The following is a 118,596-nucleotide window of genomic DNA, read 5'->3' on the forward strand; positions in this document are numbered from 1 at the left end:
ATCGATAATGACAATAGAACGATCGTAAAACAATACGAAAAGGAAAAAAATAAAATATATAGATTTTACATGAAAACCCTTTCGAGAAAAAGTCACAGGTAAAGTAGGAGAAATTCAGTAATGTTGAAAACTGAATGATATAAGAGGAATTTTGATTACATCTATTAAATGTTGAAAAACCTTATTCTAATCAATGTCAAATAAAAGAACTGTAGTTCTATACGGATTTATTTTACCACTGTATTTATTTCTCCAACAAATGACGGAAATCGAGTCACACTTTAATTCTCTTTTGTCGTAGTTAAGTACTTTTTTTTCTTCGATTTTCAATGTGATACCTGAGTTATTTTTTGTCTTAATTAAATATTTATGTTTTTTTTACTAAATCACATGAGTCAAACATTCATCGAGACACATAATAGTGTTTGATCTAGATACCAAATTGAATACGTTCATCAATCTAATTATAATGCATTTTATATGCAAATCAAAAGGGGGAAATTATTTAACCATAAAAATTGCTCGTAGGTTTGAATTGTTGACAAGAACAAAGGAAGAACACTTAAATAATCCCCCCCCCAAGAAGTATTTTATTTGTAATAGCTTTTAGGATGTTGGTAAAAATAAAGAAATCAAATTAAAAGCACCAAAAAGAAAGAAGAAAAACAGTGGGATTCCAACTCAATAATCTAGGAATCCAACGTATGTTTGATTTGAGAGTGTTGGCATGTAACCATACCAATGGCATAATTCTCATTATTATTTTATTTTAACTTGATTCTTGCTCTCGTGTTCTTGAATCAGCTCCTACTTCATTTATTCCATCACTATTCCCTTTAAAAATTATCAAGAAAATGAGTTTAAATCAATCCGAATATATCCAGATTTAAGCTGAACAGGGTTCATGAATTATAAAACTTAAATCCAGAATCATTTAGATGATAATTCATACATGATGTTTACACATAGTAAAAAGAAAAGTTAATTATGTGAAATGTTTTCAAAATATTGTTTAAATTTTTAATTTTTAAACGTCGTAATTGAATTTTTAAAATACTAGTATGAAATCAATTAGGTTTTTTCACCAAACTAGCTATTAATTGAGGTGTTACATGTCAGTTTGGATTTAAAATTAGATATCGGCCTAAAGGTCAGCTCAAAAAGTAAGAGGGTTTGGGTAAAAAATGAGCTCGTTTTCTAAACGGGATTGGCATTGGGTAAGTTTTTTTTGGCCCAAGCTTGACCCAAATTTGTAAAAGAAAAACTGCTGTTTTTTTTGTTCTGTTTTGTTGTCGTTTCGTAATTATATTGCTATTATTTTGTGGTTATTGTTAGGATATTATATAACTCTTGTTTTATTGTTAATTTTGTTATTATTTTAGATGTATTTGCCTGCTAAGTTGCATTTATTTTAATGTTATTTAAGTATAAATAAAATTTTTAGCTTATTTTCAATTTGTTAGGAAATATTTATTTTAGCGTTTTTAGTGTATTTGATATATTATATTTTTTTTTTAAAAAATTCTATATAAAAATAATAATATATTTTTTTTAAATATGGGTAGACCAAATCAAGCTCGAGTTTTAACATTTTAATCTAGGCTGAGCTTGGGCAAAAAGTTTAAGCCCATTTTTAAGCAAAAATGTGTGTACCTGTTACATTTTGCTCCCCAAATCTATTATTTATTCCTGATCCCTTTGAAGCAATTTTATGACTTTGCTCATTTTTCAGGGGCAACTTGAATATAACATATTTTTTTTTAAAAAAAATAGACAATGTTATTAATATTTAGGAAGCCATATCATTTTCTATTTTTATTTTTTTAACAACAAAAAATTCAAATTGTAAACATTAGATACACATATATTTACGGTTTAATCCATATGTTCTAAATATATTCTACATTAAATTCATGTTACTATTATCCAACTCAAATACTAAACTACTAAAAAAAATCCAATTAATAATATTTTTAAAAATTTTATTAAAATATTATAAAATTTCAAATATATAATAATTTGGAGACATATCATGCAACCCTAAAAGGTTTTTTTTTTTTTTTTGTTTGTTGTTGCCCTTATCTATCTTACTTATGCTTCTTCTTTATTAAGCCTTTACAAGTAAGAAAAGTGAAAGATTTATATTTTAGTTATATCCTTAATACATAATTTACAAATAATTTATTATTTTAAATTTATGAATAAATAGCATAAATTTTTTTTTTCCTTTTAGGCTAGAAAAAGAACATGGATTTATGGTGGAAAGGTGTTGAAATGGATAAACCCTAAAATAAAGGAGCAAATGGAGCCCAGAGATCAATGCTATTCTCTCTTTCCCCTAAAACCCCAATCATTTTTTAAATTCGTCCTCCAAGTGGGGATTTATTTATTTATTTATTTATTTTAATAATAATGGGCAACTAATAATATTTTATTGTTAAAAAATTGAATTTACAATCTAAGAATAATTTCCTGTTTGATTAACTGTCCTTTATGCTTTACTCAAATGTCATGAGAATAAGGTATTATTATAAATTTATGTCTCGATGTTTATAATTTTTTGTCAATTTATCACATAAATTTTTTTAATAGAAATACCAAATAAAATAAGTCTTCGTATAATTCGATATTATCTTTGACGAGCCGAAGTTTCATAGAGCAACAGGAGTTGAGGGAGTTGGCCCCTCATAATTAAATTTTTTAAATTATATAATAATAAAATTACACTTTATCCCTAATATTTGTTTATTTTTAACCCATTCTAAAACAACTTTCAAACTTCCCCGTATACTCTAATGCACTATTTCAGGCTTATTGATACAACCGATATCGAAACAATACCGACTACTATAAAATCACCCCAAACCCTAACGCAACCACAGTAAACAAAGGTTAAAAAAGGAAAATAAAAAAAGTAGAGCTTACGTGGCAAAGGCTTAGTGAGGAAGGAATTGGTGTTGGAATCTTATTTTATGGTGCGATATCCATGTATTTGAATACCACGTGGCTAACTTTTTTTTTTCAATGAGAAATAATGAAGAAAATAAATTTTATTAAATATTATACAATTTTATTTAATATATATTATAACAGAAATAAAGAACTACTTGGCGGTTATTTGGTTACTGTCCTTTCACTAATTATTTTTCTTAAATAATATTAATTTATATTAATATCGAATGATTTGATTCTTAAAATATATTTATTTTTTATTTTGGTATTTAAGTTTTTGTCACGATTTGATAATTAAAGTATACTCAAACTTTCAATTCGGTACTTCAAATATTCTTCTATTATATTTTTTAGTCCAATTTTTAATAAATGTTAAAAAAAATTCTCATAACCAATCACAAAGTGTTATGTGTAGTTTTTCGGAAAAAAATAAATATTTTCTTTTATTAAATGTATATACATATTAAAAAATATAAAAATATATATGAAAATTCAGAAACATATATAATCTAGAAAAAAAACATAAAAAAGAAATTAGTTGAAATTAATAATATTATTAAAAAATATAAAAAAACTATAATTTAAGAAAAGGTTTAAAATTATTTTTTTATTTTTATAACATTTTTCAATGAATTTTTAAAATATATTTTATAAATTTATAATTTTTTTTACATTTTTAATCAATATAATATATAATACTGAAAAATAAAAAAAAGATACATGACATGTTCTAATAGAGCCATATGGCCAGTTAATGGAGGTCAACAATCGATCAATGCTAGTCAACAATTGGTCAAAGTGAAAAGTATTTTTAATATTTAAACATTTGATTTATAATTTTCTAATTGTTTAATTTAAATTTAATATTTTTATTTTAAATAAGATTAATTGTCATGTGATGCTCTTTCTTTGGCTAAAATTGTCTTACAATTTTTTGTAACGTCCTTTAACATAGAGAAAATTGTGAATTAAGTCTGTATCAAAGTAAAAGATAAATATTTAACTTAATAAATAAATTTCAAAATTGTATGTATATATTTGGTGTAATTATATATATAAAAAAATAATCTTACGTGACAATTGTGTTTGACGGTAAAATTGAGATATTCGAAGAGATATTTTTCAGATTTATTCTAAAGTTAGATCTATATAAAATTATCTAAATTAAGTAAAAATAAAATAAAAAATAAAACTAACATAATTTTCAAAGAAATATTAAATTGAAGGAATATAAAGTTTTTCTTTTTTAAAAAAAGGAATATAAAAAACATTAAAATAAAAAAGTTGATATTCCTTTTATCCTCAATTCTATTTATAACACTCCCTTCACATTTCAAGCAAGTACCCTTAATATTCCTAAGCCATCGAACAAAACAGCAGATTAAAATCTTATAATCCATATATCCTCACTTCTCTTTTGTTGTAAACCCAGAAAATTCAAAGAAAACCCAGTTTTTTCCATCGATTTATTTGCTTTTTTACCGTAAATTATGGATGCATTTGATATTAAATCGGAGAAGAAAAATGCGATGTTGAAGCATCGTCAGTTATACAACACAGCAAATTTGCTGAGATTCGTCGAGGTTTTTGTTCTTCTCGTGGTGATCTCCCGGTTTACAACAACTCATCTCCCGGTCGCCGTCAAAAACTCAGGCGAGTATTTCCGTGGGTTATCGGTCACTCTCGTGAGTCCTCGTTTCGTTTTCGTTGTCGGGAACATCATCATCATCACTCTCTTCGTAAAAGCCGGAAAGTTTTCGTCTCACGATTCGACGAAAACCGACCTTTACGAAAAGTTTGTCGAGAAAAGCCACGCGACCCATCCGTACGTAACCGAGAAGAAAAGGGTAGTGGTGGCCGAAGAGAAAAGGATAGTTCGTCTCGACGTGCATGGTCCAAAGAATTTACGTAGGACGCAATCGGAGAATATGAAGAAGACGAAAAGCGATAAACATTGCAGCCAGCTTCGGAGGTTGGGGTCCGAAAAGTACGTTAAATGCTGCGGTTCGGAAGAGAAATCGACGATGAGATCATGTGCCGAAGACGGAATGAGTAACGAGCAGTTTCGGAACACGGTTGAGGCTTTCATTGCTAGGCAAAAGAAGCTACTAAGGGAAGAAGAGTACTCGGTGACTTGGAAAGATTTAGAGTGAATAAAAAAGTAAAAGTTCTTTTTTCTCATAAATTTGTATGATTTTGTATGTTCATATGTACATGGTTTAATCAACATATGATTTTCTACTTTGACTAAAATAACTCTCATTTTATTTGTCTTTTATAATTAATTTTTTTCATTAAATAACTTTGAACATCATGAATTTACAAATAAAAATTTAAACAATTTTTTTTTCGATCTCCAACATTGATCGTAAGATTGACTTGGATCTAAGGTATGATTAAAGCTCGCTAGCTGAATTTTTTTCTAAATAATAACCCAAATGACTTAAATAAAAACTTTTTAAAAGTTCAATGACCTAAATGCAAATTTTTGAATACTTCAATAGTCATTTTGTAATTTTTTGAAGTTGAGTGATTAAAACGTAAATTTACTAATAGTTTAATGACCTTAAATGTAGTTTACCATATCCAAAACTATTCTAATTTTACTCCAAATATATTCATACTATTAGTATAATTGTGGTTTGTAACGCTTGATGTTGGTTATAGTTGATTCAAATATGTATTCTTTGTGATTGTAATTATAGTTGCAAGTTAAAAAAAGTCAAAATTTTCTATTAATCTCTGTACTTTGCGTAAATTGTGAATTTAGTCATTGTATTTTATTAAATTCTACTATTAATATAGTATTATATTTTTTAGATGGAAGATATTTGGGGTGAAAACGAGATTTTTTGAAGATAAGAATAATTTTACAACTGTGTTACCCACTAAAAAGTCTTAGTATATGCTGATAATGTCATCATGGTTTGGGAATGTATTCCAAATTTTTGTTCTTTGAAAATTGTATCCTTTTCCCAATACAGAAAATGGAATCTTAAGTAAGTAGTAGTGATGCCTCATGACCTTTCTATGTAAATTGGGGAGTTAATTTAGATCATAACAAAATAAGTTTTTTAAAATTTGTCACAAGAATTTGATTTAATTCGATTTCATATATGAGCTGTTTTTATTTACTGTTTAAAATTTTTAAAATAAAATAATTATGGGATAGAATGAGATGATTTAGAGTTTGGGTTACTTCAGACTTAGATAATTTCGAATTATTTATTCAAATGATTTTAGATTTCGATTATTGATTGTTTATGATCAAATCGAATTGAATTAAAATTAATTGAAACCCAAATTTACAACTCGAAATTGCAACCCCTTTTTAGGAAAAAATTGAAAAAAGAGTTAATTATATTAAACACCCCAAACTATAATCCATATTTTAAATTGATTTTCAAATTTTAATAATATTTTAATTACATCCCTAAATTATTAAAGTTATATCAATTAGGTCCTTTCATTATTAAAATTGTTAATTTAACTATAAATGACATGTCAAATTTTAGGTGATATAATTTAAAAGTAAAAAAAAATTAAAGAAAAGTAAAACATTACCACATAAGTTTTAATAGTAAAAACTAAAAATTATAGTAAAACTGAAAAAAAAAGATTGTGAGCGATAAAGCGTAATAGCTTCGAAAACCTCAAAAACCAATAATTTTACTACATCTACTTTTATTATATTAATTTTTCTTTAAAATTTTCATTTTAAATTACACCATAAAATATGATGTATCATTTTACTTTTACTATATTAATTTTAATGATTGTAGTAATGAAATAACTTAATTGATATAACCTGGATAATTTAGATATATAATTAGAATATTTTAAAGTTTAGGGGCTAATTTAAAATAAAAGTAACAATTTGAGGATGTAAAAGAAGAAAGAAACAAAGGTAGACAGCTGGGTTTAACTCACTCGAGTGTTGGGTTTAGGCATAAATTCGAAGTCCCAACAATGTTTTTTTTTTCCTTTTCAATTTTTAGTTTATGGGATTTGGATAACAACCATATTGTTGTCTCCCCCAACTTGGAGAATTAGAATCTGAGCAACATGCAGACAAGTTTCAGCTTTCTGTTGGCTTACATCTATGGGAATTTTTTTTTTATATATAACAAGCTTCATAAAAAGTGGAGTTCACAAAAAAATCAACACTACTGGTATCAGTTCATAGGCCCACTACTAGAGAAAAAGTTCGGAGGTTGAATAGACCAGGACTCGAATCCTAGAGTCGAAGCCAACCATACCATCTGCATACATGTTGATCACACACAGAGAGGAAACACAAGGAGCGTCACGAGCACAGTTATGATATAAAAGTACATATTCACCTTAATTAGAAGCAAAGATCAGTGATGTAAACGAGTGAGAGAAGAATCAAGCCTAGAGATAAAGATCTTGACCTCATGATCTAAATAACCCACTGTCACGTAGAGATTCTTGGTCCAAACCTACACCACTAATCGAAACTTCAACCTTAAATTTTGAACTTTAAAAGGCTCATTTGAGGGGCTGGCCGATGAAGGCCGCAACATTAGAAGGAGAGGAAACAACTGGCAACACCCATTCAAAAGAAAAAGAAGGGACAAAAGAATGGAGGGTGTTGGTAAGGTGGGGCCGAAAAAAGTGGTGGTGAGAGGTGGCGAGGTCGATCAGGCAAGGGGATTACTTAAAAAAGAAAGTTTTTTTTGTTATAATTTTCTTCAAATTTCAAAGGTAAGTTTAATATTTTGTTTTTCATATTATATTTAATCTTGAGTTTTTACATTTTTTATACAATATCGGGGTGAAGAATAAGAGTAGCATAGTTTGAATTTATGTCAAACAGGTGTCTGTGAAGAACTCGATTGTTGTATTATTTTATCATTATTAACATTATATCTTAAACACAAATTGGGTTGTTAAACTTAGTTGTTGAGAAAGAAAAAAAAAGTGTTTTGGTTAGTTAGTTTAAATATGAAATGATAGCACTTGGGAAAGAAAGAGGTAGTAAATTGGTTGGATCGAGAATAGGTAAATCATTTGGTAGCATAAAATTAGATGTAGAGTAAATTGTTGTGAACTGATAATAAAAAATTAGAAATTGAGACAAAAAATTGATGGTTAAATCGATTGAATTGATTTATAATTTCTTAATATTTTTCTATTTTTTTATTTTTGTTTTTTATATTTAATTTGAACTGATTGGGTTGAGAATTAATGGTCTAACCAATTCAATTCAACCACCAAACTAATTTTTATAAGATTGATTAAGCCTTTTTATTTGTTTATTTTTTATTTTTAGGGTCGAAGAAAATAAAGAAAAAGTATCTAATACCACAACATGACAAAAAACTTTGGTTGTTAAAATCTTTTGTTAATTCTACAACCTAGCTATTAATTTAGGTGTTAAATATAAATTTAGATATGACAGATCATATTTAAAATATATGGATGAAATTGTAAATACATATGTCCTTATCACACGGAAAGGTTGCGTCATAAGAGAGGGGGTGGCGGGGGGCAAGTAAGGGTTTTGGCTCTCCAAAAATGATGAACTTATAGTTTGGTCCATCTAAAAATTATAAAATTTTAAGTTAATATAATGGTAAAATTGTAATTTGACCTTAAGAATCTATAATTCAATTTTAGCTGTGAAAAATAAAATAAAATAAAGAACACACAAATTTTACGTGGAAACCCTTTCGGGAAAAAACCACGGCAGAAGAGAAGAAAATTCACTATGTCGAAAATTTTAATCAATACAAGAGGAATAGACTATGTTTATTTATAGGCTTGTAAAGCCATATTCTAGTAGGATTGAAACACCTTATCCTAATTAATATAAAATAGATGGAGTTAATAAGGTTTAAAAAACCTTATTCTAAAATAAAATAAAAGAAGTCTAGTTTTATATGGATTTTACTTTTATTTTATTTTCCATTGTATTTTATTTAAATAAGAATTCAAGTCACTTAATTTTAACAATCTCTACCTTGACACAAATTCTCAATGAACAAGTTCTTCATCGCGAACTTTCAATGAACAAGTTCTCCACCTCTTCCATAAAACCCCTTAAGGGTTTAACTTCAACAATGAATACCAACCAAGTCTAAGCAATGCCAAACTTGGTTATACGAAGTGACTTAGTCATCATATCTGCAGGATTTTCATGAGTACTAATTTTGCTCACAACAATATCACCACGAGCAATAATATCACGAACAAAATGATACCGAACATCAATGTGTTTTGTTCTCTCATGAAACATTTGATCTTTTGTAAAGAAGATGGCACTCTGACTGTCACAAAATACTGTACTGATTTGAAGGTCTTCATTGAGTTCACTAAATAGTCCCTTCAACCAAATAGCCCCTGTACAAGCCTCAGTAATCGCCATGTACTCAGCTTCAGTGGTAGACAAAGCGACTGTAGTTTGCAAAGTGGCTTTCCAACTAATTGCACAACCTCCGATTGTAAAGACGTAACCTATGAGAGATCTTCTATCAAGGTCTCCAGCAAAATCAGCATCAACATACCCTATGACTCCATCTTTAGTTCTTCCAAACTATAAGCAAACATCAGTAGTGCCTCGTAAGTATCTTAAAATCCACTGAACTACTTTCCAATGTTCTTTACCGGGATTCGCCATGTATCTGTTAACTGCACTGACTGCATATGATAAATCTGGATGTGAACAAACCATAGCATACATGAGAGATCCCACTGCACTAGAGTATGGAACATGTGACATGTACTCAATCTCATCATTTGATTGTGGAGACAAAACTGATGAAAGTCTGAAATGGGCTGCTAAAGGAGTACTAACAGGCTTAGCATTCTGCATATTGAACCTGCAAATAACTTTCTCATTGTACCCCTTCTGACTTAGGTATAATTTACTTGCTTTTCTATCTCTGAGAATCTCCATACCAAGTATCTTCTTTGTTGGTCCTAAATCTTTCATCTCAAATTCTTCACTTAGTTGGGCTTTGACCTTTCTTATCTCTTCTTTATCTTTTGCTCTTGTACTACTGTCTTGGTGACTATTTCAAACCGTAAAGGAACTTTCTTAGCAAGCAAACATAGTCCTCTTTTTCTGAGACTATAAAACCCTCTAGTTGTTGCATGTAAATATCCTCCTCAAGTTCTCCATGCAGAAATACAGTTTTTACATCTAACTGCTCAAGCTCCAAATCATGCATGGCCACAATACCAAGCAAAGCTCAAATCGAACTATGCTTAACAATTGGAGAGAACACATCTATGAAGACCACTCCTGGAATTTGACTGTAACCCTTTGCAACAAGCCTTGCTTTATATCTGGGTTCTTTAACTCCTGGAGTCCCTTCTTTTTTTTTAAACACTCATTTACAACGAACAGCCTTTTTACCTTTAGGAAGTTTCACAAGGTCCCATATTCTGTTTTTGTGGAGTGATTCCATCTCTTCATGCATAGCAAACATCCACTTTTCTGAGTCTTCACAGCTAACCGCCTCAGAATAATTAGATGGCTCTTGATTCGCATCTATATCTTCAGCCACATTTAAAGCATAAGCAACTAGATCAGCCTCGGCATACTTCTTTGGAGGTTTAATTTCTCTTCTAGTTCTATTTTTGGCGATAGAGTATTGTGGTGAAGAAGCAACTTTATTCTCAATTTTGGTTCTGGCTTTAGGAGCTGACTCTGCATTAATCTGATGCTCCACCTGCTTTTGATTTTCTTTATTGGAAGAGTCTTTAAGAGATAAGTTAGATAGCATAGTAGTTTCATAAAAAATAACATCTCTGCTAATCACAACTTTTCTATTTTCAGGACACCATAACTTATAACTTTTTACACCAGCTTTATAACCAAGAAAAACGCATTTAATGGATCTCGGTTCCAATTTTCCAGTATCAACATGAGCATACGCAGGATACCCAAAAATCTTTAAACCAGAATAATTAGCAGGATTACCAGACCATACCTCTTGTGGAGTCTTTTTCTCAATGGCAAAGGATGGAGATCGGTTAATCAAAAAACATGCAGTAGAGGCTGCTTCTGCCCAAAATGACTTCAGTAAGTTGGCATTTGACAACATACATCAAACCTTCTCCACAATCGTTCTGTTCATTCATTCTGTAACGCCGTTTTTTTGTGGAGTATGACGAACTATCAAGTGTCTCATGATCCCTTCTGACTTGCACAACCTATTAAACTCATCAGAACAGAACTCTAAGCCATTGTCTGTGTGGAGGTGTTTTATTTGTTTTCCCGTCTGTTTTTCAATCATAATTTTCCAAGACTTGAATGCGAAAAACACATCGCTTTTCTGCTTCAGGAAGAACGCTCAAACTTTTCTGGAAAAATCATCAATAAAGGTTAGCATATAATTAGTTCCACCTCTCGAAGGTACTCTGGATGGCCCCCACAGATCAGAATGAATATACTCCAACGTTCCCTTCATGTTATGGATTCCTCTAGTGAATCGAACTCTCTTTTGCTTCCCAAAAACACAGTGCTCACAGAAATTCAGTTTGCAAATTCCTTGACCATCAAGAAGTCCTCTTTTGCTCAATTCTGCTATACCATTCTCATTCATATGCCCTAGGTGCATATGCTAAAGTTTAGGAATATCATCATCTGAAAAGGAAGAGGAAGCGACAACTGCATCACCAGTAACAGTAGAACCCTACAAAACATATAACTTAACAATCTTTCTCTGCCCTTTCATTACAACAAGGGACCCTTTGAAAATTTTTAAAACCCCACTTTCAGCTGTGTATCTATACCCTTTTGAATCAAGAGTACTCAACGAAATTTAATTTCTTTTCAATTCTGGAACATGCCGTACGTCACTAAGTGTTCTGATAACTCCATCAAACATCTTAACTTTAATTGTTCCAACACCAGTGATTTTACACGAAGCATTATTTCCCATCAAAACAACACTTTTAGACACTGTTTCGTAAGTTGTAAACCAATCCCGATTGGGACTCATGTGGAAGGTACAGCCTGAATCAAGTATCCACTCCTCGCTTACTTTAGAATCATTGACAGAAGCGACTAGAAGTTCACCATCGCTGTAGTCTTCTACAACATCAGCTTCACAAAAATTTTCTGGTTGTTTTCCCTTTTGGTTTGCAGCCTCCCTTTTAATTCTATTTTGTAGCTTATAGCACTCAGATTTAATGTGCCCTTTCTTCTTGCAAAAGTTACAAGTTTTACCTCTGTTTGAAGACTTCGATCTACCCTTAGATTTACCACGAGGATTTCGTTCATGTGTCCTACCACGATCATCATCAGCATTCCGATCTTGTCTCCCATGAACAATGAGACCCTCTCCCTGAGAGTCGAGTTTAACCACAAGATGTTTCACCCTATCATACGAGGTTAAAAAATCATAAACCTCATCAGCTGTGAGAGACTCACGGCTATATAAAATCGTGTCTCTAAAGGTTGAATAAGACGGGGGCAACGAACAAAGTAGAATCAACTCTAGATCTTCCTTATCATACTGAACCTCCATGGCCTCCAAGTCACCCTTAACCGCATGGACAACTTGGATATAATGAGTCAAAAAAATTATGTCAATAAAATTTAGGAGGACTATAGGAGTGAGTGTTCAATCGAATTGAGTGAAAAAATTTCGAGTTAATCGAGTTAACGAGTCCTATTTTATAATCCTAACTCAATTTGAAAGTTTTTCGAATCAAGTAGAGTGAAATGAAATTTGAGTCAAATCATGTAAAATTATTTGAGTTAAATTTAAAAAAATAAAAAACATGAAATAAAAATATTGTTACAATATGACTAATTTTATGTTAGAGCACATAAATTTGAAACCATATATATTTGAAAATTTTTTACAAAGCAAAAAAAAAAAAGAAGATACTTGAGTATGATAATTTTGAATCATTAGTTAGGTCCCAAAATTATTATTTTAAAATTTTTTTGGGAATTTTTTTTAAATATTAACTTTTTTAAATATATATTTTAGAATTTTATAATTTTTTAAAAATATAAATTTTGGAATTTTTATAATTATTTTGAATTTTTGAAAACTATTTTGAATTTTTTTTGTAATTTTTGTTGAGAGAAACCACTTTACTTATTTTCAAAGTTGATAGTGACCAAAAGGATATTTACATCAATATGTTATTCAAATTATTCGAGTTATTCAAATTGTGAAATTCAACTCGACTTGAAACTTGACTCAAGTTATTCTAGTTGACTCGAATAATTTGAATAACTCAATTCGATTAACTAAAAATTCGAATTTTATTTTTATTTTTTCAATTCGAATCAAATTTTGCTCATACTTAGAGGATTATTTCTTTTTTTTTTTAATTAAATATCAAATCCAATTTATCCATATTGTAAGTTTTTTTTTTTTTGCTTTATTCAAACTGCACTGTCGTCAGAGACGGATAGAGCAGCAACCAAAATTCAAAATTATAGCAAACAATCTTAGAACACAGTCCATCTAAAAAAAACCCTGCAATACAACAAAACAAATATTCACCACCAAGCTTTAAACTTTTGTGCCCGATTAACACCTGCCATCACCAAGGAGAAAACCATTTCGTTACCATTCTTATCCACCAATGAGAAAACGACAGTTCCAGCTTTTAACATATCATTTTCAATATCTGCAAAAATTGCTTGAAGGGCCCAATGTCTCATAACCTTGTTAACACACCACGAAAACACCACCAATGAACCTATTTCAATAAATAAAGAATCATTAATCTTCCAATTCATAGCTAAAAAAACTTCTAGAGCAACCTTCACCGCACCAATCTCAGCCACCTTGGCATCATTTGCTGCTACTTCACTAAAAAATAGGCTTGGTTGAAATAATGATGGTCTGGTTAAGCCTTTAACATCGAGAATACATTAGTTATAGCAAAAAAATAAAATATAAATTTAATTGAAATTAAATAATAAATTGTAAAATTTATTTAATTAACATATTAAACAATATATTTTTAAGAGAGGTAGACTTCTTTGAGAGAAGTCCATGAAGTATCATCAACTAGAATTCAACGGACTAGTGAGAATGTTACCACTTTAGCTAGTTGAGGAGAGGCTGACTTTGTCCAAATAAGTCTACAAAGTGTGTTCCTCAAGAGCCAGCCTTCCCTCAACAAAAGCTAACACAAGTGGTAGCATTCTCGTTAAAAAATGCTTTATAAGTTATAGGGTATGGATTTGAATCCAACGTTGTGCATGGTTTGTGTTCCTATGCACCCGACAAGATGTTTTCACTCTATGAATCCATTGTCTCTTCAAAAACTCAGAGTTTGGAGATAAAACCCTCTTAATGGAGTCGACCTCACTTCAACAAATACCTATTTATTTATTAGGTAATTAAAATATGCTATAACTCCCTATACTCTTTGGTAATTTAGAATTTAGTTCATTTACTTTTATTTTTAGGAATTTAGGTTCAATTGTTAATACTATTTAAATTATTTTATTAAATTCAGATTCATAACAATGATATTTTTTAATATTTTGCCACCAAGTGAGTTATTATTATTATTATTCAAAATGTCACACCAACAAATTTAACAAAAAAAAATATTAACAATTGGACCTAAACTTTGAAATCTGAAAAGTTGAATAACTAAAATTTTAAAAATAAAAATATAAGGACTAAATTCTAAATTTATAAAAAGTACAACATCCTATAATATATTTTAACGTATTTATTATGAAAATTTTTTATATATTATTTCCATAAATTCACGAGATACATGAGATTATAACCCTCAATATATTTCCCTTGATAAACAAGGATGATGGTATTAAATATAATCAATCACAAGCAATGGAATATGATTGTATATGTATATGTATCGAATCATTTGAGTACAACAGATTGAAAAACTAAGTACATAATTAATTAAGGTCAGTTAGTCATAGACAAAATGTAGGTTGTTGAAATCATATAATAATGTGGTATATTAAACCTTAAATCAAATAAGGGTAAACTATTAAAATAGTCACTTTTGTTTACTTCAATTACATTTTAGTCATTTATGTTTGATATGTTATGTTTTAGTTACTTACGTTATCACGTTGTAACATTTTAGTCACTAAACTGTTTATTGTTGCTAATAGTGTAACAGTATAAGTTGACGTGGCACGTTAATTCTCATATTTTTTTCCTTTCGAGCAATTTGTTTTGCTATTATTTTTTTTAAAAATTCATTCTCTTCTGCTTCTTCTTTTGTTTTCTTCTCTTTTCCATTTCTTTTAACGTAGTTTTTCTATATTTTCCATTTGTTAAAACTGGTTCCTATGCTTTTATTTTTTTTGAACAATTTATTTTTTTCGAGTGAGGCAAGCTTGTGGGCTAGTTTAACAAATAGAAAACATAGAAAAAATATGTTAAAAGAAATAAAGAAGGGAGGAAAACAGAGGGAGTAGCAGAAGAGAATGGAAAGTAAAAAAAAAAAGTTAAAAGAACATAAAAGAAAAAAATTAAATTGTTCAAAATGAAAAAATATAGGGACCAATTGTAGAATTTAACCTAAAATTTTTGTTTTGATGATTCAATTTGCCATATCAGCTTACCGTTACATTTTTAACGGTAATTAATAGCTTAGTGACTAAAATGTTATAACACAATAACTTAAGTAACTAAAATGCAACATTTTAAGCATAAATGACTAGAATGTAACTTAAAGCAAACAAAAGTGACTATTTTAATAGTTTATCCATCAAATAATTAGCATTCTAGAGTTAAAATTAATTAAATTATTTATTCATGCAAACTTTATTAAGTTTGAAAAACTAATGGAAGTACATTTAAATAAGATTTTGTAGCTATCTTTATACACTATGTCCAACTATATGTGACATAAGGGTAGTGATGAAATCCATGTATATTTAAATTAAATTAAACCCAAGGTGTATTTAGGGTTTCACTAATGACGGTCCATGTGATGGTATTTTTAATAATATTTGATGTTGGTGTTATTATTTTGAAGAATGTATGTGAACACTTTGACATACATATAGGACTTATAAAAATGTAATCACATGCAACTTGTGTTCATAAAATAAATGGGAAAGGTCCCCTAGAACATGCACAAACAAATTTAATTTATTTGGAGAATTGAAAGAGGGTCGATGGAATTTTCTTTATATTTGTTTTATGATTCATTAAGATGAATTATTTTAGGTTTCGTGATTATTTTAGGGTTCGTGATTGTTTTCTTAAAAATGTCATATACAAAGTTTAAATACGAAATTCTCTCCTTGAAGTAAGCTTTTTTAAAGAATATTTGATTCCATCTACAATAAAATGTAATTGATTTTAGTGAAAATGGTTTAATTTCTAGGTATAATGATAAATTTTACGCTCAATATTTACATTTTTTGTTAATTTGCTATTACTTTTTTAGCTAAATTTGATCATTAACCTTTCAAAAAGTACCAGATTGCTTTTATTTAATGAATATATAATGACTAAAACAATGTTTATTAAAAAAAATTCCATAAGTAAGATTCAAATATTTTAATTGTTGTCAATGCAGGAGGATGTGAGTTCGAATGCACTGAAGCGTATTATCCTTCTATTTATGAGTTATGAGTAGTTCTAAGTATTGTGTTAAAAAGAACATATATGATCAAAACCTATAATGAAATTGTTCAAAAAAATTAAAAAAATTAGATACTAAAAAAAATTGGTGTGTATGTCTGCCCTATCATTTTATCTATCATTGCACACACAGTTACATCAAAATTTTGTTAATTTTCTTAATTAAATTATTAATTCTTTTAAGGGTTAAATATGTAAATTTTTTATTTAACGAAATATTAAAAAGATTTAAATTGATTATTTTAATTTTTAAGAAAGACTAAAAAAATTTTCCTTTAACATAATGACAAAATTACTCCTCAATAAATATACGTTTTGTCAATTTGATCATAATTTTTTTTGAAGCAATTTAGCTATCGTCTTTCATTGAGAGTCAAATTATTGTGATTTTAATCGAAATGTGTGGTTGTCCATTTGCATTTCTTTATTAACAGGATATTATTTTATTTTATATAACATGTCAACAAATAATTTAAAAATTATAAAAAAAATTCAAAAAAAAAAATTTACTCCCACGTGTTTTCATGAAAAATTTAGCTCTCAAATTTTATACGTTGTGTTAACTTGATCTTAACTCTTTCTATTTTAAAGTAATTTCGCCACGTCTCATCTTTTATTTTGAAACAACTTGTCGTGATTTAAATGGAAATGGTTGTTAGATTGTTAAAAGTGTGATGGAGTTGGTGTGGTAATACATTTGTATTTCATCAACCAAGCGATACTTTTTTTTTAATAAAAAAATATCTTTTTATATATTTTTGGCTTAAATTAAAAATTGACCCTCAAACTAAAATGTTTTTTCATTTAAGCACCTAAACTTTTTTTTATTAAAGTGGTATCTAAACTTTCATAATTTCGTTAATATTTTTTAGTCCTACCAATTTGTCTCTATATTAAAGAAATTTCCATCAACGAATTAAATTATTACATGTGACAAAAATTTGCTGAAATATACATGGACAATCATGCATGTTGTCATATTAGTATAATCAAACTTTTAACGGCCAAGCCATCATTTCTGTTAAAAATCATAACAAATTGACTCAAAATGAAAGGTTGAGAGCGAAATTGCTAAAAGGAAAAGAAGAAGAAGAAGAACCAAAGCGAAATTGACATGAAATGTACACACTTAGGGTGAAATTTGTCCTAAGATAAAAGGAACATTTAGTTCCTGAACTTGACAACTCTTTTCAATTTGATCCTTGAACTTTTTTTGTCCACATTAATCTTGGAACATGAGATTATCTCAATTTACTTTTGAAATTAGATTCCATCAATATATGATGACATGATACTATGTCATCACCTAATTTTTTTTAGAGAATTTGCATAAAAATTTTGAATTCAAAGGTATGAGATTCTCTTATTTTTTTCTATAATTTTCATAAAAATCATCTTCATCATTTATACTAACACTAATTAGATTAAAATTTAAAATATTACAACTTACTACTATAGAATACAATTTATCTTATAATATATTTATATTAACATAAAATTAATTTAGTTTTATACATGTATTTTTTATATAATATATTTGTTTAAATTGACTATATGTTCCATTCTAGGTTGAGGTAATAGGAGTTTTGATATTCAATTCCCATCATGTTTTTTTTTATATAACATTTATTTCTACCATTATATTTTATCTACCCTTTAAAATTGAGGGAAACACATTTAGATGTACTCGAATGTACGAATTCATCATTGTTGCAATAGCAACAATTAATTAATGATAAAAAAGTTAAGGCTCAATCAACCCAAAAATAGAGAAAAGTCCCACGCACCATACTTAAATACCACATGTGAGTTCTAGGTTTAGATTTTATTTCGATATAAATTCCGTCAGTCCTTTCCAAATTCATTTTCATCGAGATTTGAATATTATTTTGATTATCAATTCGATCATGCAAAGTTAATTCCAATGATAATCATTGAATTATATCTTTTGTACTTACAATTGTGGTTGTACCAATAAAATATATATAAATACAATATTTTCGATTCTTGATTAATATGTTGTAAATATTATATCAAGATTAAATGCAATAATATTTAATTTGTTAAAATATTAGTAGAATGTAAAATTTAAATGTATATTAAAAAAAGGGTGAGCATTAAATGATGGTCCAACATTTGATTTAACAAAACTAGATGTTGAAACAATAAAATATATGTTGCTTAGTGCCTATAAATACAATGAAAATATAGTAAGCTTAAGACAACCAAAGTAAAAAAAGAAATTGGAGTTAACTAAGAGCCTTAATTAGCTTTCCATTTTTTTTCAAAGTACAGCAATGAAGGTAGAGCAAGTTCTTCACATGAATGGAGGAATCGGCAAATATAGCTATGTCAAAAATTCATCTCTTCAAGTTACTTTCTCTCTAATCTCATATTTTACTTTCATTGTTTTCTTGTATCCTTTGATATTTGGTAGTTATATTAAATTTTGATTAAATTTAAAGTTCAAATCGAACAAAGGGTAGCATTAAGGGAGCTGGTAAGGGTTATGGCTCTCTAAAATGAAAATTAATATTTTTACTCAATGTTGTTTGAACTGGACAGGATTGGGAATTGGTTGAGGTACCGGTCCGGAGAATAGTATTGAACTACTTGTATTGAGAATTGACATGACCATATTTTATTTTCATCATTTTTTATATCTCTCTTATTATCCAGTACACCAGGGGCAAAGCTAGAATTTTTTTAAGGGGGATCAAGATTAAGTTATAGAGAAGGAATTATATGAAACTGTGATTCCACATCATCTTTATCAATTTCTAATAGGAGAATGATAAATTAGATTTTTCCTCTTGATTTTCAGCTTTTTCCTCCTCAAAAAATTTAAATCTAACTAAAAATACTAAAAATTAGGAGGAAAAATTTGATTTCATAATTGTATTGGCTTATATCTTTATGGTTTTCAAAAGGACTAAATTAAAATTCTAATATTTTTTGGGGCCAAACTATAATTTACCTATATATTAACTTAGGAATTTATGAAATTTAGGATGTCTAAAGCAGCAATTTTTAATTGAGGGGGTCCCTTGCCTGCCCCTTCCTTCTCCACGGTCTTCTAGTCTTATTGGATCTCAGAAGACAAGCTCTTCCAACACTGTTTTTCCTACGTCCACATGATCTGAACCTGAGGTCTTAGTGAGTTTCTTTGATACATATATACACTTTATCCTTTTTGTTCTTGGGTTTCAGGGGACAGTGATATCAATGGTGAAGCCAATGCTTGAAGAAACCATAACAGAGCTTTGCAGTGCGATGCTGCCTGGTGCAGATTGCTTGAAGGTTGCGGATTTGGGTTGTTCGGCTGGACCCAATGCTCTTTTAGTGGTGTCTGAAATCATAGAAACCATTGACGAAACTTGCCGAAGGTTGAAGCATCCACCGCCATGTTTACAAGCATTCTTGAATGATCTTCCTGGTAATGATTTCAACGCCATTTTTAAGTACTTGTTGCCGAGCTTTTATGATAGATTGGAGATAGAGAAAGGCAACAAGTTTGCTATAAACAAATGCTTCGTTGCGGGAGTTGCTGGGTCTTTCTATGGCAGGCTTTTTCCTCCTAATAGCTTGCACTTTGTTCATTCTTCTTATGCCATTATGTGGATCTCCAAGGTACATTATACATACACACATACATAAATACTTGGGCATGGAATATCGTTGAAGTTAATTATCAATCTGAAAATGCACCAGAATAAGGATGACAAAGTAACCTCAACTTGTCGAGTTTTGTCGAGGTTTGTGTCGGTGTCGGGTTTAAATAAAATATTAGTATAAAAGAAAAAAAAATGTAAACTTTTAGGGCAAACGAGTTGGAGTCAAAAGGGTTTTTCTTAATTCATGATCAGATTTGAGTATTGTTAAGTGGTATAATTACAAATCTTAAATATGAACCGTAAAATAGATATGAAAGTTATTAAACAATCAGATTTAAGTATAAAAATTATAAATAGAATTAGATTTAAGATAAATTCAAAACATAAAAAATGGGTCTGAGTCAATCCTACAAATATAAATGAGCTTGAGTTCAATATATTGTTACAGTATAAATCATATAAAACCATATGGTATAATATATACTTAGGAATCAACTCATTGATTTTGTAGGCACCAAAGGAGTTGGTTACCAAAGCAGGAACAGCATTGAACAAGGGCAACATTTGTGTAGCCAAAACAAGCCCTCGTGCAGTGTTTGAAGCATACTTGGATCAATTCAAAAGAGATTTCACATTGTTTCTAAGGTGTCGAGCCGATGAGATTGTCCCCAATGGTCGCATGCTTTTAACCACCATGGGCAGCATCAAGAGCAATGATCCCCTTACCATTTGGGAATTTGTTGGATTGAAACTACATGACATGGTAGCTGAGGTACTATAATTTATTTATTCATTTATTCGGTTAATTTCACTATGCATCATCAATTATGACCTAAATTTTAAATTAATCTTAAATTTTAAAATATTTTAAATAAATCTTCAAAGCGCAAGTATTGTATCAATTAAAATTTTCTATTAATTTAATCGTTAATTTAGACTTTAAATGTTAATTTTAATATGACATGAATTATGTCTAAAACACGTACCTACTTACTGCATGAAAATTTAAATATGATATGTTATGAATTAAATTTTATTGATATTATTTTATTTTTTTTCTTCAAATTGTGTCTAGATAAATAATAACACCAGTTGCATATTGATATTGACACCAACGTCATATCTTTTTAATGAAAGTATATGAATTATCCATAGACAATGACCTAATGCATCGATTAAACAACGATTTTATTAATGCATTTACCTCGATTAATAACTTAACACAGCCAATTGCATAATTGATATTGACAGCAACTTCATATCAATATGTGTCTATCTTATCATAAAAAAGATAATCACCTAATGCGTAAGTGGAGTTTTTTAAATTTCATAAATAAGATTAGGGGTTGACAAGTGTCTTATTGGGGTGAAATTATTTTATGAACTTTTTCTACTGAAAAATTATTTCATAGATCTTTCCCACCACAGCAAACATGATCCCTGTCCAATTATTTAATAATGTTTCAACAATTTTTTTATGTCATTAACACATAATTTTAGTAATTTCTTTACTCTCTAAACCCTAAATCCTGGACATTAAACCTTGAACACTCCAAATCCAGAACCCCGAACCATGAACTTTGGAACCGAACCTAAACTATGAACCTTGAACTATAACCTCGAATCCTAAACATTAAACCCGAACTGCGAACCCCGAACCCTAAGTTCAATGTTCAGAGTTCAAGGATCAAGTTTGGAGTTCGAGTTTAAGGTTCAAGGTTCAAGGTTCAAGGTTCGAGGTTCAGAGTAAAAAAAAATTACCAAAATTATGTGTTAGTAAAATGAAAAAAATTGCTAAAATGTCATTAAATAATTAAAAAGTAACCATGAATACTCTGGTGGGAAAGATACATAAAATAATTTCTTCTTATTGAGTATAATAAAATATTAAATAAATAAATATTTTTTAAAAAAACACATTTTAATTTTTTTTTTAAAACTGCTTATTAAATAAAGAAAGTATACTACCAGTATACTATCTACTCACCCTTTATCATAATCCATTAACAATGGTGCATACAAGGCTTAATTAAGGAAGACAAATTGTCATCTTCCGATTATTTGCCATATTATGCAATAAGGACTTAAATGTTTTTTTTTTCGAACTCAAAGTTGTAATCTATTGATCGAGTATTCAATTTTTCGAAAATCATCTAAGTTCAAAGCATAGGAGTGGTGCCTACTGTGGAGGTGGTAGTAGGAGCCCATGAAAATTTTCAATTTTGATCTTTTAAATACATATTAAAATTAGACTTCACCCCTTAAATATTAAAATTTTCATTTAATTCTTCAAAAAATTATAAAGATATAAAAAATATAACTAAAATCTGCCCCTCAAAATTATTTAACTTTACCCCTGGTGATTTTCTGACTTTACCCCTAGTGTGTGTTGGCAAGAGTGATTTACTCCTACTAAATATGTGTTATACCAATGAAACATCTTTCATGTCGGATCCACAAAAATTAAACCTCTCGAAATATGTTTTATGGTGCATGCAGGGGTTGATCGAGGAAGAAAAATTGGGATCATTCGATTTGCCATATTATGCAGCAAGTACAGAAGAAATCAAAAGCGTGATAGAAGCTGAAGGATCTTTCAAGCTGCGGAACATGGAGGTTTTCAACATGGATTGGGACGATTACATTAAAAAAGCCGACACCAAGCAGGTGGTGGACAAGACAACAAGAGCAACAATGATCGCAAAAGACATTAGAGCAGTTGGTGAACCTATTTTGGGCAGTCATTTTGGTGAAGACATCATGGATGACTTGTTTCGTAGGTTTAAAGAAGATGTCTTTGACTACATGGAAACACATAAATGTCAATTTGTTAATGTAGTTATGTCTTTGACAAAGAAGGATATATAATGTATTTGAAGGTTTTTCTAAGATGGACTGATTGATGGATATGATTAATGGGAATCGATTTTTAATTAATTTAATGTTTTTTTTTAATTCAATCAAAAAATGATGTTTGATTGTTGAATGTGATTTCATCATTGAAAATTAAAGAAATTAATTTTATTTTATTTTTTTTAATTTAGTCTTAATCGATTGTTGTATGTGATTTAACGAAAATTGTTATACATTAGTAGTCACCGAACTAAATTTCATATAGGATTTGAGTCGCCTACTAACGACCTGCTAGATGGATGTATTTGAGGCGAATAGTAAAAGGATAGCAAGGGGAGCTTGCGGTCTCTATTCGCATGTATCCAAGGAGCTCGCAGGATGGAGACCACGTGCTCTGGTAGGCAACCCAGAATGGAGCATGTGCCCAGCATGCTTGAGGTCCACTCAATGGGTTAGTCTTAGGAATAGTGAGATCAAGTCATGAACAGTGATAGTATATATAAATATTCGAATGTTTCCATTAAAAAGATATGAGACAAAATTACTCAACAACACAAAAAATCGATTTAGTGCAAACTAGTTCGTGTCAAGTTGATTATCCGATTATTACAATTCAAATCCACGTCGAATATCCAAATTTAAAAAAAAAATTAAAAATTTCAATCATTAGAAAATTTAGTCCACTTTTAATTTAATAAAAATCAATTAAAATTTTACTTTAATAAGTACTTGAATTTTATTGATAGTAAAATTAACCAATATTTTATTTCAATAAAAAATATTGAATAATTAATTTTAGAACTTTTAAAGGAAAAATATGGGTTGACCAATATTTCATTCTTAAAAAAAATTCAATTCAATGTAAATAAAAAAAATTAATAGACAAAATTAATTAATATTTAATTTAATAAAATTACTCAATTAATGAATTTTAGTTTAATAATAAAAATAATTGAAATTTTATTTTAACGTTGAAAAATTTAAAATTTATTCACAATAGTTTATTTAAAATTTTATATATATATATTTGCTAAGCAAAATTGATTTTATTAATAAAAGGAAAAAGTACAAACGTGCAAGAAGCTACAACCAAGCCACAAAGAGGACTGGCCTGTTAACACCAAGTTTAGCAAGGGAATCAGCTATACATGATTAACAGATATACTGTTAATGTCACCGATGGAAAAAGATCCTCCATAGTTTCCAAGGTCGACCATTCTTATATTGAATCAGACTCAATCACTAGACATGCATCGAGACCATTGGGAAGAAGCAAAGAGAGAAAACTGCATGGAGTTCGGCACTATTAGAGCATAGAACACCTAAAGGGCCAGAGACCTTAAAACACCTCCACGGCCAGACGGTCCCGGTTTGCCACGAGACGAGGAATTTAAACGAATTCGAAGCAGGAGGAGTCCAAGAAATACTACCTCTGTACCGAGAAATCGAGGCACCCAAGTCACAAAAGAGAGGACAGATCCACCAGCATGCTTCTTTAATCGATTCATGGCCTTCCAAGGCATTGATCCAGAACATGGATCTCATTTTACAAAGGAACAAAGCCTCCAAACCCTTCCCGTCCTTGTTATTAAAAACCAAGTCATTCTTTTGCTTCTATCTTGAGCTGTCTATGATTATAAAATGTGTTAATATCACATCTAAGCAAACTCTATCGGACCCTTTAGTCTCAGTTAAAAAACTATGGTCAATTGATTGAATCTCACCTCACTAGTACGATCCAAAGACAACCTCTACCTTCAACGGGGGATTTTTTGCCTTGAAACACGAACTCTTTTTGCCATCCAAAAGAACCCTAAATGCGGATTTTTCTTTTCCTCCTGACTTTTTTCAAATCCTCGGGATTGTTTGATGTCCCTCAGCAGATTGTTCAAATAAATATAGGTAGATAATAATGTCTATAAATACAATGAAAATAAATCAAATCTAAAACAATCAAAAAGTGAAAAGAAACTAGAGATAAAGTTCTACACATGAATGGTGGAGTGGGAAAATATAGCTACGGCAACAGTTCTTCTCATCAAGTTATATATATACATACGCTCTCTCTCTCACTATCTTTCACTATCTCGTATTTCATTTCAATCTTTTTTCCACATTGGTTTCTATTAAATTTAGAGTTGAACGAGTAAAACATAACAGAGCTTTACAATGCAATGCTGCCTGGTGCTAAAGAGTGGTTGAACTTTGCAGATTTCGGTTGCTCAGCTGGACCCAATGCTCTTTTTAGTGGTTTCTGAAATCATAGACATCATCGACGAAACATGCCGAAGGTTGAAGCATCCACCGCCATGTTTACAAGCTTTCTTGAATGATCTTCCTGGTAATGATTTCAACGCCATTTTTAAGCACTTGTTGCGTTGCTTTTACGAGAGAGTGGAGATAGAGAAAGGCAAAAACAAATGCTTCGTTACAGGTGTTGCTGGGTCTTTCTATGGCAGACTTTTTCCTCCTAATAGCTTGCACTTTGTTCATTCTTCTTATGCCATCATGTGGATACATACATACATACATACATACATACACTCTTTCATGGGCATGAAATATGGTTGAAGTTAATTATCAATCTGAAAATGCACTAGAATAGGGATGGCAAAATAACACAAATTGTCGAGTTTCCATCTAATTCTAGAATTGGGTTTGGAGTAGTATCAGGATAGAAAACATAAAATCAAGTCAAAATCTGGGTGAGTAAAATAAGCTGTTGTTTTGTTGTTATTTTTTCATGTTGCTGTTTTTTTTAATTTTTTTGTGACTGTTTTGCTATTATTTTATTGTTAATGTTTGAATATTATATAATAATTATTTTATTATTTATTTTGCTACTATTTTAGATGTATTTACTTATTAAGTTGCACTTATCTTAGTTTTATTTAAATATAAATAATATTTTTTATTTATTTTCAATTTGATGGGAAATATTTATTTTAATATTTTTAGTGCATTTGGTGTATTATATTTTTTAAATTTTTTTATTTAAAAAATTTTAATATGGATCGGGTCCAGGTTTTAACATTTTTATCCGTGTTGAGCTTGGACAAAAATTTAGACCCATTTTTCGAATATTAATCGAGTCTACAATTTTGTTAGAGCTCAGCTCATGGACAACTCTAGTCGGAGAGATTAAACTTTGTATATTAACTCTAGGGAATATTTATATTTATTTGGTAACTAAGGGACCTATCTAATAATTAAATTTGAAAACTGTAAGTTAGCTTGATTTTTTCTTAGGAAACTAACTAAAATTCTTAAAATATGATGATATGGCACTAATAATCAATAGCATGATAACACATCTGAACCTCACATTTTGATATGCGACAAAAATAAAAAAATTTTAAATATTTTGTTTTTATTTTTATTTAGATTAATTAATGAAATTGATAAATTTATGAGAAATTAAATTGTAAGGATTAAATGAATATAATAAATAATAAAAACCAGAATCTAACCTAAATTCTGTGACTCCATGAAACTAAAATGGATTCAAACATGAATTTCATTTGTTTGCATATGGCAAGAGAAGGACAAGTGCCAAATGTATTCAAATCTATTCAACCCCAAATACATACAAAAGCATGAACTTGGGGAGAATCGAAAGACAGCCTTCCTACAAAATTATTACCAAAATCGAAACTCTTGTTTTTGTCATCACACAATCTGCATTTAAATCTTAAATCCATGGCAGCTACAAGAAAGCCATTGATAGAGGCAAAACCAAGAAGAAGAAGAAAACATCCACCAAACATGTTTGCCAAAAACAACATGCCCTCAGCCCAAACAGTTATGTCAACAGCAGCTTCATTTGCTGCTTCAGCCATGGTTATTCAAACAGTAGCTCGTAACCTATTACCATATGAACTTAAAGCTTATATCTTTAACAACATAAGTATGTTTTTCAAAACTTTTTCCTTTCAGACAATTTTAATCATCGAAGAATTCGACGGTTTAACGAGAAATCAGATATATAAAGCTGCTGAAATCTATTTAGGTACCAAAACCTGTTCTTCCATGAAGCTTTATAAGGTAAGCATGGGTGAAAAAGAGACTAAGATTGTGGTTTCCATGGCCAAAAAGCAAAAACCAAGAAACTGTTGATGTTTTTGAGGGGTGAAGTTCAAATGGAGACAAGTTACAAGACAAGTTGAGTCGAAAAACGTTGTGTTTCAAGGTCAGTCTTCGAATGTTCGGTCCGAAAAACGATCTTTCGTGCTTAGTTTTCATAAGAAACATAAGGAGAAGGTTTTGGATCCGTATTTGCCTTTCGTGTTGAAAGAATCAAAGCATTTAATGGAAGAGAAAAAGACATTGAAGCTACATACTTTGGGTAATGATCATATGAGAAGATACGTTGGTGGAGCTGAAACATGGCAACCGATCAAACTCGATCACCCTGCGAATTTCGGAATACTGGTAATGAATACGGAACTCAAAGCAACGATAATGGAAGACCTTGAGAGGTTTGTGAAGAGGAAAGACTATTACAGGAGAGTAGGGAAGGCATGGAAACGAGGGTATTTGTTGTATGGCCCTCCTGGTACCGGTAAATCGAGTTTGATCGCCGCGATGGCAAATTATCTCAACTTCGACATTTACGACTTGGAACTCACTCATATTCATAGAAACTCTGATCTCCGAAGAGTACTGATCGCAACTGGAAACCGATCGGTACTCGTAGTCGAGGATATCGATTGCGGCCTTGAGTTGCATGATCGGCAAATCGAACCACAACTCGGTGTTGCTATCAAGCCGAACAGAACAAGCCAAGTAAGCTTTTTAAATTACAGTTTTTAATCTTAACATTTATACATTGTGTGAGTTTAATATTATTTTTGAAAAAATTTAACTCTCAACACATAATTTTTTTTTTGCAATTTTACTTTTTTTATGAACCTTTCACATAAAAAACTAAAAAAATAAATTTATCAACTAAATTTGATTAAAAATATACCCAAAAAAATGAAAACACTCAAAATCCAAAATTATAATTTTTATCATTTCTCATTCATTTAAAATTAACCTTCAATGAAAAAAATAGAAAAAAAATAGAAAAAAGACCAAATTACACAATACATTAATATTAAAAGTTAAATATTTTTAGAATAAAGACTAAATTGACAGAATATATAAATGTTAAAAAGTTAAAACTTAAAAGTTGTTACCACGAAAATTTTAAAACTACTACCATTAACAAGCTAATGACCAAAAAAAATTTTCTAAGTTCTTAAAAGTTCTTAGATCAACCTTTTATGTTTCTGTTTTCCATAGGTGACACTATCTGCATTGCTGAATTTTATCGACGGACTTTGGTCAAGCTGTGGAGAAGAGAGGATCATAGTGTTCACAACGAACCATAAAGACCGATTAGACCCGGCTCTGTTACGACCACGTCGGATGGATGTTCATATCCATATGTCGTACTGCAGCCCTAGTGGTTTCGACACATTGGCAGTTAATTACCTTGGGGTAAATGATCATCACCCTCTTATGTCCATAACCAAAGAGCTGTTGGCTAAAACATCAGTGACACCTGCAGAAATTGGTGAGCAGTTACTTATGAATGAGGATCCTGAAGCTGCATTGAAAGGCCTAATTGACTTCCTCCAGCAAAAGGTAAAGAAGAAGTTGAAGTTCGAATCAGTGATAAATCGTAAATAGACGATGAAAGTATCATAGAAATTCTTGTATTAAGAGTCAAATTGCATTTTACTCTATTTAAAAAATGAACAAATTAATCCACATAATTACATACCTCCTCATGCTGACATACATTATATCAAAGAGAAAATTTATCTTTTCTGTTAAAACTTTCATCCAATTCTATTGTCAAAAACTAACACGGTTGATGAAATAACCAGATAATTACATACCTCCTCATGCTGACATACACGAACCTACTTTTAACAATAAAAATGAATTGATTTTCTAACAAAAGGACTAATTTACGCTTAATCTAACTTACAAAAACTTTGAATAATGAGGGATAATGCAATCCGACTTATAGTACAAGGACTTCCATGATACTTTAGCTAAAAAGACTAATTCAAACCCATTTATAGAAATTGATTCAAATAATGCACCAAAAAAGAAAATAAAACACTTTCATTTTGGTCTTTCAAATCCCAGAGTCTATTTCAAGAATGTGTTAAGGCAAATTCAGAGAAAGTGATTGATTCATGTGACATGAAACCTCAAAAAAAATGATAAAACATAAACTTTCAGGACAAGAAAATACAGTATCCTAAATCACCTTAGAACCACCCAACAACCATGTGGAACTAAAGGATTCTCACTACATATCATCTTCAAATTGTATCCAACTAGCAAATCTTCTTCTTTTTTTTTATTTTGCTATCGGTATAAGTCATTACATCACCATAAGCCTCCAGTAACTGACCCTGAAAATATCGCACAACATAAACAGTCAGTCTCGCAGAAAAAAATTGTTCATTTTTGTGCAAGTCAAATGCTGCGATGGAATCGAATGAAACTATTTAGCAGCATGTATGACCCACACTGCTAAAAACCATACGTAAGCATTATCAAAACAATGTGTTCGGTCGAAACAAGTAGCTAAAAACAGAGCATCTATATGGAAACTGAAAAGGATGCACACCAACTTAATATAGTGTAATCAAAATCATAAGTTTACCTTAAAACTGAGAAGATGCTGTCCAAAATTCGACTGGAGACTCTGGGTTTACAGAACCTAAAATAGAGCTCTATACAGCCATTTTCATCTCTATTTTCTTGTGAGGATCATAGCCTATGAGTTTGAAATCAGAAGCCACAAAGGAATCTATATTGTTTTTCTCGGGATTGATCTTCAAAATCTGCATTTCAATATGGTAAGAAAATACTCTACAAGGAATGAGGTGGTGAACTAGAAATGCCTCACACTATACTCACCGGAAAAGGCTTTGGCAGTTTCTGAAGCTGCTCTTGCAGGGGCCTGACATGAGTGCTATAAACATGAGTATCACCAAGCACGTGGATGAAATCACCTGGAACAAGATCTGATAGAAGAAAAAAATTAAGATAGGTTTTTACAATCATACAATTGTGGCATGTAGTATCGGTTTCAGTGGCAAAATCATACCACAAACGTGAGCAATCATGCAAGTCAGAAGAGCATAAGAGGCAATATTAAATGGCACACCCAAGCCCATGTCACAAGAGCGCTGATACATTTGACATGATAACTCCCCATTTGCTACATAGAACTGAAAACATTCATATTGGACAAGGCTTAATTTAAGTACAAAGAAAGCAGAGACAAAAAAAAAAATCACAACTCAATACTAACCTGAGCAAACATGTGGCAAGGTGGAAGTGCCATCAGTTTAAGATCAGAAGGATTCCAGGCTGAGAGTATAATCCTTCTATCATTTGGATTATTCTTAATCTTGTCAATAACATCCAACAACTGATCAAATCCTTGTCCGGTGTAGTCAGCATGCATGTCAGTATACCTGGAAAAGATCAAATACAAAACAAATGAAGTAACACCGTAGCAGAAATATGAATCGCCAGCCAAGAATAGGAAAGATGAAATCCACCAACCTGGCACCAAAATGTCTCCATTGGAACCCATACACAGGTCCCAAGTCACCCTCCTCCCTATCAGTCAACCGGATACTGAGATTGGCGATTCAGAGGTTAGTAACAATAGGAAAAACAGTAGAAATTGATAGCAAAAGAGTCTAATGATACCTGTCAAGAAACTCCCTGGACGCGTTACCGTCCCATATATGAATGCCCTTTTCTTGAAGGACCTGTTATTGATGAAAATATGATCAATGCATTTTTGGAATAGGAAATAAAAATATTTAAGGCCCATAGAAAATACTAAAAGCCTAAAATGACCTCTACGAGAAACTAATAAAATATCAGGGGGAAAAATTGGAGAATAGTAGCTCTACCTTTATTTATGGAAGCATAAAATAAGTCTAGCAAAGTAAATGGAGCATGTTGTTCAAGAAATTATTACCTTGGCATTGGTTGAGCCACTGATGAACCAGAGCAGCTCTTCAACAACACCTCTCCAGAATACTTTCTGGAGACAAATCGATACTAATGCAAATCAATTTATCTGTTTGATCAATACTGAAAATAATATACAGAAGGCCTAGCTCCATTACAATTCAAGTATGTAATCATTACATAAACCTAATAATAGCAATATACATGCCTTAGTTGTCAGAAGCGGAAAAGTCTTTCGCAGGTTGAATCGCATCTGTCGATAGTACAGAAAAAGTATGTTAATCAGCAATCACAGACCCAAAAAAGGATCACTGGAAGCCAATTTCCACAAGCAAGACAGACAGGACTTTAACTTAGAGTTACAGATTACCTGGCAACCAAACTTTGATAAAGTACCAGTCCCGGTCCTGTCACCCTTCAGATTACCCTCAGATATGATATCTTGAATCATATTTAGGTACAAGTACTCCTCATGTTTCTCAAAAATCATCTTGGGCAGGAAAGAGAAATTCTGAATCTCAAACTTAGAGGAATCTAGTTTATTATCAAGGACCTGATCGCAGTCCTGGCTGAAATGCTCAACTGCAAAGGTTCTCACACGAACATACGTTGCGAAGCAATACCGAATGTTGTTTTCCACCACAGGAAATGACGAGTACCAAGGCTGGAATACAGAAGAATCAATGGCAGGCATAAAAGTGTCACATTCAATGCTCGTCTCAATTTCTGTAATGTGAATAGCATCACATCCAGCTGCGTTAAGGGATTCCCTGCATCAAAAAGGTAGTGCATATAAGAAAAGAGGGGAGAAAAAGAATGAATTAAGAGATCTAGCAAACAATTAAAATGTATGCTCTGCACCTAAATATCTGGCCACCACCTATTACAAACACTTTCTCGATTGAAAGACAATAAGGAGAAGCAGCTAATAATTCCAAAGCAGATGTCATGCTTCCACATATAACAACATTCTCAGCAGTTGCAATATCAAAACTTCCAGAACGAGTCAGAACAACATTAAGACGACCTGGAAGAGGCCGATATTGTAGGGGAATACTTTCCCATGTTTTTCTACCCATTATGACTGCATTCTTTTTCCCAGAGTCTGATGTAGTCAGAGTGACATCTTTGAAGAATTTGAGATCAGAAGGCAATTTCCAAGGCAACTTCCCATCCTTACCAATACCCCAATCTTTAGTCGCAGCCACAACGATCTGGTAAGTTCGCCGTGGCTCAGGTTGGACATTGCCATTTCCATTGCTGTTTCCATTAGGAATGCTCACCATGGTATCAGCAGACATAATCGAACTAAAAACAAAAACAGAAAATCAACAAAATAGGCTTCCAAATTAAACCGCACAGCCAACTTCGTGCGGTAAAACCTGTATCAGAAACAAGACTAAAAGTGAAAAAAAAAATGTAAACAACTCTTTGATCATAGTCAAACCCTATTTAAACAATAGTCACAAGGGTCACTAAAATCACCAAAGAACATCAGCTTTAACCGCTCATTTCTCTGTTTACTTCTCTTTTAAAAAAAATTAATCTAACACGTATAATAAAATAATGCACAAAATTCATATTCAAGATATATATATCAGAGCAAAAAAGATTCGAACTATCACTGCTTGTGAGAGACAGAAAACTAAAATAATAATTTAAAAATAAACGCATAGAACAAATATTTTTCAAGAAAAACAAAAGCAGAAAATTCCTATATATTTTTAACAAATAATGACAACAATAGATGAGATTTTCCATAGCAAATTCACAGGTTAAAAAATTTTTAAAAAAAATCAAACTCATCGATAATCTCACCTCTACCAAACATTCCACTCTTTTTTTTTTTACAAAACATTCATGGAACCAGGCAAATCAAACCAGCTCTCTCAAGTCTAATCCAGTCAGGAAACATTTCAATAAAAAAATAAACTAAAGAAATCCAAAAAATTATTTTAAAAAATGAGAAATGCGAATAAATTACCGACCGATCGGAGACGGAAGCACGAAATCTACTATCAGCAACCGGGAAAGGTTCCACTTCTTCTTCTACTTATAAAAATAAAACAAAAAGAAACAGAGAAATTAGGGTTTCTTTTTTAGGGGAGTTTTTGAAAATAAAAATGGTAGTTGAGTGGAGAATCAGTATTTAGTAGGTAGAAGAAAGAGAGTTTTTTTTTTTTTTGAAAAATTTAATTTAAAATGAAAAGAAATGAAAAAGACACCAAGAAAAATACAAAAATTGCTTTGTTGACGAGACGCGGAGTGCCGCCAAGCGCCAAGGCTTTTTTTTTCTTTATATTTATGACTAATACAAATATTTAAGTTATTTCCTTTTTTAATTTATTATTTATTATTAATGAATCTAAAAAGTTAGGCTCTTTTTTTATAAAAATATATTTTTATTTATATAATAATTTTAAAAAATTTTAAGAATATGTCTTGAATTTTTTATTTAATTGAAAAAATTGTAAATATATATTTAAAATTTAATGTTTAATTTTTTATATATGTTTGATAATGATGTTGAATTTTTAATTAGTACTGAATTTTCAACAAAGTTGAAAATCTTAAGCTTTTTTAAATTACATTTGGAATAAATGAATTTTATTGAAAATAAAATATTTAAATAATATTAAATATCATATTTATAAAATTAAAATTAAATAATTATAGGTTTTGATTATAGATAAATAGAATAATAATACACTTTAGCATACTCGAATTCACGTCCTCTTACATTGATAACAATATACATGTCAATCGAGCTAAAACTTAATCGACATATTTTAATAAATATTGAACCCTAAAGATGTTAAATAAAGGCTATTTTTTTTTGAATTTGCTCAAAAATAATAACTTTTCAAATATCGTATATTAAGTTTTAAATTATGTTTTTCTTTTCTTTTCAAGTGATATCTTATTCGGTTATCATGTGTTTTATTCTAAACGTATCAGTACTGACTTAATTTTTGCTGCAAACTTATTTGACTTAGGTGAATGTTGATATTCAAAGATTTGACCATTATATGATAGTTTGAAAGGTTCAACCAAACAATCCTAATTTGAGCATTTAGTCTAAAAATTCAGTATTTAAATTTTGAGGATAAATTTTAAAATTATACATGAACTTTGCTGTAATATATAATTTTATACATAAATTTTGAATTTGTGCAAATCTATAAATGAAAATTTGATTTAATTTTTTCGCATAAATTATTAACACAATTATTAATATAATATCATTTTATACTTATATATTACATACACAAATAATTATATTTATTTAATACGAAAATAAATTGATGCATTTATTTTTTAATATGTGTATGGTCGAAACAAAATTAAAATTTCATGTATACATTTGAATCATAATCAAAATTTTATGTATATAATTACACAAAATTAAAATTTATGTATAATTTTAAATTTTATCACTAAATTTAAACACTTAATTTTTCAATTTATCAACTAACAATATACTAATTCAATTAAAAAAATTAACATTTTAAGTTTTTTAAATGTATTTAATCATTTCATTTTTTATTTTTGAAAAAACTCACACACGGTGAGGGCAAAAAGGTAATTTCGTCCCTTTTAGATGCGACCCATGAACGTACGAAATCGCTAATACAAAAAGAGTAAAAGCAAAGGAAAAGAAAATAAAAAGGGAATATTTAGTTATTTACGACCCAAAGGCGGGAAAATCCATAACTAGCCAATTATTACATGGCACGTGTCGTGCATACATTGGTTACTTTGTAGCATTAATCTTGATCATCCACTTGGTAGCGATTGCTTTAGATACCGTCAATGTTCAAAAGAGTTATTTTATCTTTTAGGGTTAAAATTTGATTTTGGTCCCTCTACTATACTAGAGTATTACATTTAGTCTTTTTACTTTAATTTAACATAATTTGATCCTTTACATCAGTAGTTAGTTCAAACGGTTAGCATATGTAACTACTCTGATTAAAATAATGGCATGATTTTTTTTAATTAACATTAATTGGAAATAAGTTTATAAAAATATCGAGTTGCATGGTGAAAAATAAGCCTCGAATTCATTTGATGATCGATCTGATAGTCAATAATGAAATTTGAAGATTATTTTAGGTTAAAAGGCTAGATTTAAGGATTTTCGAAGTTGTCTTTAATAACCTGAGTTGGGAAACAAGAGTAGTAAGGAAATAGTTTTTTTTTTTGTGGTGTACGATCGATTAATGAAAAATGATGTTAGAGGTAGAGCGATGATGACGCTAGGACTTGGATACCTAAGGCATATTAGTAATGCAAATTTATTTCAGCAGTTACAAACCATTATTTCTAACCGTTACAAATTGTTGTTTACAATTACAAAAATATTAAATATTTTTCTAGCCGTTACATGAAAATATTACCATTTTTGCCATTGTTAAATTATATTTTGCCCCTTCCAAAATTTTATAAATAGTAGTCATTTTTCATTCATTTTACACCCAACTGAAAAGCGAAGCTTCTTCTATTCTCTCTAGACTCTCTCTGATTCTTTCTAAAACTTTAGAATTTTCCTTAAATTGCATTAGAAGAAATTTTGTCTATGAGTTTGGGTTTTAAGCGGGATCGTCTATGACATTTCTGAATTTTACTGGGAATTGATCCTAGTGTGATTTTTTCGATTAATTCTATTTTCAAATTATTTCAAAAGAGCAATACCAATTGAGTTCAATTGAGTTCTACCTTCCTTATTCAAGTGTACAAATTGAAGAACCGTGTTAATCTTGGGGGACGACGTTCACTATACGATTACACCAATCAAGGCGAATTCGTTTCCAATGTAGTGATTCTTACACAGCACAATAATACTTTATTTATTTAATCTTGGTTTATTTTTCAATCAATACTAACGAATTTATTTTGCAGTAGTATAGTTTCCAACAAGACATAATAAGTTGGAATTCGTGATATTGATAAATCCACATGAGTGCTTTAACTAGGATAATTAACTATGCTAACTATTTAAACTAATTAATAATGTTATAAAAACAAAGCGATTAAATTATGTCCAACTACATTAATAGGACTAAATCCCTAATTTTTGAACAGTAAAAGGGACTAAAATGAGAATTAGACCATTGTTTCGGATAGAGAATTGCTTGAACGTCTTAATTACTCCCAAGTCCAGCAATCAAAGATCAATCAGGGAAATGCAACCTCAGCCGTCCAAGTCACCATCATTTAAATGATTTTGTATTTTGCTTGACATACATAAATTAAATAATTCCATTCATAAGAAATTTAACCTAAGAATTTTTCTTTCAAAAAAAGAAAAAAAAACTTTTTAAGAATTTTACTCACATGTAAAAACAACGGTAGCAGTAGGGGTGTTTAATCGATTAACTGGCCCAAACTAGCATTAACCGAATTAATCAAACTTTTTAAACCATTAAACGTTAACCGAATCGAAAATCTTTCAAAAAAATTAACCGAACCGAACTTTTTTAATTAATTTAGTCGGTTAACCGAAATTTATATGTTTTTTTTTTGGTTAAAACAAGTCTAAAACATATAAAAAAATTAACCGAATTAACCGTTAATCGAACTTTCAAAAAATTATTTACCAACCTCGACTGAATTAATTCGATTAACCAGTCGATTAACCAAATTAATTCGGTTCAGTCAGTTAAATCGGTTATACCCGAAATTTGCACACCCTTAGGTGGCAATGAGATTACATGTTATAACGATACTGTAACGTGAGACAAACAGTAAACTAAATGCACCGCACCGCACCGCACCTTCCATCTTAACTGGCCTTTTGTCTATTTGTGTTTTAATAATTACCTTTGTCTAGGTTCACTTATAATATTGTTTAAATCATTTTGTGAAACTCGTAGGGTTACATTTCGAAATGAAAAAGAAAATTCACCTGATAGTCAATTAAAAAAAGTTATCGTAATGAATCTGATTTAAAATTTCAATGGTGTTGAAAATTTAACTTTTAAATTTAAAAAATAAATAAACTAAATTCCAAAAAATACGAAAATTGTGAACTAAAATTCATATTAAGAAAATATATATTTAAAATGCTTAAAATGGTTTACAAAAATTTGCCATATAAAATGCAACAATAATGTGGATGGCATGGTTTGAGGTTGATATGGTCATTGATGTCCTTTTGATTTGGTATTCCATCATTACCAATAAACTTAGCTTTCATTACTTTGACAGTGTTAGGCATATAACACAATCAACACTACCAATAAAATAAAAATAAAAACTCAAAAATATTTATATCCTTTAATTTTATAAAAATTGAAAAGTTGGTATCTTAGCATCCATTAGAATATGATTTTTGGAAGTTAGTTATTTTTTGATAAATATGTGCGGATTGAGTCTTAACTTTATTGGTATCGGTGTTATTGTCAGTATAGGAAGACGTGGGTTCGAGTGTGCTAAAGCGCATTACCCTCATATTTAAGGGTTGGAGAGGAGTTATGGGTAATTCTAGGCATTGTATTAAAAAGAGCATATATGATAAGAATCTGTAATGAAATTAATATTTAAGGGTAGACATCCGATTAAATGGTATACTTACATCATATTTAAGGGTTGGAGAGGAGTTATGGGTAATTATTTTATTGTATACTTACATATAAATGGTTGAATTGCTGATTTTAAGTTAAGGGTAGACATCCGATTAAATGGCACAATTTTATATTTAGCTCATTTGAAAATTATTATTTCGACTTAACATACAATAACATAGAATTTTTAGTTTTTCTCTCTAATTTCCTTTTTTTTATCTCAATATACTAACACGAAATTCTTGACTTCGCCTTTATTTTCAGGTTAACGATTTACCGTCAAAGTTTAACACTATTATCCAGTTGGACAAATTTTTAATATTTACTTACTGTACGATGACCAAATCTTACCAAATTAAAATAGACAGAATAACTAGTTTTTCCATTTTTATAAAATAGAGAGATGAAATTTTAAAATAGGCCGATCTTTAAATCCGTTAAAATTTCAAACACACTTCTATAAATTATATTTTGTTTTCAAATAATAATAAAAAAACATTTATATAACTCTTTTAAAAAATTTATATAATATTTTTAAGTTATTTACACTATTTTAAATATAAAAATTAAAATTAATTTTGAAATAAATAAAATATGGATTTCTATTGGATTCATATTTTTTAAAAATTAATTCGATTTTCAATTTTTGGAATTTTTTTCAACATTAAGGCACATCGTGGGCCATGCATATCCAAGCCCATCAACACATTCTTTTGGTTAATGTGAAGGGACCTCATTGGGGCCACCCTCACACAAAAGGACGAAATTGTCAAATATCATCAAGTAAACGTGATAAATCTTGAAGAAAAAAGAGTACGAAAATTCAATCCAGAGGTGTTCATAGATTAGATCGGTAAAGATTCAATTACGTGCATGTATATATTTATTAAAATGATATAATTTGTAAAATGTATAGAAATAAAAATAAAAAATATAAAGTTGACAAATAAGTCTATTTAAATTCGAAGCTTGAATATGAGTGTTCAAACTCGGCTTATATTATAAAAGAAGCTCGTTTTATTCCCTAAAACCATTTTTTAGCTTAAATAATACTCTCAAAATGTCGAATATATTTTCGAGTTTGGACAAATATATTGACCCTTTAAAATGTCAGGTATAAAATAATCAATTTACCAACAAAATAGTCACTACCTATTGCTACTCTAACTGTCCCATCCACGATTTTTCCTTTTTTCTAGGCATTTCATTTCGCCTTGAAATAAGAAATTGTATTGATACTAGGTATCAAAAAAAACATATTAACTAAAATAAAAGAGTAAATATAAATGGATAAATAAATAGTGGGTTCCATCATTTCTATGACCCCTATAAAACATTTGTTAACCATTAACCCTACTTATAAAATGTAAAATTTTCACTGACAGTACACCAAATAATTTCTCTTAAATTAAAACTTAAGTTATACATAACATATCCATGAAAAGAAAAGTAATACTAGTTCCAATTTTAAGTATCTTATGTTTTAATAAAATACATAATTACTTTTTGGCCCTCTAACATTTCAAAAAAAAGTTATTTTAGCCCTCCATTTATTTTTTTTATTTCTTTTAGTCATTGAACTTGTACTTTGTCAAATCACCCCAAAATGGATGAAAAAGTTAAAAAATATTTTTTAATTTTGCTAATGTGACATACACACGGATTGTCACATTGATGACATGTCAACATTTAATTAATTTTTATTTTTAAAAAATAATTTTTATAATTTTAAATAATTTTTACGATTTTTATTTTTTAAAAATAATTTTTATAGTTTTTTTGAAGTTTTAAAATTAAAAAAATTAAATAGATGTTGATGTGTGATCCACGTGTATGCCATATCAACAAAATTAACAAACACTAACTTTTTCATCCATTTTAGGGTAATTTGACAAAAAATACATGTTTAAGGGCTAAAAAAACGAATAATTAAATAAAGAACTATAATGACCTTTTTTTTTTGTAAAGTTAGAGGGTCAAATAAATCACTATCCCTTAATAAAATTCATTTTCCTTAATAAGATTATAAGTCCCACTAGTATAAAAATGATAAACCAAATTTGATTAATAAACAATCCCATTATATGTTCTGATCACACGTTCTTTTTTAGCATAATGTCTAAAACTATCTATAGTCCCTCCTCAACCCATAAATAGTAAGATAATGCACTTCAGCGCACTCGAACCCATATCCTCTTATATTGACAATCCTCTTATATTGAGAATAATACACTTTAGAGATTACATGCTATCAAGTAGTCAATTTTCCAATATTTATACACCTTTAAAAAAAATATAATAAACCCAAAATAATATTGTTAAATATGGTTAGAAATAATATATTTATTATATAAATATAAACACTATTTTCAATATTTATTGAGCTGTAAAAATAATATAATAAATCCACAATGACATTATTAAATATTGTTAGACATAATATATAAATATATTTATATGTAAAAAATTTTGAGATCAAAGTATTGGAGACATGGCTGACATGTAGTACCTTAGTGCTAGTCAGATTGATTAAATTAGAGCTTTTTTAAGTATATAATTAAAAATTAATGAAAAATCATGCTCCTTCGGCAACTAAAAAGAAAACAAAAATGAGCAATTATTAGTGGAGAAGCACTCAGGCAAAAGTCAACTTGATATCTTAATGAGAGTTATGTTCATGATTTTCTGACTATCTCTTTAATTTGGGTATCTTTAGTTTCGTTTAAATATACATATAAAATAATGTATATATCGATTTTTTTAGAAAAACTTGAACTTTAAAGTATCAAAATGTTTTTGAATGGTGTAGCATACATAAAGGCCACAACTAAACACAACAACAAATTTTATGTTTATTTTTAGACTTAGTCAAGATTAGTAAACGTTAATAAGAATCTAATCTTCCAAAAAAGAAAAAAAAATCTAAATATGTCAATATCAATCCAGCCTTGTTTGTGTTTTATAGACAAATTCCAAGGGGGCACTTATCGGTGATTATATACACCTCTCCCTTTCTCTATTGCTCTTCAGCCTCCTTTCATATGGTATGCAATTTGTTTTGACCCTGCATAAGGCATTTGTTTATATACTTTTTGTGTTTTATGATCATATTAATGTTTATGTGTTGAAACATGGCAACCCTTTTGGCATTTTTCTTTTGGTTTTCAATGGCTTAATTTTTAGTTGTTTTTTATGTGATTTATAGGTATAATTGGCCAGGTTATATATTTGAACACATTTGCACAAGTTGTGTTTGAAGTAGGAGCTGAAAGACATTCCCAAAATTTGTAACCATGGCTGATACCTTGACTTCTAAAATGGGTGAGTTTTTGTGTAACCAAAATGCAGCTTTTTTGAGATCATTTATGAGATTCATGAACGTTAATGTTAGATTTAGATGTATATGAAAGCATTGGTTTATGGTTGAAATAGGAGAAAAGGGTTGTTGAAAATGTCGAGATTCGAATCTTAGATTTATGAAAATTGTGTATCAAACATTGGTTTTGGTTGAAATAAGAGAAAGGGGTTCTTGTAAATGTCGAGATTCAAATGTTGGACTTACTAAAATATGAATATGACACATTGGTTATGATTGAAATAGGAGAAAGGGTTGTAAATGTTGAGATTCGAATATTGAATTTACGAAAAGCTATATATGAAACATTGGTTATGGTTGAAATAGGAGAAAGGGGTTGTTGTAATTGTCAAAATTCGAATCCCGAACTTACTATCTAATTATATCAAGGGTGGTTGATGAATCAATTAAGTCCCGAGTTCGAGTGATACATATTTTGAATGTCATGTTTGCAGGTCATGAAAAGTCTGATATTGACAACTCTGAGGATGAGAGGAAAACAAGGCTTGGGTCACTTAAGAAAAAGGCAATCAATGCCTCAAGCAAGTTCAGACATTCCATTAAAAAGAAATCCAGGAGACATAGCAGAGTTATGTCCATCGTTAGCATAGAAGATAACCTCGATGCCGAAGAGTTACAAGCCGTCGATGCATTCCGCCAAGCACTCGTCTTAGACGAACTATTACCCGCCAAACATGATGATCATCATATGATGCTAAGGTTTCTAAGGGCAAGGAAATTCGAAATCGAGAAAGCAAAGCAAATGTGGGCTGATATGCTTCAATGGAGGAAAGAATGCGGAGCAGACATGATCATGGAGGTAAATCAGATGTAAGGCTGCTTTCTTGTTGCACAAGCTATTGATGCAAATGTCTAATCTTATGTTTCTTCTTTGTAAAGGAATTTGAGTTCAAGGAATATGATGAGGTGGTTAAGTGCTATCCACAAGGATATCATGGAGTCGATAAAGACGGACGACCTGTTTATATTGAAAGACTTGGTCAAGTCGATGCTAATAAGCTGACTCAAGTAACAACAATCGACCGTTATTTAAAGTACCACGTAAAAGAGTTCGAGAAGACCTTTGCTATTAAATTCCCTGCTGCATCAATTGTAGCCAAAAAACACATTGATCAAAGCACAACCATATTGGATGTTGAAGGAGTGGTACGTAAGATTTTGTTGCTCGGTTTTTGAATCTTGCTTCGTTTGCAGTGTTCTAATACGTCGTAAACGAACTTTGCAGGGGCTTAAAAGCTTCAACAAGGCTGCACGGGATCTCCTTCAACGACTTCAAAAGATAGACGGTGACAATTATCCTGAGGTAGTCATAACTTCATATGGTCATGAAACATTTTTTTTTAAGTCATGATGAAGCTTAATTAAATGGCTTACCAATGTTTTTGCAGACTCTGAACCGGATGTTTATCATCAATGCCGGCTCGGGATTTAGGCTCTTATGGGGCACGGTTAAATCTTTCCTCGACCCGAAGACCACTGCAAAAATCCATGTAAGTATGAATCAACCGAATTCGGTTCTCGATACATAATGTTGCCAACACAACTTTATGGTATATACTTTTCATCAGGTTTTGGGTAACAAATACCAGAGCAAATTGCTTGAAGTAATTGATGCTAAGTGAGTATCTCTTAATATGTATATATGTGTTTCAGTCTCTCTCTCTCTCTTTATATATATATATAAATATTTGTTTGGTTGCGGTTTTTAAACAGCGAACTACCAGAGTTTTTGGGCGGTAACTGTACTTGTTCCGATAAAGGTGGTTGCATGCTGTCTGATAAGGGTCCATGGAACGATCCCGAAATATTAAAGGTATTGGCTATATTATCTCAAATAGGATGAGTATGGTATATGAGTACGTGTCTAACATATGTATAACTTCACTGTATAAGCAGAGGGTTCAAAATGGTGAGGCCAAGTGCATGAGGAGGAACACGTCTGGGGTCGACGACAAAGCATGCCTAGAGGTATTTTCACTTCTAGGAAAAGGAATTTTCGATTTTCAATCATCAATGCCTAACCTTTTTTCTTTACATTCGATGTTGCAAAACCGAAGATGAGTCGCTCATTCAACGTGGAAACAGCTACAGGCACCGGTGAAAGGATTGCCAAAAACACACCTTTATCACCTGTTGCCGAAGTAAGTGGCACTCCTTATCATGCCATGTCTGAAAATGCATTGCATTCATGTTTCATGATGCATTTCTTTATGTATTTGTAGTCTCCGATTAAGAACGAGTCCCGGGATACCTTTACCTATGACAAAGTTATTCCGATGGTTGACAAGGGTATTGATGCTTCCTGGCCTAAATTGATGGCAGATGAAAGTTTTGCCATATTGAAAGGTATATATATATATATTTGCTAATTCGAAACGGTCCTATGATGTCAAATTACCAGCTTACTTGTTTATAACTTGCAGATAGTTACCATATGAAGGATGATGGGAAGGTTGTTACTACAGGAATGAGCAACAATGTTTTCGGAGGAATCATGGCATTTGTTATGGGAATCATGACTATGCTTCGCTTGTCCCGCAACATGCCAAGGAAATTAGACGAACCAACTATGTACAGTGGTGGTCAAGTTTACTATGCTAACCCGATGATCTCAGGTAATGCCCCTCCGTTAGCACCACCAATCACTTACGCCGATTACTATTCCATGATGGAACGTATGGCTGACTTGGAATCCAAGGTAAGTGTTCTTATGGGGCAGCCGGCAACTATGCCGCCCGAGAAAGAGGAGCTGTTGAATGCTGCTTTAAGCAGGGTTTGTACCCTTGAAGAAGAGATATCTGCAGCTAAGAAGGTACATACATACAGACATGCATGCATACATATACATACCTACATACATGCATACATTCACACGAATCCGAAATTTCATTACTTATTTCAACTTTCTTTTGCTTATGCAGGCACTTGAGGAAGCTCGTGATAAACAACAGGAACTTCAGACCTACATTGACAAGAAAAACAAAAAGAAAAAGAGATTTGTAAGTTAATAAGAAACCATGCAAACTTCAAGTCATATATTTTTATTTACTTCTCACATTTCATTTCCTTGGAATGTGATTGCAGAACCCATTCCGCTGGTAAAAAGGGTAACCGATCCGAAGATGTCGGTGGCGTGGTTATATATTCAGCCCCACAGATGAATATATATTCCTTACTATTAGTAAATTATTCAGTTTCCAAGACTACAAAACCTTGGGAGTTTGGCATTTTGATTAAATTGTTGAGTATATGTATATGTATATGTTTTTTCAACAGTTATTTTGCCTCAAAATTTAGAGAAAATTGTTGTCTTGGTCAGAGTCCTAGTTGTAATGTGCAAAAGTTTTATATACATATATGTATATGCATATATGTATACTTCTATATTTGTGGTAATAAGAGTGAAAAAAAGAACAGGAAGTATTTATAACCTAACACCAGCAATGTTTACCATGAAAGGTTCTCTGTAAATATAAGTTTCTTCACTTTAGGTAAGTACAAATTCATCAATTCGGATTTTAAAAATTTTTAGATTTCAAATCATTTTAGGTTCATATCATTTTGGATTGAAATCAAAATTATATTGAGTTAGACCATTCGAATTTGAACCAAATATTTTTAAGCTGCTATTACACAATTCAAATCATTTTCGATTCTAGTCATTTCAAACTCCAATCATTTTGGATTCAAGTCAACTTAGGTTTTGATCAATTCTATTTCAGGTTATTCGAATTAATATTTTTAACTTTTTATGATCAAATCAAATTGAGGATATGGGACAAAGTTCCGGGTTAAAACCAAGTTACCATGCCTAGAGCCAGCAGGCAATACGAAGCTTAGTTCGAAAATTGTGATATCAAAGTCTTATATAACTCGGCAAACCAAACTTTTCGACAACAAAGTACCAAGGCATCATATGAAACAACCTTAATAGTTAAGAAGTGCAGCAAATCAAACATTACACTGAAAAAAAAGAAGGAAATTTAAATAAGTTAACACAGAGTTCGATTACAGTTTTTGTGCATTTCTGTGCAGAATGATTTGTACTTGGAATGGAAAATACGTTGGTTAAAGACGTATAACCTCCAAAAGATCGATATAGGGAGTTGTATGTTAACCGGTGAAGTGGAAACAGATTGACGATAGATTAGTGGTTTTTGTAAGCTCTCCATCAGCAGCAAAAGCATCACCAGCAAAACTTCTTTTTCTGAATAAAAGGAATGTAGTGTAAGTTACAACCGTAATATGGTAAAACATTGAAGGTAACCATCAAAAAGTATGTCAACGTGATAGGAATATATAGACGAAACAGTGGTGTACCTGCAGTTTCTGAAAATTGACTTCCTCTTGACGGTCTATTTCAGCAAGCAATTCTTCATGTCTCATCAAAGCATTGTAAAGTGCCTGTTAAATGCAGCACGTAAGAAAATGAATGCAAGAACATATAGAAAGCCTAGAAGGCTTCAAAACATGCCAAAATAAGGGATTAGTCAGTTGACAACAAAGTTATCCCGTAGAGGATTCTGGAAATTGAGTGCAGACTGGAGGGTCTGTAAGCCTAAATGCCTTGAGGTCTTTTTTTATTCCTTAAATGCCTACATCAATTACGGATAATAAATCCAACTTCTGGAGAAGATTTATTACCAAGGTTGCAGTAACGTAGAATGTAACGCAATATAAGTACAATGGAGGTTCCTGTATAATGGGTAAATTAGTCACAATACATTAGAAGATCAAAGAGCAAAATGATCATTTTGTTAAAAATTTTATCTATTTTTACTGTTAAAAATTGGTCTCCATACATCAACATGAGGTATAATTGGCACACCACATGTTACTGTTTGATTATTCCATCAGCCACGTCAACTTTTAACAATACAAGTGGATGAAATTTTTAACAAAAATTACCAATATGCTCTTTGATCAACGTACACGGACTAATTTGCCTATTTTTTTAGTAGAGAAAGCAAAATACAATCTAACTCCTAGTACAGGAGCTTCCATGGAACTTTTACCAATGTAAGACTGTTAGCAGTGGAGATACTTTGATGAAGATAGCTTTTAATGCATTATGGAGCAATGTAAACAAATTCAATAAATAAAGTATCAAGGTTCAGACATTTCTAACTCTGCCACTACAAGTCTAACCACCTGAAAGGTAACAGAAATGCGGACAACATTTTGCAAAATAAATGATAAAATTACGAGCGTCAATGGTACCTGCTTGGTAGCAATCAGCTCCGCTTCTAGGGCATCAACACGACATACGGCAGCATTCAACAATTCCTCTTTCTCATAAGGCATCTCAGATGACTTTGCTTGTTGTATATTAACTTTCTCCTCAAGTTCACCCAATCTTTTGAGAACAGAGGATAAAAGATCAGCCTGGGTAAGAGGGGTCGGAGACGGTGGACGAGACTCAGCTTGTTGAGTCGCATCAGGGGTAAGTTTGGTAACATTTTGACAATGATCAGAAACTCTGTCAGGAAGCTTTTTAGTTATACGGCATGCTGCCGTGTGGAGGATAGTGTAAAGCGTCATGAAGAAAGACCAAATAGTCAACAAAATCCGAGATACAATTCCTTCTGGGGTCTTGGGAGTTTCAGGCAATTTTAACGTATCTGTAGTGCAAAACAGCATTTTATTTTCTTAATAAAAGGTTTAAGGAATCTTTTAAGAAGAAATGAAGCATCTAAAAGATGACGAAGTATACTAGATTATATTTGTTAACCTTTGGAAGCAGACAACCTCTGAAGGGAAGTTTGTTTCATCCAACTCGAGTCAACAGCTTTGTCAACCATGGGAAGATATTGATCATAGCCTTTGAAGCTACCGGCATAGCTTGTTTTACCAATGACCTTAGCCTGCATAATTTGCAAACACAAGGATTAGCAACATTGCCAAGAATGTTTTTGATATTAGTGTTGGGTGTATGACCTTATAAGGACTCATCTGGAATCATGAAACTCATAGGTCGTACAACCCTATAAGAAGTAATATACTCATAGGTCATATTGTTAATTAACAATCAAACAAAAGGAAAAAAGGAACTCTAAAAAGAGTAAAAAGATGATTTAAAGAATATTTAGAGTAAATACAATTAGTCACGGTTAGAGATTAAAGGGTTGGGAAAAAAACCCACTTCTTCACGAACAGGAGTCAGCCGGAGTGAAGAATAACTCTTCATTGCTTTTGGTGATGCAATATCTTCAGCTTCAGATCCAGATTCTGCAGTAGAAGTATCACTACCTCTTAACTGCGTCATACCACACATAAAGCAATCAGATAATGCAAAAAATATTACCACAAAAGAGGACTAGACAACTACCACTGAAAGTTAGGGAGATCATATACCATTGGAAACTGTGGCTTAGCATAAGCAATAACTTTCCCTTCACTACTTAAAACTTTTACAACTTGTCTAGCACATCGTGCCTCGCCGTTAAGAACCATCTGAGATAAAAATACGTATGGCAAAGTGTTAGTTCATTAGAAACAAGTACACTGTTGAAGCACTTGAAACTAAAAGCAATAGCAATATTAATTAAATGCCAAGGACAGTTTATAACCTTCAAGATTTCTGGATTTTTCCAAGGCCCCTTATCGGAGCGAAGGCAACTTCCCTGATCTGCACATGTACAGCTACCACCCAGAAATTCTGGCAACTCGCTGAAAGGATTTTAAATATTGCCATAAGCTTTTAAACATAGAGGCAACCATGAAGTGGAACATTGTAGAAGAATATATACACTTTTCGGAAGGAGACAAATGATTATGAAAAGTAGATTGCAAAAACAAGAAAATAAAGATCAAGATAACAAAATATCATGTCATGAAAATTCTAAACCTATTTACCTGGCATCAATAATCTCAAGCAATTTGTTCTGGTACTTGTTTCCAATAACCTAAGGTCATTCAAAAACATATAGGCATATAATTATAAATCACCATCAAATAAATGGAATAAGAAGTCAAAAAAAATGCAGAAAAGTATTAACATACATGTATCTTGGAAGTTGTCTTGGGGTCTAGAAATGTCTTCACAGTGTTCCACAGCAGCCTAAACCCAGGTCCAGCATTGATGATAAACATTTGATGAAGAGTCTGCAAAAATGATAAGACCACGAAGCAACTTCCAGCTCAATATAAGATATAAAGTTTTTGCTACAAGCAAGCATGAGTTCATAATTCATATGCAAGTACAATGCGACTACAAACCTCAGGGTAATTGTCACCATCAATCTTTTGTAGTCGCATAATCAGGTCCCTTGCAGACTTGGTAAAATTCTTAAAGCCCTAATACATAGATAAAAGAAAACGATCAGCAGCTAGCTACTATTAAGCAGCAAAATGTTCGGGCATTAACATGGGATCAAGTGTTTGAATGAAACATACCACACCAAGCACATCTAAAATTGTTGTGCTTGAATCTATGTGTCTTTTTGCAGCAATTGTACATGCAGGAAACTTCACAGTGAAGGCCTTCTCAAACTCATGGACATGGTATTTTACATATCGGTCCATAGTAGTAACTTGCATGAGTTTGTTGGGATCAACTTTTCCCAATCTTTCAATGTACACAGGTCTTCCCTCCTTATCAACACCATGATGACCATGAGGGTAATACCTTAGAACCTCATCCAACTCATTGAACTCAAAATCCTGAAAGATAAATGATAAATTCAGTAAAGAACATGGATTACTAAATATAAGATTCGGGGCACTTTGTTAACCATAATTACCTCCGTGATAGTGTCAGCACCAAACTCTTTCCTCCATTCGAGCATATCTGCCCACATATGCTTAGCCTTCTCTATATCAAACTTCCTTGCTTTCAGGAACCTACATAAAAATAAGGCTATATTACTTGTAATGGTACTTAAAGTTGGCAAGGCTAGTAAACAAGAGGAAGGGGGCAGAATGATGCAGAAGGCTTCAAGCAATAAGAAAAGGAGATATCACGTCAGCAAGCAGAAAACAAATCTATGAGCTGGGTAAACAAAACATAGAGCATGACGAATAGAATCACAATTTTTCTTCCTGGTTTCCCTATTGACCCAAACCAAATTCACATAAAAGATTTGAACAAGTGAGCCATGAAACATACCATTCACAATTCATTGTGGAAATTACTATATACTGTACATAGAATGTTCAAAACTAAGCTGTAGACTGCTGCCAAGACAAGAGAACAGAAGTAATAAAACTTGCTTTGTAGTTTTCAAAAAGAAACATCCAACAGTTAATACTACTATATTTGGGGAGAGGAAAGCACCTCAACATCATGTGATAGTCATCATGTTTTTCAGGAAGCAGTTCTTCCATAATCAGTGCTTGTCGAAATTGATCAACAGCCTGTAGCTCCTCAACATCACGAACATCTTCAATGGATACAGAGCTGACACGGCCATCACTTTTCCTTCTACTACTCTTCTTTTTGAGAGAATGCTTAAATCTAGTAGATGCATTTATTGCTTTCTTCTTCAATGATCCAATTTTAGTGCGTCTTTCATCCTCGGAGTTCTCAAAATCAGATTTCCTCTCTCTTCTCTCATCACTACCTGAAAACCCCTCAAAGCCTGCATCATTATAGACGAGTATTGTTATTAGCTCTTTCAGAGAAAGAAAAGAATAAAGAGGAAAAAAAACAGAAAATCAAATCCTAATTTGTTTTCTTCTCGATTTCATATATATTTTTTATTTCTGAAAATTACAGAATCCCTAAAAAAATAAAATCAAACAAAGCATGCCAAAAACAATTACCAAAATAAGAACTCACATAAATAAACATACACAATATGTACTAATAATTAAAGAAAACTACACCGAACAAGAACGAATCCTTTCCTCTTTTGCTAAATCGAGTATAATTCATCTACAATACAGAAATTTTCCGACTAACCAAGCAGAAGCCAAAGTGAAACCCTAGAATTAATAAAAATCAGCTCAATAAACAGAAGATACTCACAAGGTCTAGCGAATCGATCGAGTGGCCCCGACATCTACGCTTCCACACGAATAATCAAGGATCCGCCGCCAATGATCTGATTTTCAGATCCACCGTTCAACAACAGGGAAAATTTTAGCCGCGCGCACCTAATCAAAACCCGCATTACAATCAGCAAGCGAGAAAAACGTAAAATCAATTCCAAAATTTCAGGTGCTTTGAATTTCGCCTCTATTACTGAACGAACGAAATAAAAAAATAATAATAATAAAAAAACTGGAGCAATAATACCTCAAAAAAAAACCAGCAGAAAAAATAATATGTCGTCGTCACAGATCACGAGCTTGATCCGACGGTCATAAATGCTTCTGACGAGAATTTTGACCGAATTTCGAGACTGTAACGGAAAATATATTAATTTTGTTTTAAAAAAAGAATTTTTGTTGTAAAATAAAATATAAATTAGAAATTCCAGAGACAGAGAGAAGGGTTTTTTTTTTTTCTAGAAAGAGAAAGTATACAGATGAAATGAAGCAAGCTTATATAGCGGTTGATTGGGTAGTGTGGGTCCCAGAGAAGTTATGATGGACGCGTGGCGATAAGTTAGGGAGTAGTGTAAGGAAACGAGGAATCTATCGGCGGTAGGTGAATATTACAACGATAAAAGGGAATTGTCAATTGCTGAGCTGGCAGTGGCAGTGTAACGTAATTTTGTGAAAAATGTAAATTGTAATTATAATTGGGTAATTATTTTATTGGCGGTGAATTTGCAGTAAATGCGGGTTTTTATTTATTTTGGCACGTGGTCTGTTTTTAATAATGTGGTTCCAAATGGTAACTTTCTCTCTTTTGACTTTTTCTTTTTTAATCAAGCCATTTTTTTACCGTTCTACACTTTTTACTCTATTATTATTTTCAATTCCTTAAAAATACGTAAAACACGTATCAGACAACACTTAGGAGAAAAAAATTAATCACTATTACTAATCAATCGAGACCATAAAATGTCTCTTTTTCACTTTCTCTTTCACTTTACAATCCCTTCATACACCTTCATTATTGAACATCTATAAAGAATGCTCGACCTTCCAAATCAACCACATTTTTGTATCAACAAAGTCATTTTAACTTTGGGTTGTTCTGGGTTTTCGAGTTTGAATACTTTATTTTACTAATTAAATTTTTTGAATTTAATAATTATAGGTGTATATTATTTTAAAACATTTTTTTAAGTTTGATTAATTTACATAATTGTATTTAAAACACCATGTGACATGTGGTTACCAATAATGAAATATTTAAAACTTCTAATAAAATTATAAAAATTGAAAATCTCAATCACAAATTAAGTACATAATTTATCCATTTACGTACGAAATAAAATACTATCAAAATCAATCCATTAATCAATATAAAAAAAACAATCAATTAATTATTAAAAAAAGCAATTAATTAATATTTCATTTTAGTGGTTGGTAAAAGCTTTTTTTATATTCTAAAAATAAAAATAAAACTTTTTCCATCACCACTCATACTATTTCGTCACGAATATGTGCAAGTTGCCAACAAATTCAACGCTATTAATTATTCAACTTAACTATGCTTTGACAAATATATATATATAATCACATTATAAGAAGAAAAAAAATTTATTTGACCCTAGAAATTACATGAATTAAAGAGTGACGCATCTCTCAATTTCTGAATAATAAAAAATAAAATATTAAATATTAAAATAATTGAACATGTGGTGGTTTAAATGATGTTGAGTTTTAACTCGATTGTTATAGGCATTATTATTAATACAAGAATATGTTGGTTTGAGTGTATTGAAACGTATTATATTCTTATTTATGAGTTGTGGAAGAGTTATAGATAGTTTCTAGACATTTTATCAAAAACAACAGGTACCGCCATGGGACCAAGCAAGGGCTGTACTCCCCTTAAAATGTCAAATTATCATTTTAGTTCCCTTAAGTTTTTAAAACTATAAGTTAGTTTAACAGTAAAAATATACTTGGACATTCAAAAAAATGAAAAAAAAATCAGTTTAATAGCTTTAAAATTTTAAAATAAAAACAAGTATATAAATAGATAAAATTTTATATTGACCCTTTAAAAACATGAAAATTGAACGTTAATGGTTGCAATGAATCGCAAAAAAGAGAGAAAATAGAACATATAGAATTTTACGTGGAAACTCTTTCAAAGAAAAAACTACGGTAGAAAAAAAGAAAATTCACTATATTAAATTCGAATGAATACAAAAATTTGACTCATACAACTCTAATATAAAATTTTAAAATTTAATTGTGCCCTAAAGATAAATTTCTTGCTTCATCCTTATATCACCATCAATCAACAATGACATGGCTCAATCACATGACACCACGTAATGCAAGTAATTTCGATTAATCGAGTGTTAAACTACATTAATCAATCAATTTTTTTTAAATTTATATATCTTGAATTATTTATATTTTATATAAATTATATATTACAAAATTAAAAATTAAAATTTGATTTTTATATAATTTTTAAAATTTTATTTTAGATGTGTAAAATATTTTTTTGAAAATATATATTTTAACTTTGTGATATATTTTATATTTTTATAATGTATTATTTTATATAATTAATACATTATAAAAATATTTTTTCATAAATTAAAAAATATATTTCGAAAAAATGTTCAGAATTTTTTAACTTTATCTCTTTGTATTATTTTACAATGGTGGCAGTGGTTGACCATTGACAAATCGTCGCTAAAGTGAAAAAAAAAGTTACATAGAGAGGATTGGGAAACAACAAAGAAGAAAAAGTTTTACTGACGACAAACAGAATCGCTGCAGAAAAGGCCAAATGGAGCAGAAAGCATAATTTAATAGCTGTACTCAGCACCCAAAAGGGTCAATGAGTCGGATCAGTGACTCAGTGATCAGTCTATTATTTTTCTTACATTTTGATGTAAACATACCAAAACGAGTCACCATGCTTCTAATGGTCCACACTCCACACCACACCAGCAATTATATATATACATTAGGGTAAATTGCACCTAAAATTATTAAACTATTAGTAAATTTACATTTTAGTCACTCAACTTCAAAAAGTTACAAAATGGTCATTAAATTATTCGATAGTTTTCATTTAAGTCATTAGGTTGTTAAAATCGTTATTTGTGTGACTTTCTTTGTTTGTACCGCATGCACCAATAGAAAGCTCTCCTTTCCTTTCTATAAATAACGCTTTTTTAATGAAACAACTTTGAACATTACGAATCTACAAGCTAAAAATTCAAACAATTTTTTTCTTCGATATCTGACATTAACTATCAGCTCTGATCCAACGTACCCATCATCGGATTGTCCCTTAGAGCTTACTAATCAAACTTTATTAAAAGAAAAATTAATTCCTTGGTGACTTAATAATTTTTTTTGAAAAGTTCAGTGATTTGAATAAAAACTTTCGAATAATTTAATAATCAAAACGTAAACTTACTACTAGTTTAGTGACCTTAAGTGTAGTAATTTACCTAAAGTTTGATAGTGCAATGCTTTGTGATTGTGTCATATCATTAAATTTGATGAAATCCGAATTTAAAGATTAAAATAACAAAAAATAAAAATATCAAAATGAATCTAATTATCAAATTTAAGGACTAAAAGGTGTATTAACCCTGTATATAAAACTTTCACTTTTATTATATTGGGCTGGGGCCACCGGCATCTGTCGGCTCCGCCCGAATTTGAAAAGTCTCTATTTTGATCCGGCCTGTTCTTTTAAACACATTAATGAATCTACTTTATATATAAACAAAACTTCTTTTTTTCTTTATAATTTTTCAAAACCCAGAAAAGTTGGCACAAATTCCCTTCATCGCTAAGCAACATGCAGCAAACCCTCCAAAGTTTTTCAGAATCGGATCGATATTTGAATTGGTCGAGCAAGTTTAATTAAATAAATTATTATTTTTTATAAAAATATTTTTAATTTATTTATTCGATTCAATCTGTTATTATCTGGCTTATAAAGTTAATTAATTTAAAATCTCTTATCTGACTAACCAAACCGATTCGGCTCAAACCAACGCAAAATCCTCCCATTAGAGTGTAGCTTATTAGTGATGGCATTGTTTTAGTTATATGTTTCTTTAATTATCTGAATTTAAATATTTAAGAATTTTGTTTATTATTTGTAAATTATTTGAGTATTATTATCTAAATTCGAATACAAATTAAATATTATTGTCTACAAGATATCTAAATCCGTAAAAAAATAATTTCGAATTTTTTAATTATTTTTTCAAATATCCAAATACATAAAATTTTGAATTCAAAAATGCTAAATTTCCTTTACATATAAGACCAAACAATGTAATTAGATATCCGAATAAGCAATCCTGATTCAGATAATAGAGTTTCGGGTACACTCTAAATCTAGGTCATATAATAATTTTAAAATCTGAATTCGAATACTATTCATATAGCAATATTCGAATCTGCAAAAGAATAAATCAAATATTCATAAATATCTAAATCCACAATTCGAATTGTCATCCCTATGTCCAAATTTGGTAGTTTTCTTTTTTTGTCTAAACAATGACTATTATTAACTAATATTGTTCTTTTCTTTTGAACAAAAAGTAATAATGTTGAACTAATGTCGATAAGAAAACACAATTCGATTTTAGTCCTCAATATTTACATCTTTTATCAATCTAGTATTTATCTTTTTAGTTAAGTTTAGCTTTAATCTCATGAAAAAAGTTGAATTTAATCATCAACCTTTCAAAAAGAGTTGAATTATTATTTTTTAACGAATATATTGGCTAAAATATTAAATTTTTGAATATGACAATTTACATAGCAATCTACATGTACAACATGTTTTTTTTTTTTGGAAATTTTTGTATTGTTAGATTTTTTAAATTATTTAGTGACATAACATATAAGACAAAAAATGTCATAATAGCATGAAGTATAATTAAACTAGCATGCAGGTTGCTTCCCAATATGGTTATTTTAGTCAACATTTTCATTAAAAAATAAATTAACTCATTTTGAAATGTTGATGGGCAAATTTAACAAAAAAAATGAGTTAAATTAGAAAAATATGTAAACGTTGAATGCTAAATTCGACATTATGCCATAAACAAATTTTCTTTATGGAAAAACAAAATTCATTAAAACGAAAAAAACACAAGACAAAATGGGCACAAAAGAGAAATAAATAGACCACTAAACTCGAGCAAATAGGTTCAACTCATTAACTTTATCGTATCATCTGACATCTTCTATCGCATGCTCATTTTACATCGTAACAATATGTTCCGAAAAATAATAAAGGAGAAAAATAAAAAAACTTCAATTAATATAAATCTAGATATTTATTAAAAATTGTATCTAAAAACAAAAAACTTTAAGTACTATAAATCCTTACAACGAAAATTCTGATGATTAGTCTCTCTTGCTTAATTTCACTACCTAAATTCTAGATTTTTATGTAATTTCCACCAAATATGATAAAGGGATAATATTTTTTTGAATATTAATCTCATTATAGATTCGTATCATATCAACTCTATTTGGTACAATGCTTAGCACTATTCATAGTCTCTCCCCAATTCTTAAATAGGAGGATAATGCGTTTTAGCATACTCAAACCCACGTACTCATTCATAAGATTCAATCAACAAACAATAATATTTTAAATAATAATAATATAATAATAAATGTATAAGTTGTTAGCTTTTAGGTAAGAAATTAAGAAGTTTCAGTTCACCAAACATTTACAGCACAGCATTAATATTATGAAATTAATGAAATAAAGTCAAAATTTACAGATATTTAGACATTAATTATGAAACAAGTAGCTGATATAATTAATTTCATAATTAATGGTTAAAGTACCTAAAAGGTCCCTATATTATAGAGACTAGATCAAATTAGTCCTTTTATTATTAAATGGGTCAAATTGTAGCGGAGTTAACATTTACTGCATTAAAATGTCTTAAATTTTTTTTCCCGATTGTAGTTCAACTCCGAATAAAAGATTTAATTTATAGAACTATAAAAATATTTAAAAAATTAACTCAATTGAACAATAAATGATATTTTCTAAACATTAAATTTTAGCTCTATTCCAATTTGATCTTATTTGATTTTTTTTAATAGTACAATAACTAAATTGATCTATTTAATAGTAGATGGACTAATTTGATCAGGCCCCTATAATAGAGGGACTACTAAGGTACATTCATCTATAATTAACCATTGATTTCAGGGGTTAATCAAGTATGAACTCAAATGGGAAAATATAAAAATTACGTTACTTTGCAAGGTAAATTATATTATTTTGAATGTGTCTTTATCTTTTTATATCTTCTGTAATATATATATACATATACATACATAATAAGATTTGAACTTATGCCTTCTAAAATTTTGCATATTTATATTTTATTATTTAATCAAAATTTCATTTATTATTTATATTTTTTTTTACAAATATATTTGTTACATAATTTTGTTATCGCCCACGTTGTGGTGTGTGCCATTAATTAGTTATGTATAAAGTATTTGACTAAATTGATTTTACGACTTAACTCGACACCATTTCAATCAAGTAAAATACTTAAAAAGTCCTTCGGAATAAATAATTGAATATTTTTATATGAAACATTTAAATAAAACAACTAAAAATATAATACTAAATATTTAATCCGATTTATTCCTAAACACTTTTACCATTTTACCTATACCTCAATTGATGGTCAATTTTTTCATAAATATAATTTAGTATTACGTTTTTTTTTCACTCGCATCATAAATGTAGCAAAACTTAACAATAATGTATGTTAGTACATGTAAATTGGCGAAATATAATGCATTAAATGTAAATCTTAAACTAACAATTACCATTCTCAACAAAATTTTAAACACTAAAAGTACCATGAAGGCCCTTATATTATGAATCGTATTGTATTTTGCTTATTTTACTAAAAAATGAGTAAATTAGTCCTTATATGTTAGATAAAATAGCAAATTGATATTTCTATTAAAAATTCCATTAATTTTTACTGTTATAACTGGTCCATGCACGTCTGAACGAGTTATGCATCTTTATTATGTCAGTCATGTTAGTTTTTAACAGCAAAAGTTGAAATTTTAACAAAAAGGACAAATTAACTATTCGATCCAACATATAAGGTTCATTTTTTAGTAAAGGGAGCAATATGTAATCTTACTCCTAGTACAAGGGTCTCATAATACTTTTACCATTTTTAAACTTAATCATTAAAAGCCCAAAGTCCAAAGTTGATGGATCAATGATAGATTATTTTGGGCCATAAATTGGAACACAAAAGGCAGCTAATGTATTGGTACCCAAATAAAATAAAGCCCATTATTTAATTAAATTAATAATATGGATATATTATTTAATTTTGGTCAAAATACCATTTATTGGGAACAAAATTTCCACACGTTGAAAATTCTTACTCATTTTTTCATATTTTATAAAATATTTAATATTAAACACTATATACTATACATGAAAAATATTGTTTAAAAGGGTTTTTATTTTATTGAATAAAACACTTTTTCATGGTCAAAAGTTGTTTAAATATATAGCTCATTAAGACTGTAAGTGGATATTTTGTGACTAAATATTGAAACACATATTATTCACGTGTTTATAATAAATATAAATATAACCGGTTAAGTCTTAACTCGATTGACATCAGTATTGCTGTTAGTGTAGGAGGATGTAGGTTCGAATGTAATGAAATGCATTGTCCTCCTATTTAAGGGTTGAGGAGAGGCTATGGGTAGTTTTAGGTTTTGTATAAAAAAGAACAAATATGACAATGGTAAGTACTTGAATTTAAGACACTAAATTTTCTAGGTGCTCAAGTTTGTACATTTTCAAGGTAGTTTTTTTTTTCTTCCACTTATGGTAAATTATATTAGTAGTCACAGTAAATTTATTATTTTGTCACCAATGGACTAACAATGGGCTTTTAAAATTGACAGAATAGTAACTTTAACCCTCAAATTTACAAATTTTGTCAATTTAGTATTGATTTAAAAAAATTAACTCTCAATATTTAGGCATTTGTAATTTGGTTTTTTTTTTTTGCAGTTTTGCTCAAATTACACAATATATAAATGTTGAGTATTGGAATTTTTAGAATCAAGACTAAATTGACACAATGTATAAGTATTGAGAGTTACAATTACTAATATGCCAATTCAGTCAGTGACCGAAAAATACAAAATTAAATACTTGAATGATCATTTTGTAACATTTCATAATTGAATGACCAAAAATAAATTTTAATAATAATTAAATGACTACTAATATAATTTACCCATCTGATAAATATTTAAAAGTCGAGAAAATGGTGTATTGACAAAACAAAATAAAAAGCCTCGTGCTAATTTAAGTCATTTTGAGTTCAATTTCTAGATAACCTTTCTCGAGTAGAGTGAAAAGGAAAAGGAAATAATATATAAATATTTAAGAAACTGACCCAATTTTGTCTAAAAACGGAGTATTTGGACATGAAAGATGCAATTGTTTCATTTTTTCCTATTTGGGCGGCCTTACCCACTACTCTTGTTTTCTTCTTTCTTCATCACGAAGTTTACTCAAAACAGCCAATGAAGAAAATGACATTTAATTATATTAAAAACCTTTTATATAAGATAATTAATTTTGTTAATTAAAACAAGTGGTTAATTCTTTTACTTTGATAAAATTTACGATTTAGTCTTTAAATTTAAAAATTAAATTCTCATATTTTTCTATTTAAATATCTCAATTCGATTGTTGATATTGTTTATATTTTCGGTTAAAATTTGTTAACTTAGCATGTTGATTAGATTGTTTATATACGAGTGGAAAAATAAAAATATTAAGTTGACAAAATTTGATTTTTTTCTAAAATTACTATAGTTTCACTACAATCAATTGTTACAAGCCAGGGGTGAAGCAAAATAAAAAATAAAAAAAATTAGAGGCCGAAATTAAATTATAATTTTTACGATAGTAAAAATATAATTTTATTATTTTAACAGCTTATATCTTTATAATTTTTAAAAGATTAAATCAAAGTTTTATCATTTTTAGGGGGTAAAATATAATTTTACCATTATACTAGATCATGATTTCCTAAACTTATATTATAGAAAATTTTTCATTTTTGAGTGTCAAAGTCACTACCTACCCTTCCCTCTACCTTTGAATTTACGTAAAAGTGGGGCTTGAACATAAAACCTCAAAATTTTCAAAGTATTACCATTGAGCCAACAGTAGCATAGCTAGCAGAGTAGCAAGGCTTTCGGTCCCTCCTAAAACATAAAATTTTATATTTAAACCTTTTAAAAATTTTAAAATTTTAAATTATTAAAAAGTAAAATTATACTTTTTCCCCTTAAAAAATGATAAAAATTTGATTTAATACTTTAAAAATTATAAAGATATAGGTTATTAAAATGGTGAAATTACATTTTTACTATCGTAAAAATTACAATTTAATTTCGGTCTCTAAATTTTTTTTTTGAGTTCGCTTCTATGAGCGAATACCTCGATAGTAAATTTTGATGAAAATTACTAGCGGGACTAATACATTAAATTGAAAAAATAAAATAAAATAACTTTTAAAATACAAAAACTATTTCTCAAATTTTATAAAATTATAGACAGAAGCAAGAACATATTTTGACCTAATTACTTTTTATGTAACATATAACATAATTATTTAAATTATTTAATATATTGGTAATGATGTTTTTAAATTCAAAAAATGAAAAAAAAAATTGTAAGACATCATTAAATCTTGGAACCTTTTAGAATATTATGGAAATTAGAACTTGTGCAAGTGTTTAATTATATAAATTAAAAATATTATTAACCTAATAAAAATGTGAAATAAATGGTAATATTTTATGATTTCGTGGATAAATATGATAGAGAAAAAAGTCAATTACTGCTAAAGTCACCATCCACTTCAACTCAAATTTAGTGATTAAACTAATAAATAGTATTAGTCCACTAATCCCCAATTTTAAACTAATTTTTTATTTGCCGATTAGGTCTTAATTTGATTAATATGAGTACTGTTATCAATGCACGAGGATGCGGGGTTCGAGTGTGTCGAAACGCATTATCTTTCTATTTATGGGTTACGGAGAGGTTATAGGTAGTTTTAGGCATTGTATCAAAAAGAACAAATATGATAAGAATCTATAATAAAATTATTAATTTTTTTTTTAACTTAAGTCAAGCTTTCCTTATCCATAAATAAACAACTAGTATTTAAATTCAAAGTTTTGCTCTTTTTTCCCTTTAAATTAAAAGTTTATATTTTCATGTTCGAGTTTAATTAGATGTAAAATTATTTTTAATACAATATTTAAAATTATTTGTAACTTTTTCTTAATTTATAAATAAAAAATAATGTATTTTAGTATACTTAAATTTATATCCGCTTGATTTTCTGACATTTAATTTGATGTTCTAATAGTTGAAAATTATGGAAATTTTATTATTTAATAAAGAAATTATAGATTGATTTGACACTTAAAAGTTAAAATTATGGATAACAAATAAAAATTAGTCACTAAAAACTTATCTGTAAATAAAGTTTTAAACATTTAATATTTCAATTATGCCAAAAAAAATATTATTTTAATTAACATTTTAAGTTATATAATCAAATCACAATCACTAAAGATTTTAATAGATATATATTTATCCAAAATTTGGAAGGTTTTCTAGAAAATCAATGTTTCGGGGGATAATTTGGTTATGATTTTTTAAAGGTACTGAAATTATATATTTTTATTTAAATACTTGAAATTATTTTGTCGATACATAAATTATCAATTTCATATTATTATACTTTAAAATGCAATACCAATATATAAAATATGGTATATTTTTATTTGAAGTCGTAAATAAATTTAGATAAAATTAATAGTTTCATATTGATTTAAGGACGGTTGGTTTTATTGAATTTAGGGTCTCTTCGAATAGACAATGTATTTACTTACAGTTAGTGTAAAAATAACGGTGATGGTGAGACTAAATACTATAGCGTGAGACCAAAAAGAAAAAATTAAATGCACCGTACTGGAGATAAACGTCCATCCAAAAAGACTGTAATTAACCAACTTCAAATATATATTATAAATATTATAATATTTATTTTATGTATTATACTACACTTGTTATATGCTATAAATATATTTAAAATTGTTTCAAATATATATTTTAAAATTAAATAAAATGGTATATATTAAAGTTAATTAAAATGATATTTTAAACTATATTTTTTTAATAACCGATTAACTTAATCTATTTTATTGTTGTTTAGTCCAAAACCCTAATTTTTTTCATTAAAGTCATTTGGTTTTTCTGTTTTGTTTTGCTCTGTGGTGGTGTCAACCTTTAAACTAGCTATGGCCGGTCTCTTTCTCCATCTCACTAATTCTCTCTTCTTCTCTTTTTTCCATTCACTCTATCTATCTTCTCTCTTTTCAATTTGCAAATCTATTTTGTGAGTATCTTTGATGTCTCCACAAATTGTGATGGACAGATGACGGTGTCTTTTGTCATTGAAACTTCATCGACCTCCGACAGTTTCTCTTGGGAAGTGGGTGGTGGCTCTTCGTTGACTTTTAATTTGTTTATATTTTGAGAGTATTTTAGAATAATAAATAATTTCACTAGTCAATTTGAACCCGTGTTGCCTTAAGTTTAATATTTTGTTTATTTGTTTTCCATTGTTTTATAAGTCTTCACTTTTACAAATTTTTGTCTGCATTTGTAGCATGTTTTTTAGTCTTACTTATGCATCTAGTCTTGCTTTTGCAAGTAATTTTAAGGATGACTTTGTCGCCATCCTCTCAAGTTTGTAAGATACTCGTTTCTTTTGTCTATTTTTGCCCGTCACTTTTGGCAATTTAGTGCCAATTTTCTTATAGTATTAAGTGATTGGAATCACTTCAAATATGTCATACTTAAGTTGTGACAGAGTCAATTATTAACGTGCCATAATGTTCTATTGGTGCTGAGGTTGAAACATTTGTTATGTTGATAGAGTTTGTCATTCATCGCCTATAATGGATATTTGTTATTTTTCTCCCGAATTGTATGACATTAATGAAATGAATAATGAATTTCATTTTTTTTAAACTTAATCTATTTTAACCAATTACACAAATAATTTAGCCTTAACCGAAAATCAAAAATATCAAAATATTTTACTAAATCAATTTTGATTTTGCTCACCTTTTTAATATATATATATATTTTTGTGAATTAATGTAATTTTACCTTCTATAATTCTTAAAAATTAAGATAAAACGGTAATGAAAATAGGAATAGAATAAAATGAAGCATAAATAGTAAATTAATTATTTCTGCTCAACATACTACAAGAAATTAAGCTCATAATTATTGACTTATTGTGTCATTTTTCGTCTACTTGAAATAAAAATATTTTTAAAAGAGTTCCTTCTATTATAGGAATTTGATTAAATTAGTCATTTTTATCATTAAATAGATTAATTTAATCCACCTCCTATTAGAATTATTTAAATAAAGCCAAAACGGAATAGAGTTAACATTTGATGTTTAAAAATTATTATTTATTGTTTAGTAGAGTTAATATTTTTAATGTTTTTATGGTATTGTAAATGAAAATTTTTGTTGAGAACTGAACTATAATTAAATAGTAATAATTTTTAAGATATTTTTTATATAATAATTGTTAACTCTGTTGCATTTTGGATTTGTTTGATTATTTTTAATAATATAATGACTAAATTGATCCATTTAATAATAAATGGACTAATTAATTTGATTCGGTCCCTATACTACAGGGACCTCCCAAGTACTTTAATCATGAAAATCGTAGCAATCAAATTTTCAATTGATTAATCTAAATGTTAAATTTAAGTAGGATTAGAGATGGCAATGAGGTGGGTCAAGATGAGGCGGTTTTTTGCCTGCTTCAATCTTGACCCAATATATCACTAACATAATCCAACCTCAATCCAATCCAAAATTAAACATTAATTTATGTGCCTTGAATCCGGTTCAAAAAACTAAACCCCTACCTGATCCAACCTAAACTAACTTGATATACCGTTGTTTATAAAGTTTTTAAATGTTTTTTTTAATCAAAATAGAATAATATTTTTATTTTTAATTAATTTTAATGATGATATTAGTTTTTTTTGGGTATAATTATGTAAAAAAATACCAATATAAATTTTACACTCATATATTTAATTATTATATATAAAAAGATGTTGGTAATTATCTTGGGCAAGACAGGGCGAGCTAATTTTTTTAAATCCAATCTTAACTTAATTTGATTAATTGAAAAATTAAATTTATTTGACTCGTTTCGAAATCTAATTAAAAAAAAAAACTTAACCCTATTAAATAGAATCGAAACCAATTTCGCTCGGAATTTTTTTGTCATTCCTAAATTAAATATAACATAAAAGCATATTTTAAATATATGAATTAAATTTTGAACCAACAATTTAGATTTGACATTTAGAGAAAAAACAATCTTTCTAGATTTTAATGATTAGATTTAAATTGATTATGTGATAGATACTCACGTGTATAAAATTTAAACCATGTATTTTAAAAAGTTATTTTACCTGACATCCTCATATTTCATCTATATTTTAAATTAGTCATTAAACTTTAAAACGTTCTAATTAACTCCTCAAAGTATTAAATATTATATCCATCATGTTCTTTTATTATCCTAGTAGACGATATAGGCATGAAATATCAATTTCAAGTATAACATAATAGCATTCATGTTTAAAATACATATATCAAATTGTAAACATGTACGGATCTATCACGTGAATAATTTAGATTCGACATGTTAAAGTAATAGAAAAGACAGTCATAGTAATTTGGATCCGCAAAAATTAGGGAAAATCCTTGACAGAAGAACAATACCTTCAATTATTAATGTTGGGGATCGACCCGATTAAGTAATGAACAAGTAAAAATAGTGGAAGAAATTGAGAAATTGAATATACATATTTATCGTGGAAAAATCCTTCTAAAGAGGATAAAAAACAACGGGTAAAGATAGTTTTGTTATAATGACAAAAGAACAAAAAGTTCAGATATAGGAGATAAAAACTAAACCCTGAAACTTGAAAAATAAATAAGCCTCAAAATATAAATACAAAATTCTCTAAAAGTATTATGAGTTTTAATATCTAATGAATGTATTTTCTAATATCGTAAAAGAGCCTATTTATATTTATAACCTAAATTATGCTAAATATATTATCTAAATAAATACTAAATCTTCTAATATATATATTTTATTTAACTTAACTTACAAATAACTACTTAAAATTTAGGTCACACAACTCTAATAATTAAGAGTTCAATCAACTACACGATAATCAACATTTTAAAAATTTCTATAAAAAATAGCCTATCCCCTCAATATTACACTTTAACTGCACCAATAACCCCAAAATTCCACCCATTGTAATGTGTTTGATTGCATTTGACAGTTTTCAGTAAAGAAATGAAATTTACTACAAAGGGACACAACACTAAGTAAAATTAAGATAGTTGATTCCCAGCTGGATCTGCCCAGCCTTTTCTTTCTCTCTCTCTCTTCCCCTCACCTCACATGTCCCCATCAGCTTTTTCCACTACTTTTAATTCATTTATTTTATTCAGATTCCAAAATCCATTTATTTGTTAAATCTTAGATTTTTTTTAATTTCTCCTAATATTTTATTCCATTTTTTCATCTATAAATCAACCCTCCATTCATTCAATTAACTCTTCTACTTTTCCTTCCCTTCCTCGTCACTCCCTGTTCATATTTTCTTCTTCTTTTCCTCTTTAATCCAAAAACCAAAATCTGGGTTTCTCTTCTTTGAGTTCAAAATCCATTACCCCATCATCAAAAATCCTTTCTTTTCTCAGTTCAAAAAAGCTGCCTGCTTGGTGTGCTTGATATTGCCTCAACCAACCATTCTCAAAGTTTTCTTTTTATATAAATTTCCAAGTTTTTGTTTTTCCTAACATCTTCATGCTCAATCTTCTGTTCTTGATGTTTGAGATTCATGTCTCCAATTCTCAGTGAAATCTTCTTTTCTGGGTTTATGATCAATTCTACATTCATTCGAAGGACCCAACTCGTTCAATCTTTCTCAGTTGTTTTCCTTTACTGGTTGTACTACGTTTCATGATTTTCTAGCCCTTTTTTTTCTTTCAAGTTTTCTATCTCTCTATATATAATAAATAAATAAATAAATTCAACTACTATAATATTCTACTAATCTGCATATTATTCATCTTTTATCTACAACTTTCCATGGCTTCCTCAAGTGGTACATCATCAGGTTCATCAACCATGGTCACAAACTCAGGCTCCGATGAAGATTTACAAGCATTAATGAACGAAAGGAAGAGGAAAAGAATGATATCCAACAGGGAATCAGCAAGGCGGTCAAGGATGAGGAAACAAAAGCATTTAGATGATCTCGTGGCACAAGTTTCCCAGCTACAAAATGAAAATCACCAGATTTTAACAAGGGTGAGCATCACCACACAACGTTACTTGAACGTGGAGGCTGAGAACTCGGTGCTTAGAGCTCAAGCCAACGAGCTTAGCCACAGGTTACAGTCCCTCAATGATATCATTGATTCCTTAAATGGATGCAATAACAATATTGGTGGTGGTGATGGTGGCGGTGATTGTGGTGGTTTTAATGTTGCAATGATTGGTTTCAATGAGATGGTTGATCATAGCTTTATTAACCCTTTCAATTTGGCTTACTTGAATCAACCTATCATGGCTTCTGCAGATAATAACATGTTTCAGTATTAATCTTCATGAGCTTATTGATATATATATGATCAAAGAGGGTTAAAGTGGAGGAGATTTCAATAGAGGAAAGATCATGGTGTTTTTAGTGTTTTTTTGGGTTTGGTTTTTAGAGTATTTTTAATGATTATTAGTAGTAGGGGGAATTGTGCTTATTGGGGTTTAATTTGTATAAACCTATCCAATGCAAAGCAAAATATTATTAATGTATTTTGAGGTTTTAGTTTTTTTTTGAATTTTCATTTTTAAAATTATAATTATATCTACCTTTAATTTTTTATACACCCACACACCCATTTAAACTATCATACAAGCACGGCTTGCGAATTGATCCCACAACCCTAAGGATACGGTGAAACTAAATAATCATTATAAATACAGATCTGAATAATTAATTTAACAACTAATTAAATTTCAACTAACATTAATTGAAATAAATTTAAAAGAAAACCAATTGGTTTTATTTATATAATCTAAGGTTAAACTACTTGGAAAGTCTTTGTATTATATAGATTGTATTAAATTACTTCCTATACTATTAAAAAAAATTAAATAAATTTAAATTATAATAGAGTTAACATTAAATAGATAAAAAAATATCTTAAAAATTATTATTTTTCAATTAACTCTATTAAATTGTGATTAAATAATATTTTTTAAATAATAAATATTAACTCTATTTGAATTTAGAATTATTTGATTATTTTTAAAAATACATGAAATAGAGAAATTAATTTTATTAGGTCATAATTTGATTATTTTTCATATATAATAAAAATGATATGTAAAATAAGGTCTGTTGTGGCTTATAAATGAGTTGTTTTCAATTTCAACTTTTGTTCTTTTGTTGAGACTTAATTTCATGAAATATCAAAGAGGTCTTAATTCTTGGCTTTGTCAAACCTTTTTGCTTTCTTTTGCTTTACTTGTTTTCTTCAAATGCTAAATAATTACATGTTTATATATGAATTTTTATTTGAATTAAAAACTTTACTTTCATAAATTCGAGTTAGATCAAATTTAATTTAATTATAAAAAAAAAGTTAATAATTCGAACTCGAGATGATTAAAATTTATAATGACTAGACCTCAAAATCATTTAAATAAACTACTTAAAATGACCTAATATTGAGTGTCAAACCCGAAACAATCCCAAAAAAAAAGCGATTGGCAACCTTGGATGATTTAAACCCACATAGATCTCCTTATTTTTTCATTATATTTATTTTTTAAATAAATGACGAGATTCGGGTCACACAATCTCTAACAAATACAAATAAAATATATATCAATCAACTACAATCAAAATCAAACACTGAAATAATTAAACTGAATTAATATGGGAGGTGAGCAAAACCGGATGGTGACTGCTTTGTTTTTTTGTGAGTAGTTCAACAGTTAATGAACTCGTGATTGTAAATTAATTAAAGGGAATCTCAATTACTTTGCAATGAGTTAACATCTCTACTTGGTTTCACACTTTCAAATTTTAATCATTAAATTCCTTTAAACTTTTGTATCATACCATGAAAGTACAAAAAACAAAAAACCAACATCAAATTTTGCTGATTAAACTCTTAGTTTAATCGGCATTAATATTGTTGTCAATGCATGAAGATGTAAGTTTGAATATGATGAAATGTATTATCTTCCTATTTAATGGTCAATGAGAAACTATGAGTAGTTCTACCCATTACATAAAAAAAAAAACAGATATGATAAGAGCCTACTATAATGAAATTAATTATTTTTAAAAGGTGATATTTAATAAATATAAACTTTAATTTTAATTCTAAAATTTTGTCATTAAGTTGCAATTTTTTTTTGTGATTGTGTATTGAGACCATCCCATCAAATTGGAACACTAAAAAAAAGTGTATAAAAGGGAGAAAAACAGCAAATTAAAAAGCTGATTCAATATATATTTATAAATCAAAATATAAGTAAAAGCTATCATGGATTTAAAGTTAAAAAATAAAAAATAAATGGGAAAAAAAGGACATGATTTTGTAATAGTGGGAGGTGGTTCTTGCAAAAGCTAGAACTTTGGAAACTCAATTGCACGTGCAGGAGACAACAATGTCTTCGGTAGATGACTAGATGTTGCTCAATCACGTGGGAAGATACCTAAACAAGAAAAAAGGGGTTAATTTCACTGAACATCCTTAAAATTATGGTCTAAATTGTAAATCATTTTAAACTATCAGTTTTACATCAATTAGGTTGCTATTAGTTTATGTATTAAAAGTCAGACATGTTTTGAATATACTTTATATTAGATTCAAAATAACTTCTAATGGATAGATTGAAAAAAGAACCCCTAATTTATACAATATCGATACTTCGAGGAATCAATCAGAATATTTTAAAATTTAGAGACCAATTTAAAATTTAGATGATAGTTTGTGGGCACATCAAATCCTAACCGATATTTAGCACCTATACTGATAGGTAGGCTGATACTATATTAACACTTTGAGAACATAATTAAAAATTTTTAAAATATAGGGATCAATTTATAATTTAGGTGATAATTTGACAAACATCCAATCTAAATTTACATTTAACGCTAAAATAGATAGCTAAGCTAAAGAAAAGATTTTATTGAACTCAATTAGAATGTTTCAGGGTTTAGAGATCAATTTAGAATGTGGCTGATAGTTTGAGGACAATCAGTGGAATTAATCCAAAAATTAATTAAATACTAGCTAGTATTAAATATCAATTTTTCCAAGGTTTGCCTGTTCTAAAAACTGTGGATGTTTTTATTGGGAATTGAAGCCAATGAATTTAATTAAATAATAAAAATTAAATTCCAAATTAAAAAAAAAACCCAAAATTTGGCAAAATGGGCTCCATGAAATAACCTCTGATTTTTAAAAAAAAATATTTAAAAATGGAGAAATAAACTAGAGGCTCTAATTTTCTTTAGATTCCCATAACTTTTTGCAATTCCACATGAGGAAATTGAAATCAAAACAAAACAAAACAATTGAGCATTTTTTGACTTTTGATGCCAAATTTTTTCCTTATGCTATGTATAAATTACACATTAGTCCCTAGAATTAAATTTGTTCGATTTTAGTCATATATTTTTTCAAAATTTGAAATTTAAGTTATTACCCAAATGATAACAATTAAATTTGTTTGGTAAAAATTTACAATATTAATCTCGTACTTTGCATAAGTTGTGATTTTGTCTCCATTCTATAATTTAAATATTTTTTGTTTATCGCATGAAATGTTGAAAATAAAGAAAATTAATTTAATGAATTTAACATCTCTTATTTAGTTATCACTGAAATCTTTTTTGGTAGAAAAGAAACATCAACTATGTGATTACATCCACGGGCCTCTTTACGAAGGCTTTCTTACAATCCTCTAACAAAATGTCCTTTACTGTCTCTGGAGGAGCAACAAACAATTGTAAACTAGCAAGTCGAGTGGTCATTTTAGCCATGCAATCTGCAACTTCATTCTGAGATCCCAGCACATGACGTAATCGAATTTCCCACTCTTGATGCATCATTCCATGAATCAAGCATAATTCCACCATTTTAGTACTGGTAGCGTTACTAGCAAAAAGAGATTCAACCAGCAGTTCATTATCATAGTTCAATAATTTTTAGTCACGTAATAAAATTTAACCCAGTTTTTTCTAACATTAAATTAAAAATAAATGCTAAAGACCCTTCGGGCATGATTTCTAGTCACACAATCTAATGTTGTTAATACATATATACCCTTTGCCCATTTTTTTTTGTAGAAAATAAACAACTATGCGATTACATCCAATGACCTCTTTAAAATATCAAGGCTTTATTACAATCCTCTAACAAAATGTCCTTTACTGCTTCCTGATGAGCAACAAACAACTGTAAAATAGCAAATCAAGTAACCATTTTGACCATGCAATCTACAACTTCATTCTAAGATCTCGACACATGACGTAATCAAACTTCCCACATTTGATCCATGAACCAAGCATAATTCTACCATTTTAGTATTGACAACCTATCAACTAAAAAAGATTCAACTAGCAGTGCATTATCATAGTTCCACAATTTTTAGTTACGTAATAGAATTCGACCCAAAATTTTCTTACACAAAATTAAAAATAAATGCTAAAGAGCCTTTGGGCATGATTTTTAGTCACATAATCTAATGTTGTTAATCATAGTTCCGTAAGCACTTGTGACACTAATTAATTAATTTTTAAGGTATAGATTGTTGTAGACCCATGTTAGGCAATCAATAATTAAAACAAAACAAATGAAAATATATTAATTTATTTGATTAATTTTAAAAAAATTCTAAGAAGCCCTTTGAAAATGACATAATCACGCTTGTGTCAAGTTGTCTTAAAAATTAAAGTGGGTGACATAGGATTAATTAGGAGTTAATTTGGATCACAATTCAAATCATGCCACCAACTTAAAAATTGTGACTAAGGGTTATGTTTTTATCCAATAATTACGATAAATGATTGTTTTTAGGGGTCAAAATTGAATTATACAAATTTTAAAATTTTAAAGTGTAATTTAATTATATATTAACTTATAATTTCATTATTTACGAGGAGACTAAACAATTTATATATGTTGGGAGCAAGGACCCTCAGAGAATGAGCTAAAGATTGAGAATGAGCAAATCCAAAAAAAAAAAATTAAGGGGCCAAAATTTAAATTATAAAATTTTGAGATGTTTATCATATATTAATTTACAATTTTGTAACTTTTGAAAAGATTAAATATAATTTTTTTCAATTTTGGGGACGTAAGTGTAAGTTCGTAAAAGACTATAATTTCAATTTTCCAAATTTGGGACCTTTGCCTGCTTGTATTTCTCCCTTAAGAATGAGTAAAAGTCGATTCAAACTAACTTAACGAATAATTTTTGATTTAATTGATTCAATTAAGTCAGTTACGATAGTTGCAATGTTTATTGTAGGAGGTTAAAAAAAATTTTTACGGTTGGTTATCGATTATGATTTTCATAACCAAATCGATTGATTTCACAACTTTTATTATATATATGTAGATATAAATTGTTATTTTTAATATATATATTTATCAAAACTCAAATCTAGTCCAATTAGATTTAATTAGATCAATGTTAAGTCATTCGATTAAGAAACAACAACGATATTAATTAAATTAATATCTAGTCCTGATAATTTAAAATAAAAAAGAAAGGTAGAAATTTAGCAAGGCAATTTAAAAAAAAAATAGGAGAGGTCGGAATTGTATTATAAAATTTGAAAGTTCAAAATATAATTTTATCATATATTAATTTATGATTTTATTATTTTCTTACGAGAACTAGATTTTTTTTTATTTAGGAGGCCAAATTGTAATTTTATCATATATATATTTATTATTTAATGATTTTTTTAATGTAATTTTCTATTTTTGAAGGGAGGCCAATTCGTTACCTGCCCCTTTGCGTTCACCTATGTTTACTAGAATATTGGTTGATATAAGATGAATGATCGAGGACCACTATGTAAATTTGAAAAAATAATTTGAAGAAAATTCAAGTAAAATTAGCTCAATTCATATCGTTGCTATTGCAATATGCTTAAATACGTAATATGATTTATTTTAGATATTTTGAAGAGTATAAGTAATTTAGAAATTATAAAAAAAGTAATTTCTTAAAATATTACTTTTTTTTTTCATTCAAAAATATCCAACAATATTTAACTTTTTCAAAAAGACAATATTTTTAAAAATAAAAAAGTAAAAAGGAGCACCATAAAACAAAAGAATCCCATTCTTTTATTTACTTTTTTTTTCCACATAAAATTATATTTCACTAAAAGCTTGACAAGGAAAAAGTTTAAAGTATATTAAAATTATGGAAAGTCGTGGTGTCGGGTTTAATTTTTTTTTAATATTAATTGGTTATAGGTTTTTATTTAGGGGTGAAATTAGGGTTTGGCAAGTATCCGGTATTCTTAAAATAAAAAATTATACTTTGACCTCTTTTAAAAATGATAAAAAATTAATTTAATCTTTTAAAAATTATAAAGATATATGCTATTAAAATGATGAAATTACATTTTTAGTATAATAAAAATTACAATTTAATTTCGCTCCCTCTAAAAAAATTTATAGCTTCACCCCTGTTCTTATCATATATACTTTTTTTGATACAATGTCTAGAACTATCCATAATCCCTCTCTAACCCTTAAATAGGAGAGTAATGCGCTTAAACATACTCGAACCTACGTCCTTCTGCACTGACAACAATACTAATGTAAATTGAGTCAAGGCTCAATCGGCTGGTGCCGAATTTAATTAATTACATAAATGACTAAAAAATTATATTAAAAATAATCAAAATTACATTCAAAGTTATCTAAATTAAAAAAAATTAAAGACATTTAAATCATACAAATAATTATTTTTATACAATATTGGGTGTTGGATACATCAAATAGCTATTAATATTATATTAATATCTTATTTTTAGAAAAACTAAAATATTATATTAATGTCATCAAAATGGTATTTATGCTTTCATATTAAATATCATAGAACATCTTGTGGTGATAATTTAGCATATGATAATTTGTTTTATGAAATGGGCAGATTAGTCCCTGTAAGTTAGATTAAAGAGTAAATTAGTCCTTATTTTGTTACAAAATTCATTCATTTGTTATGTTAAAAATCGACATGGCTGACCCGATAATGTCATGTGGCGTGCCACATATATATCACGCTGGCACACGTGGACCAATTTTTAACCGTAGAAACGGATGAAATTTTAAACAGAAGGACTAGTTTACTCTTAAATCTAATGTACAAATACTAATTTGTCCAATTTTTTAGTAGATGGGTAAAATGCAATCTGACTCGTAGTTCAAGAGCTTCCATGGTATTTTTACCCAATTATGGAATAAATTTATTGCTTTATAAAATAAACGAGTTTTTAGTAAATTCACAACTAAGTTGAGACTTGATTAGTGAATGACATAAACTCAATTAAAAACATGTAGCATAAATATTGAATACCGAGATATTTTTATTTATTTTATAATTAATTTTAATTTTTACATAACGCAATAAATAAATTTAAAATAGTTAAAATAACTTAAAATTATTATATAAAATTTTATTTTTAAAAAAAATACCATATAAAAGTTATTGATTTTTTACTTACTTGAAAATTATTCTTTTAGAAATATTTATGAACTTGTTTTGAAACATTACTGAATAAATGTCCAAAAATCATAAAAAAATTATGTTGTACTGAATAAATGTCCAAAAATCATAAAAAAATTATGTTGTCAAATTAAGTGCAAAAATTCAAATCCCAAAATTAATATGAAAAAAGATCAAGAATCGAGTTAACATGGATGGTTTGAGAAATTCAAAAATCCGACTAAACTAAATCAAACTCACCAGTCACCTCTTGCTATTGATACAATAGATACAACATGTATTTAAAATTTGATCTACATGTTTTAAATTTCCTTTCCATCAAATCTAAACTTTCATAGAACACCGAATGATACTTTAAAATATAAATTATAGCATTTTAAAATTTGAAGTTTAAACATCAATTTTGTTATAGTTTGATTTTTTTTTCGAACAATCTCATTATAAGTTTTAATCATATCTGTTTTTTTTTTTACACAATACTTACTCATAGTTCTTCCCCAACTTATAAATAGGAGGATAATGCGTTTTAACACACTTGAATCCATGTCCTCCTACATTAACAAGAATACCCATACTAATCGAGTTAAGAAAACCAGCTAAATTTAAGGTGAAATTTGATTTATATTGATTCTAAAAACATGTGGCCAACCATGTTTTTGTACGTGATCCGATGAAAAAGGTGTCTTGTAATGTTTGGTTTTTGTTTTAAAGGTGGTGAGATTAATTAGTATTAAACAAAATTAATTAATTAATTAATTAATGTGGGTGATGAATGGTAGGCAGTGATATTCTAAGACATTGTCGACCTAATATTAAATAATTTTTATTTAATAAAACGACAAAAAACAAAAAGGGTCTTAATTGAGAATGATGTCTTATTTGTTGAGTATGAATGGTGGTGGGTGTTAATCACTTTTTAATTAAATATTAAACATTTCATTAAGTGAAGAGATTGAATGGTCCATGGTCAATTAGGGACCTTATTGTGAATCATAATTTTTTTATAATTTATTATATAAAAATGTTAAAGTTTATGCTATTCTCAACACTGTTGTTATAATTGGAAATTAACATGTTCGATTTCTATTATATAATTTAAAAAAGAATGACTCGATAAAAAAATTAATTGATACAATCAGTAAAAAGAACTCTCCAATCCTTCTCAATTTCAACTAAAAAAATCGGGATAATTTAATCTCCGTCAATTTTTTTAAAAGAATGAGCAATTAAGGATAATTAGTCACGACCAATAATGCATAAAATTCGATTTTTAATATTTCCACGTTTCGCCCCTAGCTATTCTTCAAATTTTAGCATCCTATTAAGAGAAAGGGATAATTGTGTTTGGCCCCTTGAATTTTTAAAATTTATTTAAATACCATTTTTTTTAAAGAATAGGGTAAATTTGTATTTGGTCCCTCTAGTTTTTATCCCTTAATTTATTATTTTATATAATAAATTTGGTAACAATTTTCGATAAAATCATATCTATTTACCTTTTAAATCAAGCAGATACATGTTTACATTACTTATTGATTTAATATTCTTATTCTTCCACTGAAAAAAAAATCTTATTCTTATGCTCATTATAAAGAAAAAATAAAAACAAACCATTATAATATTTAATACAAAATTATATACTATATGATTCCCTTTTACTTAATATAAATTTTATTTATTTATATGAAATATAAAAAATAAATAAAATGATAAAATTCATAATTTTTTTTAATTTCTGTGTAGCATCACGATTTTTAATCTTTATTTTTTGATATAATGCCTAGAATTACTCATAGCTGCTTTTAACATTTAAATAAGATGATAATGCGTTTCAGCGCACTTACACACATTGATAACAATACTGTTTTTTTGTGCAAAATCTTAAATATTATATATCTAATAAGTTTTGGGCTACCCCTTTTATGTGGTTAAAGCCCAAAGATAGTCTCTAGAAAAGCTAGAAATGGGCATTTTTGTGTATTGTTCCAAAGGGCTCACCAATTATAAGATGGCAATTATAAGATGGACCCTAATTTTTATTAATTGACCCTCTAAATCAAAATAAATTTGGCCCAAAACTAGTTGCCATTTTGTTTGTTATTTGTTTAAGACTTAGGGTTTATGTCATTGATGAGATAATGGACTTTACCTTATGATTTTATAGTTTTAGCCTTTCCTTCTTGTTTTGTTGAGCTTCTAAAATAGAGATGAGTTAAGATAATTAAATATTCTTCGATGCTTTAATTATTTAATTAGAATAATTGCGTTGTTGTACTTGAGGTCAATTTTAATATATATAACAAAGTTTTTGGTTGCTCGCTTAGACTTGAAGGTCCGCTCGAAAAGTGAAAAAATTTGGACAATAACATAGACTCAAAAAACAGGCTTAGACAAAAAATAAGGTTTATTTTTTAAACAGGCCAGGCATCAAGTAGTTTTTTGGTATGGGCCCAGCCCAAATCACATGCCTATACTTTTTTTTTGTATTTTCAATTTTTTGGAAAATATTTATTTTAATATTTTTTGTGTATTTGATGTATTATATTTTTAAAACTTGTTTTCATATAAAAAATTATTACGATCAATTCTAATCGGGCTTGAGTTTAATATTTTTAATATAGATTGAGTTTGAACAAAATTTTAGATTCATTTTTCGAATCCGACTAAACTCAAACCTAAAATTCTACATCAACTCGTTCCCAACTTAACCGACCCAACCCATGGATACTCAATGTTGACTTTGGATGTTTGTAATATCCATATGTAGGTAGTATGTGCTAGGTGGAAGATGAATGTGTCAAAGGCACAATTGGCATCAATATTCTGTCATCTTTTTCAAACATATGCACTATGAATCTCACTGGACATTTTATTTTAATTAATTACAACATTTATTGAAAGATGACCTTTCTTCTCCAAAAAGATATTTGTCATCACTTGCAGGTCTTAGGGTTCATTTTTAATTTTTTCAGGGCACAAAGTCATATATGCTCCAATTTGGTCCAAAATTTTCCATTTTCCCTTGAGATAAATTTGAATGTTTGAAAGATCAAACCATGGCCAAAGTTTAATATAAAGGGTTGTATGTCCAACATCTATAATATTTCAAATTTAATTTTAACTCGATTTATTTTATTATAAAAATTTATTAACTCAAGTTTGAGCAACTCCAACACAAAATAACCTCGAATGAAAATGACTCAAACAAGTAATTTAAAATAATTGAAACTTAAAATCAATAAAATCGAAACAAAAGTTTTAATCGAAAGCCAATCCATCCCATCCTAAAACTTAAATATATAATTTTATTTTTTTATAAAAATGTCCCTATTGCATATCGAAACCTAACTATTCGAGGTTTTTTTAATTACACCCCTAATCTGAATCAATTTTTAAGTGCTTAATTAAAGCTCAAATACCATCATGAATATACATACATATATATATGTAACATCATACTCAGAATCCATTAAAGTAGAACCCTAAGCTGATGATGTACACACAAATTCAATTCCTTATACTTTTACTGTAATGTTAATCCAAACATTTATATAATAATATAATAATGTAGTTCGATTAAAGTTATAGTTAATGATCAATTATTAGCATGATGAGGAGTTTACTTAATTCAAAGGAAGATATGCCCTAACCCTAACATTATTTAGAGGAAAAAAAAGAGAAGAGATTATTACATATATATATTCAGGCAGCCTCTTCTATCTGTTTCTCTTTATTCCCCACCACTGTCTGTTTTAGTTGTATTTGGTGTGTTGTCGTTCTCGTTAAGGATAATTGAAAGCACTAATCTTCCACAAAATATTATTTAAATACCAACCTAATTAAGCCTTTTTTGACATGGTCCCTAGGGTTTAGACCATGAAAATTCTCCCCTAATGGTCACACATTTTTGCATCTTCCCATTCTAGCCCTAGTAATCAATAGTTGATATCGATCAATGGCTTGTTTAAGGGTCAAGCTAGTAGTGCGAGATTGAAGATTGGTTCAAAGTTTAAGAGGATTTGAAATATTAGGTTTGGTAATACGGACGTACGCAAAAGAAAAAATTAGGCTTATTTAAAATATGAGATAAAATTAATTCATTTTAGCCCATTTTCAAGTTTATAGTATGTTATTTTATATATTATGAAAAATTAAATATATTATATTATAATGTAAATTTTAAAAATTATATTAAGTTAATTCTATTTAAAATTTTAAAATTATATTATGGTAGTAAATAATATATATAGTTACTAAATATTAAATAAAAATAATTATATTTTAAATTTAAAAAGTAGGAGCGGGTTTAAACGGATTTGTATTAGTTATTTGTAAATATTAACGGGTTTTGACAAAATTTAAGACTCATTTTCAAGTTAAACCAGACTTGGACAATTATGTATAGTATTAATATTATATATAACCCTAGCTCGAACTTGACTCAACCCAATTCATAAACTCTGTTGATGAGTTGTAAATAATAATTTAAACAAAGTAAACTCACCTTGATCATCAAATGAATTCTCATCTTTGATAATTATAATAGAGATGAAAGATTGAACATGTTAAAAAAGATGAGAAATAAAAGCTCATAAAATTAAGAACATCGAATCATGAGAGTTAGGTGAGATGGCAATGGTCTTTTCTAACTTAACAAGTGGTTGAGGGTTTTATCATCGCCTCAGCAACTTTAAAACTTGTGATTAGCATCTATCCCCTTAACGAGCCTACAGAATGTAGAGGATTATTTATTGGGCTCGTTCCAGTAAAAGCCTTGGGAAATTAAAAAAAATTAATAACACCATAATTGACAATTTTCATAAAATATGAGGATCAAATTTTGACAAATTAGAGGGATTGCTGAATTTTTGCAAAGTAGAAGGATAAAATTCATAATTATATAATTTTTTTTACAATAAATAGATTATTGTAAGGTAAAATACACATATAGTCACTTGATTATTTATCACTCAATTATGAAAAGTTAAAAAAAAATATCTAACTTATCGGAGATATATATTTTTGTCATCAGTCGCTAACGGATTAGCAACTATGAGTTCATAAATTGTAATGTGAGAAAAATTAAGGGTGTTTGAGTAATTTCCACTGACTTCCACACTAAGTACAGTTGATTTAATTAAGGATATAATCCACTAACTCATTAGACCAAGTGCCCCAACAAAAGAAAAGTGATCTTCTTTCACCTTTTTCTCTTTCTTTTGCTTTTGAATTTTTAAACCTAAAACCAGAAAAAAAGCAATAAGATTGCATTCTTCAAAATAAAATACAATCTATTTCTTGGTTCATATCCCTAAGGCTAGTTAGTAGATATAATGTTGATACCAATACAAATATATCCCCTTGTATTGCAAATTCCTTCATATATTCTCTCTTCAATGAAAAGAAAAACCCCACTTTGAAAAACATGCATAATCTCAAGAAGATTGTTCTACTTTTGTTCTTGGTTTCAACTTTTCTTTTATCAACTTCAATGGCAGGTGGGTTCTTTTTCTATATGTCTTTTGGTTGCAGCTTTTTGATCTCTCTGGTGCATGCCATGCACGCTTTGTCCATGAAAATGTTAAAACTTTTTAAAGTAAAAAATTATATATAAAAGTGCAGCTCAGTAAGGTTAATTAATCAATAACCCCTCCATTAACTTAAAAGTTGATTATGAAAACCAGTTCAACCCTTTAAATTGTAGTTCAATTTAACTTGCTTTTTTTTTTCCAACATCGAATGAAGGGTTTCTACGTATATACTCCTATGTTTAAGAGGGCATATATGAAGGTTTTTTTATTATTTAGATTGTGCGGAAATTGGGGTTTTACAGGTCGCCAATCTAAGTTCGTCAATATGTTGGCTGAGGAAGTTGATGCAGCTTTTGAGGTTCGTACTGCATTTTTCTTATCCATTTTCCTTTTTCCTTTTAAGATTTTGTATACGTATTCGTATATGTATATGTACATATCTTTGATTTGAAAAAGCTTAACTAGCTTCCAGGCATGGCAGCATATATGTTAGCTAGCCTGGTCTGCAAGGAGAAAAAAATAACCTTCATGGAGATCTCAAGAACAGTAACCCTCGTACATGCATACATACATACATACGAAGCAAATATTGACCTACCCCATCATTCTTAGGGTTTTCTTTTCCTTGTTACTATGATTACTTGTTACTAATCAATTTAGTCTTTGCAGTTCAACTTTAAAATGAAGATTTCATTTGTAGAATTATAAAAACTTTATTAAAGATATTAACTTGTTAAATGGTAAAGTTAACTTTGTGTTCTTATTTGATTCTTTTTACAAAGACTAAATTGATTCATTTAATAGTAAATGGATTAATTTGATAAAATTTGTATAATAGAGAAACAACAAAGTACCTTCAAAGTTATGCCTTTTTTAAACTAAATAAGCTATTATTCTTCGGTTTTACTAAAATGATCTATTTAGTAGTAGATAAAGTAATTTGATAAAATTTATATAATAGAGAGACCATTAAGCACTTCACCTTTCTTTTTTTTTAAATAAGTTCTTGATTTTATCCGAAAAATTCTCTTAAGATATTAAACCGTAAATAATCAATTCCGATACTTATGCGACCGCAGGAGATAAGTGTCGAAGGCGAAGCAATCCATGAAAGGCTGCTTAGAGCAAATACTAAAGACTATGGAAGATATGATCCAACACCAGCTCTTGTGAAGCCTCCTTTCAAGCTTATACCTAATTAATCAATCATGTTGGTGCATCATGTAGCAATATATATGGGTATAAATGAAGCTTTGCCCTATGCTTCATTTGCGTACTTGAAGAAAATGAAGCAATATATATATATAATTAGATATAATATATAGTATTTAGCAATAAACCTATATATAGAGAGATAATGTATTATATATATATGTCATATATTATAATACTAAGTTTCCAGGCTTAATGCTTCATGCATGTTAAAGTACAATGAAAGACACTCATGGCATGTTTGGGATATCATTTTATGATTGAATCATGTCGTGATCAAGTTCATTTAATGTTAAATATTACTATTTTATGTGAAATGTGTGTTGAGATGTTGAACTTTCTTCTTTTTATTTTTAATTAGATTTATTTCTCTTTGAATGATTAGTAATAGAGTTTGGATTTGATACATATAAATTTATACATTAAAAGTGAGTCATCTGCCGAGTCATTAAAAAATCTTTAAAATAAATATGAATGATAATAAAAATTTAATAATTAATTGAATTTATTTTTTGAACATAATTAATTGAATTTATTAATAGATGTATTACTAATAATTGGAAACAAAAAAAAAACTTTATATAAGGGTTTAAAAAAAAGTTAATTTCGTATTTTTTTGTACCCAATTGAACCCTCAATTTAATAAATTACATCAATCATTAAATCCTAAAAGCCGTGCTGACATGATTGTTAACAACTGACGGTTCAGGTAACTTTTCTTACTTCAATTGGCCCGTTAGGATTTAATAATCAACAACGGATTCCGTCAATCAAAGGAACTATTTTATGTAATTTTCAATTCGAGTACTTAATTGGGTATTTAAAAAAAATTACAATCTTGTACATCACCAAAAGAGTAAAAAACTTTACAACCGAATTTAGGATAATACTATTATTTTTTTTTATTTTTCTAGATATTTACCTGGACGAGTTCAGTAACTAATTCTTCGCATTCTGTAGGCCCATTAAGGAGTAGATGTTAGCAACGAATTTTAAAGTTGCTCCATACTCAAGGCGAGGATCGAACCCTTTACCACTAGTTAATTTTTTTAAAGTAAAATAATTAAAAATAATACTTCACATCATTCTGAATTTACTTTTGATTTTTTTTTTGTTTTTTAACTTCAGTGAATAAAATTAAGTATACTTTTAAAAATAATTTCTTAATAAATTTTAAAAGACTGGTCCTTCGGCTCTTGGGCCAAGTTTGAACCCATCCATGTTTAAACCGGGAGTATTGTGGTTTTCTATACTATAGCCCAACTCAACTCCAGCTATATTTTATTAGCTGCTTCAATTAAATAAAATAATGTATAATATTTCCTTTTTTAAAATGAAATGTAAAAAAAAAAAATATTGAAGTTTAAATAAAAACGTCTTTTGGTATAAATAAACGCATTTTTAATTTAATTTAATTTATTTTTAAAAAAATTATAAATGTATAAGTTTACTGATATACAAGAGTGAAAAAAATGAAATGGAAAGTAGTATCGAGTAACGCCGTTTCACTAATTTTGAGGTTTAGAGTAAAAAATTAAGACATTAAGACATAGAAGGATAAAAACTTAGTGTGTTAGCATTTTTAGAGAGGAATGTACCCTTAATAGCAAATGATTTAACAGAAGATTCAATCGAGTAATTAAGAATAAACGATTTTTTATGTAAGTGATATGAGATATTTGGACAATCGATAATTGAGTGACTATCCAGATAACGTAAAAGCAAAAATTTACCTCTTTGATTGGTTCTCGTATTTGTTAATTGTCACCGACGTCACTTAAGGTGCACGTCCCCTCCTTAATTCTCTAACGTGGCTGTTGTTGCGGAAGCGACGATAATATTAATAACAATATTATCAGAAATATTTAGATAATTATTATGCCAACAATTATACTAAGAAAATTCCCAGTTAAATTGGAGGGGTCACAATGGTCCCGCTTAAAACCCAACAACTAGACAGAACTCACTTAGATATTTATAGCAATAATAACTAAATAAATATAACCAACATAAAGCTATTAAATAAAAGCAAACAAATAAGAAATAAAATACCAGAGTTTTAACGAGGTTCGGCCAATTTAGCTTACGTCCTCGGACACTACCAAATTAATATTTCCTCTAGAAATATTACAAAGGAGAAGATTTTGGGATAATACAACCAAAGGGGGAGGGGTTCTATATATAACAAACCAAACCCCCTCCATTTCTATCTTTTCCTAATGTGGGATATTGCCAATATTCAACAAATCTCCACCTTGGCGATATTCCACATCTTCGAACATCTTCTCATAACACAAACTTCAATAGTGTCTTCAATTTTGCAACCAATCGCCTTCTTCCCTTTTGGTAGTTGTGCCAGCTTCCACATCTTGTTTTTCTCTAGAGATTGCATTTCCTCTTCCATTGCACCTAACCATCTATAATTCTCTAAACTCTGAATGGCTTCGGTGTAAGTGGATGGAATATTATCAACAACTGGAAGTGCATAAGCTACCATGTCAGTGAAACGAGCAGGTTTCTGAATTTCTCGTCTCTGCCTTCTGACTGCAATTGGCTCTGATTGCTGTTGAGGTTCTTGGGTAGAAACCTCTTCCTCATCTGACTCTGCATCTGCCAATGAAGAATCACTAGTGGTACCTTTTGCTGGAATTACCACACTCTGCTCAAACTCCACCTGCTGCGGAGTACACTCCACCTGCTGCGAAGTACTACTCACTCCTTCTGGATTTACCTTATTCAACATGGCAGATTCATGAAAGGTAACATCCCTACTGATTATCGTCTTCTTTGCCTCTAGACACCACAAACGATATCCCTTAACACCAGCATTGAAGCCCATGAATAGAGCCTTCTTTGCTCTTGGATCTAACTTTGATTCTTTCACATGATAATATGCAATAGAACCAAAAATGCGCAAGGTGTCATAATCAGTAGCAGGTTTTCCATACCATTTCTCCAAAGGAGTCTTGCCATTTATAGCAGATGATGGCAAATGATTGATGAGATGTTGAGCGTACGTCACAGCCTCAGTCCAAAACTTTCTATCTAATCCAGCATTAGATAACATACATCGAACTTTCTCCACAAGCGTTCGATTCATACGCTCTGCCACCCCATTCTGTTGCGGTGTTCCACCTACGGTGAAGTGCCTTACTATGCCACAATCTTGGCATATCTTCAGGAAAGGATCGCTTTTATATTCTCCACCGTTGTCTGATCGGAGAACCTTAATCTTCCTTCCTGTCTGATTTTCAACTTTAGTTTTCCACTTAAGGAAAACTTCAAGCACCTCATCTTTGTTCTTCATAGGAAACACCCAAACTCGTCTGGAAAAATCATCAATAAAGGTGACAAAATAACGTCTTCCTCCAAGTGATGGAGTCTTGGACGGTCCCCATACATCAGAATGCACATAATCCAGAATACCTTTAGTATTGTGAATCCCAGTGCCAAATTTCACCCTTCGTTGTTTTCCCAGAACACAATGCTCGCAAAATTCAAGTTTGCAAGTCTTTGTACCTTTCAATAATCCTTGCTTGGCTAGAGTTTGCAAGGATTTTTCACCAGCATGGCCCAAACGCATATGCCACAGCTGTGTTGCCTCAGCGTCCTTCTTGGTACTCGTAATTGCTGCTGCTGTTGTCCCGACCACTGTACTACCTTGGTAGTAATACAGATTGTTCTTTCTTATGCCTTTCAACATCACCAATGCTCCTGAAGTTGCTTTAAGAACTCCATCTCGTATTGTCACAACTAGGCCTTTAGATTCTAACGACCCCAAAGAGATGAGATTCTTCTTCAACTTTGGGACATATCGTACATCCCGCAAAATTCTAGTAGATCCATCATGACTCCTCAGTTTAATTGAACCTATCCCGGCTATTTTACATGTGTTATCATTACCCATGTAAACAACCCCTTCATCTAGTTTTTGAAATTCAAAGAACCATTCCCGAATGGGACACATATGATAGGAACAACCAGAATCCATGATCCACTCATCTGCATATAATGTTGAAGATGTCATACTAAGAGAAAAGTCTGACTCTGCTTCACTATTGCATTCTGCAACATTTGCATCTTGCGGAGTCTTCCCTTTTTTCTTCAATTTTGGACAATCTTTCTTCCAATGTCCTTTTTCTTTGCAAAAAGAACATTCATCTTTGGCAACAGCTCGACCTTTGGACTTTCTTCTCTTCCCCTTAGACTGACTTTGCTGACGACCTCTTGTTACCAATGCTTCCACTGCTGCTTCACCTGAACCTTTCAACTTATCCTTTCGGCGTAGTTCATAGCTATACAATGCAGCAGTTACTTCATTGAAAGTTACTTCCGATTTTCCATGAAGTAGAGTAGTTTCAAGGTACTCAAACTCCTCAGGAAGCGATCCCAACAACATTAATGCCAAGTCTTCGTCTTCAAAAGTCACATCCAAATTCAACAAATCAGCCACCAGCTGATTAAAATTGGTAATGTGCTCGTTCATCGTGGTACCAGGAACATAACTGAAACGAAACAGTCTTTTCTTCATATGTAACTTATTTTGACTGTTCTTCTTCAGAAATTTCTCCTCCAATGCTTTCCACAATTTACTTGCAGAAGTCTCTTTACTGAATGTATACTTCTGCTCTCTGGAAAGACATGATCGAATTGTACCACATGCCAATCGGTTGATGGTCTTCCATTCTTTATCATCAACCCCTTCTGGTTTTTCTTCCTCAATGGCAATATCTAGACCCTGTTGAAAGAGGGCATCTAGAAGCTCACTTTGCCACATGCCGAAATGACCTGTTCCATCAAAAATTTCCACTACAAATCTCGTATTTGCAGTTCCAATCCTCGGCAAAATGTACGAAGTGGAAGTTGTTGATATGGATGGTTTTTCTTCTGTCATTTTTGCCATAGCTTCTACTTAATAGCCACCAAATGCAGAATACCCACAAGCTTTAGGAAATGTTTCTGATGTGTAAGATCAGACTAAGCTGCAAACACAGAGCATACTACAAAACCTTGGCTCTGATACCAATTGTTGCGGAAGCGACGATAATATTAATAACAATATTATCAGAAATATTTAGATAATTATTATGCCAACAATTATACTAAGAAAATTCCCAGTTAAATTGGAGGGGTCACAATGGTCCCGCTTAAAACCCAACAACTAGACAGAACTCACTTAGATATTTATAGCAATAATAACTAAATAAATATAACCAACATAAAGCTATTAAATAAAAGCAAACAAATAAGAAATAAAATACCAGAGTTTTAACGAGGTTCGGCCAATTTAGCTTACGTCCTCGGACACTACCAAATTAATATTTCCTCTAGAAATATTACAAAGGAGAAGATTTTGGGATAATACAACCAAAGGGGGAGGGGTTCTATATATAACAAACCAAACCCCCTCCATTTCTATCTTTTCCTAATGTGGGATATTGCCAATATTCAACAAATATCTTAAACATCTCATTTGCAAACGCCTCGCCACCTGTAAAATCACGTAAGTTTCATAGAAAAGAAACTTACTCTTCTCCACCGTCTTTTCATGTATGTATATATACATATAATATATATCAATTTGATCCAACCCAAGTCCCTGAATACGCCATAAGTGGACACACTTTTTCTTTGGTGTGCCAGTAATTACGAAAATGGCTGATTTAATAGATGAAAATGGTAACCCCATTCAACTCACTGATGAGCAAGGCAACCCGGTGCAATTGACCGATGAATATGGTAATCCCATCCACGTTATTGGCGTAGCCACCAAGTCCCCACCTATGCACGGTGGTGATCAGATCAGTGTTGTTGCTGCTGAGTCTCAACAGCAGCAGCAGTATCGACCGCCCCCACTGCGTCCGGAGGTTTTCAGCAAGGAAGAGATTCAGTCTTTTAACAGCTCCAGCACTAGCTCGGTAATTCGCCGTTCCCCTTCGTGTATAATATTTAAGTTATGGGTTATTAATTTCATGAAGCAATTTTAAACGCTATAAATTTACGAATTAAAATTTAAATAATTTTTTTAAATATTTAATAGTGATAATTAGATTATTTAGGATTTATGATATGTTTTCTTACTTACCAATAGTATTAATCAATTGTATTGATCATAATCAAATAATCAAATCGTCATTCGAGACTTACTAGATAGACTTATAAAGAAAAATTATTTAAATAAAATACTTTCATATAGTTCAGTGACTATTTTATAATTTTTTAAAATTAAGTGATCAAAACATAAATTTATTAATAGTTTAATGACCATTAAGTATAGGTTGCCTTAATATTTATAATTAAAATTAGTCATTTAAATTCTTTTTTAAGAAAGAAAATACGAATAAACGTGTTAAAGAAGTCATTATTGATAAAGATAAAAATATTGGTCTTTGAGTATTTAGATTCGAATCTTATCATACATAATTACGATGTGTGAATCTTTAATTTCATCACATGAATATCTATTTTTTCGTGGGCTATATTTTGTAATAATTTGATTTTCACATTATATTGTGAGAGTTTATTTTATTTATGATAGTAAAGACTTAAAACAAACAAATTTTAATATTGTTAGCAAATGTTGAGGTCTTCAAACTTTCTAATTCTATACAAATTACCATGTGTGCGAAATGGAAAATTATTCTTTAGACAAAAAATTATAATTTGACTTAAAATGTTAGAATTTTAATTTAATTATTTTAAAAATCATAAAAATATAATGGTGAAATTGTATTTTAATTTTCGTAAAAAAATATAATTTAATCTTGGTCCCTTTAAAAAACTTATGGCTTTTGTCTCTACATTTCTCAATTTAAATTTATTCTAATTTAAATCATAACACGTGTGGGTTCTATGTAAATTTATTTTAATTCAAGTTCAGTTATATTTTAATTATCAATTTTATTAATTTGTGTATAATAATAACCTGATCCTACTCGTAATTAAATATTCATATAACTACGGATGTAGTGATTATATTTGTAATTTTCATTGATTTTTAAATTATTTTTTATTGTTCGGATTTAGTTTAGAGATGTTGGAGTAAGTGAGAAGAAAGGAAGGAAGGATAAAATAAAAGAGAAATTAACGGGTAAAAATTATGAGGAGGAGGAGCAATTTCATACCACAACTAACGCTGCCAAAACCTCGATCGCAACCACTACGGCGGCACCGCCTCGACAGCCGTACGTTGAGCAAGAGGGGATGTGTTTGAGGGAGAAGATAAAGGCGAAATTGCCTTGGTGAATAAAAATAATAATATTATTGTAGCTTTACTTTTAAATCACTCGTGTATTTCTGTAATAGTGATGTAATAATTGTATTTGTCCGTGAAAGTTGAAGCTTTAGGTTTTTACTATGCGGGTAAAATAGTCAGTTTTGTTTACCTTAGGTTATATTTTAATTATTTATATTTAAAATGTTGCATTAAATTATCATTTTCAATAAAAATTTTAAGTTAACTTCTACAATTAGTCTTTATATTTTTTTCGTTTTGAGCAATTTAATTTTTTTTATTTTTCAGTCTCTTCTGCTTCTCCATTTGTTTTTCTCCATTCTCTATCTGTTTTTCTTCCTTCTCCATCTTTTTTAACATAAATTTTTTTATGTTTTCCATTTGTGAAAACATAAAAAAAAAGTTAAAAGAGATGGAGAAGGGAGGAAAACAGAGGAAGAAACAAAAGAAAATGGAAAATAAAGGAAAAAAAGAAAGAAAGTTAAAAGAACATAAAAGAGAAATTAAATTGTTCAAAATGAAAAAATATGAGAACTAATTGTATAATTTAGCCTAAAATTTTTGTTTAAAATGACAATTTAACGTGCCATATCATCTTAATAGTAATTAATGACTCAATGACTAAAATGGTACGACATGTTAACGTAAGTGACTAAAATGTAAGTAACTAAAATGTAACTTAAGGAAAATAAAAGTGACTATTTTGATAGTTTACTCTTAATTTATATATATATTTATTATAGATGGATTTTGTTAATTCTCAATATTTTCCGTTAATTGTACATATTTTCATTAGTACAATAATAAATTTTGCCCACAATATTTACATAGACTAAATTTATTATTATTTACCAATCAAATTTATGTAAAATTTACAAAAAAAACATTAATAATATGCTTAATTATCCTTAATAGCTCAAAATTAACTGAGTTTTTTTTTTTGTTTTTTTTTTCTGATTTCCTATTGAAATATAGTATTCCGATACTGATACGGAATTTAAGGACCTATAATGAAATTAAGCCTTTTATTATTAAATGATACCTCATTAGTCCTCACTGTCACTCAGCTCTTGTTTCTCTTCAGTCCACAGTCATCGTCACCAAATCTCCATAGCCAAAAATCCTTCCTTTCTCTCTTTCCCTCTTATTTATAATCCCTTTCTTTCCTCCCAAATGTTCTCTCAAACCCAATCACAATCCCAATCCCATTTCCTTTCATTTCCTTCCAAATCCCTTCCTTTCTATCCTCCTTCTCTCTTCCACAACAAAATCCCTTTCCTTTCACTCCCTCCTTTCAAAACCCCCACCATTTCTCTCCCAACAAAATCCATGATTTCCAACTCCAAACTCTCTAATCACATCGACCCATTGTTGTTGAACGATACCCAACTCGACCGTTTTGCGGAAGTGGGCAATAAGCTAGCTGATGCCGCTGGCGAAGTCATCCGCGGTTACTTTAGGAAGAAATTCGAGATTCTTGATAAAGAAGATTTGAGTAAGTCATTTAAGAATTTGAGAAAAAAATGGTGCAAAAGGTGTTGACTTTATTGAATTTTTTTCATTCTATAGGTCCAGTGACGATTGCTGACCAAGCTGCTGAAGAATCTATGGTTTCGATTATATTGGAAAATTTTCCTTCTCATGCTGTGTGAGTAATAATGGGTTTTTTTTTTGTTTGTTTTCAATGTTGGGTTTCATTTTTTTAATATAATTTTCTTGTTTGCTAAGAATTATTGTAATTGTTCAATGAATGTAGTTATGGAGAAGAAAAAGGATGGAGGTGTAAGGAGGAATCTGCAGATTATGTTTGGGTTTTAGACCCTATAGATGGCACAAAAAGTTTCATTACTGGTATTTTAGTTTATTCTCTATATTTTTATTCAAATTATTGTGTTAGTTTCATTGTTAAATTTGGCTTATGCTACCCAATTTTCCAGGAAAACCAGTGTTTGGTACTCTCATTGCTTTGTTGAAGAAAGGTAAACCTGTAAGTTTTCACTTATATACCCTCGTTCGTACTCTGTGGTTTGTGCTAATAGTTGTTTAAATTTTGATTTATGTGGCAAAATTATACCTTTTCGAGCAATGTTAGCTTGCCCACCATTAACTGAAGGCCTCATTTTAGCAGTGGAAGCCCCTTGCAATGTTGCCTTTTGAGCTTGCATAAAGCTGGCTTTGTATTAAGTGCATTAATTGAGTTTAATTATACCAGTTGGCATGAATATGTTGAGTTCATCATCTGAACTTGTTTGTTTCTTTTTAATCCTATTCGTTAAACATAGTATCCAATTATACCATCCTTTAAGAGTTCTTAATTTTGCTTTTGATTGCTGTCTGATTATCCCTCTTTTTTGTCTCTCCTATTTCTTTCAGATTCTTGGTATAATTGATCAGCCTGTTCTTAGAGAAAGATGGATTGGAATAAGTGGAAGGATAACTACATTGAATGGACAAGAAGTGGCTACACGAGCTTGTACAGAACTGTCACGAGCATATTTGTATGTTTTCCTCGTTGTTTAGCTTTATATGATAAGAGTTTGTCATGCAAAACCTGAGTCTCCAAAAAGGACACCCTTATACCTGTTTACCACTATAGCAATAAATGCATGCATACAATTCCTGCTTATACCTGTTTACCATCTTTTTCTTTCTTATCTTTTTGTTACTTTTCTTTATGTGTTTAGGTACACTACAAGTCCACATCTGTTCAGCGGAGATGCTAATGAGGCATTTGCCCGTGTTAGAGATAAGGTATTTGGTTAAATGTACCGCTTTATTTGATATGAAGATAAATCACGAATGTACACTTATCCTGTGACATAGTTATTTAATGCTTCTCCTGACCTTTAAAACCTATGGGTTTTTCTCCTAATATGCATTGAAAAATTTAAAAATATTTAAGCTAATCACGGGGAAAGGCCCAAGTATAACGAAAACTTTGAAGAATCATGTACTTTTGGCCTGTTTTTCCATATTGGCCTATACAACAATTTCCAAAATGAAAGAAAAACCGGTATCCTTGATTTGGTCCTTTTCTTTGGGCTCGGATATGTTTGTCCTAGTTCTCACTTACTTGGTTTTGACCTCTCATGTTTTCAACAGGTCAAAGTGCCACTATATGGCTGTGACTGCTACGCTTATGCCCTCTTGGCTTCTGGTTATGTGGATCTTGTCGTTGAGTCCGGCCTCCGGGTACGAACTTCTTTTCCTTTTGGTACAATTATAGTTAAAATGACCCAGGACTGTCATTCGCAATCCAATCTTGAAGAGCACATTACTACATAATCTGATGGGTTTTATTTTTTCAAATCAATTTTTTGTCAGCCATACGATTTCCTTGCACTTATACCTGTTATAGAAGGTGCTGGGGGTGTTGTTACTGACTGGAAAGGCAATCATCTTCATTGGGAAGCTTCTTCAACTTCACGTGCAACAAGTACGCCCTTTCTCTCGAACTTTTTCCTTTTCCTTTCCATGAAAGTTGAACTTTGAATCAAGTTTTGGTTTATTCAGTCCACGGTATATAAAAACTGAATCAACCAAATGCGCACACCCCTAGTTAGAGCATTGCTGATCAAGTTGTTTTTTTCTTTTTTGGGTCATTTTCTAGGCTTTAATGTAGTGGCTGCTGGAGATAAACAAATTCATCAACAAGCTTTAGATGCTTTGCAATGGCAGTAAAAGATTTTACTGTTTGTTTTAAAACCCTAACATCCATACAAATGGTAAATTTTCTTGAGCTCTTTTGTTATAGTTATGGCATTAGTTTGAGAACTATTTGACTCAAGAAATCAACTAGTGGGATGAAATTGAAAGAAACCAAAACTGGTGACTAAAAATCATAAACTAAATGGGAGATTGCATTTAGCATTTTTGCCATGTTATATATCACAATACAATCATTATTTTGTTGATATGAAAAATTTTCAGTTCAGTTGTATGTGTAGATTACTATGGATTTGATTCCTTTATAAAGTTTTTAGTTGTTGGCTGTTAATTTGGATTTGACCTAAAGTATTTTTAAAACTTTAGGATGATTAATGAAATAATAAAATAAATAAACAAACCTGTTTTAGAGGAATAATACATGTTTTTAGTCTATTGAGTTTTAGCTCGGTTGATATTTTTGCTGTTACAAGGATATAGGTTCGGGTGTATTTAAACGAAATGATAGTAACAAGATTTGCATAAATAAAATTAGACTGGTGGATGAACAAATCAGATAATTGATTCGCTTTTAATTAAATAAATTATTAAAAAATATATATATTTAACAATTTATAAAAACAGTGCAATTGTCTGTATCCATAAAAAAATCAATTCAACCCTTTGGTCCAGACTGCTATACTACCTAGTGCGGTTTAATTTTAACAACCATTATTGAAATTATAGATTTAGTGCAAGGTTTTTAGAACTGTACTGATGATTGAATTGGTCAAATAATTGGCTTACTAGTCCAATCGGTTCATCCAATTAGATTAAATAAATCATTAAAGAATTGAAAAATAATATTCAGTTCAACCAATTTGTACTGATTTTTAAGTCACCTGATTTAATCGTTTTCTACAATTTGATATGCCGTTCAATTTCCGATTTAACCAATCCGATTGGCTAATAGTGTCATTTTAAAGCCAGTGACAAAAATAATATGCTTATTAATTAACATTAATTTTTTGCAAGCTAATTAACATTAATTATTAGTACAAAAACGTTACGTTTATCATCGTCAAAAGGGAAAAAGAATACCATTTTTCTCTATTTATTTTCTGGTTTTCTTCATCAAATCTCACATTCCGTTTCTCAAAATCTCCAAAACTACTTGAATTTCCAGTCAATGGAGAATCAAACCAGAGTTGCCGTAGGAATCCCAGCACCAAATTACCTGATAACCACACACCAACCACCACCTTTTATTTCAACTTATCCAACACCACCACCAGCACAACAACAATCTCTGTCATGTCCGCCGTTGTTCATAATCACATCCATCTTAATCATCATTCTCTTCGTTTCACTTGCTTTCACTGGTTTCTACTTCACTTATCAACAAAGCAACCCTCCAATCATTCGTATCGAATCCATTGTTGCTTTTAACATTACTAATTGGCTTATAACTCTCTCTTTAAAGAATCCCAACAAGTATGCTTCAATACATTACGAGAAGATTCAGGTTTCAGTGTCTGAGTTTGGCGACAAATGGCGTGTTATTTGTCCTGTTGATGAGTTCGACCAGGTCGAAAACGGAGAGACTCTAATGGATGTGGATGTTTTCGGGTTGGTGATGTACTCGAAAATGGTGGAAGTGGTGTTGAAAATGGATGCTGTGGTCTGTTTACAAGCTAAGTAAATGCAGAAACATTGGCAAATGTTGGAAGTTGATTGTGGGGTTGTTGTAGTTCGGCCGAGGATGAACACGACAGTGGGTCGATCCAGTCGGTGTAACGTTCGTCTCCGGTGAATTGTTCATTGCTTAATAGCGTTCTTGTTTCCTTGTTATAGATTGTAATGCAAGCAACTTATAGTGGTACTCATTCTCTCGTACCATATCAGGTCGGGGCCATGCTATCTGTCACTCAAGTTCAAATCCAATATCTCCTCGTATAGGATTTCACATTAAAACTCTAATATTGTTTCCATCATTTTCGGATTTTGATATGAGCTTGAATGCTTTCGGATTTCAATAATGCAAAAACAAATTAACGGGAGGTAAAAATTTATGCTCCGGGACATTCTTTGATACTTAAGTCAGTAAAAGAATTTATTTAATCGTTAAAATTGTTCTCTCATTGGTTGGTCCGCGTGCAAAAAGGACAATACTGACATATGTACGAGCATGGTGTTAGCACTATATGAGGAAAAATAGGAATACTAGACTAGTCGTAATGTTTTTTATTGGTAAAATTTTCTCTTCAGTCTTTCTTAATATCGATATTGAACAAATTGGTCCCTTTAAAGAAAGGAAGAATTAAATCTTTGTCAATCTCAAAAATAAGTAATTAAGGACAATTAATCACGACTTAATGTTTTCCGTCAATTGTATATAATTTTGATCGGTATAATAATAAATTTAGCCCTCAATATTCATATATTGTGTCCATTTGATCTTGATTCTAAAAAAATTCAACAAATTTAATCTCGACATTTGTAAATTTACACAAATGTTGCAAGCAAAATTTGTTAAATCAAGATCAAATTGATAAAACGTATTGTTATTATACCAATCAAAATTATGTACAATTGATAAAAAAAATATTAACGTCGTGATTAATTAACCTTAATTATTCGATTTCTAAATTAATTGTGATTAATTATCCTCGGTTGGTTAATATCGAAATTATCTATTTATCTATAGATAAATGTTGATAAAAACAGATAATGCAGCTCAGTCAAAGATGTAATCTTCATTGTTAAATTGGGTTCAATTTTTTTGAATCAAATGTGCTTGGATGAGCTAAGATGATGGCAATAATGGCACCCAATTCCCTGTAAGAGAATTAAAAGAAAAAAAAACACCATGGAAATGAACTACAAAACCACTCTTCGAATAACATTGTATAAAGTGTCTAGAAATAGCAGCATTAATCATCACGAAAAGCTCTAAAATTTGTTTCCACCATTGACCATGTCCAAAGCTTTTGTTAGCCAACAAAAAGAAAAGATCTTTCTCCACAAACATTGCCTCATAATTAGGACAAAACACAAAAACACCAATTTTTGTTGTCAATCCCTTTTAGCCATTGATAATTCACAAGACAAAAACAGCAAAACCAACCCAACAAAGTTTAGTTTCATTTTTCATAAGATAACATTATTTACCCTTTAGTTTCACTTTGTTGGGTTCCACTTCCGGACTACATCCCTCTCACCCAGGAGGGATGGAGATAGAAAAAAAAACCGAAAAAACGTAAAACCAATCTTTTTCTATCCTCCATTTTGTCATCACCATCATCATCATCCGTATCGATGGCGATCCTCCTGGTGTTGTTTTATATCTTTGTTTGTTGCCCTGTAGTTATTATTGCTTCAAGCACTCCTGCTGATACGTTCAGAGCCGAAGACAACTTCCTTATCAACTGCGGTCCTGACTCGAAGCCTGAACTTATCGAAGGACGAACTTTTAAAACCGGTTCCGAGTACTTAAAAACCAAGAGTGATTCTCAAATCACTTGCTCAGATAATGTTCCTTCACCTATATATAAAAGTGCCAAGGTCTTCCCTGAAGAAGCTACGTATTCATTTACCTTAAAACAACCCGGTTACCATTGGCTTCGTCTCCATTTCTACGCCATGAAAGATGATAAATATGACCTCCACCAATCGACATTCTCCGTGTCTGCGAACGAAATTGTTCTTCTGCATAACTTCAAGATTAATAATAATAGTGTACCAACCCTAAAGGAGTACTTGATAAATATGAAAGATCCTACACTTAATCTCAAGTTTAGTCCTATGAAGGATTCGTTTGCATTTATAAACGCTATTGAGGTTGTTTCCGTACCGAATAATTTGGTAAACGACGAAGGGTCGGCACTTTTCCCGGTTAACAAGTTTTCCGGTTTAACTGAGCAAAATTACCAAGTTGTGTATAGGCTTAACATGGGGGGACCTTTAATTACCCCAAGGAATGATACACTAGGAAGGATATGGATACCTGATGATAATTACCTCGAAGAGAAGAATTTCGCCAAGGCTACCTCGATTGCACCGGACGGGGTCCACTACTCCAAATCTATAACGCCGTTGATTGCACCGCCAATGGTTTATGCGACTGTTATCGAGATGGCCGATGCTAACATAAAGCTCCCAAACTTCAATGTCTCATGGAAGCTTGATGTTGATAAATCATTTGATTATTTGCTTAGGATGCATTTCTGTGACATTGTTAGTAAGACAGCCAATAGTCTCTATTTCAATGTTTACATCAATGAGAAAATGGCCATTTCTGCATTGGACTTGTCAGCGGTAACCGATGGGTTGGCCTATCCGTACTATAGAGATACCGTGGTGAACGCTTCGCTAATCAACGATGGACTACTCATCCAGATCGGTCCATTGAATCAAGGTACTGGGGCAGTTAATGCGATTCTTAATGGCTTGGAGGTGATGAAAATGAGCAACTCGGTCGGTAGTTTAGACGGGGAGTTTGGTGCCGAAGAGGGAGGGTTGGGAATGTCTCAGAAGGGCACGGTGGCTGCAATCGGTTTCGTCATGATGTTTGGTGCCTTTGTCGGTCTTGGTGCAATGGTTTATAAATGGAAGAAGAGACCCAAAGATTGGCAAAAGAGGAATAGTTTCTCTTCTTGGTTGCTCCCACTCCATGCAGGTGATAATAGCTTCTTAAGCAAGAACAGTGCTTCTCAAAAGAGCAACTTCAACACAAGTGGCTTAGGCCGATATTTCTCGTTAGCAGAGCTACAAGAAGCAACCAAGAACTTCGATTCGAGTGAAATAATCGGTGTCGGTGGATTTGGCAATGTCTATTTAGGTACAATCGATGACGGGATTAAAGTTGCTGTTAAGAGAGGGAACCCACAATCAGAACAAGGTATCACTGAGTTCCAAACAGAAATCCAGATGCTGTCAAAGTTAAGACACAGACACTTGGTGTCAATGATCGGTTACTGTGATGAAAACAGCGAAATGATCCTGGTTTACGAGTACATGTCGAATGGACCTTTCAGGGATCACTTGTATGGAAAAAACTTGCCACCATTATCATGGAAGCAAAGGCTCGAGATTTGCATCGGAGCTGCTCGTGGACTTCACTATCTTCATACCGGTACTGCACAAGGGATCATTCATCGTGATGTTAAGACCACCAATATTTTGCTTGACGATGCCTTTGTTGCCAAGGTTGCTGATTTCGGTCTGTCAAAAGACACACCTATGGGACAAAATCATGTTAGCACTGCAGTGAAAGGTAGCTTCGGGTACTTAGATCCCGAATACTTCAAAAGGCAGCAATTGACTGAAAAATCAGATGTTTACTCATTCGGGGTCGTTCTGCTTGAATCCTTGTGTGCAAGGCCTGCAATTAACCCACAACTGCCGAGAGAGCAGGTTAACTTAGCCGAATGGGCAATGCAATGGAAGAGGAAGGACTTGCTTGAAAAGGTTATCGATCCTCAACTAGTTGGTTCCATCAATCCAGAATCAATGAAGAAGTTTGCTGAGGCTGCCGAGAAATGCTTGTTAGAATACGGCGTCGACAGACCTTCAATGGGAGATGTTTTGTGGAACTTGGAATATGCCTTGCAGTTGCAAGAAGCATTCACAGCCAGAAAATCAGAGGACGAGACCAACCCTCTGAACACCGCCACTACCCAAACTCCTATCGTGGTACCATCCACCACCAGTCTTCCAACCGATAACTCCCGTTCAGTTGAGGGTCCAGCAGACGTTCCAACCATTAATGATCACTCAGGAACTGCAGTGTTTGCACAATTTCAAAGCCTTGATGGCAGGTAAAACAGTCAAACACCGTGGCTTGATAACCTGGATAAAGTAAAGCCTACCATTTTCAGAAGACCTTCGGGCAGCCATAAAAATGGGCACCCTTCTCTATGTAACATCTGTTCCATCAAAATCTGTCCTTGTTTCTTGTATGGGGTATTCAATTTCATAGTCAAAACATACATACATACATACATACATACATACATACATACATACATACATACACCAAAAGGTATAGTATGATTAGTGTACTGATATCTAAAGTTTCAATCATGCGGCACCATTTCATCTTGTGTGTAAATTAATACACCTCATACGAAAGAATAGCGGCTCGCAATTTTGTATGCTATTAGAGCATAGTGAGCCATGTAAGTCTCCAACTTCAATTCCCCACAAGATTCAATGAGAATTGTTCTTAATCTCAACTAAGATATGTACCAATATTTAGTTACATCAGACCAGAAAGATAAACCTGTTTAAAGTAACAAATGGCTTACAATATAAGAAAAATAACATTAACCTTTATTTCTTCACTTCTGCAACCACATTTACCTTCATGCTGTTCATCAAAGAGTCCATCTGAGAACACCTTTTAGGAAAGCTGTAGAAAAGGAGCTTAGTTCATGGTTTCTGTGAGCATAGTTTCAAATAATCAAGAGGAAGCAGTTCCATTGATAATTTTCATTTCACATTGATTTTAAAATCTGAATACTTGCAGTTACAAGTCTTTGGTTAAAAGATAATAACTAGATGACTAGGCATTTTTGTCACAATAGTAAACCACAAAAACGGAATAGACATAACAGTTAGTAACATCTAATCGAGCAAAAAACTATACTGTCCTAACACGGCCTCCAAAAGAATCACGATTTAGTCTTCTTAACAAATATCAAATCAGAGGTGAGATGATATGTCCCTAAAAGATGTAAAACATGTTACAACTTTTTCTTCTTGGTGAATGATTCCCAATCATCAGATATAATGAGTTCATCGTCCTCATCATCAATATCAAGCTTTTCGGGTTTATTTTGATTTATACTAGAAGGGCCTGAAGGATCTGGAGCTGTGACTTCAGAAACCTCAGACAATTTTCTTTTCTTCCCTGCAAAAGCTTCAACCACTTCCGAAGTTTCCTGAATTTCATCATCCTTGTCACCGTCCAGAGTTTCCATTGATGGCAAAGCATTGGATGTACTTTCGTCATTTCCAATAGGCTTATTATTGTCCTTATCAACAGGAGCTTCTACCCATCCGGAGAGAAGCATTCCATCAGGTTCCTTCTCTTCGTCAAATTCTTCCCTGCGAGCATAAAAAATACATTTATTGATGCATCTTCTATGGACAATACTTGTACAAAAGCAAATTAGAGGTATAGTTCGAAGAAAAATAAAGGGAAAAGAAAAGTCCATATCAAGCTTTGCGATCAACCCTTTACTCGTCATAATTAACAATAAGATCACTAGTCATATAACTAATGTCCACAATCCAGATAAAAACACAAAGTAACAAATCTTATTTGCCGTCTTGTAATCACAAAATGGAATTTATTTTAGCACAAAAATATGGACATATTTTTTATACTTTAACCAGGGAGGCAGGGAGTACGATACAAATGCAGGAACAAAAGATGTAAGAACTACTTCCACTAGTTCACTAGAGAAAGAAGATAGGCAAAAAAGATAATTATTTGATGAAGCCATTTCAACATTCACCACGTATTTTAGGAACCTTCCAAAACATGATAGAAAATGGTTCTAACAAATTTAGTATTATGGTTATCAAGGTAAAATACAAACCTATGCTTGATATTGATACTGCATGAGAACTCCTGTTGCAGATCCTCTACGGTAAGAACACTCCCGCTAGTAACTGGAGAAGGAAGCTCAGATAATGCCTGTGAAAAGAATAAACCGCAATTATCATACCACTTTTTGTGCCAAGTAAAAAAAGAATTTGGTTCAAATACAAAGATGAAGAATTTTACTTTCTCAAGGTTTGCAGCATAAATCACTACCATATCCTCTTCAAGATCTTCACCAACTTCATAAAGAATGCTTGCCCCTTGCATAATTAGAGGAAAGTTCATGCCAAGTTTGGCTTTAATAATCTTTTCAACAAAATCCCGCAACTTACAACGTTGAGTATTAACCTCAAGCGATAGTGGTGTCTGTTTTCAAGATATTAAACGTAAGCGAGTATCATTTGAAACATTCACAAAAGAAATTCCGATCAGACCACCATTTTAGATATACCTCTGAACAAACATAGCAAGATCTGTTTGGTTCATAGGGTTCTACAGGCATTAGAAGCAACTTTCTTGAAGGATGTTCTAGACAATATGTCATCCTGCATAGGCATCCAAAACAGATTGGAGTTTAGAACCAATGTACTAAAATGAAACAATAACATATGCTCGGTACCTAAACTGAACTATATAATTACTTTGTATTTGAAAAAACCTCCAAATAATCAAAAGAAAACAATTTTAATAGAGAAACAATAAAAAGAGAACTGAACTAAACCTGTAATTGTTGTTATCCTTTTGTAGAACCTTAATTGCTTCAATCACGATCAATCCAGCTATGATAGCATTTGTTGTAGCAACAGCATGCACAATATTACCAGCAATTCCTTTAGCTTCAAAAAGACTATGTAAAGGAATCCCAAAAGAAGAAGCCCGGATATTTGCAGCAGCAGTCACAAATTCCACAGCCAACTGATCATCTTTATCGAAAGTAAGGTTTCCTATATCCTGTAAAGTGATCATTATATTAGTCTAACTTGGTAGGAGCGAGATAATCTATCAGTTTTTCAAAAGAAAAAGATTAACATGGACCTTTTCTCTCTTCAAGAAAAATAATCTCAAAGCCTCGAGGAAAACTCTTGAATTTTCTACAAGGCTCCATATATCCTGAGGATTCTTCAAGCTCAGAGACACCATGGCAGAGACATCATCAGCTGCACAACCCTTTTCCTCGTTCCCATTCTCTTTAGTTTGTTCCTCAGGCAGGACATCTTTACTATATATAGGCCGTGGTTTGTTACGGTTTTTCCACGTTTCTTCATTAGATAGAGCAACTTCTATGTTATGACCAAATACATGATCATATATTCTTCTTCCATATCGTTCGATATCTTCATCTTTTCTACATTCAAATACATCTTCTGAATGTTCAGACGAGTTTGCAGTATCACTAGAGTGCACATTCAAATCATTTTCCTGATTCTTGTCCCCAAACAACTTTGCAAAAAGCAGGTCCTTTGCCCATACAATACAATGAACAAACTACAATTCAAACAATATGATTAGAACTTGTGGCATAGCAATTTCTTGGCAAAAACAACTGTACTTAGGCTTTGTTTACCATTGAGGTTGAATATCACTTTTCAACCCAAACCTTGATTTCAAACCAAAAAATTTTGGTAAACAAGTAGCCTTTCAAACCAAACCTTGATTTTAAACTGGAATTTAACCAAAGCCAAAAATTTTAGCTTTTGGCTTTTGGAAAAGTGCTTGTCAATGAAGTTAACTTTTTATCCCCTCATTAAACCTTCTACTTCACAACATCATGTCTAAAATAGTTATTTTATCTTCTCAAAAGCACTTTTTGACAGCAATGGTAAACAATATCAAATTTTTCAAAAGCACTTTTTGAAAGCTCTTTTTCACAGCACTTCTCAACCTCAACGGTAAACTAGCCCTTAAGCATCATAATTTTAGTATAGTGACTGCTGGTTGCTCAAAGCCAATAAAAGCAAATGACTCCTACGCTACTCCCACCCAAAAGAAAATGCCTCAAATGAATGATTACCTTTGATGGAGTGCTTGTAATTGTACAAACAGGATAAGTCTTTGGGGCAGGTTTTGGCTGACACTCGTAGCACTCAGTTTTTCCTTTCAAATGTACAGTAACCTGCACTCAGGATAGTTATAATCATACAATATCGTCATAATAAAACATTCAACCAAATGAATAACATAAAAGTATCGTTAAAGCCAAGCAAAAGGGGTAGCACCAGACAATAAGTTTGTAGTATGTGAGACATTAAGAGGAGTTGATAAGAAAAGAAAACACAAAAGTTCAAATTCTGGGAAGTCAAATAACCAAAAAATTTAACAGTCAAAAATAGGCAAGACTTCTTATAAAACTCAACTTTAGAACTTAAGGCGACTATATGATTCAGTTAATAAACATGTATAGAGAAGAAAAAAAAGCAAATACATGCACATCTTGAACTGGGGAACACTTCATTTTTTTTCTAAATTAAATTGCTTAAAACGATAAGCTTTTTAAACATATTTCAGAGATACATCTCTTCATTGTTAATATTAATATAGAACCCATTTGATAAAAAAATTCATGAAGCCTTCAATAGCACTTACCAAGAGAAACAAGCTCCGTCAACTTAAGATGCTACTTAAATAGGATAGAACAGGTCACCTGTTCCAGAGGTGAGTTCCTTAAATAAGTAATTATTTGCATAAAATAGCAGAATTTCAGATTATTGGTAATACAGCATGTAAGAACAAAACAATTGAGTATACTTATACATACACGAACTAATAAAAGTTAGATGAAACATGAGAATGAGCAATCCAGACACGCAACCTAGCTAGAAGATAAAGAACCAGTAAATATTGAGCTAAAAGACAAGTAAAAGCCTAAATTACCTGTCCCAAGAACCCTGTTGTCCCACTTTCAACCAATGGGATACCAGCCGCCAAACAAAGACGATTTACATGGCGCCTTGCATCTAAGTTATCCAACCCATTCAACACAACATCAAACTCTTTAAAGAAATCAACATTGAAGCGAGACTCCACATTAGCATGGTATGGTGTAATGCTTATGTTGGGCCTGAACCTTAAGACTGCATCTCTAGCAACCTGATAAAATTATTGATGAAATACATAGCATTAACTTATAACTGTCAATTAAAGAAAACAAGGAAAAATGCCTGAAAATGTACTTGCCTTGGCCTTAGACTGACCAACATGGGATTGTCGGAACAAAAATTGTCTATTCAGGTTGCTGACTTCTATAGTATCCATGTCAATCTACAAGCAGATAAATATAATGGCATTAATAAATAATTTCCAAAATAATTATACCAGTTACTAAATCCTGTAAATTAGTAGCACAACAACAAAAAGAAAAACAAAACATCCATTCAAATGATCGTCATCAACTTGACCTCACGACACATACTGAACAACATTTTTTTAATAAAAAGACAACCACCACCTGGAACCCTTAGCACCACCACCTATATAATGGATAGCTCCCTTTCAAAGATAACTAAAACTTAACACATCAATAACTGATATCAGCCCCAGCCACCATCTTAGACTGTCCATCTAGCTTCTATATTATCGTAACTGACTCCATTCCTAGATAACCCTAAATAATTACACCACTATAAAAATAAAAATAAAAAGTAACAATACTACCAATCAAGTCAACCTAAGGCGCAATACCATACTACCGCCAACAACATTTACCAAGCCATTTTAAATTTTTTGTATCTCCTGCCATTTCAGTATCAACACTTACCACCAGCTCCACAATGGCCACTACCCTGCTACAATGTTCAATGTCCTATAGTATGCACCAAAGCACCATAAATTCCACCTTGAGTTCCGTTATCACCATTACAAATAAATGGCATAAAAACTACCAGAATCCATTATATATCAAACAGATTTTACAATTCTTCCTAAAACATACATCCATAATCTCCAATAAATGAAACCACTAGCATCATCACCTGCAGAGGCAGCAAGAATATCACCTGACAACATTATATGATGATTGTCTCACTAATTATTGGCACATTCTAGACATAGTGTGGTTTCTATAAGCACCATAAACAAAGGTGAATAAAACTTGAGACCCAATTCTTCTAAAACTTATTTCTACCATACCAAACGTTAATAATCTTCTAATTCTAAAATAAAAACAAAATTAGACTGTTGAGACCCTAAAGGTAACTCCAGTTAGACAGACTTTAAAACCAAAAATATTAAATAAAAAAAACAATTTTAAGAATTATTTTTTAAAAAGTAATTAACTTACAATATGAATATCTTGAAACCCAGAGAGAGCAAGAGTCTTGAGAAGCTCACAGCCAATCCCTCCTGCCCCTACCATAAGCACCTTCGCCCTCTACCATTCAAAAGAAAAAATAAAAGGTTAAAACCATAGTTAAAATAAATACCCAATTGTGCTCTCAGGGGACATTTATTCCGTACCTTAATGGCGGATAACTGTTCTTGAGAAGCCATTTCGAGGGTCAAGCCAAGCCAGAGAGCAACAATACGAAGAACAAGATGAACCAGAAAACCAAAAAAAAAAAAAAGAGTAAAAATAAAAGTCGAAACTTTTTCCCCCTTTTTATAAAGAAAAAGAGAGGGGTTTTCGTGGGGTTTGTAAGGAATCGAACACGAGACGTGAAACAACGATTAAAGCCATGATTAGAGCTTTGAAAAGGGCGGCTAAATGAGAACCAAATATATAAAAAAAAATCGGGAAAAAAAAAGAATTTTTTTCTCTTTCTAGGGGAAAACGAAGAGATTTTTAAAGTGGCTGATCTGCTGATATCGGCGGTGTTCAATTTAGCTCTAATTTCAAAATCAGAGTGATTAGGCTATCATCTTTAGGGTTTTAAGCCTTCAATTATTAGAACTTTCAATGATAAGAAAAAAATATTAGGACGTTCGCAGTCGTTGAAGAACGAAGACTCTAAATTAGAAAGTCCTAATTCTTAGTTAAATTTATGTTTTAGTCCCTATACTATATTTAAATTGCAGATTTAGTTTATATATTTTGATTTGGTCTTTTTAATCCCTTTACTTTTTAAATTTTAAACTAAGGAAAACTGTAAAAAAAAAAGACCAAATATAAATGTTGAAGATTAATTTTTTTAGAATCAAGATGAAATTGACATAATTTATAAATGTTAAGGGTTAAAGTTATTATTATGCCAATTTTAAAAGTTGATACCATTAGCTAGTTTATGATAAAAAAAGATAAAATTGAATAGTTGGATGATCATTTTATAATTTTTCATAATTGAGTGACCAAAAAAGAAATTTACTAATAACTAATTGACTATTAGTGTAGTTTACCCTTTAAAATATCAAATTATTTCAATTAATCAAATGATTACCATTTGAATCATACTTAAATTTGATAATGATTAAGAATGATCAAATCGAAAATAGAAATTAAATTCATAATTTTTACATAATTACGAAAATTATTATAGAATTTGACATAAAATATTCAACTATTACTATTTGGGCTCAGAATTAAAAAACTAAAATGACTCGAATTGACTAAACTAATATACATTTTATAAATAATACATGGTATAATGATAGAATTTGACCTAATTTTTTATTGCTTTAATTTTGCAGAAGTAAGGCTTTGAAAAAAAAATTCTGACCAAGAAAATTGTTAATTTCACCAAGCATCTCTACATTATCATATTAGATTTTAATTTTATTTTTAAATTTCAAAACATTTTAATTAAATCATTAAATAATTAATATGAATATATCAATAAATGTCATTTCATTAACCTAATAATCAATTTAAGAGTTCATTTCTGAAGTATATTTAAAACAAGTAGATTAATTTGTAAATTCATGTTAGATTTGAGGGGTTAAAAAACATAAGTCAATAAATTTAAGAGGTTTATTTCATTTTTATTTATTTATTTATTTATTTTAATTTAGTCTTACAATTTGATTTAGGTATTTTAAATATATTCCATGTAAAGTTTTTCAAAACCGAGTCAGTTCAGTCAGGTCATCGATCCAGTCGATCTATCCAATTTAGTTAAATAAATCATTAAAAGTTTCATAAAAAATTAAAAATATATATTAAAAATCCAATTTAATTGTCCTATTCAACTTTTACACTATTCAATGGTTCGCATTAATTCCCAATTCAGCCGGTTCAAAGCTCCTCTTCATATTAATACCCCGACTGGTTAATCCGATCCAATTCAAACAACCTTAATGTCTAACTCCCAATGGATAACACTATACAGACTTTTCTTAATGAAATCAGACTTCCATCAATAAAAAGGTATTACTTTTTTAGAATCAAGCCCAAAGTTAGACCTTCAACACATTTACATTGCCCCTGATAAAAGTTTTGTCTCTCGACTTTACTAAAAATCCAAAAGATATTAAGTTAACATAGTTGAAATATCTTATCGAGTGCCTGAAAGGCCGAACCATTCAAGTCCCACCACAAACATTATGCATTGTTGAACTTCTCAAACACTCAAATAGGTGCTAAGGCTTTGTGAATCCACAAATTCTTTAAACACCTAAGCTCAGGGTAGAGTCAAAAGATGTAACCCCCACCTAAAGATAATACTAAAAATGTTGAGGGTTCGATGCAGGGTTTGATCCTCGACACAAACATGCATATATTATATACAACGGTTAAAGTACTTGGGAAGTCTTTGTACTATAGGTACTAGACCAAAAGAATCTCTTTATTATCAAATGAATCAATTTAATTCCTATACTTTTAAAAGAATTAAATAAGTTCAAATTGTAATAAAGTTAGCATTTACTGTATATAAAAAAGTTGAAAATTATTATTTAATTATTATTTTTCTATTGCAATTTAATTTCATAACAAAATTCATTCACAAAACCATAAAATTTAAATAAATAAAAAAACCATTTTTTTAAACAATAAATGTTAACTCTATGTCAATTAGACCTTATTTAATTCTTTTAATAGTATAGGGACTCAATTTATCCATTTAATAATAGAGGGACTAAATTGAAACTTTGTTAAAGTCATTTTCAAGAGGATGCAGCCATCACAAAAAGTTAGTACCTGGCTTTATTTTACATCTTTTCAATTTGATCATCCTTTGGACTGAATCTTTTAATAAAGCCTCAACAGTCATCAGTTTCAATCACAAGTGAAGGCAATCACAAAAAGAGGACCTAAGAATTGTCATTCACTTTTCATAACCATATTAGAATTGTCATTCACTTTTCATAACAATATTATGCATACATATATCACACATACACACACAAATGCATACATACATACATACATACATACATACATACATACATACATACAGTCTATGTTGAGTACGTTGTTGAGTTTACCTGGATTAGAACAAGCCAATTCCTACATTTATTTCAAACTGGAACTAATTATACATTATGTTTCTTTACAAATATAGTGACCTTCCAATTGAATTTTTGTTTTTCTATATGACAACCGTGTTTATATTTGTTCATGTTCATGAGGACTAATCTTTTTTAATACCTTGGCTAAACAAGATGAATGTTCGGAGGAATCGAGAATCAAGCTTGAGCTCTGCGGTTTCTTGTTTCCATAATAATGAAGATCAATGATGTAAATCTGCAGTCATCATGCACATTTCACGCTACAAAATCATGTAACAAATGTGAGGAATTGAACCTGTGCTGCCCGTTACCAGGTGTTACGTATTCGCTATCTGTTGTTTCAGGTCCTATGGAAGATGCTGCTGGATTGTATATGTCATTGTCTCGTGTCATTGCAACAAAGTTTTGATGGCCCACACCTGACATAGGTATACTACCATCCTCACAATGCTGCAATCCTAAAGTGAGTGAGACACCACTTGCATTCCCGAACCTCCCTAATTCCGACACATGGTATGAAGTGGTAGTGGCTTTCATAAACCGATCACCAACGCCATCAGAATGAGTAATTCCATCGAGGAAGAGATTGGAGTTATCCACATTAGGCCTCTGCACCTTGCTTAGCCTTAGTAACCCATGCTCGGTTTCAGCTTCTCTGTGCGAGACATTTTGCAAAACGGTACCGGTTATTATTCCTGCAATATCTACATCAGGGACATGGTTGGATTTGGAATCCACCAACTGTCCAGTGCTACATCTCTCCGTGGCCGATGAACTCCCACTTTGTTGCTGATCTTCACCTATGTCCTCAGAGGTCCTCGTATCGCCTTTCCTTGCTTTGACTGCATTTTCAGATGAAGAATGAGAGTCCATTTCCAAATCTGCAAATTCTTCCTTGTACATCTCCTCAACCATCGGCTTCCAAAGACGTACTCTCGCGTTTATAAACCAATTCGAAACCTGAGCAGGTGCAAACATGTCATCAAGGCAACATTAACAAAACATATAGAAATGATGCTACGATTCAAGGTTATGGTCTAAAGAGAAGCAGGCACATTAGAGCCTTTTCGACAAAATATCCGGTGTTTTTTGGCCTTTACAACCTTAATAACACCCTGACTTCAAGTTTTTTTTCTTTTTTTTTTTTGGTCATATGGTAGTAAAGATGATTAGTTTATGATTACCTGACTTCGGGTCAAGCCTGTTTGTCTTGCTAGCATGATCTTCTCAGAATCTTTCGGGTAGCTGGAGGACAATAAAAGAAGCAAATAAGTACAATCGAGTTACAAAAGGGCATAGAGATCATCAATGCAGGACGGGGTATTATTTTAAAACCATACGGATGAAGAAAATGCTCGAACAGCCAAGCACGAAGTATTGAAACGGAGCTTTCCGGCAGCCCTCTTTGAGGCCTCCATGCATGTTGTGGCATCATACCAAGTTGCTGCAGAGCTTTTTGTTGCCTTAGCTGTTGCTCCACGTAACGCAGACGAGTAATCCGTACTCCTTTACCGTCTTCTAAAGTATCCTGCTCCCCAAGACTTTTACGTGTTGCCTGAATTTGACCGTTAATTGTATCTTTCAAGCATCGAAAATGACGGGATATAGTCTGTAGTGCAACTGCAGTGTAAGGCTTAGCGGCTCCACACCCTGCTATCGCATCAAACGATGACACTACGATCTGCATCTGATGATAATATTGTTTATACCTTCTATCAACCTGCAGCAACAAGTATTAAGCATCGGATTCTTACACCATTGCAGTTTAAATGCAAGACAAACACGAAAGAACCGTGTTTAACTCGGCAAGAGACAGGCAAAACCTACGAGCAAGTGATCTGATTCTTACCTCATCCAACATGGACAATAACTTGGTTAACTTGCTTTGTAGTTCTTGTCTTTCAGCATGTGAAAGCTCCTTTTGAATGTTATTAGATGATTCTTGCTGGTTCGAAGGCACATTCTTCGAGCCCTCATCGTCCTCTTTGCAACTCTTCATCGGGTTTTTCTCCCCTTCCGCTTGCTTTAAAGCCTTTGGAACATTAACAACTTCATCAAGCAATTGTTGTGCTGCCTTGAGATATTTAGAATTAGGAATAGCTCTCGACATACTCGACATTCCACACGCGTATAAGTCCCCTTTATTCGTGCCTTGGTTAGCACCAGAAAAACCATGTGGCAGATATCCTGCGTTCCTCGGTTGTTCATCTCTTGAAGAGCTATTCCTGCCTCCAGTAAGCGACGGATTATGACTCAAGAACGAGGCCAAATCCGAATCGGGATTCCGAAATGGGATAGAAGCCATTTGAATACCAAAGGGAATTTGAGTGCCAAGTCTTAAGGACAATCCTTGAGGACCCTGCAACTTTTGACCATTGTGAAGGATGCTACTGGCATCCCTCCAAGCACCAAAATCATGTTCCACAACATGTGATCCACCGAGATTCGACATAATTCCGTGTTGTTGCGAAGTTGAATCCGATGCTTCCACACCCTGCATCCCAATACAACTGTTTTGCTGTTGAGAATTCCCAGCAAATGCATCCGAGTACGACCCGGAATTCATATACATCATCGTATTACCCTGCAAAACCGGCGACTCTGCATACGAACCAGGCAAGGATTCTCTCATATAGATCATCGGAACGGTGTCCTTTTGATTATCAGAACCAGTGTAATAAGTAGCCATAATTTCAGCTCAGATTACATAGTTAACCCCTATGAACTGCAAAAAGAGAAACAAGCAATTAAAATGACTTCCATTAAAAACAATTTGAAGCTAAATTCTCTATCCATGAACCAAACAGAACTTGAGAATGTCCCATAAAACATCCAAAACAAAGGGAAACATGATCAAATAAACAAGAAACAAAGGAAACAAGACAAACCCAAATTTTATATATGCGATACATATGGAATAAAAAAAAGTACCTTGGAACCAGCAACATTTGTGGGAGTTGTGGGGGAACATGAATTCTTCAAAGACAAAAATCAAACACTTGGTGATCCCAATTAACCCAGAACAACAATCTTCCTCAAAAACTTCACTTTTTTCATCAATTTTTTTGCAGATACCTTGAAAAACACAATAATAATAACAAATTGTTTCAAGTTTGTACCTTGTTGCTTCAAATAAAATGTAATGATAATAATAATAATAATAATAATAATTCAAGCTCAAAAGGGTATATAGAGAAAGGAAAAAAAAAAGAGAAATGAATGAATTTACATCACTTTTTTTTTTGCTCCTTTCTTTTTTGTACTAATCATATGTATATTCTCTACGTAATAGATTCACACATAAACTAGAACCCAATACCTCCCTTTTATCTATCAATACATACATACATACATATATATATACACTTGACTTGAAATAATGAACACCTTTTTTAAATCTCTTTTTTGCTTCTTTCAAATTCTTCTTCTTCTTCTTCTTTGGTTAATGAGTTTCTATCTTTAAAACTACCAGTTGGTGGACCTAAATGAGATAATAATAAAAACCTTCCCTTTTCCCTTAAACCTCCATTTTTATCACTATCTATCTCTCTCTTTTAACCCCCCCCTCCCTTTTTTGTTATCACTTTCACACTTTCCACCATGAAAGCAAGCTCTCTCTCTCTCTCTCTCTCTCTCTCTGGTGTTTTTTTTTTTTAGCTGCTGCTGTAATGTCCACCATATATGAGATAATATAACCCCCATATTCTATATTTCTATTCTCTGGTCTTTATTTTATTTTATTTTATTTAACTACTACAATTTTTTATTATTTTTAAATGTTAAAGACACACCAGCAGCCAGCAGGTGCCCATATCAATGTACAATGTCTTTTTCTTCTAACTAATGTTTAGTTTAGAACTCCATGGTGCTCCACTTTTTCTTTATTTATGCTTCTGCCCTTTTGTTTTCCTATTATTGCATTATTATCTTCATAAGTTGTACTGATTTAATCTTTTGAAATAATGTTTAGTCTAACTTAATGTTTTTTTTCCTTAAAAATAAAATATTGTTTATTAAGATGATTTTTCTTAAAATATATTGAAAGTTTATTTTGATTTTCATTTATACATATAAAAATTGGGTTAATTGTATTAGACATCCTTAAACTATGGTTGTGGTCTTAAATCAATCCCTAAAGTATCAATATTATATCAATTAAGCCTTTCTTGTCAATTTAGCCATAAGTTTTGAGTATTAAATACTATCATGAAGCATATTTAAAACACATTGTTCAAATTTTAAACAGTTTAATTGTCTATACTTATCTCATAAACAGCTTGAATCTAACATGTTAAAAAATTAACACTCTTAAATTTTAACGATACTTTTTTTTAAACATATTGAATCCAAATAGTTTATACAATAAGTATTTATATTTAATTGATAAAAATTTAGGTATTAATTCAGGGGTAACAAATTTATTTCGTTATTTTCAATTCGTTGACCATTCTTTTTTTTCTTCATTTGGGGATATTTTTTAAAATCAAATTTTTTATACTTTTCTTTAGTCAGTAATTAATCTTTCGCATTTTATTGGCCCATTAAAGAGTTGAAGCTAGGCACGAATTTTAAAGCCGCTCTATACTCAAATTAAGGATCAAACCCTTGACTAGTGATTAAGGTAAGTGAGTCTATTGTCATATCACCTAACCCTTAGTTAAGGTTATTTTCTCTTCAATAATATAAAGTTTTACAAAATAAACCCAATACTCTGACAATTGGTCCCCCACAATTATGAAGAAAATATCAATTATAATAATAATAAATTTAAATATAGGTTAACATACCAATTGGTATATGAGTTTGACTTTAATATTTAATTTGAACCTAAGTTTTTTTTTCCCAGTATAGTATTTAAGTTTAGCTTCAATGTTCAAATTGATACCCAGACCAAACGTCATCGTACAACCTAATGAATATTCAACACGTGTGCTCTAATAAAAAATATATATGTACTTAATTGGAACAAAAAAAACTTCAGGTGCCAAAATTGAACATTGAAGCCAAACATAGGTACTAAATTAGGACAAAAAAAAACCTTAAGTATCAAATTAAACATTAAAAATAAACTTATGTGCCAAATAAGATATTAACCCTATAATATATATATAACAAATGTTTTAATTTGGTGGTTAGGAAAAACATTTTATTTTGCCAAATTTATAAAAAACGATAATGTCTAGTATTTATTATCCATTCAGCTGCAATATTTTTTTCCCTTTATATTGGATGACATAAGGATATAACCTAATTTATATTGCATTCATCATATAGTTAATTTAATATATATGGGCTATGTGGGTCCATTTCATAAATTAATCCAATTTATATTGCCATCATATTTGAGTTGGTATATTTTATATCCATTCAAAAATCATAGGAGAAAAAAAAATAAATAATAGCAGAAAGAAAGTTCAGACTTAATTGAATAATTAACATATGTGAGTGAAAATTCAAAAGCTTTGAATGAGTTCTCAATAATATTGGGGTTTTATTTTTTTAATAAAAAATAATATGTTTGACAAATTATTTGTTCACGATGGATTGTGTTTGGAGACAATACTTTATATGGGTCGAGTTAAGTTTAAACATGAAATTAATATACTTTATGTTTGTCTAAACTCGGCTAGACACAACAATATCTATACATATTTGTAAATGACTAACCCTAACTTATTCAAGTCTACTTGTGTTTTTTAAATAAATTTATATTATTTATTTTTTAATATATTTTAATATTTACATTATAGTATTATATATTACTATAGATATAGTTTTTATTTGTTATAAATTATATAATATGTATAAATAACTGCAAAACAAGTCGGGTCTAGCTCGAGGCCTTAAATGTTCAAGCCCAACTCAATTTATTTTTTAAATGAGCAGTTTTTTGCACAAACCCGTTTTTGAGCCTATTATTTTTGTCGAAACCCTACAAAATTTGAACAGGCCTTTAAACTTAAGGAGTAACCTATCCCATGAACAAGTCTAGGCTAAATATATTACAAAGACAAATTTATGATTTAGGGTTGTTGAAGCTTGTGCAACGAGATATGGCTCGATGTTGGAACAAGAAGATAATCCAATAAGCTCTAGAAAACAAGGTAGCTAAAGGCAACAAGAGGTTGGAAATATAGATGATCGAGATGAGAGTCGTACTTGAGTAGTGCCTATAGACCTTTCTGATATGCTTAGTAGCAAATTCGTTGACTTTACAATGTTGAGCATTTAGATCCTTCCTAATAAGGTTGTCAGATTTGTTGTGCCAACAAAGACGATACAAGGGAGTGCAAGCAGGAGCATAGTCGTTCATTTTCTCGAACACTACTTTAAATATTTGTAATTATTAAATATTGGACCTTTTAGATTTATTTTAATAAAATGAGTTTTATTTGCAAACTTTTTTATTTATATTTTAAAAATAATCTAAATACCTTGACTTAGACTCATCTTTGATTTTTTAAATTATAAAAACACATATTACTCAGATAATCTTACTTATAGAATATAGAAATTTCAGAAACAAACTAAATTAAAAGCCATGTTTAGCTTAGAAAACAAACCAAAATGCAATTATGGTAGCTTATACACAAAGATTACGGGGTTAGGGGCATGTATGTAAAAAGTAAAAAATAATAGGACTAAAATGGAAAACTTCCTAGAAAAGGCTGGCCACAGATCCAGAGAGCCCGAGAAGTTTTGACGTGTGCGTAATGCATTGGGTACTGTGAGAGAAAGAGAAATAAGAGTACAGCTAGTAAAGGGAAAAACCTAAGGTTACTTACGTGGAAGGACTTGATTGGCTGGAGGAACCAACCACTTAAAATTAGGTCAGATTTTGTTTTAGTCCCTATACTATGCTTAAATTTTAGCTTTAGTCCTTATTTATTAAACTTGCCATCCGAAATTTCTCAAGATTTAGGTAAAAATATTAAGTTCGAAAAAATGAGTTTGGGTAAAAGTTAAACTTATTTAAAATATGACTGAATTAAGGCTTTAATATGTAAAATCCAATGCCACCCTAATCTAATCTGTTTCGAGTTTATAATAAACTATTTTCTCATTTAATTTATATAAAAAATTGAATATACTATATTATAATATAAATATTAAAAATATATTAATTTTTTGTTTATTTTAGAAATTTAAGAAAACTTTTTTAAAAAAGGAAACTTAATAAAAATATATATTACTATAGTAAGGCCAGGCATGAATTTGGAATATTGAACAATAAACCAACATAATGAATACCAAAAAATTAAAAATATATGAGGCAGTCTAATCAAATTTGGGTTAACCGTTTATAAATATGGATAAATTTGAGCAAAACGTCAGTTTTATATTTCGAGATGGGTTGGACCCAAACTTGCCTCATGAATAATTCTATTATAACATTCTATAATTTGTAAGACAAATTATAAATGTTTTTTATCGTTAATTTTAATATAATTAAATAAATATTTTTATTCAATTAAATAAATAAAAATATGTGATATTTTACTTATTTCAAAATATTTTGTCTATGCCAATTAATCAAATATTTGAATTATTTTGAAAATATCAAATATATATTAATTTTTATTTTACAATTTTCATAAAATCATTAATTAATCAAAACACTTAGCTCGTTTAAATATTTCGATTTAAAATTTTACATGATTTAAAAAAAATCATTTCAACCCATCGTGTTAATATAGGTTTTTTTTAAATTCAAGTTAATCAATATTAATCGTGGTTAAAAAATATATCAGAAATTTATTATAGAAAGAAAAGATAAAATTCTATAATTGTCAAAACAAATATAGCTTTTTTATCACTAATTTTAAAATTATAATTGAATCATCGATCAAGTATTAATTCAATTGGTATAGGTATTGTTACTAATGTGGAAGGACATGGGTTCAAGTGCGCTGAAGCGTATTATTTTCCTATTTATGGGTTGAAGGGGTTATGAGTAGTTCTAAACATATAATAATTTTAGTAAAAAAAGAGTTTTGTTTTTTAAAATAATTTTTTATATTTAAACAAAAAATATATATATTACCAAAGACTTTTAAAGCATAAAGTGGCCATTTCAAAATTTTAAGAAATTAAAGGAGCATTTAGTAGAAGTAAAATAAACTCTAATAATAAGAATAAATGCTTTAAAATAAAGGAAGAAAAATAAAGCAAACATTGCTTAAAAAATCATAAAAAAATTGAATGAATTTGGGACAAGTGGATTCAAATAATACTTTGCTTAAAAACTATAATATCATCTAATTAAGATAAATAATGGATTTACTTGTTAAAATAAAATTAATGATTTTTTAAAAAAATTATAATATATTTCAAAAAGTGATGTTTAGTGTGTTGAATTTTAAGCTTGATTGGCATTAGCATTGTTATCAATACAGGAGGACGTAGGTTTGAGTGCACTAAACTGTATTATCCTCTTATTTATGGGTTGGGGAGGGGTTATAGGTAATTTTAGGTATTGTGTTAAAAAGAGCAGATATACTAAAACACAAGGATGACTAAATATTATCAATTAAATTAGTTTATTGTTTACCTATCTACTAAAACATGAAATATATTTTATCTAATTTGAATATTTTATATTGTTAAAAATATTTATATATTTTTACAGAACTAATAGTATCCATATTGTATATTATTGTTTTATTTTTTTATTTTTAATATATTTTTTAGTTTATAATTATTCTTTTAACTCAATAAACTCCAATAGCCTACTTTTTTTATTAAAAATATTTATTCAAATAAAAACTATCAAATAATAAAATGATGTATTTACTAGAATTTCGTATTAATATATATTTCTAAAGATATCAAATTATTTATCACTCGACTCAATAGGTATGGGTACATTATTTTTATTTTCATAATATTATATTTTTGAATTTCCCTTCGAATTTCCATAATAATATATATTTCTTAGAGAGCTAATACACTATTTGGTACCTATATTTGGTTTAAATGTTCAATTTGATACTTGAGTTTGAATTTAATGTTTGATTTAATACCTGAATTTTCTTTGTCCTATACAAGTACCTATGTTTGACTTCAATGTCCATTTTGCTACTATGTTTCTTTTTACTAGAGTACGCATGCCAAATATTTATCAGATCACATGATTTTGTTTGGGTACGAAATTGGACATTGAAGCTTAACTTAGGTACATTAAAATTTGTCACGAGAAACATATGACCTTAAAAATTCTCTTGCTTTTTCTTTTGATTATTAGTATAAAGAAAATTTCCGTAACCACTTTAATTAAATTCGAAGTCGAGTCTTACCGGATTTTGTTTCCGGTAACAAACTTTTTTTAAACTATTTTTTTTATTCACAAAATTTAAACTCAATATTTTAATTAATAAATATCAAATTTCTGAACATTTGGCTCAAAAAACATCTAATGTTATATCTTTGCACCAAACCTTAAAAAATAAATCCAAGAGGGAGCCATCAATAAAATCCCTAGGGCCGGCACGTATGCAATATTTTAAACCAAAAATACATTCCAATTTTAAACCAAAAAATTATAAATATTTGTTTAATAATATCAAATTCTAAATTAAATATAAATGTAATGGTATTTTCCTTTTGTTATTACTTGACTGATTCAAAATCATATATTTAAGGGTTAATACCACCAAAGGTCCTTGAACTATCGTTCAAAATCTAGATTAATCATTAAATTTGTTGATATACAGTGTCAATAAAATTGGAGAAGAAGGAGAGCGGTGGTGTCAAGGAAGACTAGTTTACCCATTCTAGGGTCGAGAGCCGGACAAGTAGAGGGACTCAAGATGAATACTTAACATATTAGGGTTTTGTGTGAAGAGGAGCCCCCCTACTATGTTGATCATTGGGTGTTTATAGGTAAGTAATAGCTCCTAACTAATTATGCCACTTATTGGGCCCTAGGTGGCTCAATGGAGGGTCTAATTGGGTCCAAATCGAGTGTAGGATATAACAAAACTTTAAAATGTTATAATTATGTCCCCAAGTTTATGTATTGGTATTGTATCAATTAGTCATTCTATGAACATGGCCGTCAATTTAGTATCAATTAGTCATTCTATGAACATGGCCGTCAATTTAGGTGTTAAATGTTGGTTTGAGTCAAATGCTGAGTATATTTAAAACACGCAGATCGAATTGCATACACATGTTTACTTACCGCATGAATAACTTTAGACTTGACGTGTTAAAGAAAAAAAAGATAGTGTCGATAAACTTTGGAAAGGTTATTTTTTTTTAACACATCATATCAAGTTGTTCATACAATGTTTTCTCGTATTTACATGTTGATCCATATATTTTAAACATGCTCTACATTATATTTAAGCTGCCACTTAATGTCAATGCTTTTGCCTAGGCTGACATGCCTAGGTTGACAAATGGCCTGGTTGATATTAGATTGAACCTTTGAAAACTCAATTAAAATGTTTTAAAGCACGGGAATTACTAAAATTAATTGTTCATTTTTAACACTATCATGATAATTAAGTGATACAAACTGTTGGGGTAGGCAATAGTGGTGGTTTACACTATAAGTTGTACGAAGAGCCACTAAAGAGTTTCGAGACAGTGTTTGAGCAGAGTGATAGCTATTTGATTGATCTCGTGTGTCCTTAGTGTTGGAAGATGATGTTTATGGAGAGAGACTTTACTTTGCATGAATCCTAGTCAATGAATGGTTTGCCCCATAGGTGCAGGTGATCGAGTGGTAGGTTGTCAATTAAAAAGGCTTTTACATGACACGAAGATTGATGAGGTTGAGTTTTGCCAAAGTTTATACTTAGACTTGTTGACATGAGATTGGTAAGGGTAAGGAGGGCACTCATTTTTTCAATTTTTTTTGTTAAATTGACTTAATTTATCCGACATAGCTGAACTGACTTTAGGTTGGTCGGTTAAGCAATTTTATTGGACTTAATTAATTTATATTTATTTAAAATTTATAAACATATTTTAAATGATTAAAATATTAAATTAAGTTAAATTTTTTTAGTCAGACGATTTTAAAATTCAAAAACCAACAATTAACTAAAATAATCAACAAAAATGAACTCATAACCCAAAAAACCGACTAAAATAATTGAATTAGTTAGTCAACTTTCTCGATTTTAATCGAAAATTGTTCTCTCTTAAATAAGAGTATAGCAAACATAATTTCTATATTAAATATATTGTTTTTAAAATTTACAAAAAAAATATATATTCCCCCCTTGGGACTAGGGTCCGTAACTTAGCTTACATAATCAACCAATGATGCAAATAACTCGTTTTTTATTCAACCATTAAAAAAAGAAGTCATAAACATGGTGAAGAGAAAGAAAAGAAGGCATGATTTGGTTTGAATGTGGGCGGGACCACCGCAGGGGTGGGTCGTGGGCGGCGGTGACAAAAGGAGTGGGTCCCCATGGATAAAATGTTTGGTTGACACTGTATCTATTTAATGGTTGGGTTATTGTTCTAAATTTGATTATCTGTTTGGATGAAGTTATCAGGCTCGAAAGTGTGTTTAAGCAAAAGAGTTAGATTTGTTTAAAACAAGGGTCGAGCTTGAGCTCTAATATTGAAAGTCAAGCTCGATTATGTTGGGCTTTTTTCAAGTTTATAATATGTTAGTTATTTTTTTCTTTTATTTATTTGTAAATTTTTATTGTATGAAAGTTATATTCTATACTATAATGAAAATATAAAAAAGGCATAATAACAAATTTATTTATCTTTTTTTTATCAAATTGGTCATTATTTTTTAGTTAAATTTGACCCTTGATATTTTAAAAAGAGTCGAATTTTACCATCAATTTTTCATAAATAATTGAATTGATTTTTTTAAGAGAAACACTGAACATTAAAATTTTAAATATGGCAGCCTATACAATAATCCACATGTACTTTATGTTAAGTTTTTTTGGATTTCTATGAACTTTTTGTTTTTATTTATTTATTAATTTTAAATTATTTATCAATGTAACATATAATAAAAATAGTAACATATTAACGTAAAGTATATGTGGACTGTTACATAGGTTACTAGATCAACATCATTAAAGAATTAATGTTTTAGCCCACATCTCATTAAAGAAAAGCGAATTGACTATGATTAATTGGCAAATTAGCTAAAAAAGGGGCCAATTTGATTTTAAAACATGTAAATTTTGAGGGATAAAATTATGATTATGTCATATTATAAAATACATGAAGTTGTTTTGGAAGGATTAAATGCAATTTTGACCCTCAAACTATACCATTTTTCCACTTAGATGCCTAAAGTTTTTATTGGTCAAAATTGCTAGCTAAACTACAAAATTCATCTTATTTTATCCAAAACATGATATCAATCAATAAAAACACGACACATGGCACATTTTTGTTGGATGTCATACATATTTTACGTTAAATGAGATGGAATTGATAGTTTTATGCAACACTTCGGATTTAAAAATTTACTTTAGATGATTAAGCGAGAAAAGTGATGTTCTTTGAGGGCCAATTTTATAATTAAGCCTATTTAGAATTTAATAAAAGGAAAAAAATTATGCTAGTGAAAGAAATTTATATATAAAATTATAAAATATAATGTGTTATTTAAAAAATAATAGGAATAGATCTTGGGTTAATCATTTATAACTTAAGATAGACAAAATTTAAGGTTCATATTTCAAATCGAAATGAACTTAAACTTGATTCAAAATTCTACCCAAACTCGATTTGAATATGAAATATTAATCATCCGAATCTGCCAAATTAAATTCGAAAATAATCTGAATAAGTAACTTAAATTGATTCAAACTCTAATATTGATTATCAAACTCAAAAAAAAAAATCGAAATGATCTAAGCTCGAATGTGAAATCCAAATGAAAATATTCAAAATGACTTGATAAAAAAAATATGACAAATAAAAAATATATCCCAAACTTAAAATAACTCGAATTTGAGATAATCAAACATGAAATTATTTGGAAGTTTAAAAATCCAAATTAAATCAATCTAAAT

General features: G+C 30.3%; 14 protein-coding genes across 17 annotated transcripts; 10 read left to right on the top strand and 4 right to left on the bottom strand.

Annotated features, from left to right (window-relative positions):
• The first annotated feature begins 4,442 nt into the window (after window positions 1–4,442).
• LOC107927858 (uncharacterized) lies at window positions 4,443–5,105 on the top strand. The gene has a single exon (XM_016858984.2). It carries the CDS (start codon window positions 4,443–4,445, stop codon window positions 5,103–5,105), a length of 663 nt encoding a protein of 220 aa, XP_016714473.2.
• Window positions 5,106–19,501: 14,396 nt separating this feature from the next.
• Window positions 19,502–23,184, top strand: LOC107927888 (probable jasmonic acid carboxyl methyltransferase 2). The gene is made up of 3 exons (XM_041102703.1): window positions 19,502–20,171; window positions 20,667–20,927; window positions 22,655–23,184. The coding sequence occupies exons 1-3, from the start codon at window positions 19,767–19,769 to the stop codon at window positions 23,021–23,023; spliced, it is 1,035 nt and encodes a 344-aa protein (XP_040958637.1). The 5' UTR covers window positions 19,502–19,766; the 3' UTR covers window positions 23,024–23,184.
• A 119-nt stretch (window positions 23,185–23,303) lies between these two features.
• On the top strand, window positions 23,304–25,579 carry LOC107927887 (probable jasmonic acid carboxyl methyltransferase 1). Its single transcript, XM_016859010.2, has 2 exons — window positions 23,304–23,459; window positions 25,220–25,579. The coding sequence occupies exons 1-2, from the start codon at window positions 23,304–23,306 to the stop codon at window positions 25,577–25,579; spliced, it is 516 nt and encodes a 171-aa protein (XP_016714499.2).
• Window positions 25,580–26,707: 1,128 nt separating this feature from the next.
• LOC107927886 (protein HYPER-SENSITIVITY-RELATED 4-like) lies at window positions 26,708–27,820 on the top strand. The gene is made up of 2 exons (XM_041095736.1): window positions 26,708–26,915; window positions 27,135–27,820. Exons 1-2 carry the CDS (start codon window positions 26,708–26,710, stop codon window positions 27,818–27,820), a joined length of 894 nt encoding a protein of 297 aa, XP_040951670.1.
• Window positions 27,821–29,113: 1,293 nt separating this feature from the next.
• LOC107927990 (bifunctional dihydrofolate reductase-thymidylate synthase) lies at window positions 29,114–33,207 on the bottom strand. Of its 3 annotated transcripts, none has more exons than XM_041102719.1 (12): window positions 32,994–33,207; window positions 31,871–32,391; window positions 31,380–31,779; window positions 31,218–31,262; window positions 31,017–31,082; window positions 30,740–30,801; window positions 30,590–30,664; window positions 30,333–30,498; window positions 30,126–30,249; window positions 29,936–30,042; window positions 29,679–29,859; window positions 29,114–29,424 (listed from the first exon to the last, which is right to left on the bottom strand). In XM_041102719.1, the coding sequence occupies exons 2-11, from the start codon at window positions 32,308–32,310 to the stop codon at window positions 29,749–29,751; spliced, it is 1,596 nt and encodes a 531-aa protein (XP_040958653.1). In that variant the 5' UTR covers window positions 32,311–32,391; window positions 32,994–33,207; the 3' UTR covers window positions 29,114–29,424; window positions 29,679–29,748. The 3 variants fall into 3 exon arrangements, with proteins under 3 accessions (XP_040958653.1, XP_016714626.2, XP_040958655.1); XM_016859137.2 differs by having other exon boundaries at window positions 31,871–32,317; window positions 32,998–33,177; XM_041102721.1 differs by lacking the exon at window positions 30,126–30,249 and having other exon boundaries at window positions 31,871–32,317; window positions 32,998–33,182.
• Window positions 33,208–40,490: 7,283 nt separating this feature from the next.
• Window positions 40,491–44,386, top strand: LOC107927949 (phosphatidylinositol/phosphatidylcholine transfer protein SFH3). The gene is made up of 14 exons (XM_016859086.2): window positions 40,491–40,619; window positions 40,781–40,896; window positions 41,386–41,750; window positions 41,831–42,097; window positions 42,177–42,254; window positions 42,340–42,441; window positions 42,520–42,569; window positions 42,665–42,764; window positions 42,848–42,919; window positions 43,009–43,092; window positions 43,174–43,297; window positions 43,375–43,763; window positions 43,873–43,950; window positions 44,036–44,386. The coding sequence occupies exons 2-14, from the start codon at window positions 40,869–40,871 to the stop codon at window positions 44,051–44,053; spliced, it is 1,755 nt and encodes a 584-aa protein (XP_016714575.1). The 5' UTR covers window positions 40,491–40,619; window positions 40,781–40,868; the 3' UTR covers window positions 44,054–44,386.
• Window positions 44,387–44,915: 529 nt separating this feature from the next.
• Window positions 44,916–50,417, bottom strand: LOC107927948 (phosphatidylinositol/phosphatidylcholine transfer protein SFH6). Its single transcript, XM_016859085.2, has 15 exons — window positions 50,190–50,417; window positions 49,920–50,047; window positions 49,227–49,530; window positions 48,694–48,793; window positions 48,347–48,613; window positions 48,170–48,247; window positions 47,954–48,055; window positions 47,807–47,856; window positions 47,521–47,620; window positions 47,306–47,404; window positions 47,094–47,207; window positions 46,683–46,815; window positions 46,172–46,572; window positions 45,272–45,355; window positions 44,916–45,158 (listed from the first exon to the last, which is right to left on the bottom strand). Exons 2-15 carry the CDS (start codon window positions 49,951–49,953, stop codon window positions 45,138–45,140), a joined length of 1,887 nt encoding a protein of 628 aa, XP_016714574.2. The 5' UTR covers window positions 49,954–50,047; window positions 50,190–50,417; the 3' UTR covers window positions 44,916–45,137.
• A 14,275-nt stretch (window positions 50,418–64,692) lies between these two features.
• On the top strand, window positions 64,693–66,012 carry LOC107928007 (bZIP transcription factor 11). The gene has a single exon (XM_016859163.2). The coding sequence runs from the start codon at window positions 65,290–65,292 to the stop codon at window positions 65,803–65,805; it is 516 nt and encodes a 171-aa protein (XP_016714652.2). The 5' UTR covers window positions 64,693–65,289; the 3' UTR covers window positions 65,806–66,012.
• A 12,199-nt stretch (window positions 66,013–78,211) lies between these two features.
• On the top strand, window positions 78,212–80,032 carry LOC107927863 (protein CASPARIAN STRIP INTEGRITY FACTOR 1). The gene is made up of 3 exons (XM_016858987.2): window positions 78,212–78,470; window positions 78,806–78,861; window positions 79,583–80,032. Exons 1-3 carry the CDS (start codon window positions 78,398–78,400, stop codon window positions 79,703–79,705), a joined length of 252 nt encoding a protein of 83 aa, XP_016714476.1. The 5' UTR covers window positions 78,212–78,397; the 3' UTR covers window positions 79,706–80,032.
• Window positions 80,033–85,181: 5,149 nt separating this feature from the next.
• LOC107927912 (late embryogenesis abundant protein) lies at window positions 85,182–87,177 on the top strand. Its single transcript, XM_016859036.2, has 2 exons — window positions 85,182–85,633; window positions 86,742–87,177. The coding sequence occupies exons 1-2, from the start codon at window positions 85,370–85,372 to the stop codon at window positions 86,958–86,960; spliced, it is 483 nt and encodes a 160-aa protein (XP_016714525.1). The 5' UTR covers window positions 85,182–85,369; the 3' UTR covers window positions 86,961–87,177.
• An 816-nt stretch (window positions 87,178–87,993) lies between these two features.
• On the top strand, window positions 87,994–92,673 carry LOC107927829 (bifunctional phosphatase IMPL2, chloroplastic). Of its 2 annotated transcripts, XM_016858956.2 has the most exons (10): window positions 87,995–88,444; window positions 88,519–88,597; window positions 88,706–88,800; window positions 88,887–88,936; window positions 89,323–89,447; window positions 89,634–89,700; window positions 90,052–90,141; window positions 90,274–90,385; window positions 90,560–90,674; window positions 92,078–92,673. In XM_016858956.2, exons 1-9 carry the CDS (start codon window positions 88,123–88,125, stop codon window positions 90,628–90,630), a joined length of 1,011 nt encoding a protein of 336 aa, XP_016714445.1. In that variant the 5' UTR covers window positions 87,995–88,122; the 3' UTR covers window positions 90,631–90,674; window positions 92,078–92,673. The 2 variants fall into 2 exon arrangements, with proteins under 2 accessions (XP_016714444.1, XP_016714445.1); XM_016858955.2 differs by lacking the exon at window positions 92,078–92,673 and having other exon boundaries at window positions 87,994–88,444; window positions 90,560–90,889.
• Window positions 92,674–93,680: 1,007 nt separating this feature from the next.
• Window positions 93,681–96,604, top strand: LOC107927983 (probable receptor-like protein kinase At4g39110). The gene has a single exon (XM_016859126.2). The coding sequence runs from the start codon at window positions 93,913–93,915 to the stop codon at window positions 96,415–96,417; it is 2,505 nt and encodes an 834-aa protein (XP_016714615.2). The 5' UTR covers window positions 93,681–93,912; the 3' UTR covers window positions 96,418–96,604.
• Window positions 96,605–97,071: 467 nt separating this feature from the next.
• On the bottom strand, window positions 97,072–103,145 carry LOC107927984 (SUMO-activating enzyme subunit 2). Its single transcript, XM_016859127.2, has 11 exons — window positions 102,659–103,145; window positions 102,483–102,572; window positions 101,381–101,464; window positions 101,078–101,293; window positions 100,218–100,319; window positions 99,242–99,691; window positions 98,928–99,157; window positions 98,658–98,751; window positions 98,390–98,572; window positions 98,202–98,299; window positions 97,072–97,704 (listed from the first exon to the last, which is right to left on the bottom strand). The coding sequence occupies exons 1-11, from the start codon at window positions 102,689–102,691 to the stop codon at window positions 97,341–97,343; spliced, it is 1,944 nt and encodes a 647-aa protein (XP_016714616.2). The 5' UTR covers window positions 102,692–103,145; the 3' UTR covers window positions 97,072–97,340.
• A 2,419-nt stretch (window positions 103,146–105,564) lies between these two features.
• On the bottom strand, window positions 105,565–109,300 carry LOC107927971 (BEL1-like homeodomain protein 7). Its single transcript, XM_016859114.2, has 6 exons — window positions 108,971–109,300; window positions 108,515–108,658; window positions 107,433–108,308; window positions 106,924–107,303; window positions 106,768–106,828; window positions 105,565–106,543 (listed from the first exon to the last, which is right to left on the bottom strand). The coding sequence occupies exons 3-6, from the start codon at window positions 108,270–108,272 to the stop codon at window positions 105,839–105,841; spliced, it is 1,986 nt and encodes a 661-aa protein (XP_016714603.2). The 5' UTR covers window positions 108,273–108,308; window positions 108,515–108,658; window positions 108,971–109,300; the 3' UTR covers window positions 105,565–105,838.
• Between the last annotated feature and the right edge of the window lie 9,296 nt (window positions 109,301–118,596).

Source organism: Gossypium hirsutum, chromosome A03, assembly GCF_007990345.1.
Source record: "Gossypium hirsutum isolate 1008001.06 chromosome A03, Gossypium_hirsutum_v2.1, whole genome shotgun sequence".
NCBI lineage: Eukaryota > Viridiplantae > Streptophyta > Magnoliopsida > Malvales > Malvaceae > Gossypium > Gossypium hirsutum.

Excerpts from the sequence above, each read along its gene's own strand:
- LOC107927858 (XM_016858984.2), top strand. The coding sequence starts at position 4,443 with ATGGATGCATTTGATATTAAATCGGAGAAGAAAAATGCGATGTTGAAG.
- LOC107927888 (XM_041102703.1), top strand. The coding sequence starts at position 19,767 with ATGGTGAAGCCAATGCTTGAAGAAACCATAACAGAGCTTTGCAGTGCG. Across the intron at positions 20,172-20,666 it reads CCATTATGTGGATCTCCAAG|GCACCAAAGGAGTTGGTTAC; the intron begins GTACATTATACA and ends TTGATTTTGTAG. Across the intron at positions 20,928-22,654 it reads TACATGACATGGTAGCTGAG|GGGTTGATCGAGGAAGAAAA; the intron begins GTACTATAATTT and ends TGGTGCATGCAG.
- LOC107927887 (XM_016859010.2), top strand. The coding sequence starts at position 23,304 with ATGGATGTATTTGAGGCGAATAGTAAAAGGATAGCAAGGGGAGCTTGC. Across the intron at positions 23,460-25,219 it reads GCTTGAGGTCCACTCAATGG|ATTTCGGTTGCTCAGCTGGA; the intron begins GTTAGTCTTAGG and ends TGAACTTTGCAG.
- LOC107927886 (XM_041095736.1), top strand. The coding sequence starts at position 26,708 with ATGGCAGCTACAAGAAAGCCATTGATAGAGGCAAAACCAAGAAGAAGA. Across the intron at positions 26,916-27,134 it reads TTATATCTTTAACAACATAA|GGGTGAAGTTCAAATGGAGA; the intron begins GTATGTTTTTCA and ends GATGTTTTTGAG.
- LOC107927990 (XM_041102719.1), bottom strand. The coding sequence starts at position 32,310 with ATGTCTGCTGATACCATGGTGAGCATTCCTAATGGAAACAGCAATGGA. Across the intron at positions 30,250-30,332 it reads CTTGCCACATGTTTGCTCAG|TTCTATGTAGCAAATGGGGA; the intron begins GTTAGTATTGAG and ends GAATGTTTTCAG. Across the intron at positions 30,043-30,125 it reads CATGATTGCTCACGTTTGTG|ATCTTGTTCCAGGTGATTTC; the intron begins GTATGATTTTGC and ends TTCTTCTATCAG.
- LOC107927949 (XM_016859086.2), top strand. The coding sequence starts at position 40,869 with ATGGCTGATACCTTGACTTCTAAAATGG. Across the intron at positions 40,897-41,385 it reads TACCTTGACTTCTAAAATGG|GTCATGAAAAGTCTGATATT; the intron begins GTGAGTTTTTGT and ends TCATGTTTGCAG. Across the intron at positions 42,098-42,176 it reads TATTGGATGTTGAAGGAGTG|GGGCTTAAAAGCTTCAACAA; the intron begins GTACGTAAGATT and ends CGAACTTTGCAG.
- LOC107927948 (XM_016859085.2), bottom strand. The coding sequence starts at position 49,953 with ATGTCGGGGCCACTCGATCGATTCGCTAGACCTT. Across the intron at positions 48,614-48,693 it reads GTGCTGACACTATCACGGAG|GATTTTGAGTTCAATGAGTT; the intron begins GTAATTATGGTT and ends TTTATCTTTCAG. Across the intron at positions 46,573-46,682 it reads GAGGTTGTCTGCTTCCAAAG|ATACGTTAAAATTGCCTGAA; the intron begins GTTAACAAATAT and ends TTTGCACTACAG.
- LOC107928007 (XM_016859163.2), top strand. The coding sequence starts at position 65,290 with ATGGCTTCCTCAAGTGGTACATCATCAGGTTCATCAACCATGGTCACA.
- LOC107927863 (XM_016858987.2), top strand. The coding sequence starts at position 78,398 with ATGCATAATCTCAAGAAGATTGTTCTACTTTTGTTCTTGGTTTCAACT. Across the intron at positions 78,471-78,805 it reads TTTATCAACTTCAATGGCAG|GTCGCCAATCTAAGTTCGTC; the intron begins GTGGGTTCTTTT and ends GGGGTTTTACAG. Across the intron at positions 78,862-79,582 it reads AAGTTGATGCAGCTTTTGAG|GAGATAAGTGTCGAAGGCGA; the intron begins GTTCGTACTGCA and ends ATGCGACCGCAG.
- LOC107927912 (XM_016859036.2), top strand. The coding sequence starts at position 85,370 with ATGGCTGATTTAATAGATGAAAATGGTAACCCCATTCAACTCACTGAT. Across the intron at positions 85,634-86,741 it reads ACAGCTCCAGCACTAGCTCG|TTTAGAGATGTTGGAGTAAG; the intron begins GTAATTCGCCGT and ends GTTCGGATTTAG.
- LOC107927829 (XM_016858955.2), top strand. The coding sequence starts at position 88,123 with ATGTTCTCTCAAACCCAATCACAATCCCAATCCCATTTCCTTTCATTT. Across the intron at positions 88,937-89,322 it reads TGTTGAAGAAAGGTAAACCT|ATTCTTGGTATAATTGATCA; the intron begins GTAAGTTTTCAC and ends TATTTCTTTCAG. Across the intron at positions 90,142-90,273 it reads TCGTTGAGTCCGGCCTCCGG|CCATACGATTTCCTTGCACT; the intron begins GTACGAACTTCT and ends ATTTTTTGTCAG.
- LOC107927983 (XM_016859126.2), top strand. The coding sequence starts at position 93,913 with ATGGCGATCCTCCTGGTGTTGTTTTATATCTTTGTTTGTTGCCCTGTA.
- LOC107927984 (XM_016859127.2), bottom strand. The coding sequence starts at position 102,691 with ATGGCTTCTCAAGAACAGTTATCCGCCATTAAG. Across the intron at positions 100,320-101,077 it reads CAACAGGGTTCTTGGGACAG|GTTACTGTACATTTGAAAGG; the intron begins GTAATTTAGGCT and ends TCCTGAGTGCAG. Across the intron at positions 98,752-98,927 it reads AAGGATAACAACAATTACAG|GATGACATATTGTCTAGAAC; the intron begins GTTTAGTTCAGT and ends ATGCCTATGCAG.
- LOC107927971 (XM_016859114.2), bottom strand. The coding sequence starts at position 108,272 with ATGGCTACTTATTACACTGGTTCTGATAATCAAAAGGACACCGTTCCG. Across the intron at positions 107,304-107,432 it reads TATTGTCCATGTTGGATGAG|GTTGATAGAAGGTATAAACA; the intron begins GTAAGAATCAGA and ends TTGTTGCTGCAG. Across the intron at positions 106,544-106,767 it reads CAGGCTTGACCCGAAGTCAG|GTTTCGAATTGGTTTATAAA; the intron begins GTAATCATAAAC and ends GCACCTGCTCAG.